The 143,178-nt window shown below is 54.5% G+C and overlaps 1 protein-coding gene across 1 annotated transcript; it reads right to left on the bottom strand.

The window, feature by feature from the left end:
• Nucleotides 1-23,904: 23,904 nt before the first annotated feature.
• WNK2 (WNK lysine deficient protein kinase 2) lies at nucleotides 23,905-100,986 on the bottom strand (the record flags this gene model as incomplete). Its single annotated transcript, XM_081104016.1, has 29 exons — nucleotides 23,905-24,106; nucleotides 26,636-26,747; nucleotides 43,802-44,061; nucleotides 45,396-45,440; nucleotides 50,261-50,359; nucleotides 51,031-51,219; nucleotides 52,076-52,290; nucleotides 53,757-54,379; nucleotides 54,482-54,561; nucleotides 55,806-55,875; nucleotides 56,229-57,052; nucleotides 74,600-74,719; nucleotides 75,153-75,198; nucleotides 75,439-75,609; nucleotides 76,267-76,383; nucleotides 77,657-77,825; nucleotides 78,569-78,618; nucleotides 78,991-79,302; nucleotides 80,987-81,535; nucleotides 82,590-82,775; nucleotides 83,078-83,209; nucleotides 85,500-85,708; nucleotides 88,350-88,632; nucleotides 93,952-94,171; nucleotides 95,595-95,683; nucleotides 97,843-98,000; nucleotides 99,838-100,058; nucleotides 100,277-100,449; nucleotides 100,909-100,986. The coding sequence occupies 29 exons, from the start codon at nucleotides 100,984-100,986 to the stop codon at nucleotides 24,081-24,083; spliced, it is 5,826 nt and encodes a 1,941-aa protein (XP_080960142.1). The 3' UTR covers nucleotides 23,905-24,080.
• Nucleotides 100,987-143,178: the final 42,192 nt, after the last annotated feature.

Genomic DNA, 143,178 nt, shown 5'->3' with positions numbered 1-143,178 from the left:
AGCACTCGGATACCTTCCTTTTCACAGACAAAAGGTACACAAGGAGATTTTGCAAGAAATGAGTCACATTGGAAAATTGGGTAGATAGTGTATGTATTAGAGGTGTGTGTGTGTGTGTGTGTGTGTGTGTGTGTGTGTGTGTGTGTGTGATGAGCATGCCCTGTGGGTTGATGCTGGGGGACGGGGAGTCATTTCTTCATTTATCTGTTATATATTTATGATCACTTACTTCATGCCAGGCACTGTTTTAGGTCCTGGCAATACAATAGTAAAGGAAGCTGCCTTCGTGGAGATTATATTTTGGTGGTGGGAGACATCAATGAAGGGAGAGAGATGAGTGTGGGCAGAAATTACACAGTCAAGAAAAATTAGTGTTGGAATTAATTGCTATTCCCAAAAGCTTTCTGAAGTTTTCCTTTTGGTGACCCAATATGGATAGGAAAAGAGGTGAGTGGGTGTCCTGGCCACAGGGAATAAAAAATCCCAAGACCTGGCCCGGAATCCTGGATGCGGTCATTGTGAGGGGCTGCACTGTGTCCTCCAAAATTCATATGCTGGCACCCGAAATCCAGTAACTCGGGATGTGAGTGTCCTCGGAGGAAGGCCTTTAAGGAGGCAAGCAAGTTCAAGGAAGTCATTGGTGAGCCCTGACCCAGTCCGACTGGTGCGTGAGGAACTGACTTGTCATAAGGCTATGAGAAGCGGCCCTCAGGGCACAGGCACTCACGGGGGACAGTCCTGAGGACACTGGGCGGAGATGGCCATCTGAAGCCAAGGGAGAGGCCTTGGGAGAAGCCAACCCACCCTCACCGCTCACCGTGGGCGCGGGCTGAGCCTCCAGGACTGTGAGGCACGTTTCTGTTGCTGAAGCTGCCAGTCTGTGGTACTCAGTAACGGAAGCCTGAGAAAACCAATGCAATCATGAAAACCTCGCTTTTCTCATGCTTACCATCTGCACCCCTCATTTTTTTTTTTTGTATCAAACATGTTAATGTTGACACTATTGCAAAAGTTTCCCATTTAACCCACTTTGCCCACCTCTACCCACCCTCCCCTCCCCCTCCTTGGCCTTCGCCACACTGTCGTCTCTGTCCAGGGGACCCCTGATTCTTGAGCCCATCTCACACTGAGTTGGAAACTCTGGGAGCACACCTGGCAATCTGAGCTGTAATAGCGGCTCAGGGTTCTGATGTTCAAATGTTCAAATGAGGGCCCCACCACACCCCTGCGATGCTGCCCAGCCTCGGAATGAGGGGGTCTTGGTGGGTGTGGGGAGACTCTTAGCAACCGCCAGGAGGCTTGAGCAAAGGGTCTCTGTGCTTGAACTCAGCTAACCTCTCAGGGGAGACGTGAACATGCGGGAGACCTGATGTGCCGCTGTGTCTCCTCTAAGCGCTGTTCCCGCTGTGACCTGAGAGCCAGGAGCCTCGGGCAAGACTCACTGGGTCTATCTATCCTGCCCCCCACAGGACTGGCAAGTGCCCATCACCCTGCATCGTGCCCACACAGCCCTCTGCTCTGCCCCCAGATGCTGGAGAAATGCTGCTAGGTGGGTGTGACCGCACCCCGAGCCCTAGGGAGTGGAGTGTGCTGTCTGAGTGCCTGTTGTAGAACTTCTTCAGCTCACCGTCTGGGCACACCTTCTGCCCATTTCCCCAGAGGGTTGTTATTTTCTTATATAATTTTATGTTTTTTGTATATTTATCTCATTTTATACATGTTGCACTACATTGTTTTCCTATATTCGTCACTTTTTACTTTTCAATTACAGTTGACATTCAGTATTTTATATTAGTTTAAGGTGTACATCACAGCGAGTAGACAATTACATAGTTCCTGAGGCGATCCCGGTAAGTCTGGTCCCGCCAGGCACCTAGAATTGTCATTGCAGCGTTACTGACTGTGCGCTGTGTTTTATGTCTCCCTGGCTCTTTGTAACGGCCAATTTGTACTTATTAATCCTCTCCCTCTTTCACCCAGCCCTCCCAACCTCCCTCCCCTCTGGCAACTGTCAGTTTGTTCTCTGTGTCTGAGTCTGCTCCTGTTTTGTTTGTTTATTATATTGGTTTTTAGATTCCACATGTAAGTGAGATCTTACGGTATTTGTATTTCTCTGACTAACATTTCGCTTAGCATGATACCTTCTAGGTCAGGGGTGGGCAAACTTTTTGACTCGAGGGCCACAATGGGTTCTTAAACTGGACCGGAGGGCCGGAACAAAAGCATGGATGGAGTGTTGTGTGAACTAATAAAAATCCAAAGTAAACATCATTACATAAAAGGGTACGGTCTTTTTTTTTTTTTTAGTTTTATTCATTTCAAATGGTCCGGATCCGCCCTTGGGCCGTAGTTTGTCCACGGCTGTCTAGGTCCATCCATGCTGTCACAAATAGTAAGATTTCATTCTTTTTTGTGGCTGAGTAATAGTCCATTGTATATAGTTTCCACTGCTTTTTTAATCCACTTGTCTATTGATGGACACTTAGGTTGCTTCCATATCTTGGCTATTATAAGTAACACTCCAATGAGCACAGGGGTGCGTATATCTTTCAAATTAGTGTTTTGGATTTCTTCGGATGTATACCCACAAGTGGAACCAGTGGGTCATAAGGCAGTTCCATGCTGTCTTCCCCAGTGGCTGCACCAGTGTGCAATCCCATCAGCCCCCCAATAGTGCACGAGTGTGCCTTTCTCCACATCCTCGTCAACACGTGTTGTTTGTTGACTTATTGTGGATGGCCACTCAGATAGGTACTGCATCACTTTTTAAAAATTTTTGTTTTGGTATCCATTAACAATTACAAATATTTTTGTAGTCATGCATGCCATAGTTCTTGTTTTTGGCCCTTGAGTTTTGTGTCTTGTGTGCAAAGGCCATCTTCAGACTTACATTTCCCCTCAGTTTTGTTCAGATATAATTGACGTACAACATTGTATTGGTTTCAGGTCTACAGCATAATGGTGCAATATTTGTATAGATTGTGAAATGATCACCAGAGTCAGTTTAGTTAACATCTGTCACCTCAAATAGTTACAATTTTTTTTTTATGATGGGAACTTTTAAGATTTACTTTCTTGCCAACTTTCAAACACACACTTCAGTATTTTAATAATTTTAATATTTTTTAATTTTAATGATATTATCTGCAATTTATTTTTGTGTATGGTGTGGGAGAAGGAGCCAGTATTTTCTTTCTCCTGCAAATATCTGAATCTATAATAATAAAAGCATAATATGCTAATTGGACCAGACAGCTGAACGACCTTCCAGATGTCCTTCCAGACGACCTTCCGGACAAAGCTGGGGCTGCGAGGGCCGAGGCAAGCTGCCACAGCCCTAAGGGGCAATCCCCTTGCACGAATTTTGTGCATTGGGCCTCTAGTAGTTAATAAATATAAAAAATTAACTCATAACCAGAATAGGATACCACTGTCCACCTATCTGAGGGACAGGATGAGAAACGGACCTTATCATGTGTGGTGGGATAGTGGGTGAGTGAGACCCATGGTGGACAGGGCTGGAAACGGTTTCTGTGCTGGCTGGGACCCCATGCGCTGCTGGCCCTGCGTCCGGCAGGCTTGCTCTTGAGAAGAGCAGTCTGGTTGCACTGGCGAAACTCAACACGTGTTTCCCTTCCACCCAAGAACTCTACTCCTGGGCTTATAGTCTAGAAAACCTCCCACACACGGCCGGAAGGGGGCGCGGGGGAGGCTAGTCAACACACCGCACGTGGAGGGAGGAGAAAGCTAAGGTCTGCCCAAGGGAGATGAGCAACGGGGACACCCGGAACACCGCGGCAGCAGACGCCGTGCCTCCCCCCGACCCCCGTCTCCGGCACCTGCACCCCCTTCCCCGGAGCGTCCTACGGCAGCTGGAGCCAGTTTTGCCCGATTCAGGGCAGCCCGAGCGCCACAGAAGAAACCAACTTCCCCGCCGGCCATCCACCAGCTTCCCCGTCACCCACCCTACTCCCCGCTGCACTCCCAGGGCTTCTAGGGGCCACCCCCCACGGGAGCCGGGGGCACCCACATCCCGAGACGCACTCCCATCTCGGGCCTCCCTCTCGGGTCCGAGTGGACAGATGCACACCACAAAGAAGCAGCATGCACGCACACACACGCACGCACACGCACGCACACGCACGCATCAACGTGAGCATCGCTTTAAAACCGAGAAACAGAGGTCACGTTCTCAGTTATACACACGCGGAAACATTACGCTGTGCACCTGAAACTAATAGAATATTGAATGTCAACTGTAATTGAAAAATAAAAATTAAGAAACATTATTTTTAAAAACCCCAAAACTAAGAGCCAGATGACAAAATAGGAACTAGATTCTAGTTTCTAGAACCATCTTTTGAAGGACACACCATGTACACCAACAAAGCTCACGCAGCTGAAACAGCAGGCGCTTTGCTTTGTCTACAGTCGCGGCTCCCGTCGGGCTCCGGGATCCGGGCCTCCGCTCTCCCTGCTCGGGACCAGGCAGAGGGGCGCTCCTGACACTGGGGCCCCCGGGGCCGGGCCTCGGAGTGGACAGCGCCCGGTCCCGGGGCTGTGCTGTCTCAGATCCCGATGGCGCTTCCTTCTCCTGGAGCAAGTGTGGCCGCTCATGGACGTTCGGTCCCTGAGAGGAAGCGGGCAGGTGCTGGCGGGGACAGACCGACTGCCCTCCACGCGCGGAGCCCAGGCCCCGCGGAGGCCGCCCGCTGAGCCAGAGGTCCTGACCCTGTTCGCCTCCGTCCCGGTTCGGTGCGTCTCTAAGGAGAGCGGCCTGGACACGGCACATCGTGAGTCCTGTTGGCCTCGCCGTTTAAAACCATTGTGAGGTGATGGATGTTTGGTTTCCTGGCCTCTGAACTGGGGGACGCGAGGGCCTTTTTCACAGAGTGACTGTGAGGCTCCAGCAAATATTCAACATGCAGCCCAGGGAGGGGCCCAGGGAGGGGCCCAGGGAGGGGCTCAGAGAGGGGCCCAGGGAGGGGCCCAGGGAGGGGCCCAGGGAGGGGTTCAGGGAGGGGCCCAGGGAGGGGCCCAGGGAGGGGCCAGGGAGGGGCTCAGAGAGGGGCCCAGGGAGGGGCCCAGGGAGGGGCCCAGGGAGGGGCTCAGAGAGGGGCTGAGAGAGGGGCCCAGGGAGGGGCCCAGGGAGGGGCTCAGAGAGGGGCTCAGAGAGGGGCCCAGGGAGGGGCTCAGAGAGGGATTCAGGGAGGGGCTCAGGGAGGGGCCCAGGGAGGGGTTCAGGGAGGGGCCCAGGGAGGGGCTCAGAGAGGGATTCAGGGAGGGGCTCAGGGAGGGGCCCAGGGAGGGGCTCAGGGAGGGGCCCAGGGAGGGGCTCAGAGAGGGATTCAGGGAGGGGCCCAGGGAGGGGCCCAGGGAGGTGCTCAGAGAGGGGCTCAGAAAGGGGCTCAGAGAGGGGCTCAGAGAGGGGCTCAGAGAGGGGCCCAGGGAGGTGCTCAGAGAGGGGTTCAGGGAGGGGCTCAGAGAGGGGCCCAGAAAGGGGCTCAGGGAGGGGCCCAGGGAGGGGCCCAGGGAGGGTGTGGTGGGCTGGGTTGGGCTCAGATGCCTGGCCCGGATCCTGCTCTCTGATGCCCTGGCAGTCCTCTCACCCACACACCAGGGCTCAGGACTCGGCCACTTCCCCCATCCTTTATGTGGTGAACACACTAGGTCCTAGTGACTAGGAGATTGCCATCTTAACCACTCTTACCTGTACTGTTCAGAGGCAGTACGTGTTAAGCCCCCGTGGCCAGCCCCCTGCAGAACTCTTCATCTTGCAGAACTGAGATCTGTCCCCATGAAATACGAACGCCCTATTGCCCCTCCCTGGCCCAGCAACCACCATTCTCCTCGCTGCTCCGCTCCGGGCCCTGATTCTCCAACTACCGCATGTCAGCGGAATGGCTCGGTGCTTGTCTTTCTGTGACTGGTTATCTCACTCAGCATAGTGACCTCGAGGTTCATCCATGTGGTAGCATGTGTCCGAATTCCCTTCCTTTTTAAGCTTGAATAGCATTCCATTGTGTGCCTACTAGTATACCATGGACACTACATTGCTTCCATGTTTTAATGATTTTTTGTGTGTGCGGTTGCTGGGGTCCAACCCCAGCGGGTCCAGGGGTCCCCAAAGGTGTGACGGAGTCGGCGAAGACTATCCACCCTCTTCCTACGGTGGAGTCCGATCCGTCCCGAGTGCGGGGTGCTTACCTAGGGGTCCCTGTTCGGGCGCCATATGCTGGGGTCCAACCCCAGCGGGTCCAGGGGTCCCCAAAGGTGTGGACGGAGTCGGCGAAGAAGGAAGGAAAAGGAGACAGCGTTCAGTTGATCAGCAGCCTAGCCAGGATCTCCAGCCAGGATCTCCAGCCAAGTTCTGGTCTGGATATCCAGAGAGGTTCTGCTTAGGATCTCCAGCCAGGTTCTGTGTCCATGTTCTCTTGCTAGGTTCTCCAGATTCTCCAGCCAGGTTCTGTAGCCATGTTCCCTCGCTAGGTTCTCCAGCCAGGTTCTGTCCAGGTTCTCCAGGTTCCCTAGCCAAGTTCGGTCACCAGATTCTGTAGCCAGGTTCTTCAGCCAAGTTCAGTCACCAGGTTCTAGTCAGGTTCTCTTGCCAATTTCTGTAGTCAGGTTCAGTCCAGGATCTTTTGCCATGTTCTCTCGCTAGGTTCTGTCTCTAGGTTCTGAGGCCAGTGTCTGTCCAGGATCTTTTGCCATGTTCTCTCCAGCGAAGTTCTTCTGTCTCTAGAGAACGTTCTTTGTAGGTTCTGTGCCAATTTCTGTCTCTCTCGTTCTAAGTGTTGCTGTCTTGTTACATCTGTATTTATACCAGTTGATTCCAATCCTATCAATCTCTATTTCAAAGGTTAGGGCGTTTCTTATCTCCATTCCAGGGAGTAAAGATTATGTAGCTTAAGCATGATTGTTCATAGTTAAAGTGATTAATTACCCGCCTGGCACTTAGTTAAGAGGTTTTATTCCCTCCCTAACTTCAGGGGAAAATCCCTACCTGGGGAAACAACCTTTCTCAGAGACCTTGGTTAAAACACATAGTGCCTAGAAGGTGAGCAAACATATTAAGAACAGTATGCCATATATGCCAGGTCCCTTGAAACAGCAAGCATGGACCAGCTCCCGGCATGCGGTTACTATGGGGATTACATTAAACACCCTTAAGATATAACTGCAATTTGAATTTATACCATCTTAACTTCAACAACATACCACTCTACTCCCTTACAGCTCTGTCCCTACCTCATTCAGTTATTGATATCACAGAATTACATCTTTATACATTGCATGTCCAATAATATAATATATTGGTTTTAAAGTTCATTCATCTCTGAAATTGTGAAAAATTGGAGTTACAAGTCAAACTTACAATCATACTAGCCTTTAAGTGTGTTAATCTCTTAAATCAGGTAGGAAACAAAAGTGTAGTTAGAAACTGTTGTTAGAATAATGCCAGTTCTTAAAATTGCCTAAGTATTTCCCTTTCCTGAGACATTATTTCTTCAGGCAGCTTTAAACCTTTGCCTCAAGTCCTTTCATTTCAACATACAGGATTCTCTTCAGAATTTCTTACAGGAAAGATCTAGTGGTAACAAAAGACCTTGTATTTCACTTACTGGAATGTCGTAATTTCTCTCTCACTTAAGATGGACGGTTTTGCTGAATACACGATTCTTCATTGACAGTTTTTTCTTTTAGCACTTTGAATATATCAGCCCATTGTCTCTGGCCTTCAATGTTTCAGATAAAAAATCTTTTGATAATCTTTTTTTAAAAATATATATTTTATTGATTTTATTTTATTTATTTTTTTTTTTAGAGAGAGGAAGCGAGGAGAGAAATAATGGCTGAAACTTCCCTAACATGAGGAAGAAAGCAGATATTCAGGTTCAGGAAGACCAGAGAGTTCCAAATAAGATGAACCCAGAGGTCCACACCAAAAAAACATTATAATAAAAATGGTAAAAAGTTAATGAGCACAAGCATCAAGAGAAAAATCATTTGTCATGTATAAAGAAAACCCCATACAGTTATTAGCAGATTTTTCTCTGAAACTTTATAGAACAGAATGAAATTTCATGACATACTAAAGTTCTGGAAGAAAAAAAAAAAAAGACCTTATAACCAAGGATTCTCTACCCAGTAAACTATCATTCAAAATGAGAAATTAAGAATTTTTCAGATAAGCAACAGCTAAAAGGAGTTCACTACCACTAAACCAGTTATGCAAGAAATGTTAAAGGGACTCCTTTATGGTGAAAAGAAATGGCACTATCCACACTAATATCCCTTTAGTGTTATATAATGCTTTTTGTTGTCTCTTGTGATGGCCTTCATTAGGAAGTCTATTTTGTCAGATATGAGTATTGTTATCCAAGTTTTTTTTTTGGTTTTGTTTCCATTTGCATGGAAATTTTTTGCCATCACTTCTCTATCCTGTGTGAGTCTTTTTTCTAAGGTGGGTTTCTTGCAGACAGCACATAGTTGGGTCACGTTTTTGTATCCATTCAACTACCCTATGTCTTTTGATTGGAGCATTTAAACCATTTATATTTAATGTTATTATTGATAAGATACTTATTTATTGCCATTTTAATTCTGTATGCTTATGTTTCTCTATTTCTTTTTCTCATTATAGCAGTCCCTTTAGGATTTCTTGTAGTGCTAGTTTTGTGGTGATAAACTTCTTTAGCCCCCACCCCTATTTTTAAACCTGGGACGCTCTTTATTTCACCAACTATTTTAAAGGATAGCATTTCTGGGTATACTATTCTTGGTTTCAGATCCTTGCTTTGCATTACCTTGAATACTTCATGCCATTCCCTTCTGGCCTGTAGAGTTTCTAATGAGGAATCAACTAACAGCCTTATGGGAGCTCCTTTGTAGGTAACAACTTGTTTTTCTGTTGCTGTCTTTAAGATTCTTTATTTGTCTTTAATTTTTGGCATTTTAATTATGATGTGTCTGGGTATGGGCCTGCTTAGGTTTTTCTTGCTTTGAACTCTCTGTGCTTCCTGGACTTGTGCAACTTTTTCCTTCACCAAGTTAGGGAAGTTTTCTGCCATTATTTATTCAAATCATTCTCTATCCCTCGCTCACTTTCTTCTCCTTCTGGTGCACCTATTATGTGAATACTGTTATGTTTCATGTTGTCCCACAGCTCCCTTAAGCTGTCCTCCTATGTTTTTTTTAAAAAAAATATGTTTTATTGATTTTTTTACAGAAAGGAAGGGAGAGGGATAGAGAGTTAGAAACATCTATGAGAGATAAACATCGATCAGCTGCTTCCTGCACACCTCCTACTAGGGATGTGCCCACAACCAAAGTACATGCCCTTGGCTAGAATCGAACCTGGGACCTTTCAGTCCACAGGCCAATGCTCTATCAACTAAGCCAAACCAATTAGGGCATGTCCTCCTGTCTTTTAATTGTTTTCTTTCTTTCCTTCTTTTTGGATATCTGATTTTTTAAAAAAATAAGATAACATTTATTAGCTAAATCACAAGGGTAGAAAAAGTAATTCCTAGAATCAATGGTTTTAGGAAAAAAGTCATATATGTAAAGGAAGGGCCCTTGGAGCTTGGGAGTGAAGAACCTAATGCTAATGTGCCTGAGAGGGGGAGGGAGAGGACACAGTTGTGCTCCTGGGAAGGAGTGTGCACTATCTACCCTGTCTTCTAATTCACTAATCTGATCCTTGTCTTTCCCAAATCTGCTGTGTATTCCTTCCAATGTACTCTTTATTAGTGCTATGTCATTCTTCCTAGTTACTGTGTCTTTTCTTATGCTGCTGAGCATCTATACCATCATTTTTCTGACCTCTATGTCTGATACATTTCTTATCTTTTAATCTTTTTTTTATATATATTTTATTGATTTTTTACAGAGAGGAAGGGAGAGAGATAGAGAGTCAGAAACATCGATGAGAGAGAAACATCGATCAGCTGCCTCCTGCACATCCCCCACTGGGGATATGCCCGCAACCCAGGTACATGCCCTTGACCGGAATCGAACCCGGGACCCTTCAGTCTGCAGGCCGACGCTCTATCCACTGAGCCAAACCGGTTTCGGCATCTTATAATCTTTATTGTTGAGATTATTACAGATGTCCCTCCCCCCCACCCCCAATTGCTCTCCTCCACCTGGTTCCTGCCCCACCCCAGGTCTTCACCACCCTATTGTTTGTGTCCATAGGTAATGTATATATGCAAATAAGATCTTTATTTAATCTCGTCCTACTCCCCTAAGACCCGTCCCCTCTGAGAATAGTCAGTATGTTCTATTTCCATGCCTCTGATTCTATTTTATTCACCAATATATTCTGTTCATTAGATTTCTTATGCAGTTATTTTGATTTTTTAGATGCAATTGTTGATAGGTATGTATTTGTTGCCATTTTGCTCATTATTTTGATATTTTTCTTTCTCTTCTTCTTCTTCCTCTTAAAGAATACCCTTCAACATTTCATATAATACTGGTTTGGTGGTGATGAACTCCTTTAGCTTTTTCTTGTTGGTGAAGCTCTTTATCTGACCTTCAATTTTAAATGATAGCTTTGCTGGGTAGAGTTATCTTGGTTGTAGGTCCTTGCTATTCATCACTTTGAATATTTCTTTCCACTCCCTTCTGGCCTGCATAGTTTCTATTAAGAAATCAACTGACAGTAGTATGGGCATTCCCTTGTAGGTAACTAACTGCTTCTCTCTTGCTGCTTTTAAGGTTCTCTTTTTGTCTTTAACCCTTGCAATTTTAATTACAATGTGCTGTGGTGTGGTCCTCTTTGGGTTCCTCTTGTTTGGGACTCTCTGTGCTTCCTGGACTTGTAAGCACATTTCTTTAACCAGGTAGGGGAAGTTTTCTGTCATTATTTCTTCAAATAGATTTTCAATAGCTTGTTCTCTCTCCTCCTCCTTCTGGCACTATAATGTGAATGTCCCAGAGGCTCTTTACACTATCATCATATTTTTGTATTCTTTTTTCTTTTTGCTCTTCTGGTTGGGTGTTTTTTGCTTCCTCATTTTCCAAATCATTGATTTGATTCTCAGAGTCCTCTACCCTACTGTTGAATCCTTGTATATTATTCTTTATTTCAGTCAGTGTATGCTTAATTTCTGACTCGTCCTTTTCCATTTATTGGGAGGTTTCTAGGAGATTCTTGAGTAACCTTATAACCATGGTTTTGAACTTTATATCCAGTAGTTTGCTTTCTTCCATTTTTTTCATTTGTGAAATGTTTCTTTGTCTCCACATTTTGGCTGCTTCCCTGTGTTTGTGTCTATGTATTGGAGAGAGCTGATATGTCTTTTTGAGTAGATAGAGTGGCCTTGTGTAGTAGGTGTTCTATAGGGTCCAGTGGCTCAGCCTTCCACAGTCACCTGAGCTGGGCACTCCAGGTGCACCCCTTTGTGGGCTGTGTTCATAGTCTTGCAGTTGAGACTTGATTTCTGTTGGTGTCACTGGGAGGAATTGACCTCCAGACCAATTGGCTGTGAGGCCCAGCTGCAACTATAGTGGGAGAGCTGCTGTGCAGGAGACACCCCTATAGAGCAGGACTTGCTTCAGTGGGGCTTTGGTGCTCACTGAGTCTGCCCCTTGAGTGTGTTGCTTATGGATGTGTAGAGTTGTAATCTGGTATGGTTTGACATTGACTACTGGGTGCACTGGCTCTTGAGTCTCCAGGAAGTGCAAAGTCAGCCACTGCCTTGGGCCACCCTAGCAGGAGCTACAGAGAGATCTGCAGATTCCTCCTTTTTGTATCAGGTTTGGAAGTGCCAGATGAAGCCCAGCTATGAAGCAAGGCAGGCTAGTGCTGGTGCTGGGTCTTCGGCCTTTTATTGACAGGTTTGGGGCTCCCTGACCCAGCGTAGATTGTTGGAGAAATTTTAGCTTGAGCAAGGACAGGTCATTCATATGCAAAACCCACTGCACACAGCTTGGGTGGGGTTATAAATTGAATGAGGTCAGCCCTGTGACTGGGGAAGTCCCAGCATAGGAACAATGATCCCTGTGAACACCTCCATCTCATTTGGCTTCTTTAAAAAACAGAGTTTCTCCCTGGCTGGTAGCTCAGCTGGTTGGAGCATCGTCCTGTGCACCAAAAGATTGGGTTCGATTCTTGGTCAGGGCACATGCTTAGTTTGTGGGTTCGATCCTCATCATGGCTTATAAAGGAGGCAACCCATCGATATTTCTTTCTCTGTCTCTCTCTCTCTTCCCTCCCTCCCTTCCTCTCTCTAAAATCAATAAACACTTTGTAATACTTTAAGCAATAAAAAATAAATGAAAATAAATAAATAAATAATAAATAAAATCAATAAACGCATCCTCAGGTGAAGATTAAAAAAGAGAGTTTCTGTTCGGCCATGTTGATTTATTCTTCACTAAAATAATTAGTAATTAAGGTCAATTTATTTTAAAGGACATTCTCACTCTCTCAAGGCAGGGATTTAGATCTGCACTCTTCTGTGAAATTTTTCGTATTAGTTTTTCTAAATCTAGAGACTATCTGAGGATACCAGCATCCTCTCTCTTGGTCACGAACATACATGGCATCATCACATCTGCTGGCAGTTTTTTATCATGTTTAATTAGCCAGTGATCTTTTCCTTGTAGGTCAAAATTAACTCTAAGGTCATAAAGAGATGGGAGATGGAAGCTTACGAAATTCACATACACACACACACACACACACATACACAATATGTATCTGGCTAATCCTGATTTTTTGTTAGAAAGTGTGTCTGAGAGAAAATTCAACAATATGATAAAATATGTATCTTTTTGTAAGAGAATTTGTAATTTTGTTCACTTTATTTTGTTATAAAGTTATTTTTAAATTCCACCAGTCATATATTTTTATCTCTAATGTTTCTAACTCGATTTGTTCTCATTCTGTGGGTTTTATTTTCTGTCCACATTTCATAGACGAAACCCCTTTCTGTGTGTCACTGGGAATTTTCATTATGTTGTTTTAAATCCTGGTCTTGCTCGTGTAACTGGATTTTCTCTGATGCAAGTTCTTGCATTGCTCCCTCTCTCAAGGTGGTGTTACCCCTAAAGCACAGTGACATTTGAACATGCGCTCAGACCTGTGGCTGGGAGGCCCCGTCCGCTGCCTGTCACCTCTTGGGAAAGCCCGCTTGGGAAGGCTGGGGTCTGTGCCCTCAGCCTCACCGTCCTCAGAGACAGCAAGAAGCAGGGCTGCCCGTTCCTGCGGGACTCTGCTCTGGGCCTCTCTTAGGACTGAGCAGCATTTCCCACAGCCTGGTCTCCGCGCTGACCCACCCCACCCGGGGGGAGGTGGGCATTCCTGCCTTTTTACTGGGCCCCAAAGGAAACGACATGGGAAGGGGTCGTCCCTCGGCACTGTGGTCCCTTTGCCCAGCCCAGCCCCAGGCCCCTCCACCTGGAAGCCTGGGCACCTTGGTAGTGACCTGCCTCCTGCTGTGTCCCACAGATCCTGCTCTCCACCTTCCAGTGCTCCTCACAACCCAGTCTCCACATGTGTTTTGATGTTGAATGTGACTTTGTATTTTATTATTATACTCTATAGTTTTGCATGAATTTTGAGGTAAAGGGGATACTGCAGCATGTATGCAGTCTGCTGTCTAGAAGCAGTTTTGTACCAAAGTGAACATATTTTAGAGAAAAAGTTTAGTGAGGATGCTCCCTCTGTGGGCCTCCGGAGGGAGGGAGGCCAGGTAGGTCAGACTCATTCAGGTGCTGGCTTTGGCCCAATAAGACTTCACAGAAGTGCTGTCACCACGTGCCCATGACTGGCTGTCCTCCGTGCGCACCCCCTGCTGGCCTGACCTGGACGCCAGGCCCCGACCTGTTGGTGAGTGGCTGGTCCGTGCCAAACTCAGAATACACTCAGGCCTTGCCAGCACCCCCCCCCCCCCCCCCCGTTTCCACGATAACAAGTTTCCCTTTGAAAGATGCATTCCAAAGGGGGAGTCCTGGGTCTGGAGGCCTCAGCACCTGAGCTCAGGTATAAAGAAGTCTGCACGTGCTCTTGGCGGCTGCCATGCTGCCGTCCTTGCTGCCCATCGGTGGGCCCAGCAACAGAAGCAGACCCCGTCCACTGGCCACTCGGCTTTCTAGTCCCTCCCTCTGGGATTCTGTCATCGTCCCGAACCTCAAGGGCTGGCAGTGGTTTCATTAATTAACAACATTGTCAGTTTAGCATAATGCAGCAGACGCTACTGGAGAAAACTATGGGTGGTTTTCACTCTGGGGAAGTCTCAGTCCAAATCACAGCAAACATTCTTCTCTGTGCTTCGCTGGTTTCAGGGGACAAGCAGTTCAATCTCAGCTAACCAAGTGTGACAGGAGGAGGGGGAAGGGAGTCTGGGTCTGTCATGAGAGGAGGGAGAGGGGGGAGAGCCTGTGTGTAGCCTGAGGGGAGTGTGAATCTGAATGAAGGAAACCTCATTTAAAATCGAGTGGGGAACCCTGGGCGGAGCTCTCACATACCACCACTCACTGCCCCTTGCAGACTCCAACAGGAAAAACTACCCGAAAATGTCACAACTGCCTACTTTACTACTCTAGCTGGAGGAAGCTTTTCTCCTTGCCCAGCAACAGACTCAGCCAATAAGAACCTGCTATGACTATATGGGAAGTCACTACACTTGGAACTCCCAGTTTCTTCCAATGGACATTTTGTTTACAACAGCCCCCCCAAATGTCCCCCTTTTTGTCTATAAAGCAATGTTTCTCTCCTTCGTTCTCCTAGGCAAACAAGGACTTGGATTATGGTTTGCCATAGCTTGCATGTCCTGAATTGTAATTCCTCTGACATTTCTGAATAAACTTATTTTTGCTGGTGAAATAACATGTTATATTTTTAACTTTGACAGGAGGAAGGTGTTAAGGTCTCCAAAGAAGGAACACATGAGGCCAAAGGGGAAAAGAATTATAAATTTACTAGTGGCCCGGTGCATGAAATTCATGCATGGGGGAGGGGAGGGGTGTCCCACGGTCCAGCCTCCACCCTTTCCAATCTGGGACCTCTCGAAGGATGTCCAACTGCCGGTTTACAGGGATCAGGCCTAAGCCAGCAGTCAGACATCCCTCTCACAATCCGGGATTGCTGGCTCCTAACTGCTCACCTGCCAGCCTGCCTGATTGCCCCTAACCACTCTGCCTGACAGCCTGCTCGCCCCCAATTACCCCCCACTGCTGGCCTGCTCGCCCCCAAATGCCCCCCTATCAGCCTGAACACCCCCAACTGCCCCCCATGCCAGTGTGCTTGCCCCCAATTGCCCCCCCTGCTGGCCTGCTCACCCCCAACTGCCACCCCTGCTGGCCTGCTTGCCCCCTCCTTCCCTCCCCACTGGCCTGCTCACCCCCAACTGCCTTCCTGCTGGCCTGCTCACTCCAAATTGCGCCCCCCCTGCAGTCCTGATTACCCCCAACTGACCCCACTGATGGCCTGCTCACCCCCAACTGGCCCCCCCCGCCAGCCTTATCACCCCCAACGCCCCCCCCCCCCCACCGCCTGATCACCCACAACTTCCCTACCCTCTTGGCCTCTAACCATGTCTACCTCGGCCCCACCACCATGGCTTTGTCCAGGAGAACGTCCAGAAGGTCTCCTGGAAGGTCTCCCAGTCTAATTAGCATATTTCCCTTTTATTAGTATAGATAGAGGCCTGGTACATGGGTGGGGGCTGGCTGGTTTGCCTTGAAGGGTGTCCCAGATCAGGGTGGGGGGTTCCCCTGAAGCATGGGGCGGCTTGGGCAAGGGGCCTGTGGTGATTTTCAGGCCAACCACACTCCCATGGGGTGAGGTTCCCTGCTGGGTGGGTGTGGCCAGCGTGGGTGAGGGGCTGATGGCTGTTTGCAGGCTGGTCATGTCCCCCAGCGGGGACCCTCACCCCATGGGGGTGTGGCCGGCCTCGGTGAGAGGCTCAGGGCTGTTTTCAGGCTGGCCACAGCCCCTTCTGGGTGGGGGTCCTCCTGGGGTGCCTGGCCAGCCTGGGTGAGGGGCTGAGGGCTGTTTTCAGGCTGGTCATGCCCTCCAGTGACCCAGGCCCCCAGCCCCTCCTGGAGCCGAGCCCAGGCCCCCAGCCCCTCCTTGAGCTGAGGCCAGGGCAGGCAACCCAAGCCTCCTGCTCACTCCAGCTCCATGGCCGCCACCATCTTTGTTGGGTTATTTTGCATACTCACCCAGATTGGCTGGTGGGCGTAGCGGAGGGGTGGTCAATTTGCATGTTTCCCTTTTATTAGTGTAGATGAGGTCATCTGGAAAACCAGATGGGCTGAGCCCCAAGATGGTGCCAGGCCCCAGGGGTAGGGAGTCTGAGGTTTTAAAGGACTCTAGACAGGATTTTCTGGGCAGAGAATTCTCTGGGCAGGTCCTGAGGGCAAAGATAATGGTCTTAGGAGGTGGAATGTGGTCTTAGCAAGTGCTGAGCAAAAGGGAATGTCTGTTGTGAAGTGGTGTAAAGGTCAGTTGCCAGGGAAGGGGTGTTGATTCAATTATTTGATCAGACCTCACAGAAGGGGCAGGGGGTCTGAATCCATCCTGAGAGGGGAATGAATCCTGAGGGTCTGTCTCCTCGTTAGCAGGTTCAGCAAAGTTGGGGTGGCTTTGCCGAGGGACACAGGTGGTTCCCGGGAGTCTTGTGGTCTGGACAGTGAGTCTCACCTGTGGCAAGGGACAGGGTGGACACAGTGGGGGACGAGATGTATAACTGCTGCTAATTCCGGGAGCACAGGGCTCAGGTAAAGCTAACAGCCAGCCGGTAGATGTTCAAGGCTTCAGAGGAAGGGCCTGGGTGGGTGGAGTGGCACCTCTCTACTCCCCTGGGAGCGATGGCAGCCTCCTGGGATTTGTCACTTCTCTTTGCCCAGTTGACCAGAAAGAGAATGTTGGCCATAGAGGCTCCAGGCCAGCCCTGATTTCATAGTTGCCAGTTCAGACCATGTGTCTGCACGGCCACCCAGGCTTCTCCTGCCAGCAGCACAGGCCCACTGGGCATGGTGCCCCCTGCTGGAGCTTAGGGTGATGTGGGGGCACAGGCACCAGCCTTGACACAGCCCCAGCCAGTGGACGACAAAAATACTGCAACTTGCTGAAAGGTACATATGAGATCGATGCTTTGAAAACTTGACTCTGATGCAGACCAAGAAATGGGAAAGCCATGTATCAGGGGCTCGGGGTTCAGATCTCCATCCCCTCCCTTGTCACATCTTATGTGCCATGCTGTAGTTTCCCCACATAATGGAGGCTGAGCAAGGTAACCTGTTCCCTCGCTTACTTTATATTTCCACATATAATGGAGACTACGTGCAGGCCTGGCACAGAGCCATCACCAAGCAGATGGTGCCTCTGTGAGCCCCTCCCCTCTGCCCACAACAGCCAGGGTATGGTCTCCTTCATGACTTCTGAACAGGGCAGGAACAGCCATGCCTGGGCCCACCGTGCACTGGGGCCTTCCCTGCTCTGGCCAGGCGCACTCCCCTGTGCACCTGCCTGAATGATTCATTCGCCCAACCAGGAGCCACTGAGCACCCGGGGGCTCACAGCAGGCCTGTTGCGATGAGACATGCATTCTATTGTGGGAAGACAGGAGGCCGGGGCAGAAACAACATGACAGCAGAATGACCAGTGCTCTGTGCAGAGCTGAGGCGCCATGACGAGGACAGTGTGGAGGGGCCAGGTGGGCCTTGCACCAGAGTGAGGAGCTGGGCTCCCCTAAAAAGGGGACGGGCAGGGAGGGTGGTGGCTGATGGAGTGTAGCTGGCACACAACGCCCATGCTTATTAAAGGTGAACAGTGTGGTAAGCCTTCACACAGCTGACCCTCGAACAACATGGGCTTGAAATGCAAAGGTCCACTTATATGCAAATTTTTTTCAATAAATATTCACAGTACATACTACAAATTTTTTTTTCCTTCTGACTTTTTTTTCCTTCTGACTTTTAATAACATTTTCTGTTCTCTAGCTTTACTTTATTATAAAAATAACAGAAAATGTGTGTTAATCAGCTGTTTAAGTTATAAGACTTCCAGTAGTTAAGTTTTGGGGAGTCAAAAGTTATACAGATTTTCAACCCCCATGATGTTCAAAGGTCAACTGTACGGATATATTGGTGACATCACCACCAAGAGAGCAGACTCATCATTCACCTCCAGGACTTCCTTCTGCAGTCTCCGACCTCTCCCTAGGCAACTGCTGGCTGTCTTCCCAATACTATAAATAAGTTCACACTGCTTCATTTATACTGCTGTAATTAGCTAGTTATTAACACGTTAAGTGCCCAGCCTGTTTTGTCTTCTGGATGGAAAGTATAGTGTCAGTCACCGGTGACTTAACGTGTTAATAACTAGAAGGCAGGTGCATGAAAATTCGTGCACTGGGGGCGGGGGGTAGGTGGTCCCTCAGCCCTGCCTGCACCCTCTCACAGTCTGGGAGCCCTCAGGGGATGTCCAACTAATAGCTTAGGCCTGCTTCCCGGGGTGGAGGGGGGGCGGGCCTAAGCTGCAGTATGGCCTCCCTCTGCGGGAGGTGACCAGGTGGGCTGATCAGGGGCCGGCCGGTCCTGCCACCCCCCCATCACCCCTCAGCAGTCACTGGTTGCTGCAGCCCCCCAATCGCAGTCCCCTCCCTCTGCTGGCATGCGCCTTGGATGGCCTGGCACTGCCTGCTTGCCAACCTCACCCCCCACCAACTGGTCATTCTGCTGTGCAGTCAATTTCTATATTATACTTTTATTATATAAGACAGGAAAGGAGCAAAGAGAAGGCACACATTATAGGCACGTCATTTGTGCCACTTCACCAAGAAGCTGCAATTTTGCACTCCCCACAGAGCACGGGAGAAAGAGGCCAACAAAGGGGAGACAGATGCGTGTTTGGTGAAGCTGGCGGGGCTAGGGAAGGTGCCTCTCCATCACACCTGGGAGCAGAGGTCATTAGCCAGAATGGGCGTGGCCACTACATGCACAGGGAAATGCATGACTAATAATCCCCTCAACAAAGGAACTCTTGCTTGTTGCCTCTCTTGTTGCTCGCGTGGCTCTTGGCTCTCTTGGGTTCACCTGTATGGCCACATGCAATGGACCGATGGACTAGAGTGGGAAACACAAGCTAAGCAGCCTCCTGCTAGACTGGGCTCGACTCCAACATGGAAAGGAAGCTGGACTCTGGCTCTGATTGGAGCTCTACTCAAGTCCCAGCTACGCTTCTTCTATGGCGGGACTGAGGGAGAGGGGACCTTGGAAACTCATGGATTTGATTCCACACAAATAAAAATTACTCATCCTCCTGTGCGAGTCTCAGAAACTCTTTTTCTTGGGATTTCACAAAAATTCCACTCCCATGAGCAGCAGGAGAGGACGAGGCCCTCCGCACCAAGTAACATCATCACATATGATCACATAGACGGGCGGGTACTCCTGTTTGGTTGTGTGTCTTCACTTGGCACACACTTGAGATTTATCCATTTTGTTGGATACATTCTTCCCCGTCACTGACCATCAATGTGAGGGCAGAGCGCGAGGTGTCCACTGCTGCCTTCGATGGATGGCTGGGGTCCAGCTCCTCCTCAGTGCCCGACTCTGCTAAAGCTGCTGTGATGCTCACATGCAGCCTCGGCGTGGACAGCCTTCATTTTCCTAGGTCAGTGGTCGGCAAACTGCGGCTCGCGAGCCACATGCGGCTCTTTGGCCCCTTGAGTGTAGCCACGAAGTTTCAATTGCACTGTACGTGCGCGCCCGCACGTGGCATTTTGTGGAAGAGCCACACTCAAGGGGCCGCAGTTTGCTGACCACTGTCCTAGGTGAACAGCCAGGAGTGGGAAAGCTGGGCCACAGGGCGAACACACAGTTAACCCCTTAAGACACTGCCACATGGTTTCCCAAAGGACTGGAACCATGTGGCACTCCCACCAGCAGCAGGAGGTGGCCCCGCACACCTCCCAGCACCTGCGCCTGGTGCTCCTCACTCCGCCTGTCCGGGAGCGCGGCCGTCTCTGCTGTTACATCCATGTGCTTGTGATGGCTAATGACAGCGAGGGCTTTGCATTGCTTCTTTGCCATTCATATCTTCTCTTTGGTGAAGTATCTCTTTAAATCCTTGGCTCATTTTTGAGAATTGGTTTATGTTCTTGTTATGGCAGTTTTAGAATTTTTTATGCCTGGATACAAGTTCTTTATCAGGTATCGGTCTGTGGCTTGTCTCTTAATTCTATTAACAGTGTATTTTGAACAGAAGTACTTAATTTTGATGAACTCTGATTCATGAGGGTACTTTTTAAAATGTATTGTGCTTTTGGTATTGTATCTAGATCTTTGCCTAGCTCAAGGTCATAAAGACCTTTTAATTTTTTCTAAAATTTTTACACTTTTATGTTTTACTTGAGGCCCGGCACACAAAAATTTGTGCACTCAGCAGGGGGGAGGGAGGGGGAGGGAAGTCCCTCAGTCCGGCCTGTGCCCTCTCACAGTCTGGGACCCCTCGGGGGATGACCACCTTCTGGCTTAGGCCTGCTCCCCGGGGGATTGGGCCTAAGACGGCAGTCAGACATCCCTCTGGCAGCCCGGGAGCCCTCGGGGGATGTCCACTTGCCAGCGGGGAGCAGGCCTAAGCTGCAGTCAGACATCCTTAGCACTGCTGAAGAGGCGGGAGAGGCTCCCACCACCACCGCTGTACTGGCAGCCATCAGCCTGGCTTGTGGCTGAGCAGAGCTCCCCCTGTGGGAGTGCACTGACCACCAGGGGGCAGCTCCTGCATTGAGCATCTGCCTCCTGGTGGTCAGTGTGTGTCATAGTGACCAGTCATTCCCAGTTGTTCTGTTATTAGGGTCAGTTTGCATATTACCCTTTTATTATATAGGATAGAGGCTGAGTGCATGGGTGGGGGCCGGCTGGTTTGCCCTGAAGGGTGTCCTGGATCAGGGTGGGGGTCCCGCTGGGGTGCCTGGCCAGCCTGGGTAAGGGGCTGATGGGTGTTTGCAGGCTGGTCACACCCCCTTCAGGATGGGGGCCCCCACTGGGGTTCCTGGCCAGCCTGGGTGAGAGGCTGATGGGTGTTTGCAGGCTGGTCAAGCCCCCCCGCAGTGGGGACCCTCACCCCATGGAGGTTTGGACAGCCTGGGTGAGGGGCTGATGACTGTTTTCAGGCTGGCCAAGCCCCCCGGCAACAGAAGCTTCCAGCCTCTCCTTTTTTTCTTTTTTCTTTTTATTCTGAGATTTATTTACCTTCTATAATTGAACTTTGTAGCCTTGAGTGGAGCTCAGAGCAGGCCAGGGCAGGCAGAAAGCTTGGCTTCTTCCATCACCAGGGGCAACCCAAGCCTCCTGCTCACCCAGCTCTGTGGCCACAGCCGGCTGAAAGCAGGTATCTGGGGTTTATTTACCTTCTATAATTGAAACTTTGTTGCCTTGAGTTGAGCTCAGAGCCGGCTGCGGCAGGCGGGAAGCTTGGCTTCCTCCATCACTGGAGCAACCAAGCCTCCTACTTGCTACAGCTCCGTGGTTGCCGGCCGCCATCTTGGTTGGGTTAATTTGCATATAGTTGCTCTGATTGGCTGGTGGGTGTGGCTTAAGGTGTAGCCAAGGTACAGTCAATTTGCATGTTTGTCTTTTATTAGATTAGATACTTGGGCCGATGCCCATGTTGACTTGATTGTTATAGAAGGAGAAGTACGGGTCAGTTTTAGACTTTACACAGGGACAGCCAATTGTTCCAAACCATCTGTTGAAAAGATCCTCTCGTAACTGAATTGCCTTTGTGCTTTTGTTGAAAATCAGGTGTCCAAATGTTATTGTGGCCCATTGATTTACTAAGCTATCTTAATGCCATTAGCACACAATCTTTATCACTGTGGCTTCATAGTACACTTTTAAATCAGGTAGTTTAACCCCCAGATGCACCCTGACCGGGAATTGAACTGTGACCTCCTGGTTCAAAGGTTGACACTCAACCACTGAGCCATGTCGTCTGGGCTTAGTGTTTTCATTGCTTTGGCTGTGACATAGCTTAGTCAGAACTTAAGAAAATATGTTAGTCACTTATGGTCAAAGTTTATGAACAATGTGAGCCATGTTCGCAGACCTGCCTATAAAGCCAGTCCCAGGAGAAATGCTTAAAGCTAACTTTGCTGAGAGGACAGAACCATGCAGCCAGCAAAGCATAAAACGACGGCTCACATAGCGGCAATGATAACACAACCTCAATGTCTGCCTTTTGCTTCAAAGATGCACAATTATGAGATATTTTGCAGAATCTTGGTTCTTCAACCTGGTCCAGTGGTGAAGGCACCAGACAAGGCAACATCAGAAACTGAATGAATGAGACGAAGGAAAACGCTGAGGCTTGCACAGCTCACCATTCAGCTCACCGCCCCCCTGCTCTCCCCCCACCCCACCCCCGTCTCTGCCTTCAGACACCCTTGATGAAAACCACCAGGGGCTGGGCTTACCTGGGGGCTTTGGAGGCTGGGTGTGCAGGATCCACGGCCCCGGGTGGTGGCCTGGCCGTCCCGTCGCTGGCGTGGCCTGGCCTGGGCGGATCAACCTGCAGTGCGGAGCTTCCAGAGGCCACGCCCGTTTGCGGGACGAGCCAATGCTCCCAGTGTGGGGGCAGACTGGCTGCACGGGGGCTGCCGGGCACGCTCTCCATGGGGTGGGGTGTGACGGGTCCCTCTGCCCACGCAGCTTTTACCATCAGCTCCTGTATTATCCCCCCATTTACCATTAGCTACTATCGTACCAAGTTTTACCATTAGCACCTGTATGTTACTTGCTTAAAAGGAATGAATTAAATAAAGGTAAACGGAGAGAAACCCAGTAACATGAGTCCCAGATGACGGGAGAACAAACCAGAGTGAAAACCCAGGACGTGTCCCGGCCGCTGCGCCGTGCGCCTCTGCTTATCACAGGGCAGAGCAGGCCCAGGCGCAGACGGCAGGTCCACTGGTGAGAGGCGGGTGGGCAGCCCGCGGCGCCCGTGAGCCTGGGGGGCTGCGGGAGGCAGGAGGCCACCCACTCACCTTTCACCGGCGGCTGGACAGGAGCGCGGCCCAGGGCTGGCGTTTTGTGAGGAGCGTCAGTGACGTCTGGGGACACCTGCCACGGCTGCAACATGGTTCACAGCACCTGGGGCTCCAGCGGCGACACCCCAGGTGCTGATATCCCGACCCCCCATTCCTCCCAAGCAAGCCCTCAGTTGCTACCCGGAAATCAGGGAAAACAAGGATGCAGTTCCCACCCCAGCACGGAGCCCGCGTCCTGCCCAGGCCCTGGCCTGGCCCCAGCATGAGCGGTCTGGGCCAGGCTGGGTTCCACACGACCCTGTGGGACGACACGCAGGCTGCCCCCGTTCACAGCGTGCCCCAGGGCCATGGGGGACAGCAGACCTGCACTGTGGACTCAGGACGAAGAGCGTTTCAGGCCGCTGGGATGCTCGTGCCAGTGTGTGTGGGGGGGGGGGGCACACGCCAGGTGTCCGGAGCAGGAGAGCCAAGGCTGGCGGAATGGATGGAGCGAAGCGCGCAGAGGTCGGAGTCCTGCAGGCCCGCGCCATCACCTGAGGTAGGCCCCGCTGCTCCGCCTCCAGGGACCCGGAAAGAATGGGCATGCCCTGGGCCCGAGGGGGAGACACCTGGAAAGGGCCAGGCCCCCTGCCACCCAGGACTGAGGCTGCTTCTCCAAGGCGTGTGGCCATGTCACCCCTCTAACCTCTCCGGCTGCCGCTGGGGGTGACCAGGGCACTGCAGCGCCCCGGACACTGCAAAGCTCATCACCACCCAGAACCCTCGGCCAAGGGCACCCAGACTGCCCTGTGGTCCCCGAGCTTTCCAGCACCCCTCCACCCCCACCCCGCTGCCGTCTCAGGCCGTCTGCTCCTCTGGGAGCCACTGAAAAGGAGAGTTTGAAAAACCAAAGTCCTTTTTCCCCCAAAATATTCTTTATTCTTGCATTACATTTGTGTTTCCAATTGTGAATAAAAAAAATGCTTAGAAAGTGATTACAAAACAGTGTGAGCGGACACGAGGCGCACTCGCCTTCTCTGCATGAGACGACCTGGGCCTGGCGTCGGGGTCGGGTCAGCCTGCCTGGGCTCAGCTGGGCTTCTCACTCTCAGAATCTAGAAAACAAAACCACCACAGCTCATTACAGGCCCGACTGGCCGCCCGGGCCTGGGGAGTGGGGCTCCGTTCCTGGGAGGCCTGCCCTATGCCTGCCCTACGCCCGCCGGCCGCCCACACACTAAGCAGCTCCCCGAACCGGCCAGGACCCCCAGGCCCCCACCCCCGGGCGGGCAGGGGGAGAGCTGCCTCCGGCTCCCGCGGCACAGCCTCCACGAGCTGCCCGGCCTCGGCCCAAGGCCAGCAGTGAGCGGAGGCACCCAAGGCAGCCGGGGGTCCCCACTCCGGAGCAGAGGCCCCAGACCCGACTGCAGGGCAGCGGGAGTGGGAGTGAGGCCTGCAGAGGGGGTGGCCGCCTCGCCGGTGGACAGAAGGCACTGTGACCCCAGCTTGTGAGTGCAGGGCCCAGGCCACGGAGCGAGAGGCCAGAAACACATGCTGAGTCCCACAGGGCGGGGGAGGGGGGAGCAAAAGGGGGCCGGTCAGGAGCAGGACCCTTCCCAAACCCAGCCGGCACCTGGCCCTGTGCCTACCGTACAACAGAGGCACTTCCATGACCGTGGGTGGCTCAGCCCCAACCCTCCTCTCACAAGGCTAGGTCTGGCCCTCCCCCTGCAGGGCCCGCCAACCCAGCTTTCCTGGAAAAGCCCCTGTGGACAGGGGTGGGAACCCCGTTTGGTTGACCATGAGGCTCACGCAGTCCGTGGACAGAGCCCCCGGATCGGCACGCAGCTCAGGCTCAGAGTGGTGGAGAGTGAGGAGGCCGCCCTCCTCGGGGCCCAGGCGCACCCGCGGGCGGAGCAGAGGCCCGAGTCCACAGGACCCCACTCACGTCTCCCGAGACTGACTCCACGGGCGACGGCGCCCCTGCCGCCCGCCCACCCGGCTGCCGCCTCCTGTCCTCCCTGTGAGGCTCGCTGCTTCAGCTTTTATGTGGACACAGAGTAAGAAAAATGTGGTTTCACACTATTTTCCAACAAAAATGTTTATTTTTCTCCTTCATATACAGTCTCCTGGGGATTCTGTGCCACTGGCCCTGCGTGGACAAGGCCGAGCGCCAACACTCCCGAGGGTGCAGTGGGCTGCAGGGCGCGGGTGGGGCTTCCAGACACAAAACTCAACAAGAGACGAGGGGCCCCTCGCGGAGAAAGAAGCCGCGCGCGCAGCCGGCAGAAGATGCTGCACAACCTCCCCACAAGTCCATCCTCACTGAACTGACGGAGTAAGTCAGACACCAAAGCAAGTGAGCCGTGCTGGCGAGGTCCCAGGACACGGTGTCTGCAGTCACAGCTGCGCAGCCCCCAGGGCCTCCCGAGCAGTGGCCAGTGAGGGGCAGGGCCTCCAGCTCCCGCCAGGCTCCTGCCGCCCTGGGCCAGTCCCACTGCCCCTTGCTGGGCAGCCATGGAATCTGGAGAGCAGCCTGGGGCTCCAGGGGTGGGGGAGGGGATATGCAGGGGTAGAGCCGGCCATAGAGGCTGGCACAGGCAGCCCCAGGCCTGGGGAAAGAAGGAGGCCAGCAGGAGGAGGGGCGCCGAGCCAAGGGGGTGCTGTGTCTGCAGGAAGGAGGCAGCTCCCAGGAGCAGACACCCTCACCTCCCAGCTCACAGCAGTCCTGCCTGGCTGTGGGCCCGAGGGCTTGTCGGCTCACCTAGCACTTTCCAGCAGCTTCCACACAGCCAAACACAGCTGCTAACATTCCTCACTGAGACAAACGCACAGCCGGGACCACGCACCCTGGCGCCGGGCAGTGCCCGCCTGCAGCTGTGGGTGTGCCCATGTTTGCGCCCAGGGACGTGGAGCCCGAGAGGCCTCCTACACGCAGGAAGCAGGGCTCCCCACCATCTGCAACTCTTCATAGTCAAGGTCACTAGTTCAATTTTAAAAAATGACCACTTACAGCACCTAAAGGTCAGACTGCAGCTTCCGATTTGTAAACCACTGATCTCTCTCTGCAACTTAAAATGGGAAATAAGGTATCAACACACAAGCCTGTTGTCAATGAAATACTCCTTTTCCAATACATGATTTTACACATCTCTTTCCATCAGTGAACAGGAAAGCTGGAGTCCCAGGCACTGTAATCCTGCAGGGCGATTACAACGTGCTAAGCTTCGATTCAAGTACAGAAAGTGGATGCAAGACGGTGAGTGTGGCCTATGGGAACCTTGGGGGTAAGTGGGGTCAGCAGCAGGCCCTTCCCTGGGCACCTCGGGCAGGTAGGGCAGGAGCAGCAGGCCAAACCACAGCCCGACTCCTATGGGCATTCAGTTCAACACGTTCCGTCTGGCAAGTGGCTAGACAGAGCTACAGGATCCACGGCCTGGGGCCTGGCATGCTGACCACAGGTGGCCACAGGAACTCAGGAAGCATGGGCCCCCCAGCTGTGCCCACACCCGGCCCCCAGGTAGAGCTCTGGCTGCCAGCCTGGGTGGCCCAGGGACCCCAGGACACAGGAGCTGGAAGCGGGCTTCTGTACTGGCCCAGAGGCCATGCACAGGGTGGGGCAGAGAGGCCAGAGAGGGCAGTACCTGGCATGGGCACGGGCAGGGCCAGGGCAGTTCCAGGAATGACCGTGGTGGGTAGAGGGCCGGACGCCAGGGCCAAACATGGTGTCCCCACTGCTGCTCGAGGTGTGTTCATCTACAAGACAAGAAGGGGAGGCACATGTGGCTGGATCAGCCGGCCTCCAGCGGCCGGGGTCCTGCAGTGTCCCCATCCTCAGGGGACAGTGTCCCAAGACCTGCCATGGGCGCCTCCTGACACCAGACACCAGAGTGACAGTGAGGGGCAGGAAGCAGAGGCCCGCCTTTCCGCACTCTCCAATCTGCAGCCCGGGCACCTCTGGGCCAAACCCCCACCATTCACAGGCCAGAGCCGCTGCGGAGGCCAGACCTCTGAGGGCATCGCGAGAGACCACGCACCCCAACCCAAGGCCTCCTATTTGACTGGTCAGTGCCGGACAGGGTGACAGAGCCCAGGAGCTGTGAGGGGCAGTGCCCAGAGTGCGAGCCAATGGCAGGGCAGCCCCCTGCTCCCCACACCCCAGAGCAGAAGTGCGGGGGCGGCGGGCAGTGAACAGGGAGGTCGGGAGGCCGGCAGGCTCTGATGCGGAAACCTCAGGAGCTGCAGCAAGAACAGAGGCCAACGAACTTCAAATCCCCTAACAGTGTTAGCAGATCGAATCCAGCAACTAGAAAAGGTAAAACCTCACCCACTCCGGGGTGTGCGCGGGAGCACCGGAGGGACAGCCGCGGGCGCTCTCGCTCTCCCAGAGCTCTTCCCCCAGGCCCGCGGCTCCAGCCCACAGGCGTGGGGAGGCCCAGCCGAGGCAAGGGAAGGAGTGGAGGCACAGACGGAGAAAAAGCAGAACCAGCTTTATTCACAGATGACAAGATTGTGTATGGAGAAAACCCCGAAGAGTGAACAATTTCTAGAACTAACAAGCAAAGTTAGCAAGACTGCAGGTTACAAGATACAGAACTCAGCTGCATTTCTCTGCTAACATACACCCGCAGAATGAAATTTTAAAACAATACAATTTACAACGGGCATTCCAAACCATCTACTCCCTAGGGATGCATTTACTGAAATATGTATAACAACTTTACACTGAACCCTACAAAACTTTGCTGAGAGAAAATAAAAAAGACATAAATGAACAGATATGTCAGGTTCATAGGAACACTCAAAACTGCTACTATGTCAAATCTCACCCAGTTAAACAAAAAAAAACCCAAAACCCCAATACAATCCCAGTTAAAATCCCAGCAGGCAATTCTGTAGAAATTGACGGGCTGTTTCTAAAACATACATGGAGATATTAAGAACCTAGAAAAATCAAGAACTTCTTGAAGAAGATCAATGCTGGAGGTCTTACACAATCAGATAGGAAACTTACTATGAAGCCACAGTGATTCGGAGGGAGTAGCATTGCCACATGGATAAAAGAATGGCTCCGTGGAACAAGACAACGACTTCAGAACATGGGCCTGCACAGCTGCTGCTGAACAAGGAACATACTGTACGCCTGGAGCTGTGCGTGGGGACCTGAGCCCACATCACATCACACACAGAGCTAATCCGAGGTGCTCACAGGCTGGCTGCAACAGCGGACACGGGAGAATGTCTCCTGGTCTTGGAAGAGATAAGATTCCTTAAATAGGACAAAAATATTCCTGAACATAAATAATTTGATAAACAAAATTAAAAGGCCTGCCATTCACTTTCACCATAAGATGTAGAGAGCGCCTGGGAAGGCACATGGGCCTTTCTTTAATTATTGTCAGCTGCAGCCAGTGGCACTGGCAAAGCCATGTCCTGGAAACACACTTTGCCAAAAGCCAGGTGCCAGGGGGTGGGTTTTGTTATTTAAATCCAGCCGAGCACCAGGAATGAATACCCAAGAATGCACATAATCTCCTTTGTCTTGACTTTTAGAAAAACTTCCTGTTTTTTTGCTGTATAAAATAAACACGCTGTATTGGCTCGGGGTCCCTGTCCCTGTCTCATCATCAGAGGACAGTGGTCCCACCCGGCCCCAGCTTTTTTTCTTCCATCTCTGTGTCTGTCTCTTTCTTTCATTTTCCCAATCCCCAGCTGCCCCTACTCAGGAACCGGGCTGCTCTCTAGCCATGCTGGACGCGGAGAAGAGAGACATATTTACAATAAGAAAACAGAGACAAGCCACAGACTAGCAGAAAAACCCACATCTCAGTGACTGAGCAGGCCAAGCCTCTGCTGCTCAAGGCCAGCTGCTGTTCCCGCGCAGTGGGGACCCATATGCAGAGGCTGATGACAGTCATACATGGATCTTCAGCGGCATGGGGGTTGGCACCCTCAGCCCTGGCACTGTCCAAGGGTCCACTGTACATGGTGAAGGATAGACAAAGAACACAATTAAGTCAACAATAAAGAGTTATTTCAACTTTTAAGTAGTAAAGTTCCTTGATCAGGAACTTTACACAAGATAGCCAGAAAGAATGCCCAAAGGCAAACAAAAACAATAAAGAACCTACTTCTAAGGCTTCATATTCTTTTTACAGATAAATTTTCAAATATACTATCCCCCACGCATTTTACAAAAGTCACAAGAAAAGACAAGGTAATGCTAGGTGAAACAGAAAACGGAAACTATAAAATACGAAGTGGAGGAGAAAGAAGACTGAGAATTTGGACACAGAACTGGAGACTGTAAAAATATCCAGAATAAAGTATCAAGAGACAAAAGATGTAAGAGATCAAGGATAGAGTGTGGCTCAGCTGGTTGGGCATCCTTCCATGCACCAAAAGGTTTCCGGTTCAATTCCCGGTCAGGGTACATGCCCTGGTTGTGGGTTCGATCTCCAGTAGGGCCAGTGCACGATGTAGCCAATTGATGTTTTGCTCTCATACCAATGTTTCTCCTTCTCTCTCCCCCTCTCCTTTCCTCTCAAAAAAAAAACACAACAAAACAATTACAAGTGGACTGGAGTCTTAGGATGAGAGGCAAGTGCAGCAGGAGCAGTATGGGAACAGATAATGGGGGAAATAAAATTTGATCAAGAAATCAAGCCCTTATGTTCATAGCAGCACAATTCACCATAGCTAAGATCTGGAAACAGCCTAAATGCCCATCAGTAGATGAGTGGATTAGAAAACTGTGGTACATCTACACGATGGAATACTATGCTGCTGTAAAAAAGAAGGAACTCTTACCATTTGCAACGGCATGGACGGAACTGGAGAGCATTATGCTAAGTGAAATAAGCCAGTCAATGAAGGAAAAATACCACATGATCTCACTCATTCATGGATAATAGAGACCATTATAAACTTTTGAACAATAATAGATACAGCGGCAGAGCTGCCTCAAACAGATTGTCAAACTACAGCGGGAAGGCCGGGGAGGGTTGGGGGGCAGGAGGGAGGGGGGTAAGAGATCAACTAAAGGACTTGTATGCATGCATATAAGCATAACCAATGGACATAAGACACTGGGGGGTAGGGGAGGCCAGGGGATTGTCAAGGGTGGGGGGAAAAAAAGGACACATATGTAATACCCTTTGTAATACTTTTAGCAATAAAAAAATAAAAAAAATAAAAATAAAAAACAATTATAGAGAAAAAAAAAAGAAAAAAAAGAAATCAAGCCCTGGAGTCATGAAGCCCTCTGAAGTCTAAGCAGGATAAAAATTTATATTCTTGGGCACCATATAATAAATCCTCTGAAAATTGAACTATTAGAAACCAGAAGAAAAAACATTTATTATCTCCAAAGGAGCAACATACAGATTGGCAGCTTACTTCCAACAAAAACAAGTGCAGCTAAATAACAATGGAATGAAAATGTCAACATTAATCGTATAACTATGGAAAATATCCTCCAAAAATGCTAATGAAATAAAGACACTTTTAGACCAAAACTGAAAAAATAGTCACTGGTCCACATAAAGGACCTTCAGAATGATTCCAGATGGAAGACCAGAAGCAAGAAGGAATGAAATGGCACAACTGGCAAACATGGAAATGGATGAAAACTAACTGTATAAAAAAACTGCGCTGTGGGATTGAAAGGCCATACATACTTTAAACAATAAATGCCAGGAGGGAAGTAAATGCAGTCAAAATGTTTTATGGTCTTTGTAGTGTCTAGAAAACGGGTAAGAAAAAGATAGACTTTCATAATTTACATTAAATGTAAATAAACAAAATAATTTAAAGAGAGAAAAAATAAACAGACCCAAATTATGTGCTGTTTACAAGAGCTACATCTAAAACATGGGTATAGGAAGACTGAAAGTAAAAAATGGGAAATCATACACCATGCAAATAATAATCCAACACAACCTAGTACAGTTATAACAATTTCAGACAAAGTATATTTAAAGGCAAAAATAATAACAGAACACAGCTGGCGTGGCTCAGTGGTTGAGCACTGACCAATGAACCAGGAGGTCACAGTTTGATTCCCAGTCAGGTAACATGCCCAGACTGTGGCTCAATCCCCAGTAGGGGGAGTGCTGGAGGCAGCTGATCAATGATTCTCTCTCATCATTGATGTTTCTATCTTTCTCTCCCTCTCCCTTTCTCTCTGAAATAAATACAAATATATTTTATTTTATTCTTTTAAAATATTTTTATTGATTTTAGAGAGGAAGGGAGAGGGAGAGAGAGATAGAAACATCAATGATGAGAAAGAATCATTGACTGGCTGCCTTCTGCACACTCCTTACTGGGGATCGAGCCCACATCCCGGGCATGTACCCTTGGCTGGAATTGAACCTGGGACTCTTCAGTCCTCAGGCCAACACTCTATCCACTGAGCCAAACCAGCTAGGGCAATAAAAATATATATTTTTTTAAAAAATCATAATAGAAATACTTGGTAATATTAAAAGTTCAACTCACAAGTCAGACATGATAAATCTAAATTTGAATATACCCAATAACATAGCTTCAAAAAATATACAGCAAAGACCAAAAGAACTACAATAAGAAATACACAAACCTATGACCATGATGGTAAATTTAAAAATTCCTCTTTCAATAACTGACAGAATATACACAAACACACAGAAACTCATTAAGAGTGATGTCAGCAAAATAGAAGAGTAGGTAGCTCCAAACTTTCATCTTTCCACAGAAACACTGAAAGAACAACCAGAAACTGTCAGAACTAACTTTATCAAAACTTCAGAAAACAGTTAAAGGTTTGTAGCAATCAAGTAGAAGCAAAAGGCAAAGAAAAAGGCAAAATTTTGAAAGTAGAAAAGCACTGTGGTATTTTACTGGCCCGTGGCCCACCCCTCCCTGGCTTTACAGCTATCTTGAAGAAGGCAGCCTACATTCCCAGTGTGGTACCTGGTCCATGGTTCTGGAGGGAGCAGAGATCTTATTCACAAATTATTTTGTATGTCTGTCCTAATCTGTCTGGAGGCCACCTGAAGGGCTGACACAAGGTTCGCATATCTCTGCCTGACCAAATGTGGAATTCTGTCAGGGCAGAAAAATGGCGTGTATGGCTAAAAACATTGCAAGACAATCAAAACATCCACAATTGCTCAGAGCCAAAGATCATGACTGAGACAGACATATGCAGGCGGCCTAAAGCCAGGACAGGAAAGCATGCAAGAGAGCTTCTTTGGGATATTAGGGCATTCACAGTGTTGTGTACTCGGGAACCTAGAAAGCCATGTGCACGCCCAGAGCAGGACACTGCACAGAGAAGACCTGAGCAGACCCTAATCTTCACTATTAGTCTCAATGGAAGTAAGAAGTAAAGGCTCAGGCAAATTAAGCTCCTGGTGTTCAAGAAAATCTTTTTTTTTTTTTTTTTTATATATTTTTTTTTAATTAAATCTTTATTGTTCAGATTATTACATTTGTTCCTCTTTTTTCCCCCCATAACTCCCCTCCTCCCAGTTCCCGCCCCACCATCCGCCCTCACTCCCCACCCACTGTCCTCATCCATAGGTGCACGATTGTTGTCCAGTCTCTTCCCGCATCTCCCACACCCCTTTCCCCCCCAAGAATAGTGAGTCCATTCCCTTTCTATGTCCCTGATTCTATTATAATCACCAGTTCATTCTGTTCATCGGATTATTTATTCACTTGATTCTTAGATTCACTTGTTGATAGATGTGTATTTGTTGTTCATAATTTGTATCTTTACCTTTTTCTTCCTCTTCCTCTTCTTAAAGGATACCTTTCAGCATTTCATATAATCCTGGTTTGGTGGTGATGAACTCCTTTAGCTTTTCCTTATCTGTGAAGCTCTTTATCTGACCTTCAATTCTGAATGATAGCTTTGCTGGATAAAGTAATCTTGGTTGTAGGTTCTTGGTATTCATCACTTTGAATATTTCTTGCCACTCCCTTCTGGCCTGCAAAGTTTCTGTTGAGAAATCAGCTGACAGTCGTATGGGTATTCCCTTGTAGGTAACTGAGTTTCTTTCTCTTGCTGTTTTTAAGATTCTCTCTTTATCTTTTGCTCTTGGCATTTTAATTATGATGTGTCTTGGTGTGGTCCTCTTTGGATTCCTTTTGTTTGGGGTTCTCCGCGCTTCTTGGACCTGTAAGTCCATTTCTTTCACCAGGTGAGGGAAGTTTTCTGTCATTATTTCTTCAAATAGGTTTTCAATATCTTGCTCTCTCTCATCTTCTGGCACCCCTATAATTCTGATGTTGGTACGCCTGAAGCTGTCCCAGAGGCTCCTTACACTATCCTCGCATTTTTGGATTCTTTTTTCATTTTGCTTTTCCGGTTGGGTGTTTTTTGCTTCCTCGCATGTCAAATCATTGACTTGATTCTTGCGCTCCTCTGTTCTGCTGTCGGGAGTCTGTATAATATTCTTTATTTCAGTCAGTGTATGCTTAATTTCTAGTTGGTTCCCCAATATAACATCGAGGGTCTCATTAGTTTTCTTGTAGATCTCATTAAGTTTATCGGCGGCTTCTAAACAGTTCTTGAGAGACCTTAAAAGTGTGGTTCTGAACTCTATATCTTCCATTGACAATTTTGTCCTGTTTCTTTGTCTCCGCATTTTGTTATGCTTCCTTGGTGCACCCCCTAGTGGTCTTTGTTCGTGGTTTTATAGTTAAATCTTGATTGTTGTAGCTAATTCCAGGGAGGGTTTGACCTCCAGGCCAAGTGGCTGTGAGAATCAGCTGTGTCAGCAGTGAGAGAACTTCTGTCCTCTAGGGAGGTGCTAATCTAGCCTTTGCCTGAGGCTATCCGGCAAATGCCTCTGTGCAGGGCTTGGGCGGGGCGGGTCGCACAGGATCAACAGGGTGGGCCGGAGAGAGCAGTGATGGCGGCTCTCAGTCCTGTCCCCAGGGGCTCTGCCTCTCTGAGTCCCAGCACCCGCTGCAAAGCTCGGAGAGAAAGCTGCACTCGCTCTGACCGAAACCAGGCAGTCCCGCTTGCTTCTCCCGTTTGAGTCTGGGTCCCTAAAGACTCGCCCGGATCTGGAGCTCAGAGTCTGCGACTCCCTCCCGATTGAAAACGCCAACCGCGCCCTCCGCCGCCAGCCCGCTCCACGCACTCCGCACCTCAGAATTTGACTTCAGCACTGCGCCTCCTCTGAGTGTCCGTATGCGTTTCTCTTTCCTCCTAGTTGTAGGACTTCCACTCAGCCAGCGTTCCAGTGGTTTTGGGTGATGTCCGTTCTGTCTTTTAGTTTCACTTTTGAAGTAGTTGTTCAAAGCAGCAAACTCCGGCGTTAACCTATGCCGCCATCTTGGTTCTCCTCTCAAGAAAATCTTAGTCAAAACAATGGCTAAACACAAGCTAAGTCTTCAACAAATAAAGCCAGCAAATACTGGGGGAAATGAGAATTTGATTTTCATAGTTACTACCTACAATATTCAAATGTCCTGTTTTCAATATGAAATCACAAAACATGCAAACAATTAGAAAAGCATGTCTCATTCAAAGGGGAAAATAATTAGCAGAAACCACTCCTGAAGAACTCCAGATTTTGGACTTACTAAATAAAGACTTAAATCAGCTATCTTTGTTGTTGCTATTGTTAATCCTCACCTGAGGATAATTTTTCCACCAATTTTTAGAGAGAGTGGAAGGAGGGGAAGAGACAGAGAGAAATATCAGTGTGAGACAGACTCATCGATTGGTTGCCTCCTGCACATGTCCCGACCAGGGCCAAGGATCAAACATGCAACCGAACTCTGTACTCCTGACCGGAATTGAACACAAGACCCTTCAGTCTGGGAACCAACGATATATTATCAGACCAAACAAACTAGGGCAGTGGTCGGCAAACAGCAGCTCGTGAGCCACATGCAGCTCTTTGGCCCCTTGAGTGTGGCTCTTTCACAAAATACCACGTGCGGGTGCGCACGTACAGTGCAATTGAAACTTCATGGCCCATGCGCAGAAGTCGGTTTTTGGCCTGGGCGAGACTATTTTGAAGAAGTGGCATTAGAAGAAGGGGGCGGTGTTGGTCGGTTGGGCGACGGGAGACGCGGTACAGGTGGGTCGCGAGATATGCAGCGCGGGGGAGGCACGCGTGATTCATGCACGAGTTGAGTGAGCCAGTCAGTCAGCAGTCTCATGCGCAGTGGTTAGTGCTAGTCACGTTGGCAAATTGCGCGCGGGCGACAAAAGTACCTACTCGAAGCATAAAGTTACCTGTATTTTTCCAACCAGCTGCAAATCCTACAGGTATTTTTGTCATCAATTTAAGAATTGTAATTATTTTGTGTTGGTGGCTTTATTATTATAAAATGAGGACTTTTTTTAGCAAAGGCCAGCTTATTATTATAAAATGAGGACATTTTTAGCAAAGGCCACCCTAATTAAGTTAATAACAATGTACCTTCAATATAGTTTAAGTTTAAAAAATTTGGCTCTCAAAAGAATTTCAATCGTTATACTGTTGATATTTGGCTCTGTTGACTAATGAGTTTGCCGACCACTGGGCTAGGGCAAATCAGCTATCTTAAATATGCTGAAAGAGCTAAAGGAAACCATGGACAAACAGGAAACCAGGAAAATGACAAATGAACAACATGAGAATATCAACAGAGACAGAAATTATAAAAGGAACCAAACAGAAATATTAGAGCTAAAATACAAGAACTGAAATTTAAAATTCTACTGGAGGGAACCAACAGCACACAGAGCAGGCAGAGTACATAATCACAAACTTGAAATCATACAAGTGAAATTACGGAGTGTGGGAAACAGAAGGAAAAAAAGAATGAAGAAAAGTGTACAAAGCTTAAGGTACCTGTGGGATACTGTTAAGCGATCCAACTTATGCATTATGAGCATCTAAGAAGGAGAAGAAAGAGAGATGGGGCAGAAGAAATACCTGAAGTACAGAAAGAAAAGACTGTCAACCAAAAATTCTACATCTAATGACATAATGCTTCAAGAATGAAGGAGAAATTAAGACACTCAGCTAAACAAAAACTAAGAGAGGTTACTACTAAAAAATCTGCCCTACAAAAAATGCTGAAATGAAGGTATAATAGGCAGTAACTCACAGCCCTATGAAGAAAAAAGAAAGTAACTACACAGATGAATATGTTGGGCTTTCATTTTAATTCCTTGTTTCCCATGTATAACTTAAAAGGCAAATGCAATCTATACTGATAAAAGGGTAATATGCTAATTAGACCAAACATCTTCAGGACTTCCTTCCGGACAAAACCACTGTGGTGGGGGCCGAGGCAGAGGTGGTTAGGGGTGATCAGGCTGGCAGGGGAGGGCAGTTGGGGGAATCAGGCTGGCGGAGGGGGGCAGTTAGGGGTGATCAGGCAGGCAGGCGAGCAGTTAGGAGCCAGCGGTCCTGGATTGTGAGAGGGATGTCTGACTGCCAGTTTAGTCCTGATCCTGGGCAGTCGGACATCAACCGAGGGGTCCCAGATTGGAGAGGGTGCAGGCCAGGCTGAAGGACACCCTCCCCCCATGCACGAATTTTGTGCACCGAGCCTCTAGTCCTATATAATAAAAGGGTAAAATGCAAATAGATCAAATGGCAGAACAACTGAACCAATCAAAGCATAATATGCTAATGATATGCTAAGGCTACTCCAACTACTAGCTATGATGTGCACTAACCACCAGGGGGCAGAAAGTCAACTGGTCAACCAGTTGCTATGACGTGCACTGACCACCTGGGGGCAGATGCTCCGACCAGTAGGTTAGCTTGCTGCTGGGTTCTAGCTGATCGGGACTGAGTGAGATGGGCCAGACACGCCCTGGAGCCCTTCCTCGGTCCCTCCCCACCTGATCGTGCACTGGTGGGGCCCCTCAGCTTGGCCTGCGCCCTCTCACAATCTAGGATCCCTCGGGGGATGTCGGAGAGTCGGTTTCAGCCCGATCCCGCAGGCCCAATCCCCTTGGGAGGGCGCCAGACACAGGGCTCATGGCTGGCAATCTGGGCTCATGGCTGGCGAGCGCTGCTGTGGTGGTGCGAGCCTCTCCCGATCGGGACTGATTGGGCGTGAGCCCGCAGCAGGCACAGTGGGGCCGGGATGAGCAGGAGCGGCAGGTAGGAGCTGAAGGGCGTTGGACTGCAGATTTTTGGCCTGATCCCTGCAGGCCATCCAGAGGGACCCCACCAATGCACGAATTCGTGCACAGAGCCTCTAGTAAATAATAATTATAAATATATGTTAATGGGCACACAACATTTAAAAATTCAGCCCTAGCCAGTTTGGCTTGGTGGATAGAGTGTCAGCCTGTGGACTGAAGGGTCCGGGGTTCGATGCTGGTCAAGGGCACATGCCTGGGTTGCCGGCTCGATCCCCAGTGGGGGTTGTACAGGAGACAGCCAATCAATGATTCTCTCTCATCACTGATGTTTCTATCTTTCTCTCCCTCCCCCTTCCTCTCTGAAATCAATAAAAATATATTTTAAAAAATTCAATCTGTGACAAAAACAATACAAAGAGGGTAGGATGGAAATATGTAGGAGCAGAGTATTTATATACTATTCAAAAGAGTTGGTATTATTTAAACTAGGTTGTTATAAATTTAACATGTTAATTGTAATCCCCTAAAGGTAAAGAGAAAGGGAATAAAAATTATGTACTACAAAGAACAATCAAATATATTTTTAAACTTTTAAAAAATATATATTTTTTTTGTTTCAGAAAGGAAGAGAGAGGTAGAGATACAAAGACACAAAGAGTTGAAAGTAAAAGGATGAAAAAAGAGAGCTGGGTGGCTATTTTATTATCAGACCAAATAAATTTTAAGTCAAAAAAGGTTACAAGAGACAAAGAAGGACATTACATTGGATCCATCAAGATATTTAAATTTAAACATATCTAACAACAGAGCTCCAACTTAATAATGATACAAAGAGAGAGAATTAAAGAGAGAAATAGATAATGCTACACTAATAGTTGTAGACTTCAATATTTCACTCTCAATAAGTAGAACAACCAGACCTATCAGTAAGGAAAGAAAATACCTGAACATCACCATAAGCCAATTAGCCCTGGCCTCCACCCCACAATAGCAGGAAATACTTTCTTTTTGATATTTTTATTGACTGAAGAGAGGGAAGGAGAGGAACAGAGAGCTAGAAACATCGATGATGAGAGAGAATCACTGATTGGCTGCTTCCTGCATGCCCCATACTGGGGATCAAGCCCATCACCTGGGGGAATTAGACTGTGACCTCCTGGTTCATAGTTGATGTTCAACCACTGAGCAACACTAGCTGGGCCAGAATATACTTTCTTTTCAAGAGCACATGGATGATTCTCCAAAACAGGATATCTAGTAAGCCATGAAACAAGTCTTAATACATTTCAAAAGATTAAAATCATGAAATTAGAAATCAATATCAAAAAAATACTAGAAGACTGACACATGTGCAGAAATTAAACAACATACTCTTCACCAAAGGGCCAAAGAAGTAATCATAGGAAAATCAGAAAATACTTTGGGACAAATGAAGAGACAACACATCTATATCTGAGACAAAGAGAAAGAAATTCTCAGAGGGACATTTACAGCTGTAAATCCTACATTAAAAAAGGGAAGATCTTAAATTAATAACTGTATGTGATAATACAAATAAACAAAATAAAGAACAGAAAAACAACCGAGAAAAATCAATGAAACCAAAATTAGCTCTTTGAAAAGATGAACAAATGGACAAACTTTTAGCTACCAAACTGGATAACTCACATAAAACAGATTTCTTTTACCATAACTCACTCAAGAAGAAACAGAAAATCTGAATAGACCTATAACAGTAGTGAAATTGAATCAGTAATCAAAAACCTCTCAAAAAGGAAAAGCCCAGGACCAGATGACTTCACTGGTGAATCTACCATCTAAAAAAGAACGAACACCAATCTTCCTTAAACTCTTCTAAAAGTTGAAGAGGTGGGAATACTTCCTAACTCAATCTATGTGGCCAGCATTATCCTGATACCCAAACCAGATAAATACAACACAAGAAAATTACAGATTAATACCCCTGATAACTATTTATGGCAAAAACTTCAATAAAATATTAGCAAAAAGAAGAAAAAATATATATTAGCAGAATGAACTCAGTAGCATATTCGAAGGAGTATACACCATGACTAGATGGGTTTTATCCCAGGAATGCAAGGTTGGTTTAACATATGGAAATCAATGTGATATACCATTCAAAAGTAATGCAGACAAAGCATTTGACAAAATTAACACTCTTTCATGATAAAAGCACTCAAGAAACTAGAAATAGAATGCACTTCCTCAATATGATAAAGGCCAGATATACATATCTAAAAAACACATAACTAATACCATATTCAATGGTAAAAGATTTAAAATTAGAAACAAGACAAGGATCCTTGCTTTTGCCACTTCTATTCAATATAGTATTAGAAGGTCTAGCCAGAGAAATTAGGCAAGAAAAAAATAAGTAAAAGGCAACAATATTGGAAAGGAAAAGTAAAATTATCTCTATGCAGAGGTGACATGATCTTATGTGTAGATGACCCTAAAAATCCAACAAAAAAATTGTTAGAGCTAATTCATAAATTTAGAAAAGTTTCAGGGCACAAAATCAGTTGTATTTCCATGCATGAATGATGAATAATCTAAAAAATAAATTAAGAAAACAATACATTCACAATAGTATAAATAAGAATAAAATTTAGGGGTAAATATAAGGAGTTGAAAGAGTAACACATTGAAAACTAAAAAACATTGCTAAAAGAAATTAAGAAAGACACAAATAACGCACCCCATGTTTATGGATTGAAAGACTTAGTATTTTTAATACTTTAATGCGACCCAAAGTGAGACACAGATTCAGTGCAATCACATTAAAGACTCAACGGCATTTTTTCAAAAAAATAAATAAACCATCCTAAAGTACACGCGCACGCGCACACGCACACACACCCCATTAGGATTCTCGAGGGATGGCAAATAACCAAAATAATCTTGAAAAAGAAACACAAAGTTGGAGGACTTACACTTCCTGGTTTCAAAACTTACCATAAAGCTACAGAAATCAAAATAGTATGATACTAGCAAAAGGACAGACATATAGACCAATGGAATAGAAAAGAGAATACAGAATTTGCCTTTGCACACATGGTCAACTGATTTTCAGCAACGGTGCCTGGTCCATTCAATGGAGAAAGGACAGTCTTTTCAACAACTATTGCTAGGAAAACTGGATATCCACATACAAGATAATGGATTAAAGGGATAAACATAAGAACTAAAATTATTAAACTCCTAGAAGGAATCATAGGAAAATCTTCATGACATTGGATTTGGCAATGATTCCTTGGATATGACACCAAAGACAGAGGCAACAAAAGAAAACAATAGATAAATTGGTCTTCATGAAAATTAAAAACTCTTGTGCATCACAAGGCACTATTGACAGAGTAAAAAAGCAACCCACATAATGACACAAAATATTTGCAAAGCATATGTCTGGTAAGGTATTAATCTCCAGAATACAGAACTCCTAAAACTCAATAACAAGAAAAGCAATGCTATTTTAAAATGGGTAAAGGACTTGCATTGTTATTTTTCCAAAGAAGATATAGAAATGGCCAATAAGCACATGAAAACATTTCAACATCACTAATCATTACAGAAATACAAATTAAAGCTACAATGAGATACTACACTTCATACCCATTAGGATGGCTACCATTTAAAAAAGAAGACTATAGAAACTATTGACAAAAATGAGGAGAAACTGGAACCTCTGTGTATCGTTGGTGGGAACATAAAATGGTTCAACCACGTGAAAAACAATTTGGCAATTCCTCAAAAAATTAAAAATAGAATTACCATGTGATCTAGTGATTCCATTGCTGGGTATATGCCCCATAGAATTCAAAGCAGGGTCTCAAACATGTTCATAGCAGCATTATTCAAAATAGCTAAAAGGTAGAAGCCATCCAAGTGTCCATGGATGGATCAATGAATAAACAAAATGTGGTATATACACATGGAGTATTATTCAGCCTTAAAAAGGAAGGACATTCTGACACATACTACAATATAGATGAACCTTGAGAACATTATGCAAGATAAAATAAGCCAGTTATAAAATGATAAACAATGTATGATTCCACTTATATGGGGACTGGACCTAGAGTAGCCAGATTCATAAAGACAGAAGGTAGACGGTGGTTGCCAGGGGCGGAGCTCCTATAAAGAGCTATTTTCAATGGGTACAGGATTGCAGTTGTGCCAGATAAACCAATTTTGGAGAGGGATGGTGGTGATGGTTGAACAACAATACTAATGTATTTAATGCCAATGAACTAGCACTTAAAAATGATTAAGATGGCAAATGTTGTTACATGTATTTCATCACAATCTTTAAAAATTAGGGGAAGGAATGAAGTTCTAAAACGTGCTAAACACGCATGCACCTTGAAGACACGAAGTGGAGAAAGCCAGATGGAAAGGACAATGCCATGTGGCTCCACGTCCATGAGGTGCCAGCCGTGCGCACGCACGGAAGCAGGAAGGAGGAAGCAGAAGGGGAGTTACGGGCTGGGCAGCCAGAGGCCTGGAGCAGGGCTATTCCTGATGAGCCGCTTCTGTTTGGGATAATGAAAATGGTCTAGATGTGGACAGTGTGATGGCTGTACAGCATTGTGAATATTCTTTTTTAAAAAATATATTTTATTGATTTTCCACAGAAAAGAAGGGAGAGGGAGAGAGAGTTAGAAACATCGATGAGAAAGAAACATCGATCAGCTGCCTCCTGCACACCTCCCACTGTGGAGGTGCCTGCAACCAAGGTACATGCCCTCGACCGGACTCGAACCTGGGACCTTTCAGTCCGCAGGCCGACGCGCTATCCACTGAGCCAAACCGGTTAGGGCTGAATATTCTTAATGCTACTGAATCACACACTCAAAATGATTAAATTGGTAAATTTTGTTATTTAGATTTATCACAAAAAATAATAAAGAAAGAAACAAACAAAACCATTAGTAAGAATCTCAGCCATCTGAGCAGCAGGATTAGCAGCTGAGGGAGGGCGTGGCGGGGCCCAGGCTGAGCAGCGTGGGGCCAGCGGCGGAGCGGATGGCCTGTCCAGGTGCGGGCTCCGCAGGGCCTGGGGCCACGGTAAGGGTCTCAGCTCTGCTGCAGAATAAGGGAGAATGGACATGAGGAGTCAGACTAACAGAGGTGTGCCTGCCAGGCGGTGCTGCCGGCGCCAGGAGAGAAGTAAGCGAGGCTCAGGCTGGGAGTGGCCCTCTGAGGGAGTGGAAGGGGCGGGCCTCCGTCCCCCATGCAGCAGTGACCAAGACTGACAGCCTGGGTCAGACAGCCAGTCCCGCAATGTTTAACAAACTGAAATCACTAAAGTTTGATCTCATCAGTTCAATTAGGCAAAAAAACCAACAAAACAAAACAAAACAAATAAATGGTTAATACAAAGATCACGAGGAAATTAATAACCATAGCATTTAAAATCATTGTGGAAATTGCAAATATTTTGAACTGAAGGTCAAAGAAAATGCTACTTGGGGCTGCAGCTAAAATAATTAGAGGGAATTTCGCAGCCGAAAGCCTGTGCTATAAGAGAAAAAAGGCTGCAAGTCAATGAACTGCACATCTCAAGAAACTTTCTAGAACAAAAATGACAACCCAAAGACAGAAGGAAAGAAATAATAAAAGGAAGAAATTCATGAAACATACAATAATGAATATCATCAGAGCCAAGGAGAGTTCCTTGAAAAGGTGAATGCCGTTCATATACCCTACAGCAGTGATGGCGAACCTTTTGAGCTCGGCGTGTCAGCATTTTGAAAAACCCTCACTTAACTCTGGTGCTGTGTCACATATAGAAATTTTTTGATATTTGCAACCATAGTAAAACAAAGACTGATATTTTTGATATTTATTTTATATATTTAAATGCCATTTAACAAAGAAAAATCAACCCAAAAAATGAGTTCGCGTGTCACCTCTGACACGCGTGTCATAGGTTCGCCATCACTGCCCTACAGAAAGGGAGCGTGCACAGCTGCCTTGCTGCAGACCGGGGGAGAGGTTATGAACTTAAATGCCAATTAAATTGAAAACTTTGATAAATTTAGAGAAGTACCAACTGCTAGAAAAGCAGAGTTTAACAGAAAGAGAAACTCCACACGGTACTAAAACTATAAAAGAAATGGAATCCATGAACGAAACCTTACCCTCATGGGATGGAGGCCTGGGATAAAAAACAGCAAAAAGTCAATCACAGCGTGCAGGCAGGAGGCACATGGAAGGTCACTGCAGAATATTAAACTGTACCATGTGTTTGAAATTTTTCAAAATAAAAGGTCATAGGAGAACCTTCCCACACTCAAAAAAGAACTTCCAGCCCAGACAGTGTCCCCAGCGAACTTTGCTAAACATTTCAGAAAGAGCACATCTTGCACAAACTCCCCCGGAACACCACGAAGAGGGAGCGCTCCTCCGGCAGGGCAGACACACAGCCCCGACACAGGAACGCATCACACGACAAGGTCAGCCAACAGCTCCCGGCTCCTGCCCACCTGCTACAGGTATACCCGAGCCCAACAAGGGGTGCCCCTGAGGGCAGTGTGCAGGCCCCCTACATCTCTAGCCCGAGGTCACCAGACCCGGAGCAGCCCACCTAGATGTGCCCATGCCAGGCTGCAAGCTGCTGCTCTGCTGAAATCTGAGGTCCCAGCCCGGCTGCCACCCTGTCCCCTTGACCCCGGCACGCCCCACTTACAGCCCGAATCTCGCCGGAGGCGGGGGGCCAGCCAGCTGTAGCCTCCATGTCGTGCAGCTTCTGCGTCTGCTTCAGCTGGTTGAGTGACGGCTTCAGCTGCGGAGCCCCCGCCGTCTGGCTGGCCCACTGGTCCACCAGTCTGTGCAGGTCATCCGTGAACGTGCCCTTCTTGTTGTTGCTGTTGTTCACCTGCGCTTGGGCGTGCAGGGCAGCGGGAGGGCCCGGCTCGGGGCCTGGGGCCAGGCTGCTGGTGGAGGACCCTGGGGAGGCACACACAGGCGGCGTTGGCGGCCTCGCCACCAGCAACAGGGCCAGCTGCATCACTCAATGGTCTCGCGCAGGCCAGGCAACAGCTTGCTTCAGGAGATGGTCTGATTAGGAGCCCACGTGCCCATTGTGGGCGTGGTGAAGCGCTTCCGCAGGCCACAGGGGCCTGGGCCGTCACCCCCTCATCAACCAGCAGGGGCAGGGCCCGCTGCCGCAGCCTCAGGCAGCATCCACTCTGTGCCCGTGCTGCTCGGCCTGCCAGACCCGGGAGAGCACGGGAAGGAAACTCCTGGCGCAGATGGGAGGCAGCCTGTTGGGGCCCTGCACGCTCAGCTCTGTCATTAGGATGCCAAGGGGCTGCTCTGGGCACACAGCAGCTGCTGTGGGTGGATCGCTGGCATTCCTGTGACTTCAGTGGCTTGGTGTTTGAATTTAAGACACAGAAATTGCACCTCTCCTCGCCAGAGCATTGGGGGAGGTGCTGATAAAGGGCACAAGCCCAGAGCTTTCCACCCGCAATGGGCCCGCCACCTGGGAGCCACCTGAGGCTGCCACCAGCAGCTGGAGCGGGAGGCCTGGTCGAGGCTCGGAGACCTGGGCAGAGACACGGCCCTCCCCATGGCACTAGAAGATGTATTTTAAATGACCCAAACAGGGTGTTTTACTTTAAAAAAATGGTGTGCCCTCCCTTTCTTCAACATATAATTTCTGGTTGGCAATTTTGAATAGGCTACTTTTTTAGAGTTCTGCATTTAAAAATAACCTAATGACCATCTCTTCAAACAAGCTATTGCAAAATGTAGTCTACTTTAGTGTTTAGCAACAAAAAGCAGACACGACAGTTATACGTTAGTAATGAGATTCTACACACGAGCTGTATCTACATGAATGTTTCAGCCAGAAAAGAAAAAAGAAAAAAAACAAAACAAAAAAAAAACGGCGTGAGATGAGCAGCGGGCAACCCAGGTAGGCTGGTCCCGCCCTGCCCCGCACCCTCCTCTGGCGCTATCCTTAGCGCCTCACGGAAATACTCTCTGCGGTTTTGGAAAGGAGCCAATCAGAGGTTGGTAATGTCTGCTGCTCCAGCCTGTTAGATGTGAACTGGCTGGAAGGCACAGTCTCAGACCCATGGAGACGCCAAGGGGCACCGCCAGTGGCTGCCCCACCAGGCAGTGGTGAGTGGTGCTCACAGAGGGCGGGCACAGCGCAGGCCCACGCCTGCCTGCCCGCCAGCCCTGTGGTTCCAGGCGGCCGAGGAAGCCAAGGGGCACTAGCCACAAGAAAGGCCATGCGATGGAGAGCGGACGAGTGAAAAACCGATAATTACGACTGCTGTGCTCTTTGCCTAGACAGAGACGCTTCAAGGCAGACCCTGCAAGGGAGAGAGAACGACACAGACCACAGGGTTAGGCCAGACAGTAGCACGGGACAAGCCACACTCTAAGCGAAGGTCATCGGTGTGCGAGGAGGAGTGGTGGCCAGCAGGCCGGAGCAGGACGGCCTCGGGCTCAGGGTGCCCCTGGCTCGGGGTGCAGCTCCGCACGCTCGCTGAGGGCGGAGGGGCAGGCCAAGCCCACGTTCAGAGAGAAGAGTGTGTATCTCTAGAAACATATTCCAAAAAGGAAAAGAAAAGAAAACCAAACCAAGAAAAGGGCAGAGCTCACCACCTGGCTCTAAGGTAGGGCTCTGGGAGCCCCTGGCCACTGGCTCTGGAGCCGACCTGGCCCTCGGGCCATGGGGTTTTCCAAGTGCAAAAAGATACATTGCTTTGCGGGCTGAGGCCAGCGCGGGCAGGAGGGAAGGCAGGGTCCTGTCCAGGGTGGGAGAGGCAGGGACAATTCTCTTCCACTGGGACTTGTCTGGTATCTCCTACCCAGCAGGCAGGGCCAGGCCCCGCCCCAGGCTGCCAACCCTGGGGTCCCAGAGCCTGACCTCAGTGTGGGCGGGTCCTGACAGAGCGGGAGGGACTCCGGGAGTCAGGAGCTGAGGTGGGACAGGCAGGAGGCTCGGCATCCCCAAGGTCACCCAGCAAGGCTGCGCCAGCGGAGGGTCTGGGTTCCTGCCCACGGCCCTCACAGCAGCAGGCCCTGCGCACAACCGTGCCACTCCCGGAGGCGCTGCAGCCCCTAGCCCCCAGCACGAGCCCAGGAAGGCAAGCCACGTGCCCTGAGTGAGGGCAGGACAGCCACTGGGCTCCCATCCGCCTGTTCTTCAGTCCATCCTGCCGTCTCTAACGAGCACATAGAGCAAAGGGACAAGCAGCACCCAGACCCACCCCGGGGGGTGAGCCTTGAAGGGCCTGGGCATCTGTGCTCCCCACGGGCCTCCGGGGCCGCAGGCGCTGGCCACCCAGAGCCTGTCTGCACGCTCCCCGTCACGCTCTTGGGGTGGGAGCCTCAGCGTCAAGACCGCAGCAGGCCCCAACCGGCGACCCAGAACATGGGACAAACACCAGCCAGGTCTCCAGCCGAACCGAGTTCTGAGAGGGGCCGCCGGGCCACCGGGCTGGAGTTCTGGGGCAGGGCTGGCTCCTGTCCTCCCGTGAGACGGCCACCACGCCAGGTGCCTGCTCAGACCCCCAGAGGGCCCTCAATGAAAGCCCACACAGACCTCACCGGAAACCCAGGGCCGGGGCGGCCACCAGAACACTGCTCAGGGTGCAGAGCCATGCAGGCCCCACCCCACACCGACAGGCCGGTGAAAGCCAGAGCACAGCGGCTCCAGGCCCTCCGCTGACCTTTAACCACAAAGCAGCCCTGTCCGGCCATGCTCCGCGCTCACGCCCCCGGGCTGAGGCAGAGCAGCCACCGTGTGCTGGAGCGCACAGCCCTGCCCCTTCGGCCTCTCCCAGGGTCTGCGCCTGCCCACGCCTGCCCTGGATGCTCACCGAAGCGACTGGACCCTGCACTGCGGTACACCCGGCGCCCACCCACAAGGCCTCGGGAGCCATGCAGGGCGCCAGGAACCACACGGGGCTGACACAGGCCCCACAAGGAAGCCCGAGGAGGCCTCGGGGGCATAAGGGTGAATAGCAGACCAGCTCCCACCCGCCCCTAGTTTCCTGTGGAGTAGGGTATCCCCGGCAGGACTCTGTCCTCAGCCAAGGCCCAGGGAAGAGACGAGCCAGCTTCCAGGCCCCAGAACACTCGGAGTGTCCACGTGGGCAGGACAGCTGCTCTCCTGCCTGCGGGCAGCACGGAGGCCATGCAGTCTGTCCTTTGCGGCCCATGGCTGCAGGGGTGCCGAGCGGCCCGCCTTCGCCCCACATTCACCCTGCACAGGCACAGGGGCTGCTCCTGGTGTGGACAGCCAGCCGGCTGGGTGCCTGCTGGGCACCTGCCCCCACCTCCCCGGCCTCTGGCTGGCTGCCAGGCGATGCCTCCAACTCGAGGGTCCCTGCTACTTATAAATGGGCCAGGCCCACAGACACCCACACCTGCCTCTGCCATGTGCTCACATGCTGCCACAGGGCCGGGCCCCGCGGGGCTCCCCACCCCATGATGAGGCCCGTCGCTGAGGGGTGGTGCACCCCGACAGCGGCAGTGCGCACTCGGTTCTGCAGAGAGGAAAACGGGAGAGCACCAAGGTACTGCTCTGGGCGTCTACTAGTATGTACTGAGCCACCCACTTCTCAAGCTGAGGAAAGGGCCAAAACTGGTTTGTGGAGCAGACACTGGGCAGCAGGTGCGTCTGCTCTGCCCGGGGGCTTCACCCAGCAGCCCCATCTGGGACGCACAGGCCCAAGCACAGGGGTCAGCCCCTCAGACAGCCTGCGGGCCAGCGCTCACCAGTCGGACCTGCGCGAGTGAAGGTGCGGGGCCGCACGTGGGCTCTCCTCCTCGGTCCCCCTGGGCCCGCTCCCACACCCACCGCAGCAAGTCCTCACAGGGAGGGCAGGGGGAACACACCAGGCTCAGGCGGGCCTCGGGGTCTGCTGGTCCGTGTGCAGAGCGAGTCCCGGAGGATGTGAGCCCTGCCTCTGGTCTGGGGGAACCGAGGCAGGAGGGCCAATGAGGAGCGTGGGGCCTGCACTGGGCCCTCTTGTCTGGGGCATGGAGCCGTGAGCGCCCCTGCCGCTCTGCTGGGGCTGGAACAGCCAGGACCCCTCCCTGACAACTGCTGACAACAGGACACCAGGACACCGTCACTTCTGCAACTGGCCCCGGCCGCCCCAAGCCGTTCACCTGGGGGGCAGGGGGCCTGCAGGACGAGCAGCAGCTGGACGGCAGCAGGGTCTGCCCTGCTCAGGGCCGCCCACCTGAGCTGCTGAAGCTGTGCCCACCTTGCTCTCGGCCCAGGCCTCCCAGCGCCTGGCACTGACCTCAGCTCCGCGGGGCTACAAGACCATTCTCTGCTTTCCTTCCGGCCTCGGCCAGGCTCGCAACCCTGACTCCAGCTCCGCTCCGCCTCCCCGTGGCCAACCTCTCAGCCCTCCCAGACCCATGTCCCGCCCCTGTGGTGTGCCCCTGGGACACCAGGCACCTGCAGACAGGAGCTCCAGGAGCCGAGGGCCGGGTGGGTACCACGACCGAAGGGCAGGGGCGCTCACGACTCCATGCCCCAGACAAGAGGGCCCAGTGCAGGCTGCACACTGCTCACTGCAGCCTCAGAGCCAGCGGGCCACTTCACGGCCTGAGAACCGGCTGGGCTGTGCAAACAGCAGGGTCATCGCCTTCCCAGCACCCGAGGGAGCAGGCCAACCAGGCAGCGGGTGCCACCTGAAACCCACCACCGGCCAGGCGGGTCTGCACCAAGCTGTGCCCCACACCTTCCTTTCCTCCGGGCCAGGGCGGAAGCAAAGCCTAATCTCCTTGTCCCTGCTGGGCCTCAAACTTGTCTTTTATGTTGGAACAATAAGTAATAGTGAAAAAAGAGAAAACCCTAAAAGAGAAAAGCAGAACCAGGTGGCTCTGCAGGGAAAGTGGTGATGGCCTGAGGCTGGTGCTGCTCATAGGCTGGCTTTCCTCCAGCCCCGGGGAGGCTCCTGCTGGCAGGTACTTCCCACAGAAATGCCTGGGAACCCAGGTGTGCTCACACCACAGCTCCCGGGCAGCCACGCACAAGGCAGAGGAGTGACAGAGCTGGCCCCCATCTGACCAGCAGCCTGAGCCCCGCCAGCTGAACCGGCATCTGTCCTGAACAAGGAGCGCCGGGCAGTCCCTGGGCCCTGCTCCCTGGTCCCTGCCTGCGACCCGCCCGCTGCCTGGGAGGAGCCGTGCCCTCTGGGGGGGATGGGTGCCTCCCATGGGCGTGGCCTCAGGTCCCAGCAAGCACAATGTATCTTTATTGTACAAGCAAAAGACCGCACGCCCCAAACCAGCATGTCCAATCTAATTGGCAAAAAGCTTAATTTTCTGTTAAAAACAAAAATCTAAAAGCCCACAGCTTTTGATTCACTTGCCAATCCATCTGAGGAATAAGAAACAATTTGGGAGAGCCCTGAGCAGGTACCCCATTCCTGGGCACACGTCCTGGTCGCAGGAGGGCACCAGGGTGTGGGCGGCTGGGACTGAGTGCTGTCACGGGGCTTGTGGGCTGCACAGCCGGCTGCCTCGCTGGCCCTGAGGCGAGGGGAGTCACCAGGTGCAGTGCAGGTGCTAGAGACCCCGGAGGGGCTGGGAGGTTCTGGGGCGAGAGGGGAGGGGCTGGGAGTCCCAGCTGGCGTGCGCGCTCGGCATGTCTGCATGCAGGGGGGTGGGGGTTACTGGATGTTGTGACACGGGCCTTGTACGGTAACCTGCCAGCACTATCTCGCTCACATGCATGTCTTCAAAGTCCAGACACGTGTGAAGCACGTCATGCATGCATGGAGAGAAGGCCGGGCTGTCTTGTTGTTGCTGGAACTGGGGACAGTGTGTATTTGCCACAATCGCAACAGAAATAAAAGTATGTCCAATGTTAAAAAAATACAAAGTGACAAGAGAAGTGCAGAGCGGCCTGGGGCGGGGCGGGTCTGCGTGGGCTCAGGCGGCCGCTGCACGTGCGCCGGTGCCGGCAGGAGCCGCGAGCATGCACCGTGCTTTCTGGGGCCAGGCGGGTGGGTGTGGACGAGGCTCTGTTCGATATTAAATAAAGGAGGTCAATGGTGTAGGGGAGGCTCCTATAAAGCATATGGAAGGTGATGGAGACAGGGAGAGGGGAGGGAGAACCAAGGGCCGGGAGGTGATAAAATACAAAAGAACAAATACAGACAGATGGACACAGACACGGGTCCACTGAGGAATCGAGCGCGAGGTTTGCTACTAGACTTATGGGTCACTCTCTCAGACGTTGGGTGGTAAACCGTCCAGCCTGCAAGTGAATATAGAGGGAAGAGAACAGAGAGACAGGCATCAAGTACAGTCTCGGGCTGCCTCCTGCACCACCAGCCACTCAGCCTCGTCACTTAGCATCCACGGCTGCACCTAGCCCAGCCCCGAGGACCACAGCCACTGACCACATAATGGAAAGGAGGAAGCGCTGGAGCGGAAGAGAGGCAGACCCAGGAGCGCGTGCGGGGCAGGGCAGGGGCCGGAGGGGCTGTGGTCCCCACGCCTCTGCACAGAGATGGCGTGGGAGAAGCGCCTCATCGCACAGCTGCTGTGTCCACGGCCATTCCACCTCAAGGCCCAACTCCCATCTCCAGAGCTGCGCCCTGGGCCCCCAGCGGCCCTTCTGGACCCATGTGTGGCAGGGAACGGGGCAGGGCAGAGCGGGCGGCACCTGCACCCGGCACAGACCACACAGCAGACTGAGGCCACGTCTGACCTGTGGTCCCTCCCCAGGCTGCTCTAGCCAAGCATGCCTCCCTCGGAGCCACTTAAAGCCTTGATGCGTGGCCACCCACTCTTTTCATTCAAAGGCTACCTCTAGGATCACGTCTTTCAGAAGCTGTCGGCAGCCTTGGCCACAGCGCACGTCCCCTCTACACCACACGGCCTGCGTGGCTAGCACATGCTCAGAGGCGGCAAGCTGGGAATCACCTGGGCCGTGCGCTCCGCCCCCGTCACTGGCTAAGCCGGAGCAGATGTCTGCAGACAAGGAGGCCCGCACGGAGCAAGGCTGCTGGGTCTGCACTGCCTTCCCACAGGAGTCTGCCGCTGCGGCGGGCCCTGCCCCGGCCCTGGCGGGGTCCTGGGCAAGAGGGGCGCGGCTGCAGTCTGACAAGTGACCTGAGTGGGGAGAAGGGGACAGGCACGATGAGGTGCCGAGGGCAGCCGGCCAGCACGGTGCGCAGCTGTCCTCTCTGCTTGTTGCTGGGTGACCTTGGGGAAGCTGAGTCCCTGCAGGGGCTGGTGAGCCACGTGGGCGAGGTGGGAGGATTAAAGGAATGACCAGTCTCCACTGGTCGACCTCACCGACCGGGCTTGCCTCACGCCAACGCATGGGAAGGACATGGCAGCTCCGGAGGCCCTGGCTGCTCGGGCCAGCGAGCCTCCTCACTCCGTCGGCTCTCAGGCGGGCCTGGGGCCTGTGGCTCTGCACCTGTGCCCCACACCCTGCAGGTGCCATTCGACGCCAAGAGGGAGGGCCTGTGGCCAGCTTCCCACCTGGCGTGACCGAGCGTTTCAACTCACTGGGTCTCCACCCCAGGGTGCAAGGGCTCAGGGTCCACGGGCAACCTCAGTGCTGGGGGCTGTGGGCAAGGGCTGGAGCCCCACCACCCTCCCCCTCCCGCAAGGCAGCTGCTCAGCCCCCACTGTCAGCAGGTGACATATGTCTAAGAAACGGGCCAGGAAACAGCCCCGTCCTGGCAGCACCCTGCGGGGCGGAGCCCACGGGGAAGAGCAGCCCCTGCTCTGGAGAGCCTGAGCCCCCCCCCCCCGCCCCCCGTCCCCCCCCCCCCCCGCCCTTCCTCACTGCAACTCCCGGGCTGGGTCCTTTCCTCTGGCCACAGCATAGGGGCCCAGCCCGCCACAGCCCCATGGCCCACTCGCATGGGGGGTGAAGAAGCGCCCCTCCAGGTCTGGGTGCCTGCCTCCACCTGCCCAGCCCCCAGCCCAGCCCCCAGCAGGGCACAGGGCCGACCTGTGCTGGAGGCCACGACCTTGAGCTGCTGCACCAGTGGAGTCAGCAGCCTCCCAGCCTTCAGCTTGCTCCTGCTGGCCTTCCTCCGGCGGCCGGCAGGGGGGGCCGTGTGCAAGAGCCCCAGGTTGGGGGGCAGCGTCCTGCCCAGGCGGCGGTACAGGGCTTCAATCTCTCGCTTCTGCTGGCTCTGCAGCTCTGAGATCTCCCGCAGGTGCCTGCAGGGGGGAGCAGAGGAGGGCTGGGTGGGCCTCCCGGGCCCCGGGCGGACGGGGAGCGTGGGCAGTGTGGCTGCTCAAAGGAGCCGGCATTTATTCCAACGTCTTCCTGTTTACATCTCAACCACGTGGGACTCAAGGGGCCCTGACCAGCCTGCAGAGATGCGGTTCCCTCCAGGCTTGGAACAGGCTGGGTTGTTTGTTTTGGTTTTTCTGGTGTGGGGGGAGGCTGGGGTATGGACACCTTCACACATTTATGCTCACAATATAAACCCTGTACATAATCCAGTGATTAACCAGCACTCAGAACTGGGAGGTGCCTCGTTTACGAGCTGTTTTCTCCTCCCCACAGGGAGCTAGCACCAGGGTCTCTCAGAGGGCACGGCAGGGGCGAGTGGAGACATGTGGTCAGCCAGGGATCTGAGGCCCTGGCTGCAGCCCCTCCCTGCCAGGGGCTCCCAGCTCGGGCACCACCCCCACGGGGAGAGCGGACCTGGCAGGCCGCACAGGTGGAAAGCCTGGCTGTGGGCAGCCTCGCCCACCTCTTTGGTGTGTGGCGGGGAAACAGGTGTTCTCACGGTTAGGCAGAAGGAAAAAAGTTCTAATTTCTCCTATTACGTCTTCCGCGCCTGCCAGATTTGTTTTAGAAAAATGATTCTCTAAACAGAAAAGTGCTATTGCATCAGATTAGATTCACAGAGTGTGAAGTTTCCAGGGGGAAGCTGGCTGGAGTGGGGGAGGGATGCCTGGTCAGCTGGGAGGGCCTGATTCAGGACTTGGGGGAGACCCGCACGCTCTCCAAGTCCTGCCCAAAGTGGGCCTCTCAGATTATGGGGCTCTGGGGCTCTAAGAACTGCCAGTGCAGGTGGGAAGGCAGGCACTGTCTGCCCACAGGGTGTCCAGGGGGCTGACACAAGGCACCAGGGGAGGGAGCTCAAGTATCGGGTGCCCAGGGCAGGGATGAGGGGGTGGGGAAGGGAGGGGCTGGCCCCTCAAGGGGTGGGGGGAGGGGGCCAGGGGCCAGGGCAGGGCAGGGCAGGCAAGCTCTCCTGCCCCCTCCCTGCAGGCACAGCCCTGCCTGCCCACCCAGAGGGAGGAGCAGGAGAGGCTGGTTAGGCTCCTGGGCCTGTGGGCAGCTCCTGGGTCCGCCCCAGAGCTCTCCACCCTCAGCTTTCTCCCACGGTAGCAACCACATGGGGTCCTCCTGCCCAGGAGGCCAGGGTGCAGCTTGCTGGGGCCCTGACCAGGTGGTGGCCGCACTTCAGACGCAGCGTGAGGGGCCTGGTCTGAGCAACACCCGGCTGTCCTGCTGAGGCCACAGGAGGGGGCGGCCGTGCGGGAAGAGGCACCGCCCCAAGACCAGGGGCCAAGCCCACAGCACAGCAGCATCGCTCTGCCCGGCACCGGCCCACGCCCTGGGGCGCATGGCAGGGCCTGGGCCTCCGCGGCCACCGCCCGGGACCTACTTCTCTCGCAGACTCTGCAGCTCCTTCCTGATGTCTGCATCCTCGGGCTCCGAGTCGTTGTCACTGCTTATGTACGACGACTGGGAGTGGAAGGAGGTCACACTGATGGTGGGGACCTTCACGCCCGCCCTGCGGGGGGCCTCGGGGCCCGGGGCGCCGGCCCCCGCCGACCTGTGCAGGAGGGCGGCGGCCTTCCTCACGAAGTCGCCAGCCGAGCTGCCGCTGCTGCGGGGCAGGGAGCCCGGCCTCAGCGCCGGGGGCCTCCCGGGGGCACGCTCGTCCCCAGAGTCGCTGGACAAGGGCTCCTGGCAGACCTCGAGGGAGGAGGCCGTCTGCGCCCGGCGCAGGGCCAGCTTCACGTCGGGGCTGCGGGGCGCCTCCTCCAGGTACACGTCAGGCGGGGCCGAGTACCGCAGGCTGTGGGGGGAGGCCAGGGTCCACTCGTCCTGGGTGCTGACCACGGAGAACCGGCCCACGGTTTTGGCTGGAGAGCTGCCGTCCCGCTGCCCTGGCTGCTTCTGAGGGGACCCTGAGGTCAGGGCACCAGCGGGCTGGAGGGGGCCGGCCCGGCCGCTCTGGTCTGCGGGCTCCAGGTGTGCGGGAACGGTGGGCGCGGGGGTGTCCTTGGGAAACAGGAAAAGAAACGATTCCACACGAATACCAGAGAGAGCGAACTCCACCACCCGGCCGAGCCCCTCACGGTCTCATCGCGGAAAACCACCTACCTGAGGGGCCCTGGGTGCTGCAGGTGAGCCCGAGGCTGCCTGGCCTCCCTCGGGGCCCAGTGTGCTGCCCACAGGTGCTGCTGGGAACAGGGACACCATCATTCGGGCGAGAGCCAGGACAAGGGCCGGCCGCGCTCAGGCCAGGGAATCACAGGGAGGGCACGGTGGGAGAAAAGGCGCCACAGCGGGCAGCTGTCCCAACCTCCCCGTCTTCACAGGGGGCGCCCTAGAGCCTGGGAGGAAGCAGGTGTCAGCCCAATTCCACTCGGGTCTCAGCAGGCCCTCGACACAGTGATGGTCACCTGTCCGTGTTAGGGAGAGGAGGCAGGGACTGGCCCAGGGCAGGCTGAGGGGTCTCGCCAGATGCACTGGGCACAGGGCCCGGAGCTGGCGGGGCATCGATCTGGGGGTTGGCCTCCTTGGCTGAGGCGGGCTCCCCGAGGCCTGCAGGGTGATGGGGGGCCTCTGGAGGGGAAGTGCAGGGCCCTGGGGCCACATCCAGGGGCCTAGCAGCCAGCTGGGCATCATGAGTCTCTGCCACCTCTACCCCCCAATGGTGTCACCTCTCTCCCTCTCACCTCTACCCCCCAATAGTGTCACCACTCTCCCTCTCACCTCTACCACCTGATGGTGTCACCTCCCTCCCTCTCACCTCTACCACCCAAAGGTGTCACCGCTCTCCCTCTCACCTCTACCCCCCAATGGTGTCACCGCTCTCCCTCTCACCTCTACCCCCCAATGGTGTCACCTCTCCCTCTCACCTCTACCACCCAAAGATGTCACCGCTCTCCCTCTCACCTCTACCACCTCATGGTGTCACCTCTCCCTCTCACCTCTCCCACCTCATGGTGTCACCGCTCTCCCTGACAGGGTCTGGTATGAACAGGCCTCATGAGGCCCTGGAAGGTGCAGATCAATAGGGCAGATGCCTGGCCCTACTGCTGTGTCTAGGGAAGGTCACCGAGGCAGCCCCAGTTTGCCCTCTATAGAATGGGAGCGCAGCCTGGTATTTCTGAGCCGCGTTCCCAGAACTGCTGTGAGGAGTGAATGACAGAGTAGAGCGAGCTGATGTTGGGAGTCCGGCCTGAGCCAAGACCCACATGCGACAAAACCCATGCCGGTGGCACCGTCAGCCGGCTGCACTGACAGGCTGACACCCCGCCAGGCGGAGGAAGGGCCACCGCGCCCAGACTGTGGACTTTCTCTTGGCGCATGAGCACGTACTAAGGCGCCATGACGGGCTCTGCCCTGGCGCTGGGGCGGAAGAGTGAGGGTGCACCGTGCCCCCCGGGCCCTGGGGCGGGTCGGCGACTGGGCTCATCACCTGTCCCTGGCGAGGCTCTGGCCTGCTCCAGCGCAGCTGCCGGCCCAGGTGCCAGTCCGGGCTGGTCCAGCTGCAGGAAGAAATAGAGAGGAGCCAGGAGCCTCACTTGCTGCCATCCCTGCAGCTGAACCGTAAAGCTCTCCCCGCCCACGCTGCCTCCTCCAGGCTGGCGCCGGGCGGCCCAGGCGCTCCACACACATACATGAGTCTCTGCCGCCGGGTCCTGACTCGCACACCACACCCTGCGCCCCCCATACTGGCCACTTGCTGCAAAACACACTGGGCAGGTCGGGCTCAGAGGTGGGTCTCGGAGCAGGAGCGCCGGCTGGAGGGAGGCGGTGCTGCATGGCCAGACCAGAGCTGGCCCTACCCCCACCCAGACCCCTGGCCCAGGATGGCACCTCTGGCCAGGCCAGCACTCACCACCAGCTGGGGTGGCAGGGCCAGGCCCCCCGTGGAGGCCTCTGTGCAGGGCGGATCCCCTTTCGGGGGCTCCAGGGTGAAGTCTCGGTCTCCCGTGTCCACCGGGGTCCCGGCCGAGGCTGAGGAGGTGGGCACGTGCTCCTGGTAGAGCAGGGTCCGCAGCTTCTCATCCAGGCTCTTGATGGTGCTGTCCACGAAGCCCACCCTGGGAGGCGGCCCTTCCCCGTCCGACTCCAAGGCTGACAGTGGCTGGGGGAGGGTGCTGGGCCCCAGAGGAGGGCTTGGGAGCTGGGGGGCAGCCAGGCTAGCAGCTCCCACCGCGTTAGGGAGAGGAGGCAGGGACTGGCCCAGGGCAGGCTGAGGGGTCTCGCTGGAGGCACTGGGCACAGGGGCCGTAGCTGGCGGGGCATCCATCTGGGTGTTGGCCTCGTTGGCTGAGGTGGGCCCCCCGAGGCCTGGGGGGTGAAGAGGGGCCTCTGGAGGGGAGGCGCAGGGCCCTGGGGCCACATCCAGGGGCCTAGCAGCCAGCTGGGCATCACGAGTCTCTGCCGGCGGCTGGGGGGCATCACACTCGTTGGCCATCCCCTGAGAGGTCACTGGGGCCCCTGCCTGCATGGCAGCGCCCCTCGCTGGTTCTGGCCTGGGGCTGGCGGTTGGTGCGGCCATGTCCTGGGGCACAGCAGTCACAGGAGGGGAGGATGGCACCGCAGGGGCTGGTGTGCCCCCGGTGGTGTCCCTGGAGCCTGGTGGCTTCGGAGGCTGCACACCGGCCGGGGCGCTGGGCTTTTCCTTCAAGGACAACTGGTCTTTGCAGGGAGCTGGGTCTGGAAGAAACAGAAGAGGCACCTCTGTGCCCGCTGGTCCTGGTCACCTGGCACCTGCTGCCAAAAATGTGCCCTGCACGCGCCGGCAGCACCCACACACTGGTCTCCTCTCCTTTTCTCTGATGCATCAGCTTCAAAACAGGGCAACTTTGAACACACATATTCCTTGAATTATAATTTGCCCCAATACAATAAATGCTATAGCAAGGGCTTCTTAGGATAAGATAAGGTATCTTATTCTGTCCAAATTTTTAATAAAAAGTGGTAATGTTAAAATGGAACCTCCCCTTTTATGTACACCAACACTGAGTTACATCAAGAAATCAGAATTGCCATTCAGCTCTGAGCATCTTACTACACGGCAGGAAGTATGTATTTATTTCCACTTACAGAGTAGGCAATATTGGACAGATAATAGAAGAGTGGATGCCTTAAGTTGGTACCAACTCCAAGTAAAACTTTGCTTTAAAAAACCTTGTTTTGAAATGAATGGCATTTTCCTCAAACGAAAAATAAAGCTTTTGTCTGACCACCTCGACACGTCCTTAAACATTTACAGGAAGCAGACAGGGCGCGCTCTTAAACTCGCTGCAGAGCGAGGCCCCGGGGCGCCAGGGTGAGCTGTCCCCGCCACACTATTCAGGTTGCACTGTGTGAGGCAGGCCTCGGCTTCTTTTCCTTCTTTTTGCTACTTCTTTCTCCCTTTCTCCTCTCCCTCCACCTCCTTGACCCTCCCCTCCGCACCTCCAGGAGGGTACTGAGGGGAAGTGGGGATGATGTGTATCCTTATGTTGGTCTTTCAGAGAGAAAGCACTCCACACAGCAGCAAGGGAGAATTTCCTATTGCTTTTAAAATAAAAGTACTTAGGTCCCTGTTAATTAAAGTCACTAAAGGACACACACAGGGAAGACGAAGTGCAGACACGAGGGAGAGTCTTGGGACCACAGAGGCAGATGGCGGGATGCGTCCACAGACGGGCGGCACCGCGCAGATGCCCTGCAGCCTTCGGGGAGCCCGGCACCGCCGGCACCGCATTTCAGTCTCCCCCTTCGGAACTGTGAGAACAGACATTTCTGTTGTTTTAAGTCACCTGGCTTGGAACACCCTGTCATGGCAACCCTGGGCAGATAATACAGACTCCATAAACATGAAAACATGAGCTCAGAAAAAAATCAATTCAAGTAAAAATTAAATGATTGAGTTCCAGCAACCGTGGGTAAAAAGGCTGGCAAATCCTCTCCCCCCAAAACAGATATAAAACTGGACAAAATACGTATTGAAAACAACAATTATTCCAGGACTTTGGAATAAACCAAAGGCATACAACAGACGGAGGAGCATTTATTTAGTAACAACTGCTGCATTGTGGGTAAGAATAGTTTGCCTTAGTGGCAGCCGGGAAAGTCCGTTGAGAGGCTGCTGTGTCCTGCAGTCATCATCCTCCCAGTTCTCATCCAAACCATCACACACACACCACACGGGGGCACTCTCACTGCAAAACGGCAAACCACACCGGTTCTCATCCTCCCGCCTCACCGCTCTCCGTTGGCATTACTGCAGCTACACAGAGAGGAAGGATTTTGTTGTGAGTTTGTTTTGATATTTAGATAAAGGTGTACTGTCCCATAAAAGATAATAAAGCCATGAATGAATGTAGAATTTGATTAAATGTTTTCCTCCATCTACTGAGATGGTCAAATGCTTCTCCTTCACACCGTGCCTCTGACAACCGCCATTTCTCTCATTGGTTCTGAGTTCGACTTTATCCCCCCGCCCCCCAATTCCACCTATGATTGAGATCATGCAGTGTTTGTCTCTCTCTGGCTTATTTCCCACAGATAAGGACCTCCGTGTGCCTCTATACTGTCACAGGCTTCCCTTCTCCTTAAGGCTGAAGAATTCCCCACTGTACACACATTTACCCCATTTGCTTTACCCCATCAGGTGCTGACACTGTTCCCACGTCTTGCTGTTGGGATGCTGCCGCAATAGCACGCAGGTGCGGCCATCCCCAGACAGGGATTTCGCTTCCTTTGGCTGCACACCCGGGAGTGGACTGCTGGGCTAAAAGGCAGGACTACTTTCTGAGGAACCTCCACAGTGGCTGCACCAGTATACATTCTCATCGACAGTGAGGACTAGGGGTCCCTATTCCCCGATCCTCTCCAGCACGGCATCTACTGCTTTTTTCTCTCTCTTTTTTAATTCTCACCCAAGGATATTTTCCCATTGATTTTTAGGGAGAGTTGGGAGAGGGAAAGACGAGAGAAATATCGATGTGAGAGAAACACATTGATCGGTTGCCTCCTGCACCAGCCCTGACCAGGGCCCGGCCCGCGGAGAAGCCTGCAACCAAGGTGTGTGCCCTTGACTGAAATCGAACCCAGGACCCTTTGATCCATAGGCCAATGCTCTATCCACTGGGCCAAACTGGCCAAGGCTCATCCACTGTCTTCTGTAACAGAGCCATCCTCACGGGTGCCAGGTGACGCTCGGCACGGACTGCACGCACTTCCCTGATGTCAGTGCCGCCAAGCGCCTTTCCAGGGGCCGTCTGCATGTCTCCTGGGAGAGACGTCCCCTCGTGTCCTCTGCCTTTTTCCAACTGAATTATTGGTTTTCTTTTTTCTTGAGCTCTGTGAGGCCCTTCCATATTTTAGATATTAGCCTCTTATCAGATGTATGACTGGCAAGTATGTCCTCCCATCCGCAGCTGCCTTTTCATTTTGTTGATGGCACTTCTGCTGTGCCACAGCCTTTCTGTGTGGCGTGGTCCCACTTCCAATTTTTGCTTTTGTTGCTTGTGCTTTTATTGTCAGATGCAAAAAAAAAAAAAAAAAAATCATTGCCATAACCAGTATCAAGGAGGTTCCCCTGCTTTCTTCCGGGAGTTTTATGGTCTCAGGTCTTATGTTTAAGTCTTTTATCCATTTTGAGTTGATTTTCCTTAATGGTAGAGGTAGGGACCCACTTTCATTTTTCTGCATGTGGAGATCCAGCTTTCCCAGCACCGTTTACTGAAGAGACTGTCTTTCCCCACTGTGTGCTGGCACCCTTGTCAGAGGTTAACTGACTGCATGTGCATGGCCCCACTATGCTATTAGTCTAAGTGTCTGCTTTTACGCCAGTACAATGCTGTTTGATTACTACGGCGTTGCAACAGAATTTGAAATTAGGAAATGAGATGCCTCCAGCTTTGTTCTTTCTCAAGATTGCTTTGGCTATTTGGGGTCTTTTGTGATTCCAAATGAACTTAGGGTTGTTTTTCCTATTTCTGTGAAAAATGCAATTGGAATTCTCACAGGGATTGCACTGACTCTGTAGAAGGTTTGGGAGTTGGACATTTTACCGATATTAATTCTTCCAACCCCACAGCACACGATAGCGTTCCATTTATTTCCGTCTTGCTCACTAAGGTCTCACAGTTTTCAGTATACAGGGCTTCGTCTCCCTAGTGAAACTGATTCCAAAGTTGGTTTTTTATGCTACTGTACGGGGTTGCTTTTCTTCATTCACCTGTCGGTAGTTCACGGTTAGTGTATGGAAGTACAACTGATTTTTGCAGGTTGAGTTTGTATCCTGCAACTTCACTGAGTTCACTTACTAGTTCTAACCACTTTAGTGGAGACTTTAAGGTTTTATACATGTAAGACTATGTCATCTGCAAACAGAAACAATTTTATTCTTCCTTTCTGATTATAATACATTTTAGCTCTTTTTCTTGCCTAACTGCTCTGGCTAGGCCGTCCAACACAATGTTGAATAGAAGTGGTCAGAGTGGGCATTCTTGTCTTGTTCTTAACCTCAGAGAAAAACTTTAAGCTTTTCACCACTGAGTATGATGTTAGCTGTGGGCTTCTGTATATGGCCTTTATTATGTTGAGGTACATTTCTTTTATTCCTTATTTGTTGAAAGTTTTTAATCATGAAAGGATGTTGAATTTTGTTAAGTATTTTTTTTTCTGAATCTATTGAAATGATCATGGTTTTACCCTTCATTCTGTTAATGTGGTGTATCATATTTGTTTTTTGTTTTGTTTTGCTTATATTTAACCATTCTTGCATCTCAAGAATAAATCTCATGATCATAGTATACGGTTCTTTTAATGTGCTGTTGAGTTTATAATGCTCGTATTTTGTTGAGAATTTCTGCATCTATATTCATCAAGGACACTAGCCTATAGTTTTGTTTTCTTGTCATGTCCTCATCTAGTTTTGTTATCATGGTAATTCTGGCCTGATAAAATGAGTTTAGAGGTGTCCCCTCCTCTTCCATTTTATTTGTGAAAGAGGTTGAGAAGGACTAGTATTAATTCTTCTTTAAATGTTTGGTAGAATTCACCAGTGAAGTAATTTAGTCCTGGACTTTCCACTGTTGAGACATTACTGATTACTGACTTAATCTCCTTACTAGGTATAGGTCCATTCAGATTTTCTATTTCTTCATGATTCAGTCTTGGTAGGTTGCACAATGCTTTTAGGAATTTACACAGTTTTTTTCTGGGTTACCAAATATGTTAGATCACAATTATTCACAGTAGTCTCTTATGATTCCTTGTATTACAGTTGTAATGTCTCTTCTTTCGATTCTAATCTTATTAATTTGTCCTTTTTGTAGTCTAGAGATTTGTCAATTTTGTTTAACTTTTCAATAAACTACCTCTTGGTTTCATTGATCTTTCCTACATTTTTATCATCTCTAGTTCATTCATTTTTGCTCCTATCTTTTTTCTTCCTTCTGCTATAAGCCTTAGTCCTTCTTTTTCTAGGTCTTGAGGTGTGAAGTTAGGTTGTTTTAAATTTTTCTTGTTTCTTAATGTGGTCTAAACTTTCCTCTTAAAACTGTTTTTGCTACATCCTATTAGTTTCAGGATGCTGTTTCCATTTTCATTTCTCAAGGTATATTTTTATTTCTCTTTTGATTTCTCCTTTGACCCACTGGCTATTCCAAAGTGTGCTGTTTAATTCCCACGTATTTGTGCCTTTTCCAGCCTTCCTGTTGCCGATCTCCAATGTGGTTGGAAAAGAGAACCTGATGTGACTTTAACCTTTTCAGGTTTGTGAAGACGTGTTTTGTGGTCTGATACATTACCTCTCGGGAGAAGGTTTCATGTGCACTTGTGAGGTCCATGTGTTCTAAATGGTGTTAAGTCCAGTATTTCCTTATTCATTTTCTGTCTGGGTGATCTGTCCATGTTGAAGGCTGAGGTATTAAAGTCCCTAGTATTGGTGCATTGCTGTCTATTTCTGCCTGCAAATCTGTTAATATTTGCTTAATATATTTTGGTGCTTTAATGTTGGGAGCGTATATATTTACAATTGCTATATCCTCTTGGTGAATTGATCCTTTATCATTATAAAATGATATTTATCTATTGATACAAATTTTGACCTAATGTCTATTTTTGTCTGATGTAAGTATAACTATTCCTGGTCTTTGGTTTACATCAACCTGGAATATTTTTTTCCAACCTTCACTTTCATGTGTCATTAAAGCCGAAGTGAGTCTCTTGTAGAGAGTATATAGTTTTATCTTGTGTTTTTAATCCATTCAGGTACTTTATATCTCTTGATTGGAGAACTTAGTCCCTTTACATTTAAAGTAATTATTGAAAAGTAAGAACTTAGGACATATTGCTGTTTTGTCGTTTCTTTCTTCCTCTTTTGCATGGCGTACCTTTGTGATTAGATGATTTTTTCCACAGCGGTAATCACTGTTTATATTTTGTGCATCTACTACAGGTATTCGCTGTGTGATTACCAGGAGGCTTATGTTAAAAATATAGTTGTCAGTCTATTTTAAGTTGTTAACTTTGATTACATACAAAAACTCTACACTTTTACTTTCCCACACATTTAATGTCTTTGATGTCACAATGTACATCTTTTTATATTGTGTATCCATTAAAAATTACTATAATTATTTTAAATACTTTTTTAACCTTTTTACTTGAATTACGTGGTTTACACACAACCATTATGCTACTGTTCTGAATGACGGTACATGTGCTTTACCTGTGGATTTCATCCTTCCTGTGTCTCCATGTTGCTAACTGGTGTCCTTTCCCTTCAGCTTGAAGAGCTCCCCTTAGCGTGCCTTGTGAGGCAGACACAGTGGTGAGGAGCTCCTGCAACTTTTTTTTTTTTTTAACGTAGGAAAGCCTTGAGTTCATTTCTGAAGAACAGTTTTGCCAATTGAAGTGTCCTTGGGTGTCAGTTTCATCCTCCCAGCACTTCGATTATATTATTTCCACCCTTTCCTGGCCTGCAAGGTGTCTGAGAAATCTGCGGAAAGCCTGGGAACATAGGAATTAGTGGGGGTTTCCCCTGCTGCTTTCGAAATTCTTTGTCTTGGATTTTTTGATAGTTTTATGTTACTGTGTCTTGATCAAGTCTCCTTTGGGTTGAGTATGTGTGGGGACCTATGAGACTCATATACCTGGATGTGTGTAGCTCTTCCTACATTTGGGGATTTCTGTGCTTTCTCCTTCTGGGATTCCATAATGCAAATATCACTTGCTTCCTGGTGCCTATAATTGACACAGCCTTCCTTTACATTTTTCACTCTTCTTCCTTTTTGCTCCTATGACTTGATAATTTCAAATAAACCGATTCTTTTTTTCTGCTTGAACAAGTCTGCTTTTGATGCCCTCTACTGCATTTTTCTTTCATTTGTTGTATCTTCAACTCCAGAATTTCTGTTTGGTTCTTATTATTTCTACTAGAAGCCTGGTGCGTAAAATTCGTGCACTGGTGGGGGGAGGGAGGTCCCTCAGCCCAGCCTGCACCCTCTCACAGTCCGGGACTCCTCGCTCCTTACCACCCACCTGCTGGCTCGCTGCTCCTTACAGCTTGGCTAGCTGCTCCTTAGTGCTACCATGGAGGCAGGAGAGGCTCCCGCCAGTGCCGTTGCGATTGCCAGCTGTGAGCCCAGCTTCTGGCTGAGCGGCGCTCCCCCTGAGGGAGCGCACTGACCACCAGGGGACAGCTCCTGCATCAAGTGTCTGCCCCTGGTGGTCAGTGTGTGTCATAGCGACTGGTCTTTCCACAGGTTGTTCCACCATTTGGTCAATTTGTATATTAGGCTTTCATTATATAGGATTTCTCTACTGAACTTCTCATTTTGTTCATATACTGTTTTTCCTGATTTTATTGAATTGTCTCTTGAAGATCACCAAACTTCCTTAAAGTATATTATGCTCATTTTTTTGGCAATTCATGGATCTTTAATTCTTCGGGGGTCACTTATTGAAAAATTATTGCTTACGCGGTGGTGTCATGGTTCCTTGCTTTTCTGTCTCCTGTAGCCCTGTGTTGATATCTGTGCATCTGATGGTGCAGCCATCCCTTCTAGTCATTAGAGACTGATTTTGTTGAGTAAAGACCTTCACTTGCAAGTAGGTGCAAGGACACCAGATGGGATGGGGTGGTTCCGGCGACGGGGCTCTGTGCAGCTCTGTCAGCGGGATCAGCAGTGGCAAAGGCCTCGGGTGTCCTCAACCACTGGCTGAAGTGGCTGTGGGGGCCGTTGGGGTCTTCAGTGGCGAAGGCTTCTGGGCACCTTCTGCTCTCTTTTTCTCCCATGAGGATGTTGTGGCTAAGGGGATCCCCTTTGGCACCAGGTCCAGATGTGGGCACTCTTGTGGTAGTGGCTGCACTGGTGTCTGATGTGTAGGCCCCCATGGTGCAAAAACAAAGCAGAAGTCTAAAAGTGCAGATGCTCACAGAGTGATGGCAACTCCAGATTCTGGGTGCTGGCTAGTCCACAGCAGCAGGGCCTCCAGTGTCTGGGGTACACTAGGACGGAGCTACCGTGGAGCTGGGGAATAAAGCATGTGTGCACCCAAAGCAGCCAGAGCTCTGGGACCAGGGGTCTGCAGGGGGTTGGGGAAGGCAACTGGCAGGCCTGGTCCCAGGATAGCACAGCAGAAGCTCTTTGGGGGTTGGGGGAGTGCAATAGCATCTCCCTCCCTGGAGGGTCCGTGGCAGCAATGGCTGTTGCTTACCTTGACAGCAAAAGCTGCCAACGTCTTCTGCAAAGCAGGCCAGTGGGCTCCAGGCCAAGTCACAATGTGGGTCCTCTGCTCTGAAAGCTGTATGGAGCCCAGGGCTGTTCTGGGGGCTGCAGAGCTCCTCAGCAGCAGAGGATGATGGGTCCTCTAAAAGCAGACCATGTGACTGATACAGATACCAGCCCTCTCTGTTCCTAGCTGTCTCCTGAGAGCTCAGCTAGGCCATCTCCCCAGCAAGTCTTTCTGTGCAATTATTCTTTGTTTTTGTTCTACTGTGCTCCCACAGGTTCTTAATTGGACTCTTAATCCCTCGCAGATACGTTTCCTTATGTAGATGGGTGGCTAATGGTTGTTTTTATGGGGAGATGAGGGCTGGTGTCTCCTACTCTGCCATCTTGCTGGTGTCACTCTGTCCCATTATCTTCTCAGGGGTCTCTCTCCCTCTGTCTTTTCAATCTGAGCAGAGTTCTCCACTCCTCAAACTCCAGCTGTCCCGAAGACTATTTTCCCCGAATACAGAATTCTGGGTTGATGCTTTCAACACTTTAAAAATACAGCACCACTTCCTCCTGGGTGCCATGGCTCCATGGCTATCTGAATGACCATTCCCCTAAAGGTAAAGCATAATTTTTCTATGGCTGCTTTCACAATGTTTTGTCTTCAGTTTTCAGCAGTTTACAATGTGTCCAGGTATGGATTTATTTGGGTTAATCCTATTAAAATTCACTCAACTTCTTGAATCTGTAGATTTATGTCTTTCACCAAATTTAGGAAGTTTTCAGAATTATTTCATTATTTTTTAAGCACTGCACTTTTCTCCTCTCCTTCTGGGGCTTTGATGGCACAAATGTTACACCTTTTTTCTTGTTCCACAAGTTCTGTTCATTTTTTTTGGATCTTTTTCTAAGTTCTAATGGGACAGGTATTCTAATTTCTAGTTTTACAATTTCCATTGCTCTCTTCTTCATATCTTTTATTTCTTTGCTGATACTTTCTATTTCACATTTGTTTCCAGAATGTTTATGATTGTTCAAGCATTTTTATAATAGTTGCTTTGAAGCCTTTGTCAGTCAGATCATTCCAACATCTATGTTATCTTGCCATTATCATGTGATGGGCATCTTTTTCCATGCAAGTTGACATTTCTATGGTTCTTCATTTGACGAATACTTTTGGATTGCCTTGATTTGGTTGGATTAGACTGGATTTTGCATAATATGATGAGATTCTAAGTCTGTTTAAATCCTACGGAAATGTTATTTTTGCTTTAGCAGGCAATTGACCTGGTTAGGTTTAAGCTGCAAGTTGCAACCAGCCTTCTATGAGCTGTGGCTACACAGTCAGTTCAGTTATCTGTGTCTCTGCTGTACTAATCTGATCTGAAACATGTGTGTATCATCCAGGGACCAGTTTAGGACCAAGGTGAGAATCCATCTACTAGCTCAGTTCTCAAAGTTCTGTATATGCTAATTCGGATCAGAACCATGCATGCACAGGTGAAAACAGCTTTATCAGGTTGCTTTCCCAAGCTCCTCTTTCCATGGTTGCCCTGGTACTTCCTGGTTCCCTGGAACCCCCCTTACAGACCTCTGGAGAGAAACCATCCACTCCCACAATTGTGAGAAGCAGGACTAACTGGCAGGTCAGAGAGAAAAAAAGTAATGGTTTTGGTTATAAACTCTTTGAGCCCCAGCTCCAGCAGGCTCCAGCAGGGCCCGCCTCCTGGCCGGGGAGTTCAGGGCCCCTTACCCCAGGCTGGTGAAGCATCAATGCTCAGCCTCTCAGCCATCCTCGAGAATGGAAAATGCCCCAGGGGAACAGACCAATACTGGGCTCACATCCCAGGTCTCCATCCTCTCTGGACCCCAGCCTGATCATTCTCCATAGTCTGCAGATTTCCCAAACACCTTCACAGGCGACTTTATATTTCATCCAACTTGTCTGGTCATCCTCAGTGAACAGCTAATCCAAATCCATAGATCTGCCATCCCTGGAGGCGGCCACCTCCTCTTTCTTTCATTTATACATAAAGAAACTGGCTCTGGAAGGTTTCCTGAGCTTGGTGCATAGATGAAGGACTAGAGTCTAACTGCAGACATGTCCTTTTAATCACTAAACCATACTGAAAATTAAGATTTATTTGTAAGGGTTTTTCTCCCCCATTAACTGGCTATAGCAAAGTGAAAAAGTAATACATGAACATGTTCTTATTTTAAAACTGAACCCCTGCAGGCAACGCTGCTTCCCCCTCGGTCCTCTGCCAGGCAGGGCCAGGCCCTTCACCAGGTCTGTCTGTGGCTTCGTTAGGGCCTACTAGGCTGACCTGTTCGCTTTGGGAATAAATCTTCAAAGATACAATGGGGGTCGCTGGAAACATACGGTAAAACATTTAAAATGATTAACAGATATTCTTCTTAAATGTACAGTAGTTCCACTGCATGGGACACATTGCCAGATCCCCAGTGGATGCCTGAAATTGCCTTACAGTACCAAACCCTAGATATACTATGATTTTTCCTATATGTAACATACTTGTTAAAACTTAATTTATAATTAGGTGCAGCAAGACATGAAAAGCAACAGCATAATAAAATAGAACAATTAAAACAATATACTGGCCCTAGCTGGTTTGGCTCAGTGGATAGAGCATCAGCCCATGGGCTGAAGGGTCCTGAATTTGATTCTAGTCAAGGACACGTGCCTCAATTGCAGACTTGATCCCTGGCCCTGGTCAGGGCATGTGTGAGAGGCAACCAGCTGATGTGTCTCTCTCACATCAGTTTCTCTCTGTCTCTCCCTCTCCCTTCTACTTGCTCTAAAAAAATAAATCTACACTAATAAAAAACAAAGATGCTAATTGACTGTACCTTCGCTATGCCCTAAGCCATGCCCACCAGCCAATCAGAGCAACTATATGCAAATTAACCTAACCAAGATGGCGACCGGCAGCCACAGAGCTGGAGAAAGCAGGAGGCTTGGTTGCCTGGGCGATGGAGGAAGCCAAGCTTCCCGCCAGCCCTGAGCCAGCTGAGGCCTCCGCTCATGGCAACAAAGTTTCAATTATAGAAGCTAAATAAATCCCAGATACCTGATTCCAGCCAGCCTCCACTAGGAGATTGGGTGGCTGGGGGCTGTGGCCAGCCTGCAAACAGCCATCAGCCCGTCACCCAGGCTGGCCACACCCTCATGGGGTGAGGGTCCCAGCTGGGGGGCTTGGCCAGCCGCAAACAGCCATCAGCCCTCACCCAGGCTGGCCACACCCTCATGGGGTGAGGGTCCCTGCTGGGGGGCTTAGCCAGCCTGCAAACGGCCCTCAGCCCCTCACCCAGACTGCCAGCTGATTCCTGAACAGAACCATTTCAGGCCAGAAGGAATTGCAGGGAGAGAGAAAGAGGAGGAAGAAGGAGAGGAAGTGGAAAAAGAAGAGGAAGAAGAAGGGAAAAGGAGGAAAAAGGAAGATGAGGAAGAAGAGAATGAAGGGGGAAGGAGAAAAAAGAGAAAGAAGGAAGAGGAGACAGAGAAGAAAAAAGGAACATAGTTAAAATAATAAAATGGCAATAAATATGTACTTATAAATAATCACTTTAAATGTAAATGGCTTAAATGCTCTAATCAAAAGACATAGGGCAGCTGAATGTATTAAAAAAACAAGACCCATATATACTGTCTAAAAGAGACCCATCTCAGAATGGAAGAGACACTCAGACTAAAAATAAAGGGGTGGAAAAAGATTTCATGCAAATGGAAATGGAAAAGAAAGCCAGGGTAGCCATACTTATATCTCACCAAATACACTTTAGACAAGGAAGAGACAAGGAAGGACACAACATAATGATAAAGGATCAATCCAACAAGAGGTTATAACTCTTGTGAACATTAATATACTCAACACAGGAGCACCTACATATAAAAGCAAATGTTGATGGACACAGAGGGAGAGTCAACCGCAATACAGTTATAGTAGAGGACTTTAACATCCCATGGCAATCTATGGATAGGCCTTCCAGACAGAAAAATCAACAGGAAATGGCTACCTTAAAGGACACACTAGACCAGATGGATTTAATTGATATCTTCAGAGCCTCTCAACCCAAAGCAGCACAATGTACATTCTTTTCAAGTACCCATGGAACATTTTCTAGGATAGACCACATGTTAGGACACAAAACAAGTCTCAATAAATTTAAGATTGAAATCCTAATTTTCTCTAGCCATAATGGTAAGAAACTAGAAATTAATCACAAGAAAAAAAATGAAAGACACACAAAGTCATGGAGGCTAAATAACATGTTACTAAACAATGAACGGGTTAACAATGAGATTAAGGAAGAAATCAAAAGATACCTTGAAACAAATGAAAATGAACACACAGCAACCCAAAATCTATGGGACACAGCGAAAGCAGTTCTGAGAGGGAACTTCAGAGGATTACAGTCCTACTTCAAGAAATAAGAAAAATCTCAAGTAAACACTCTAACTTTACACTTAAATAAACTATGAAAAGAAATAAAGCCCAAACTGAGTAGAAGAAAGATATAAAGATAATAGCAGAAATAAATAAAATAGAGTCTAAAAAAATAGTACAAAGGAAAATGAAACCAAAAGCTGCTCTCTGAAACAATAAACAAAATTGACAAATTTTTAACAAGACTCATCAAGGAAAAGAAAGAAAGGACCCAAATAAGTAAAATCAGAAATGAAAGAGAAGTAACAACTAACAAGAAAATCAAGATTGTAAGAAAATATTATAAACAGCTATACGCCAATAAATTGAAAAATCTGGATGAAACGGATAAATTCCTAGAAACATACAATCTTCCAAAACTGAATCAAGAAGAAGCAGAAGCCCGGCCGTGGTGGCTCAGTGGTTGAGCATCAACCCATAAACCAGGAGGTCACGCTTCGATTCCCGGTCAGGGCACAGGCCCAGGTTGCGGGCTCAATCCCCAGTGTGGGGCATGCAGGAGGCAGCCGATCAATTATTCTCTCTCATCATCGATGTTTCTATCCCTCTCTTCCTCTCTGAAATCAATAAAAATATATTTTAAGAAAAGAAGAAACAGAAAATCTGAACAGACTGATTACAAATAATGAAATCAAAGCAGTAATCAAAAAACTTCCAACAAAGTCCTTCACTGGATGGCTTTACAGGTGAATTTTACCAAACATTCAAAGAAAAACGAACACCTATCCTTCTCAAACTATTCAAAAAAATTCAAGAGGAGGGAAGATTCCCAACCTCATTTTACGAGGCCAGCATTACCCTAATTCCAAAACCAGATGAAGACACTACAATGAATGAAAATTATAGGCCAATATCCCTGATGAACATAGATGCTAAAATTCTCAACAAAATATTAGCAAATTGGATCCAGCAATAAATTAAAAATATCATACACCAGGACCAAGTGGGATTTATTTGGAGGATGCAAAGTTGGTACTTGCATCCATATTTGTAAATAAATAAATGTGATACATCACATAAACAAACTGAAGAATAAAAACCACATGATTATATCAATAGATGCAGAAAAAGCATTTGATAAAATCCAGTATCCATTTATATAAAACAAACAAACAAAAAAACTCTTAGCAAAGTGGGAATAGATGGATCATACCTCAACATGATAAAGGCCATATATATAAACCGACAGCCAAAATCAGATTTAATCGGCAAAAACTGAAAGCTTTTCCCTTAAGATCATGAACAAGACAGGGATTTCCTCTTATTCAACAGAGCACTGGAAGTCCTAGCCACAGCGATCAGACAAGAAGAAGAAATAAAAGGCATCCAAATTGGAAAGGAGGAAACAAAACTGTCACCATCTGTAGATGACACACAAGAAACTATACAGGGAACCCTAAAGGCTCTACCAAAAACTACTAGAACTGACACATGAACTCAGTAAAGCAGTAGAATACAAAATTTATACTCAGAAATCAGTTGCCTTTTATTACACCAACTAGGGGCCCAGCGCATGAATTTGTGTGCCTTGAAAGGAACTGTGGGTCGCGAGGCTGCGGTGGGCACAAGGGCGGGTCTCAGCCCATCCTCTGTGCCCCAATCCAGCTGCTCCTGCCAAGGCCCCCAGTCCCATCTGCTGGCAGCCCCGCTCCTGCTGCTACCACTCCCACGGCGTGGCCCCGCTTGCACCCACTGGCGATTGGGGCTGGCACGCCAGCAGTGGGTGTGAGCAGGGCCGGTGTCATCAGCGGTTGCGAGCAGTGGCTGCTGCCTTGATTGCCCCTCAGGAGCAGGGGGAGGTGGAGAAGCCCTGAAGGGCGATTGGGGCCAGCAGCCACTGCCTGCACCCAGTTACAGCGCCGGGTGATTGGGACCAGTGCCGGACGCCAGCAGCAGGTGTGAGTAGGGGCTCTGGCATAAGCAGCAGGTATGAGTGGGGCCATGGCCAACAGCGGGTGCAAGAGGCAGCTGCCAGCCCAGATCAGCCCTCAGGAGCAGGGGGAGGTGGAGAAGCCCTGAGGGGTGACTGGGGCCGGCAGCTGCTGCTCACACCCTCTGAAGCGCAGAGCGATCGGGGCCGACACTGGGCACCAGCAGCGGGTGCAGGCAGGGCTGGCGCCGGCAGCAGGTGCAAGCACCTGGTGGGACTGCGGCGCACAAGAACAAAGAATTTTCAGTAATCACCAGAGGCTCTCCCCGATGACAGTGACCGGCACCCCATCTTGGTCTGGCACCCCCGCTCACCTGCTCCACCATCCTGCCGCAGCCGATGCCCGCCATGTTCTGCGCACGCCCCCTGGTGGTCAGCGCATGTCATAGCGACTGGTTGTTCAGCTGTTCTGCCGTTCGGTTTATTTGCATATTAGGGTTTTATATATACAGGTAATAAACTATCAGAAAGGGAAACTAAGAAAACATTGCATTTACAATTGCATTAAAAAAATACATGGGAATAAATTACTGGCATAAAACATAAGCATATAGATAAATGGAACAGAATAGAGAGCCCAGAAATAAACCCACAGCTATGGTCAATTAATACTTGACAAAGGAGGTAAGAGCATACCATAGGGTAAAGACAGTCTCTTCAATAAATGGTGTTGGGAAAACTGGACAGACACATGCAAAAAAATTAAACTAAACCACCTTTTTACACCATACACAAGAATAAACTCAAAATGCATTAAAGACTTAAATGTAAGATTAAAAATCATAAAAATCCTAGAGGAAAACACACACAGTAAAATCTTGGACATTTCTCACAGCAATATATTTTCTGATATATCTCCTCGGGTAAGGGAAACAAAAGAAAAAATATAGAAATGGTACTGCATAAAACTAAAAAGTTTTTGCAGCCCAGCCAGTGTGGCTCAGTGGTTGAGCGTCGACCCATGAACCAGGACAGGGTTCAATTCCAGGTCAGGGCACATGCCCGAGCTGCAGGCTCGATTCCCAGTAGGGGGCCAGCAGGAGGGAGCCGATGGGTGATTCTCTCTCATCACTGATGTTTGTAACTTTCTCTCCCTCTCGCTGAAATCAATAAAAACATTTTTTTTTAAAAAAAGTAGAGTGACATTTAAAAAAATAAAGTTTTTGCTCAGTGAAGGAAACCAGCAACAAAATGAAGACAACCACTGAATGAGGTAACACATTTGTCAATAATAAATCTGATGAAAGGTTAATATCCAAAATTTATAAAGTACTTATGTAATTCAACACCAAAAAAACCTCAAACAATCCAATTAAAAAATCAGCCCAGGACACGAGTAGACACTTCTCCGAAGAGGACATACATACAGATAGCAAGAAACATGAAAAGATGCTCAACATCATTAATCATCAGAGAGGTGAAAATTAGAACCACAATGAGTTATCGCCTCACACCTGTCAGAATGGCTATCATCAATAAATCAACAAACAAGTGCTGGCAAGGATGTGGGGAAAAGAGAACCCTCGTGCACTGCTGGTGGGATGCAGACTGGTGCAGCCACTGTGGAGAACCGTATGGAGTTTCCTCCCTCAAAAACTTTAAAATGGAACTGCTTTATGACCCAGGATTCAGTATTGGTAATATATCCAAAGAAACCTGAAACACTAATGAAAGAATATACGCACCCCTATTCATCACAGTGTTATTGACAATAGCCAAGCCCTGGAAGCAGCCCCCGTACCATCGGTGGTAAGCGTATAAAGAAGTGTGGTACCTCTACACCAGGGAATACTACTCGGTCTTCAGAAAGAAGGAACTCTTACCACCTTTGGCAACGGCATGCGGGGGCCTGGAGAGGATCAGGCTAAGTGAAGTAAGTCAGTCAGAGACACACAAGTACCATATGATCTCACTTGTATGGGAACCTAATGAACAAAATAAACAAACAGAACAGGAAGAGACTCATAGAGAACAGACTGACCGCTGTCAGTGGGGAGGGGAGCTGGGGGGCTGGGTGAATAAAGGCGAAGGGATTAAACAAACAAAAAGACACCTCACAGACACAGACAACAGGACAGTGATTACCAGAGGCCAGGGGCGCAGGGGGAGGTACAAGAAGGTAAAGGGGAATGAATGCTGACGGAAGGAGACTTGACTTTGGGTCAAGATACTATATTATAGGATTGTTTGAAACCTATAATTTTATTAACCAATGTTATTCCAATAAATTCAATAAAAATTTAGAAATAGTCCAACTGGCATGGCTCAGTGGTTGAGCATCAATCTATGAACCAGGAGGTCATAGTTCGATCCCCAGTAGAGGGCGTGCAGGAGGCAGCCGATCAATGTTTCTCTCTCAGCATTGATGTTTCTATGTCTCTCTCCCTCTCCCGTCCTCTCTCTGAAATCAACAAAAACATACTTTTTAAAAAAATTAAAATAAGTAAATAAAATGTATGGGTTATTATTTCTGGGATTTTTCCATCTAATGTTTTTTGGGCCAGAGATGACTGCAGGTAACTGAAAACAGAAAGTGGAAATGTGGATGAAAAGGACTACTGTCAAGGTATATAATCAGCAACTTTTTCCTGCCAGCTTATAGGGAATTAACCTTAAATCTGTTTAAGTGATTCTTTTCAGCCTCCCAAGGAACCACAAAAATCAGGACTTAACCGACAGCCCAAGGGCAAGCTTGCTGGTATTTGTCCACCAGATAAAGATCAATATCCGAGTGTCATTTTCCTTGGTGACGATTTAAAATCAGAGTTTCAACACTACAAGGGACTTTCCCACCCCAAAACCAGCAGGGCGTCCCTGCCAGCGGCCGCTGAGGGATGGGGCAGGGAGTTGGGAGTGGCAAGATGACGCCGGTAAGAGGGAACGAGGCGGAGCGCTTCCAGCACACACCTGTGCAGCCCTGGGCGGCACTCACAGCCAAGGTAACCAGCAGCCCAAGCCTGGTCTGCCATTCGGTAGAAATTCTGGAGAGGAATACAGCCCGCAGGCGGCTCTGGGCTTTGGGATGACAGCGGGGCACACAGCACTGGCGCTGACCTGCGCGCACGAGTGGAGCCAGGTGCAGAGCAGTGCCAGGGAGAGAAGCGCTGGCCCCAGCAGGCGGCCTGGCGGCTGGTCCTACCTGGGCTGGCTTCTGGCTGCACGGAGCTCAGAGGAAGTGGGGGCGAAGATTCGGGGGCCTCTGCAGCCGGGTGTTCGGCCACCGGACAGATGATAAACCACCTCTTCCCAGTGTGCAGGACTAAAGGGCAGGACAAAAGCAGCTGGTGAGAGCAGGCATGTTTCTCCCGGGGACCCTTGCCCCTGGGCCACACTTGCCATGAGACGCTCTGGGGAACTCTCACACCACTGAGGGGCATGCAGCCATTCGCGGCTCCTCGGCGGCAGCCCGGGGCCCCAACAAGCACTCCCACCGGCTTAGTTCCCAGGACGCCCAAGGGACCATCACTGAAGGGGCAATGCCAGCCGAGGCCAGCAGACAGCGGGAATCTATGCCACCCTGCCAACACCTGGGCCCGACAGGGAGGAGCTGGGGGCGAGGTCACCACACAGTCCAACACCCCCAGTGTGATGGCCAAGCTCCCGCACAACATGCTCAGTGGGGCTCTAATCACCCGCCACTGGGAGAAAGAAGGGACAATGACAGGAGTCTGGGGGTCCCAGGAGACACATACCGTTCTGCTGATACACTGGGGCGCTGGCTTGGGACTGGCGATTCTCCTGAGGGAGGTGAAGGCGGCCATCAGTAAGCCGCGGACTGAGCACGCGGAGCCCGGGCTTCGCAGCCCCGCGGCCTCGGAGCCGGGCACTTCCACCTGTGCTAACCGCGCGCTCTGGGCGGGCACCTCGCCCCACGCTGCACCCTGCAGGCTCTCCCGGCAGGAAGGTGGGTGGCTGCTGCCCGCAGGCCTGGAGTGGGGGACTCAGGCCCTGCCCTCCCAGGACAGCCGCCCAGCTCACCTCTCCGGCACCCAGGCTGCTGGTGCTGAGGGGTGGTGGGCTTGCCCCCGGGTCGGAGCCACGGTCCACATCCGTGTCCTCACTGAGCATGTCCTCTGCCTTGTCCATGACATCCTTCATCTGCTCAATGAACGTTTCCCGCTCGGCCTGCAGGATGAAGTCGTGCTCCACCTGCAACGGTACACGCAGCCCTGCCCGTGGGGACTCACGGGGCACACGCAGTCCTGCCCGTGGGGATGCAGAGCAGGCCTGCCCGTGGGGACTCACAGGGCACATGCAGTCCTGCCCGTGGGGATGCAGAGCAGGCCTGCCCGTGGGGACTCACGGGGGCGCACACAGCCCTGCCCGTGGGGACTCACGGGGCACACGCAGCCCTGCCCGTGGGGACTCACGGGGGCGCACACAGCCCTGCCCGTGGGGACTCACGGGGGCGTACACAGCCCTGCCCGTGGGGACTCACGGGGGCACATGCAGCCCTGCCCGTGGGGACTCACGGGGGCACACACAGCCCTGCCCGTGGCGAGGCAGAGCAGGCCTGCAGATCTCCACCGAATGACCCGCTTGGCCTCTGCTCTGCACTAAACCCCCGTGGGCAGAGACAGCGGTGGCCTGGTCCCAGCTGAGGGCTGCACAGTTCAGCAGGAGAAGCCGAGGCTTGAGCAGCAGCCCGCGGGGACCCGGACCCGGCAGCCACTGCAGAAGCTGCAGGACAGGGAAGGCTGGCAACAAGGGGGCTGGCAGCCAAGTGCCCAAAGGACCTGGAGGAGGCAGCCTGGCCAACCCAGGGGCAGTGCCACCGACGCAATCACCTGGCAGACACCTGCGTACCATGTAGGTGGCGATCTCATCGGGTGCGTCCCCATCCAGGTCGAACTTGAACGTCACCATCTTGTGGTTGTGCGTCTCCAGCTGGCACTCCACCATCTTGTCACCTGTGTTGCACACCTGCGGGTCCAGGACAGTGACACCCAGTGTTGCACACCTGTGGGCTCAGGGCGGTGAGACCAGGTGTTGCACACCTGCAGGTACTGGACAGTGAGACCAGGTGTTGCACACCTGCGGGTCCTGGACAGTGAGACCAGGTGTTGCACACCTGCGGGCTCAGGGCGGTGAGACCAGGTGTTGCACACCTGCAGGTTCTGGACAGTGAGACCAGGTGTTGCACACCTGCAGGTCCTGGACAGTGAGACCAGGTGTTGCACACCTGCAGGTCCTGGACAGTGAGACCAGGTGTTGCACATCTGCAGACCCAGGGCAGTGAGATAAGGTGTTGCACACATTGCAGACCCAGGGCAGTGAGACCAAGTGTTGCACATCTGCAGACCCAGGGCGGTGAGACCAGGTGTTGCACACCTGCAGACCCAGGGCGGTGAGACCAGGTGTTGCACACCTGCAGACCCAGGGCGTGAGACCAGGTGTTACACACCTGCAGACCCAGGGCGGTGAGACCAGGTGTTGCACACCTGCAGACCCAGGGCAGTGAGACCAGGTGTTGCACACCTGCAGACCCAGGGCGGTGAGACCAGGTGTTGTACACCTACGGGTCCTGGACAGTGACACCAGGTGTTGCATACCTACGGGTCCTGGACAGTGACACCAGGTGTTGCACACCTACGGGTCCTGGACAGTGACACCAGGTGTTGCACACCTACGGGTCCTGGACAGTGACACCAGGTGTTGCACACCTACGGGTCCTGGACAGTGACACCAGGTGTTGCACACCTACGGGTCCTGGACAGTGACACCAGGTGTTGCACACCTACGGGTCCTGGACAGTGACACCAGGTGTTGCACACCTGCAGACCCAGGGCGGTGAGACCAGGTGTTGCACACCTACAGACCCAGGGCGGTGAGACCAGGTGTTGCACACCTGCAGACCCAGGGCGGTGAGACCAGGTGTTGCACACCTGCAGACCCAGGGCGGTGAGACCAGGTGTTGCACACCTGCAGACCCAGGGCGGTGAGACCAGGTGTTGCACACCTACGGGTCCTGGACAGTGAGACCCGGTGTTGCACACCTGCGGGTCCTGGACAGTGAGACCCGGTGTTGCACACCTGCGGGTCCTGGACAGTGAGACCAGGTGTTGCACACCTGTGGGTCCTGGACAGTGAGACCAGGTGTTGCACACCTGCAGACCCAGGGCAGTGAGACCAGGTGTTGCACACCTGCAGCCAGGTGGGAGCTCCCGCCCGCCGCCCACCACCCCTGCCTCCTCACATTCAGGATGGTCAGCCGGGGCCGGCTGAGCCTCTCCGGGCGGGACCGCGTGCGTGTGGACCTGCGGTGGTGTTTCCGGGCCGGCCTGCCTTCCAGCCTCCCCGCTCCGAAGGTGCCGTCACCGCTGTCACTCAGCTCCCTTCCAGAAGGGGCGTCAGACCCTCCGTAGCTGTTGGAAAACCAGGGTTACTCACCCACAAAACGACTGCACACTGGCCTCCCGGGGAAGCTCAGCTCTTCAGGAAGCAGCCAGGAGCTTCAGCATCTGCGTGCTCAGCTAGACCACCTGAGGGCTGCAGCCAGCCGTGCCCCACGGGGCAGCCCTGCACGCAGCCCTCCTGCCGCCCTGGGCTGCACTGAGGTGGCGGGGGACGCGTGGGCTTTCTGACCTAGGACCTTGGTCCTCTCAGCCTCCTGCCCTATCCAGCAAGCCCCGCCTCCTCACGGTAAACATCAAAATTCAGAAACAACCGTCTCCTGTGCCTCAGTTCCCCTATCTGTGCAAAAGCAACAGAACCATGCCAACCACGTGGTTTGCTGCAAGTATGAGAACTTGCAGAGCAGTGAGCGTGGTGCTGACCTACCGAGAGGGTGGGACACAGGGCCCCTTCCGGTAACCAGTTCCCTCCCGAACTCCGCATGCCCATGCCTGGGAGCCACGGGGGACGGGGTGCGGGCCCTGCCCTCCCAGTCTCCTCCCCACCAGCACCTGGAAACCCTCGCACACAGACCAGCACCAGGACCAGGACACAGCCTGGGGCATCGCACAACCCAACTCCAGCACGTGCTGGCCAAGACCCAGAGGCTCCCGGAGGCCCCAGCAGGTCAGGGAGGCCCCACTGATGTCATCAGAAGCCCTGCCCCGTGAGGGGCTGGGCAGGCGGGTCCCCGTGACACAGCCGCGGGCCATACCTCTCACAGCTCTGCAGGAGGCCAGGCTGCGTGTCCTGGGAGGCCTGTTCCTGAAATAAACACGAGGGTGAAGGGTCACGTCCCTTCCGCAGCCAGCGCAGCAGCCAGCCCAGCCGCTGCCTGGTCCCTTCTGACCGTAGCAAGCAGACCCCATAGGGTAGCGGGCATAAGGGTTTCATCTTGTTGGAGCCAAGCCGATCCCTAAGAGCTGGGACCCTCCCCTTCCCAAGCACACTAACGCACTCTGGCCACCCCGACAAGGAAGCACACCACCAGGGAGGCTTGTAAAAAAAATCTATTTGTAAAAAAACAACCAGACCTTCCACCTGCAATGCATTTAAGGAAACTGACATCTGGGGGCAGCAGAGGACAGTGAGCAGGCACCATGTGTCCCAGGGTGCACATCCCACCTCCCCACACACCTCCGGAGCCAACTCCACAGTCAGCTGGACGGCTGAGCTGAGGCTGGCGAGCCCAGGCCCACTGGTCAGGGGCAGGTTGGCGGGGGGCAGCGCAGCGGACTGGACAGGCAAGCTCGGAGTCGCAGCCGTCGGCACGGGGGCCTGCGAGCTGGGGAGCTGCGGCAGGTGCTCGGGGGCAGCGGGGGGCAGCCCTTCCGGCACGGGGGGCAGCCCTTCCGGCACGGGCGGAGAGGGGACGGCGGCAGGAGTGGGCCCCGCGGGGGCCTGGGCGGTGACATCCACAGCATACGGAGGCGGGTGGCCAAGCAGGATCTGTGAGCACAGGAGGCATGCAAGTTGGAGTGCCACTGCCTCCCGGGGCCCAGCAGCCAGGGCACAGCAGGCACCTCCCTGTCAGGGCGGGTGAGCAGGTCTGGGGGTCTCGAGGCACCCTCTCCAAGGCACTCACTCCTGCCCAGGCGAGCCCTTGTACACAGACTTAGAAGAAACAAACAGAGGCACTCTGAGTCCCCACTTGTGTCAACTCTAACCTAAAACCACACCTCCCTTCTGCACGTCTAGTGAGTCTGGCTGAAAAGCCCTACGTGTGGTCACTCGGCATCCGCCTCGGGGCCTGGACCGAATGCCGCCCTGACCCCTGCCTCCTGAGGGAGAAGCCCTGGACCCTGGCCTTCCTTGGGGTGACCTGGGAGCTGGGCCTGACTCCCCACTGTTCCCTTTAAAAGCTCTCTGTGGAAAAACCACGTGGTCGGAAATGGAAGGACCCCCGCTGGGCCTGCTGGCAGGAGACTGCTCAGCCACAGGAGGGGAAGGGGTGCGGGGGGAGGGGAGGGAGGGGGAGGCTCCTCGATGAAATCGAGCCAGCGCGGTGCTACCATGTGCCAGCCAGGCCCTGCCACCGCAGGCCCGAGCCTCCCCACAGGCCCTGGCTTTCCCCACACGACCTTGACCCGTGAGTGGACACCACTCTGACCCACGAGCTGCCCAGGGCCTGTACAGCCAGGGCGCCGGCTGCTGACCTCCTCACGTGCGTGTTTAAACAAACGCCCTCCGGTGGTCAACAGAAGCCACCGTCCTTCTCTGAATGCCAGCCCCTCTGGGACTCAGACAGTAAGAAGCACGCCCAGAAGCCTGTGCGACTCAGGACGGCTCTCGGCCAGACTGGAGCAGCGCCGTGAGCTGGCACCCGGCACCCATGCTTCGGGGTGGATCTTCCCAGCAGAATCAAAAGGAGGCGTCCGCCCACCTTCACTTGGGAGCCTAAGCGTTACAAGGAAAGCACGGTGCCCATGGCGCAGGCTGTTGAGGGTTAGGGCCAGGTGGGAGGGCACCAGGCGAGAGTGCCCAGGCAAGAGGCCCCACCCCACTCCTCTCCTCAGAGGGTGGATCACAGCCCTGACTCTAAAACACAGGGCTGGGCAGGGAGCAGGGCCACGCGGAGCTCACCCGGCCAGCCCGGCGCGTCTGCGTCCCTTCACTGTCCGCCTGCACCGGCCAAGATCCCCTCCTGACCCTGGGACATCATCCTTGTCTGCCAGGCCCACCCTGGAGCCAGCAGCCACATGCTCCCAGCCACTGCCTGGACCCCAACTGACAGATCAGGTCCCCGGACCCTGGGGCCCATTTCCCTGACATGGGGTTATTAACCTACCTCATTTTGACAGGTGACAAGATGGACAGTGGAGCCTCCCCAGCACCCTCAGAGGAGGCTGCCAGGCCCCACTAGGTGAGGGCAGGTGCCGCGGCACAGCAAGGTGAGGAACCCACAAGCAGCTACTGCCCCTACCGTGGAACCTCTGGCTTCTGCCAGGTGCTGGGAGTGGGAGGAGGCAGCAGACACCCAGGAGAGCCCAGCCTGTGGACAGCGCTGCCTGCTGGCCTGTCCCCACCGGGACCCGCCCTCCAGCCGCGAAGGAGCAGAGCCTCGGGCCCTTTGCAACTTGGGCACCACCGGGTCTCCCAGGGCGGGACAGCAGGCCCTCCTGGCAGGCGTTACCTGGCTCCCCACCGGGGGGACAGCAGCCGGCTCAGGAAGGTGGGAGACGCTGGGCAGGCGGGGCTGCGGCAGCACGGGGGGTGCCGGCTGCAGAGGGGCAGCCTGCACAGTCTGCGCCGTGTGGAGAGGAGAAGGCGGGACGTCACTGGGCACCATCTGCGGGAAGGCTGCCTGGTACACGGGCTGGGCCGGGAGCTGGGCCACAGCGGGGTGGATGGACAGGGTGGCCACGCCCTGTGGGGCCACGGCCAGCAGAGGGATGGCAGTGGCGGTGGCCGCCACATTTGGCACAACGGTCTGGCACGGCATGGCCAGGGGTGCCCCGGCGGTGTGGGGAAGCTGGACCGTCTGCAGAGGCAGGGCTGGGGACGCGGGCAGGGGGCCGGCAGCACCGAGCGGGAGGCTGGGCAAGATGACGGCAGGAGAGAAATACTGAGAGGGAGGCGGCACCGCAGGCCCACTGGCAGCCGGCAGGTCGGGGAGCGCCGAGGGGAGGCTGTCGACTGCGGCCAGCGGAGCAACCGGCGGGATGACAGGAGGTGGAGGCATCTGAAAGAGATGGAGCACGTCGGCCCCGGGGCGCGGCCCCCGGGAGGCTCGGCCCCCGGGACAGCGCCGGCACAACCAGGTTCTGCCTGAGATACTCCTGTGCAGCTGCTGCCAAAGGAACCCAAGAGGAAACTCAATTCCAGTGAAACCAAGCGCGTGACACCTTCCACAGGGAAGGAAAGAGGGTGGGGTGGCCTGGGGGAGCCCCCTTTGGCCCCACCGTGAGGGCCGCGGGTGGTTCTGAGGATGGCCAGGCATGTCGGCTGTGCCACCAGGACTGGGGAGGATGGGTGTCCCCACCATGGGAGCGCCCAAACCTTCTGGTCCGAGGCACCCAGCACCTGGCCCCTGGGTTCCACACTTCACACTCCAGCACTTCTCGGCCAGCTCTCTCCGGAGCAGGGCTTCCGCCCGGTGTGCACGAGGACTCGCCAGCACGCAGCGCCTGACTATATGTCAGCGGCACTGACCGCTCGCTCCCTTAGATTGTCAAATGAGGAAATAACAACAGCCAACACAACCATAGATGTCTGCTGTGAATGAATCAAAATTCAACCTATTTTGTCAGATTGGCAAAAAATACATTTTCCGAGTGCTGCCGAGTTTCAGGAACCAGTCTGTGTGCCATCAGGTGCAGGGCTGGCAGCCGCTGCCCTAAAGAGAAAGCCGTTCTGGCGGCAGCACACGAGCGTCGCACACACAGCCCGGGCAGCTCGAAGGTGGTGACGAGGTGCAGGCCGACCTCTGTGCATTGAAAGCAACTAAACGCCGCGGCCACCAACAAGCGAGGGGTGGTTAACTAGGCGGGAAGGGAAACCAGGGCTGTGCCAGGTGACAGCTGGCAGGTAGGAACCTGTGTCGTGGGGGAACCTCAGGGACATTCATGCCTTCCCAGGAAGCGGCACAGCTCGGTGACCCCCACCAGGCAAAAGCACCCCATGACCATCACTGGCACGAGTCTGGGCGATGGCACCCCGCACCAAGCATGTGCTGCCAAGGACCCCCGTCAAGGACCCCACGGTCAGCAGGGGGCGGGGCAGGAGAGGGGCGGTACCTGCGGGGGGACTGGAGTGAGTGGCTGCAGAGGCACCGGTGGCATCTGGATGGGCGCCGGCTGCGCCGCAGCCACCTGGGAGGTCGAAGCCAGGTACGGAGGCAGATGAGCGGGCACCGGCTGGAGAGGGCGCATGGGCGGCGGGGCCAGGACCTGTGGCAGGGGCGCTGGCTGGGCCAGCGGAGGCTGGAGGGAGAGGGGCGTCTCTTACACAGCGTCCCATGGAGATGCCCACAGGTGCTCGGACGTGACAGAGATAATCAGTGAGTGTGCACGCACACACTTACACACCCAGCAGGGAGCCCAGACATGCAGATCTGGGAGAATGCTGTGTGTGAATGAGGCCCCTCCCAGTGCTATGGGACTTGAATTCCACAAACACGAGACCCCCCCTCCCATGAGCACCCTGGGCCCAGGCCAGCCATGGCTGATTGTCAGGGGAGACTGAGGCAGCGACGGTGGCCACAGGAGGGGCAGCCCACACTCACCTGGTGGCCCGAGGGCATGGGCTGGCCTGGGCCGGTCAGCACAGGGGCAAAGCTCACGGCCGGCTCCGGGAAATGCTGGGGCGGGAGCGAAGCGCGGGTGGAGGGCGGGATGGAGCCCGCCGGCAGGCCAGGCTGCAGAGAGCGGGGCACGCTCAGTGGCTGCCCTGAAGGCCCCACGCCCACGAGCGTGACAGATGCAGGGACCCGCTCACTCCCCATGCCCATCACCTGCTAGGAACGGTTTGCCTAGGAACATGACTCACAGAAGCAAGGTGTGGCGGCCTCTAAGGCAAACATGGTCACAACTCCTAACCAAGGAATGTTCTCGAGCAGCGGTTCTCAACCTGTGGGTCGCGACCCCTTTGGGGGTCGAGCAACCCTTTCACAGGGCTCGCCGAAGACCATCGGAAAACACATATATAACTACATATTGTTTTTGTGATTAGTCACCATGCTTTAATTATGTTCAATTTGTAACAATGAAATTGGGGGTCACCACAACATGAGGAACTGTATTAAAGGGTCGCGGCGTTAGGAAGGTTGAGAACCACTGTTCTAGAACATTAGCACCAGAGAATATGATGCAGTCATGAGAAAAGGCCATTATAAGGGCTTTGTAGAACTAGAGAAACGCTTGTTATGACAACAGTGGGGAAAGATAAAATGCATTTGCTTCCTGACTGTATAACACGCACATGTGTGCACATGCACACAACACGGAAACATGGAGGCAGACATCCGGCCTGCAGCCCGGGCCCCTGCCGAGAGGGGTCTCCAGCACGGCTGTGGGGGGCCAGTCAAAACGGCTGCTGATGTGATCATCGCTGGTGCGACCATGGGAGTGGGTTGTTTTCAGGAGTCTGGATCCGGCAGGTATAGGCTGAAGTGTTTACGGACAAAATATCTTTCCGTTTGGGATTTACTTCAAAATAGTGGGAAAATGAGAAGCAGGAGGACACCGCAGGAGGCAGGAGCCAGCCTGCTCTCAGCGATGGGCCCGTAGTCTCCGGGGCTTCTGGGTGAGTCCCAGGATAGTAATCTGTCACCTGCGCCTGTTCTGTCGTGTCCACCTTTCGCAGTGAAGGCTGCGACGGACAAGCCTGCCGTGCACTCAGCGGAGCCCGGCCTGGCCACGCTGGTTCAGGAGGCCCCAGCCCCTCCGCCCTGCTCTCCTTCACCACAATAACCCTTCCCAGGAGACCCCGGACACTGGGGATCCCCTCGCACCCTCCGTCCAAACTGTTTCTGCATAAACAGGCAGGACATGGGAGAAAGCACTCTGGTCGCATCCAGCTCCGTCCTGGCCGCCGGCCTGTACCCCCGGGGCTCAGCCTTCCCCGTCTGCAGGCAGGAGCTGGACAGGCAGGGGCTGCCCGCACGGGCGGCCGGGAGCCAGAGGCCTGACCTGCGCCTGAGAAGCGGCTCGGCTCCCGCCGGGCAAGCCCCAAGCCAAGACACGCGCTGGGGTAACACTGGCTTTCCCGGCAGCTGCCCGTGGAGCTGATGACGAACTGCACTGCACTTCACTTCACATACGAGCAAACCACAATGCCAGTGCACAGAGCCGGGCTCCGCCCCCAAATGCCGACCGCTTGTCCAGAGCAGCTTCTGAGCCCAGAGGGCAGTGGAGCAGGGCCACCGTGGGAGGGTGTGGAGAGGGAGGGAGGGCCTGGGACCGCGCTCCTGGCCCTGACCACTCCTAAGCCCGGGGGCCCTCAGTCTCCTGCTGGACCCCACTGCACCGCCTGCCTCAAGGGCAACTTCTCTGCCTGCTTAGAATTGGGAAGCAAGCAAGTGCTTTGCTTTCTTTGGCATTAAAATCAACACCTATGGATATAAAAGCCTCAACGACTAAACGACAGGTCCACAGGTGGCTAAGATGCACACGGACCACCAGGGGGCAGATGCTCAATGCAGGAGCTGCCCCCTGGTGGTCAGTGCGCTCCCACAGACAACCTCCACTGCCGGTCAACCTCCTGCGGTCCCTCCCCCGACCGCTGGCCCCAATTGGCCCCGATTGCTGGCCAGGCCGAGGGGCCCCACCCGTGCACAAATTCATGTCCTGGGCCTCTGGTTGAAAAATATATGCCAAATGTGACCCTTTACCTAGCCATTTCCATTCGCCTAGGAGGCTTACAAATTATTCCTCAAACGCATGAGCCCTTTTAATCTGCTTCTCAAACGGCACTGAAAACATTTGTCACGATTCAGGCACCTCCACGCCTCACACTGGGTTCACTGGCTGTTTTCTGTATTTCTCGCCGGCAGGCCTCCAGCCTGCAGCCTGCACTTCCCGGCACAGACGGACCTCCTGCGGACCTGCTCAGGCAGGCGGAGCTGAGCACGGCCGCAGAGCCAAGGGCCCATCCCCGGCTCCAGGCTGCGTGGACGGGCTCCTGGGGGCAGGGCCAAGCTGACTCACCGTGGCGGGCTGCGGGTAGGCCCCCAGCGAGGGCAGGCTGTGTGGCAGGACGAGCCCCTCGCTCACGCTCGCGCTCACGGGGGCGCTGCACACGCTCTGGGCGGTGAGTGGGGCGGCATCTGCCAGTGAGCCCAGAACCACGCTCTGCTGGCTGCTCTGTGAGTCCGAGTACACGGTGGAGCCCTGGCCACTGTCGAACGTGCTGTCCGCTAGGGAGGACAAAAGCACAGCTCAGAGTGGGGCCCCCAAACGCCACCCCCACGACACGCCACACAGACCCCGGGAAGGCAAACGTGGGCTCCCACGAATACGCAGTTCGTCCGGACGTTTCTCCTGGGAGAAGGCTTGTGTTTCCAGGTGGTGTCAGCAACGAATGTGCATTTCACATAACCAGCGACAGAGCCGTAAGGGGCCAACTGCACCCCGAGACGGCCCTGGCGGCCCATCCACACAGCTGACACCTGGGGGGCTGCCGAGGACACCACACATCCCGGGGCACCTCACACAGTCCGCACAGGCCGGGCAGCTGCCCCCGCCCTGGCTTGGACGGGGCCTCACAGTGCCAGCCCGGCCTTGAAGTAGGCCCTCGTCCAGCCCTGCAAGGGCGCAGGGTCTCGGGAGGCTGGATGACCGCATCCGGAAAGACTCTGGTCCGCGGTCACCCGTGTCTTATGATGGGGGGTTCGAAGACCCTGACCATCTTCACCTGCAGTGACAGGGTCTGAAGCAGGAGGTCTGGGTCCAAACCCGGCCCCCAAGTCACAGGCCGGTCTAACTTGGTTGGAAAATGGGGCTGACAAGGCCCTCACCCCACAGCGGCCATGAGAGGGGACCCGGAGGCTCTGCGGCCTCTCCTGCAGTCAGCCCCTCACGGCCTGGGACATGGCCAGTGGGCGGAGCTTCCCACACCTGGGGGCGGGGCTTGTGAAGGGAGCAGACAGGACCCACATGGCCCACCGGCTCATCTGACCAAAGGTTCAAAAACTGTTTAAAACGGCACTCCCAGTCCATAACTACCAGATGCCAAAAGCTACACAAACATTACAATTTGTCATGGATGTACACCAAGCTATTTCTCCAGGGGGCCACTGTTCAGACTGGCAATATTATTTAAATAAAGTAAAAGGGGTATCTTTTCAACTTTGTATATAAAAATAATTTTTCCCCAGGACTGATTAGGACGTATTTTGACCGAGGAAGACAGAAGAATGCTGAGGTGGGACTGTGCAAAAGCAACCAGACAAGTGGCTCTGGTTTGTAATGAGGTGACTGGCAGTCATTTCCACTTATAGAGAAAGAGAGAGAAAGAGACAGACAGACGAAGAGACAGACAGAAAAGGAGCTCACAAGAGAGACACAGAGAGACACAGAGGAAGACAGAGACGGAGAGAGCTGCATGGAGGACGGGAAGAGACCCGACAAGGCTCATGCACAGCCGCTCTAACCATGTGTGTAACTCCCAAAATTCTGAGGTGGGCATGTCTATGATTTGTACAGTTAAAAATCACATTTTAAAAAGAGATTTTAAACTACTGATGAATTCCTCTCAGGTCCGGGGAGTGGGACCACGCCCCCTTGCACGGAGCGCGACCTGAGCTGCGGTGGCGGTCACGGCGCACGCGGCACCTCCCGATGGGTGCGGGCGCACGTGCTTCCCTGTGCTTCCCAGGATCCGGTCCATTCTCCGGGGTGTGCTGCCTGGGCCCCGTCTGTCCAGCTGTCTGTCCGTGGGCACTGTGGCCAGAGGCACGGCTGTGCATGGGCTCCCTGCTCTGGCCGAGTGCGGTGCTGAGTGTGCAGGTGCTGTGGCGGGAGCCGAGTGTGCAGTGTGGGTGTGAGCATCCGCGTGTGCAGGCTGTCTCGGGAAGTTAGCGGGCATCAGCGGCCCAGGGAGGACGCTCACTGGCTTCGTGTACATCCTCTTCGAATGTGACAAAAGGCAACCTCCTCACTCCCATCCCAGAAACCATGCAGCTAACGAGGACATCTGCAGAGTGTGTGCGCTTTCTCCTTCAAAGTTATGCACGTCGATTGATTGATTTGGTTTATGAAAACATGGAGTAAGATGCTACAGCGGTTTTATTCTCCACAACAAACTTGAGGAGGTTGGGAAGGAAGCAAACAGTAAGCTAACTGTCTCAAAGTGACACCAGCCACTGCTTTCAGCTTCAAGAGCCTGCTCTGAAAACCATCCCGCCGCGTTCACGGTAAATGGAGGGTGTGCCTATTCAATACGTCACTCAGACTGTTCCACCTCCCCCTCACACAACCCAACCGCAGCCCACAGTGCTGCCCGGCAACTCTGTGCCTCTCCAGACAGGAAGGCCGCCCCGCCTCGGCCACAGCCGCACGTGGGCACGGAGGGCAAGGCAGGCCCGCTCCTGCCTGGATCTGCAGGAGACGCTGCTCTGGTCCAAAGGCCTGGGTGGAGCCAGGTATGCACGGACCCCACTGCCCGCCGGCAACACACGCGGTCTCAAGGTTCGACGCTAGAAGGCAGGTCGCCTTGGGGACAGACAGTCCTCAGGACAAAGGTCACACCGCACGACCACTCAACCTTCGGCCGGCAGCCCTCGGATGCCCTGTCCTGAACAGACGTCCCACCCGGTGTTGAGCCCAGGGCCCCATGCTGCCGGCCGGTACCCTCTAGTGGATGAGGAGGCACCGGAGCTGCTACACCCACGGCCTGGCACGGCAGCTCTGGGGGGCCTGCACATCTGTGCCCGTCCTGAGGAGCTGGCAGAGAGCTCTGTGCAGCACCAGGGATGCTGCCACGCCCGCCCGGGAAGAGCCCTCCCGTGCCAATCCCACACCCACAGGAGAGCTGGGGACGGGGAGAGCAGCACTCACAGGCCAGGGAGGTGGCACTGGCCGGCAGCGCGGGGGGCAGGAGGTGCTGGTCCGCCTCGGGCTCCTCGGGCTCCGGCGGCCCCGCGGGCGTGTGGTAGGTCACCTGGACCTGCAGGGGTGCGTGCGGAGCCCGGGCTGTGTCGGGGCTGCCCGGGTCCTGCCGCTCCTGCGGCTGCAGCACCGGCCAGATCCTCTCCCGCCGCCACTGGATCAGCGCCACGCGGTCGCGGATGGACTTGGCCACGATCTTCACGTCGCTCTCGTGGAAGAACCCAGACTCGATCTGCAAGGGGATCCCCGGTCGTTACTGGGGCCATCCCCCTCCCCCTCCTGTACACCCCACGCCCCGCCTGCCCTCCACCCGCACCGCCACTGCCCAATCACGGGGTCTCAGCACCAAGTCCCTCCTCAGGCCCCTCCCATCCTTCAGGGACCTCTCATAATCCCATGAGGACAGCCTCCAGCGCCAACCACACCCACAGGGGGAGTGACCCTCTGGGCTCACTGAGGTGAGCTGGAGGGAAGGAAGCAGCCCACTGTCTGAGCCCTGAGGCTGCCTGGTGCCCCTCCCCCCCGCCAGGCTGCCTGATCGGAAGGTGTCCTGCCTAATGCGTGTGCTGGGGGCAGGGACGAGGACCCCAGGCCAGCGCTGTTCTCAGCGTTCTCCGAGAAGGCACGGCTCTGTAGCTGGAGACCAGGACCTTGTGCAGCATTAGGGACCCGGCGCACCCCACAGGGTGTTGGGGAGCATTTGTAAAGGCGCCGAGGCTCCTGGGAGACACCATGGCTCTCTCCAAGGAGATTCATGGTCAAACCACAAAAGAGGGGAAGCCAGGCTCCTGGCCATCACTCGGATCCCCATGTGGAAGAGAGAAAATCAGAGGAGAAGCCTGTGGTGCTGGCCTGGAAAAGTGTGACCCCACAGTTTCCAGGCACAACAGACAAACACGCTCAGGAGTGTGGCACAGGGCGACAGCCCACGCACGGGGTCAGGTCGGCAGGAAGAGGGCAGGGGCTGAACGACGCCTCCTGCCAGAAGGGAAGCAGGTGCCAGTGCCCAGCTGCCCGCCGGCCGCATCTGGACATTCTGAGCGTCCAAGTGCACCTTGCTACCAGGCAGGTTAAAGGGCGTGTCCACATGCATACACGCAAGGGACACAGGTCTGCGGGCAGCAGCGGGAGTGTCCCTGTGGTCCGAGGTTACAAAGGGGGGCCACGTATGGGCATTCCGTCCGTCTGTCCCTCTCCTGCCTGTCTCTTATCTGCGTCCATCTCAATCCCTATCTCTACCTCTCTCTGTCTCCCTCCTTTTGTCTCTCAGCCCCAGCGTCTGTCTGTCTCCCTCCCTCCTGGCTCACTGGCTCACACGAGGCCACGTCATGAACGGCCTGTGGAACAACCCCCCTGGCTAGAGACTGAGTCTCCCCGTAGCCACGTGAGCTGGCCTGGTCCTCAGCCCTGGTCGCCCCTCAGCCCGGGTCAGCCTTGGCCACACCTCAGCCACACCTCACGAGGGGCCCTGACCCCAAACCGCCTGCTAAGCCACACCTGGACCCCCGACCTCGGAGAATGGGGAGAGGTGTGTGCACAGTGTGGAGCTGGGCATTTGTTGCACGGTGAGGGCTAACTCACCAACGGAGCATATAACCTACTGAATAAAGCCAAGCTGCGCATCCACAGAAATAGAAATAAAAAACCTGGTGAAAGGAGACACTGCTAGTTCCACAGCACCTCCCACCAACAGTCACTAATGAGGGCTGCACCTGCAGACCCCACCACGCGATCACAGGGAGTCCGGCCGGAGAACTAGAGGGCGGGCTGCCCCGCCTGGCACAGGGCTCCTGAAGACAGAGCCTGGCACTGAAGGATGGGCCGAGGGGCGGGCTGCACTCGGCTCTGAGCCCGGGAGCTGGGCAGCTCCGTCCTCGTCCTAGTCCTGGGGCGCAGGCCCCAGGCTGCCCAGCGGCGATGTCCTCACACAGGGCTGGGGCGCATGCTTGCAACCCTTTGGGAAGTCTGTGATGACTTCACGCACTCAGGGACGCCTCCCGCCAGATGACTCTGACGGGATGAACCATGACCCCAGCGTGCCCCCTGCCCCCACCCCAGGCTCAGCGGGTGAGAGCAGGGGCCAGGCCGGGGTCAGCACGCGCCGCCAGGGCACAGCCGCCTGACTGGAGGCCCTGAAAAGAGGCCGCCCCGGCTCCTGCTGCCACTTCTATTTCTGCCCGTGACCCACTTTCCTCCCCACCAGCCAGCCTCGCCAGGCCTCGCTTCTGTTTTTTCCCAACCAGGGAAGATTGTAGCCACATCGTACGTCACCCCGAAAGCCCCATTATCCGGGGGATGAGGCAGAAGTAAAGCTGCCACATAACCTCGAGAACCCCCTGTGCTGGGCTCCCCCCGCCCCCCTGCCGCCCAGGGCCCACTGAGGGGAACCTCCAGATCAGAGACCTGCCTGCTCTCAGCCCCCCAGGCATCGTCTTTCTGATCCATGTCCCCCACCCCATGTCCCTGCCTGAGGACCTGCTGGGAGGGGACAAGGGTGTGTTTAGAGGGAGAGCAGAGCTGTCCTCCCTGCTCCCTGCCACCCTGAGGGCCTCGTCAGAACCAAGAGCGGGTGCCAAAATCTCTCCCCGCCCCCGCCCCGCCCCCATCCCTCCCCCTCCCCCGTGCTCAGACCTCAGCCCCAGTGCTCAGACCTCAGCCTTAGACCGAGGCAGCAGCCCCAGTGCTCAGACCTCAGCCTTAGACCGAGGCAGCAGCCCCAGTGCTCAGACCTCAGCCTTAGACCGAGGCAGCAGCCCCAGTGCTCAGACCTCAGCCTTAGACCGAGGCAGCAGCCCCAGTGCTCAGACCTCAGCCTTAGACCGAGGCAGCAGCCCCAGTGCAGGGTCACCCTGTGCTCCTGCTGAGTTTCCTTGTGAGCTACCTTCCATTTATGACAACTGGCACGTCTCACTCATGACGTCTGTTACTCTATGTTTGGAGGAAGTCTGTGCTGAGTTAAGGCTGCTGGGCAGTGAGCCTCCTCAGGTCCTGGCGCCGGCCCAGGGCCGGCTGGGAGGCCTGGGGCTGCCGAGGCCGGGACCCCGGTGCCAGCTCTGGGGTTTACGGTGGGGGGGGAGGTAAGCACGGGCCAACAGCCACAGGACCAGCACCAGCCGGGCCCGGCGGGAGCCGCAGGGGCCAGGCGCGAGCACTGGCGGGCAGCGCTTCGGTCAGCACGGCCACTCCACCCAGTCCGGCCCGCGCGCCACGCAGAGCAGTGGGGACACGCTGTTCTGGTTTTGCCTGGAACTGAGCACAGGACGTGCCTGCTGCGTGGACACTGCGCTGCAGGGAAAGTGCTCCACAAGGAGACGGGGGGGGGGGGGGGGGGGGGGCCGAAGGGAGAGGAGAAACACTGGCCCAGGGCCTCCACTGGGACCTGCTGCCAGTTCAGCGAGTGCCAGGGACGGGCGAGTCGGGCCTGGGGGGGGCGGCTGGGCTGCAGGAGAGCAGCATCGGGGGGAAGAGCCCTCCAGGGAGGTGGGCAGACCCAGAAAGGGCAGCTGGGTCCAGACCCCTGAGCAGGAGGAGGAGGCTGTAGGCTGAGGGGCAGGCAGCACCGGGAGGCGCCCCTGTGGCCCAGGCACTGGACACTGGACCTGGCTTGGCCCCCGAAGTGAATCCCTCCGGGCAGGAAGGCGCCCTGGTGCCCAGGCTGCCGCAGAGAGGGCGGGTGCACCGCTGGCCGCCTGTGCCTCCTGCGTCCCTGGCCCTGGCCCCACCCTCAGAGCCCAGAAGCACCTGTCCCCCAAGGCTGTCCCAGGGCACCTCATCTCCTCGGAGGGCCTCCTTCCTGCCCCCTGGTCAGTGTGCGCTGCTGGCCAGGTCCCCGGCCCGAGGTCCCTCCAGGACACTGCACACGACCCACACCCTAACGCCGCCTCAGGCTGCTGACCTGCACACAGCCTTGCATGTCACTTATCCGTGCTTTAAATTTCAGCAGAGCGCGGAAAGGGGCCGTCAGCGTGAAGGGGGACGCGTGGCGCGTCACAGGGCGCCGTGCAGGGGACTGTGCAGGTGCGATGCTCAGTAAATGCGCAGCCGTCCCCAGCACGCCGTGTGGGCCAGCCTCCCGGCAGGGCGCTGGAGACCCATCCAATCCGTGCGCAACACGTGTCTGCCCGTGACTGGCCGCTGGGAAGGGGCGGGCTGGTCCTGACCTGGGAGCCAGGCCACCAGGACGTCACACCCACTGCAAATGCGAGCGCTGCCGGGCACAGGCCGCACCCGGTGGAAGGTGGGGCCGTGACTGGCCGTGACTCCGTCCCCCGCTGGCCTGCTGCACCCTCACCTCACCACGTGCCTGGGCCCCGTGAGCCCACCGACCGCCCTCGGCCGTGGCTCCCGCACTCGCCTGCACAACCAGCCTGGCTCCTCCTGGGAGCAGGGGTTGGACCCAGCGGGAAGCTGCACCTCTTCCGGGCCAGCCCTGCCCGGCCAGTCCTCTTCCTAAACCCCCCACGCCGGCGAGTCCAGCTGGGCAGCACCTGTTGGTTGCACCCTGTGGGCACTTCTGATAGATGCGCTATATTCAGTCACGGTCATTTAAAGGGAAGGCGGGCTCGCCCTCTGCAGGGACCCTGCTGGCTCTCACTTCTGCCAGTTTCTCCAGGAAAAGCCGGTCTCATCAGTTTCTCACGGTACCTTTCCTCTCTCCGCAACCCTGAGCACACCCCCGCCTGCTCCTGCCGGCCTCCTGGGCCAAATGCGGCTCAAAACACAATGTAACACAGATCCAAACTCAAAGGCCCACATTTATGCAAAGTCAGCAGAGCCCGGTCAGAGCGGGGTCTTTCCTGACACCCCGTTTCTGAGCCACGTCCCGCATCTGGGCAGAGGGGTATCCGACCCACGCTGTCCCTCACAGCCACACGCAACACGCCCTCGTTCCAGACGCCTCCCACGGCAACACCCTTCTGGCTCTGTTCCAACCTTTGGAAACCACAGACTCTCAAGGCTATGCCCCACGATTCCACAGCCCACCCAACGCCCACCACCACCCTCCACTGCCCACCCAACACCCACCACCACCCTCCACTGCCCACCAACGCCCACCACCACCCTCCACTGCCCACCCACCGCCCACCACCAACCTCCACTGCCCACCAACGCCCACCACCACCCTCCACTGCCCACCAACGCCCACCACCACCCTCCACTGCCCACCCACCGCCCACCACCACCCTCCACTGCCCACCAACACCCACCACCACCCTCCACTGCCCACCCACCGCCCACCGCCACCCTCCACTGCCCACCAACACCCACCACCACCCTCCACTGCCCACCCACCGCCCACCACCACCCTTCACTGCCCACCAACGCCCACCGCCACCCTCCACTGCCCACCCACCGCCCACCACCACCCTCCACTGCCCACCAACGCCCACCACCACCCTCCACTGCCCACCAACGCCCACCACCACCCTCCACTGCCCACCCAACACCCACCACCAACCTCCACTGCCCACCAACACCCACCACCACCCTCCACTGCCCACCACCGCCCACCACCACCCTCCACAGCCCACCGCAGTGAGTGTCACTTTACCATCTCCTGTGCCACATCGTCCGGCGTCTCCTTCTCCAGGTCGAAGGTAAACTCTATGGCCCCATTGTCCTTGGGCTTGCCCTTCAGTTTCTTGGGGTCCTCTACCCAGAGCCTCAGGGCAATGGTGGACTTGCGGCCGTGGTCCTCCTCAGCCAGCTCCACCCTCACGCCCGTGTCCTCCGCGAAGAAGGCGTGGCTGAGCAGGTCCTTGATCTCGTACCTGGGGAGGGAGCAGCTGAGGGCACACCTGCTGGGGCGGAGGCCACCCGCTCTCGGGACCGTCTGGACCACCTGCTCGACTGCTCTGCCTCCAGGGGGCACGGAGCAGCTTACCAGTGCACACCCTGCCTCCTGGGGGGACAAGATGGCTCCTGACACATCTCACCGGGCAGCATTTGAGGCTCTTCTCTGATTATAAAGAGAAAGCATGCCCAGGGTGAGAACCCAGGAGCCCAGGGAGGGCCGGTCAGCCAGGCTCTGCGGTGCGGACACGGGCCGCTGTGGGGCAGGGGGCCGGGCGTCAGACACCTGGCTCCATAGGACTGAATGGGACCTGGAATCTGGAACCATATTCAGGGTTTTCTGGAAGCTCCTCAGGACAGGGCAGGCGCAGCGGCTGGGAGTTGCCATGGTAACCACTTTGCCCCCCTCCCTCCCCCCAGCATTCCAAACACTAGCTGCTGTCCGGCAGGAATGGATCCATGCACTGTCCCAACACAGCCTCCACCAGGGTCCACTCTGGGCACCACGGCTGCCAGCTCCAGGGCCCAGCCCTGCGGGGCCGGCACACGCAGGGGACCGGGCGAGGTCCTGGCGGGCGCTGGCGTCCTGGTCTCACAGGGTCTGTGCGAGGATTCTCCCCCCTATGTGTGTTCCTGCACTGTTCTGATAGGGGTTATAGCTCACACTTTTTAGTATTTCTCCTTAACGAACAAAACATGACAACCTGCGGGGGAGAAGTGCCCAGGGACCAGGACAAGGCCCTGCCCCAGAGACGGTGGCTGTGGAGAACGGCAGTGACCAACCCTGGGCACCGTGACTGACCATGGGGCTGGGAGGCGAGGGCTGAGGAAGAGGAGGAGGACAGGAGGGGAAAGATGGGCAGGGAAGGAAGGGCAGGGGGAAGGCAGAGGAGGGGGGCACAGGGGGAGGGAGGGAGGAACGGAAAGAGGGGAAGGAGGAAAGCTCAAAGCACAGCCTCGTTTCCTGCTGAGCAGCTGAGGGAGACCTGAGACCACCTGAGGAGGTGGGCGGTTGGGCGGCCTCCGGACTCGAACATGATAAGCTGCGGGAGATTTGGATGGATCAGACACAGATGCATGGGATGTGCAGCCTGGAGTTCAGGGGAGAGGGCAAGATGAGCCGCAGAGGGAGGCTGGGCACGGGGGCATCCTGCAAGCCACAACAGACGGATCCACCAGAGAACACACAGAGAAAAGGCAAGGGGCAGAGCGAGGCTCCAGGAACCCCCTGGTGGGCCGGAAGCTCCCAGCAGATGGAAAGAGGGCTCCAGGACAGTCCCCAAGGTCAAGGAGTGTATTCCAGTGTGTCCCACTGACTGCAGCGGGCTGGCGCCCGTGGCCGAAGCTCTCTGCAGGCCAGCTGGAAAGATTTCAGCGGGTCCAGTGCCGCTGGGAACTCACCTCTCCTCCTTGTTTTTGCAGATGCACTCCCCAATAATCTCCTTGATTTCAGGATCGTGCACTTTCTCAAAGCTGGCCGGCTTGATGCCCTGCAGAGATGAGCAGCGTCACCTGACATGGAACTGGGCTCTCCAGGGCCCCCACTCTCCTCACACTAACCCCGAAGACCAGGCAGGAAGTGCACCGGCTTCGGGTGGAGACCGGTGGGCGTGAGCTGGGGAAGGAAGTGGGGACCCTCATCCACTTTGGTGAATGGAGGAGGCGGGGGCTGGTGGATCTGCCCGAGGGTCTTGGAGGCTGAAGGAGGAAAGGCCCCTCCCAGGCCAGCCTTTCTCCCACACGCTTGCTCAGGGGCGCTACTGCGGCTGACGCAGGGCCGCCGAGACCCTGGCCCACTGAGGGTTGATTTCCCAGGCTCGTAGCTCAAGGCTTTTGTAAACGACTGTGCTATTCAGTTCCACCATCCAGTTCTGTGGCAGCAACCAGGCCAGATGACCTTTAGGCAGGGGTGCCAGGGTGTGCCAAGCATCCACACGGACCAGAGCCCCAGTGGGCAGTCACCGTGCAGCCTGGCCATGGTGCGGGCAAAAGTGCACAGTATTGCAGGTGCGGGGCCAGACCGCAGGGTTTCTCTGCCATCTGCGGGAGCGAGGGGTTGCCTGAGGGACATCCGGTGGTTAAACATTTAAACACACTGAGGGCTCAGCCATCAGACCCCCTCCCAGGCCCGTCCTGATGTCCTTTTTCATGTATAGAATGGGGAGTGCATTTTCCCACCATGAGGGGGGACAGGCCAGAAAATGTCCCACAACTCCGCAGTCCAGGTGCGGCCCCACTGCACCCCAAACCCTGACCCCCAGGACCACGCCTGTAGCCAATGGGGGTCGTGCTGTGTCTGACGCGGGCCAAAGTCTGATACGGGACCCTGGGCTTCAGGAGCGGAGAGGGCTCCCCATGGAGGCAAGAGCTGTGCCTCTCCCCGAAGCCACAGAGCAAGAGGCTTCCCGCTGCCGGGAGGAAGGGAGGACCCTGTGGGCGGGTCTGAGGAACCATCACAGGCAGGTGGGCACACTGCCACTTACATCTGAGAAACCGGAGCCCCCAAGCCGGTGAAGACTGTGCCAGAAGAACAAGGCACGGCTCTGGAGGGGCCATGTCTGGGCTCGTTGCACGGAGCCAGGGGAGCTGAAAGCCGAGGGCACAGTGATCCCCCCAGAGCCTGGGCCGAGTGTGGGTGCACAAGGAGTGAGCTGACGGCAGGAGCACAGGTGTCACTGGCCCGAGGACACACTGAGGGTCAGGAACATGCTGCCCGCTGCGTCCTTGGGGACGTGCTGTCTGGCTGTGCCTTGCTTTCCCAAACCATCATGGGTACCACAGGCGCCTAGGGACCTGGCCATGGCTTGTTTCTGGGGCCTAACAGGGCAGTGGGGCTGCTGGGAGAACCAGGTGGCCGAGGAGCACGCCCTCGGGGCTCAGCCCACCTCCCCAGGCCAGCACATGGACCAGAACGAGGGTCTCCAGGCGGCTCCTCCCACACCCAGAGCCAACACCAAGGCCCCGCCGTGGACCTGCATCTCTCAGGCCCCGCCATCCTGGAGGAACTGCCCACAGCCTTTCCTGCCAGCAGCACAGGGAGCTGCACCCAACTGTGGGTCCTGACCCGCCCCGGGGCCTCCAACCAGAGCCCTGCTCTCCTCCTCGAAGCCCGAAGCCCGAGCAGCACGCAGGAGGGGCTCAAAGCTCACACGTGACCGCTAACTCAGAACCGAGAACCAAAGGCGAGAGCCAGCGAACCCCAGGCTGGCTCGGGAGTGTGCAGTGGGCTGGTGCCTGGGGTGGCAAGAACCAGGCTCCTCTGCAGAAGCCAGGAGCCTACAGAAGGGAGCGCTCTGTCTGGGGGAGCCCGCCCAGTGCTGCAGGCGCAGACAGGGACAGACTAGGGCCCGGAACAGCCACGCCCGCTGCGCTCCCCCAGGCAGAACGGCTGCAGGGGAGAACCGTGGTCTGTCTGATTAAATCCTGGGGACACACACTCCCGCGGCCCCTGGCATGGCCCAGAGGAGGGGCTCCAGCCTTGCAGCGCTAAGGCCCTGGCAGCCCTGGGCACTGCCCGCAGTACTTGCATCACTGCTGCTGCGGCTCCACCTGCAGCTGGAGCCGGAGCACCTCCGCCTTCCCCATGGGAGAAGGCGCGGCCCTTCCTCTCACAGCGCTGGGCTTCCCGAAGGCCTCGCGGCGCACTCACACAGGTGACCTTGCGGTAGATCTGCGCGGCGTTCTGGCACTCCGAGTAGGGGTACTCCGACGTGGCCATCTCCAGCATGCACATGCCGAAGGCGTACACGTCCACCGACTCGTCGTAGTGCTCCTCGTACATCTCGGGCGCCATGAACTCGGGGGTGCCTGTGCCGGGGCAACAGGGGCAGGGTCAGCGGTCAGCGGCCCAGAGCCCCGCCCCATCCACGTGCCGGGCAGCAGGTCCCGGAACCCTGACTCAAACAGGACTGTTCTGTAGACAGAGGTTCCCGAAAGCCCACCCAGGACCCTCCTGATTCTGGCTGGACCCGCCCACAGAGCGGGGAAACGCTGGGTGCCTCTCAGGGCAGAGCACAGCCCGCACTCCCCTCCGCAAGCCCAGGGAACCGGAGCAGACAACACCCGTGGCCACCACAGAACAGCTGAGATGGCAAAAACCCCGAAGAGCCCCAACATCCCCAGACAGGCCCATCGCACGGCAGAGCGTGGGCAGCAGACCAGGACGGCACGGCACGGGCACTGGCTGGCAGGTACCAGGTGGAGACCGTTCATGCGTTCCAAGACACAAGGTTTTAAAATGATGTTCACTCTGAATTAAGGCCGTGAAGACTTACCACAGGCAGAGTAAAGTACACAAAATGCACACGTGTGCACACGCTGACCTCACGGTGCGCGGCCATGAGCACAGACGGGACTCATCTGGCAGCTGTGACAGCGGTTTTCCTTAGTGACACTGGTCTAGGTTTTTTTAGTTTTTCTGTAACAAATTTTTGCTCTAATAATCACACTCCTTTTGTGAGAACAAGTCCAACTGAGCATCTGTCAAGCTAAACACAAAGGGGCATCCTCTTCAGTGAGGCTACTTTTTAACTTCTCCACTGACTATGGAAGGTTTTCTGAAGGTCCAAGTTTTTTTAAAAGCAGATGCAAAATACCATGAACTAGCTGTTGTGTTAGAAAGCATATGGCGGGAGGGGGGTTGTCTTCAAAATGTTTATACCGCAGCCCTGGCCTGTGTGGCTCAATGGTTGAGCATCATCCCGTGCACTGAAAGGTCACGGGTTTGATTCCTGGTCAGGGCACATGCCTGGGTTGGGGGACTGCAGGCGGCAGCCAACCAATGATTCTCTCTCATCACTGATGTTTCTCTCTCTCCCTCTTTCTCAAAGCAGTGGAAACATGTCCTCAGCTGAGGATTTACACAGCTATCTCTGTGGTGTCTCATGGAGCCCCACTGGGAGCTGTCAAGCCCTGCAGCACGTTAGTGTGTTCCAGATGTCTTGAACCCCATAAAGAGCTGCCCCAAAGCCCCTCCAAGCTCTCTCTTGGCAAAGCCAGGAGGGCCCACTGCCTGAGGCCTAGACCCTGTGGACAAAGAGCACCCCCTGCTAGCCAGGACCCCACTCTGGCCACACTCAGAGGCCAGACGCACCTGTCTCCCCTGACTGCAGCCAGGGCCCCGGCCGCTGTGGCTCAGTGGTTGAGCATCATCTCATGAACCAGAAGGTCGCAGGTTTGATTCCCAGTCAGGGCAATGCCTGGGGCTGCAGGCTTGATCCCCAGCAGGGGGCGTGCAGGGGGCAGTCAACCAATATTTCTTTCTCTCCCTCTCCCTTCCTCTGAGGGCTCTGCCCAGAAAGGCTGCGGAGTGGCTCTCAGAGGAGGAAGAGAAAGGCAGAGGCCAACACAGCCAGTAAGCCACATCCACAATGAAGCCCCAGACCCCGCCCACCCAGACACCTGTTCACTCCAGGCCCAAATACCTCGGCTCCCCACCTGCAGAGGGCGCTCCAGCCTCACCAGCCGGAGTCCCTGAACCGCTCTGTGGATCAGGCCGCCTTCCTGCTCCTGAGCACCAGAGCCCACAGGCGCCAGCCCCACCACCTGACCCACAGCCCCACGCAGGCCCGGAGGCCACAGCCTGGCTGAGGGGAAGCGGGGGGGAGGGGGAGGCGGTGGCAGGGCCTGGGAGAGCTGAGCTCACCTATCACACTCTTGGCAAAGGACGCTCTCTTGAGGGTTGCCAGGCCCAGGTCGCCGATCTTGACGGAGCCGGTGGGCCCAGTGATGAAGATGTTGTCACACTTGAGGTCCCGGTGGATGATGGGGGGTGTCCGGGTGTGCAGGAACAGCAGCCCCTTCAGGATCTGCCGGCACCAGCTGCGCAGCACCTTGGGCTTCATCACCTTGAACCGCTTCAGGTACCTGCAAGGGGGGCGGGGCTGCCGGTCACCGGCTACTCATGTGTGAAAGGGCTTCCCACTGCGGCGGGCCATGCATTTGTCCCCAACAGGGCACCCGGTGAGGCAGGAGTGCTGACCAAACACCAGGCAGGACCACCGGCTGCTGTGGGCCCCACACCCTGGGCCGAGCCCACCCTGAGGCCCCGGTGGGCCAGGCAGCCAGGCAGGCGACACACTCACGTCTTCAGCGTCCCGGAGGTCATCAGCTCCGTCACCAGCACGATGCACCGCTTCCCCTTGGCGCTGGACTCCCAGAAGTCATAGAAGCGCACGATGTTGGGGTGCTGCAGGCCCTTGAGCATCTCGGCCTCCTCCTTGAACCGCTGCCGCTCGAGCTTGGTGAGCTTCCGGTCCTAGAGAGACAGGCACAGCTGAGCGGGACAGGGCACGGCCTTGCACAGAGCCTGCTGATCCCAGGGGGTCACTCCCTCATTCCTCCAGCTCAGGGAGCACAAAGGAGGGGGAGGGGGAGGGGAAGGGGAGAGCCCACCCTGAGGAGGAGCCCCTAGCTCATCAGAAAGCGCTCTGCCCTGGTGGGTGTGGCTCGGTTGGTTAGTGTTGTCCAGGGCACTGAAGGGTCACAAGTTCAATTCCTGGGTGAAGGCACATACCCGGGTTGCGGGTTCAATCTCCAGTGGGGGCACGCAGAGAGGCAACCGACGGATGTTTCTCTCTCACAGCGATGTTTCTCTCTCTCTCCCTAGATTCAATGAAAAACATATCCTTGGGTGAGGGTTAAAAAAGAAAAAGATCTCCAGAGCCAGAGCAACCTCCAGCCACTGCAGTGCCCGTGCTCCCCTCCCTGCGCACACCGAGGGCGCCTCCTGGAGCACCTGGGATCCAGCGCTGCTGAAGGGAAGCACTGACATGGGACTCTGAGGCCGGTTCATGCCCACAGACAGCATCACAACCAGAAACCAGGAGAGACCAGAGCCAACGGCAGAGGCGGAAGGCCAGGGTCCCAGCCACGCCCACGTCGGCGCTGGCATAGGCACACACGCTGCACCCACACCCTCAGCACATGGGACACACTCCAGCACCCCACCCAAAGGCCACACCTGACCCCGCGCCTGCCACACCCAGGCCCTGCCTCGTCCGTCCCAGCAGCCTCCTGCGTCTAACTTCGCCACACAGATCAACCTCACCTCCGCAGGCCCCAGCACGCTTCTCCCACATCCTGAGCACATGGCCCCCAATGTCACCTCTGTCGCAGTCCAGAGAGCCCACAGAGCCTGGCAGCACACACCCGGCCCTCCCACAGAAGGAGCCCCAGGAAACAGGAACACAGCTGTAAGTGAACGGGGAGCTTTGAGGAGTTGCAGGAAGCAGAAGAGGTGCATTTGGAGAAATCAAAGCTGAAAGGAAACACAGGCCTGGACTCCGGGGATATTTCCAAAAGAGCCCAAAGGCATAAAGATTCCAACAAATCCAGAGAGGAGGCGGGGAGGGGCTGGGGTCATATAGAGGTCACTGGGTTACGGGATTCTATCCCAAGTGGTGCTCTGAGCATTAGGCACCCTTCCCCACAAACCAGCCCCATCCCACAAACCCCCATCAGCCTCGCCATGCCAAGTGGGCCCAGCTGGCACGAGCACCCCAGAGCAAAGGAATACCAGGAGAAAACAAAGACAACTTCGAGAACATCTAGCTCATGTGTTTGAAGGTCCAAGAGGCTGACACACATAAATGAAAGCAAGTTTCTACTGAAAAAGGAGCAATCAAAATTCCCGGAGAACCAAGATGGTGGCGCAGGTACCCGCCGCCTCCCACAACCACATCAAAATTACAACTAAAAGACAGAACCACATCATTCAGAACTGCCTGAAATTGGGTTGGATGGAAGCCCTACAACTAGAGAAGTAAAGAAGAAAGCACACTGAGGCTGGTAGGAGGGGCGGAGGCATGGAACAGGCTGGTCCAGCACCCACCTGTGGTGTTTTTTAAATCAGGAGGGAGATCTCAGCTGCAAAGGCCTCCCATGTGGAGCAGGGGGTCCCAGCCCAGTGTTCCAGAGCTGAGAAAAGAAGTTCCCGTAACTCTGGGCTGTAAAAATCAGCAGGGATTGTAGCTGAGTGACACAGAGGCTGCTGGAGACCCAGGTGTTCCTCTTAAAGGACAAGGTGCACAGACTTACATGGAATCACACCTTCTAAGCTCCAGCACCAGGTGGCTTGGGGGGACCCAGGGACATACGGAGAGGAACTAGACTGTCTGGTATTGGAGCAGGAACTCAGGGGCAGCTTTCTCCCAGATCAGGGAGCTCACAAGGGTCATTGTTCCTGTGCTGGGACCTCCTGTGTCACAGAGCTGACTGGCAGCCATATCTGAGTTTTCACTAGCTGGAACACACTGTTCACTCCTTCCTGATGATTCTGAGACCCTGCCCCATCCAATTTGTAGCCCCACCCAAGCTATTTGCAGTGGTTTTCCCATATGAATGGCCTATCATGGCTCAGGCTTCAGACTTTGCTAAAATCTCTCAAACAAGCAGTAGCTGGTGTCCGCATGCCCCAAACATATCAGTAAGAGGCTCAAGACTCAGCACTAGCACCAGCCTGCCTTGCTCCACAGCTGGGCCTCGCATGGGCACTTATAAGCCCAATACAAGTAGAAGCCTCTGCAGACCTCTCTGTATCTATTGCTGGGTGGCCCCAGGCAGTGGCTAACTTAGCACCTCCTGGGAGGCCCTAGAGCCAGTGCACCAGGTGGACAACATCAGACCATACCAGACTACAACTCTACACATCCACAAGTGACACACTCAAAAGGCAGACTCAGTGAGCACCAAAGCCCCAGTGAAGCAAGTCCTGCTCCACAGGGGTGCCTCCTACACAGCCGCTCTTCCACTGTAGCCCCAACTGGTCCTCACAGCCAATTGACCTTCAGGCCAACAGCAATAGAGGTTCAACTACAAGACTGTACACTAAGCCCGCACAGGGGTGCACCTAGAGTGCCCAGCTCAGGTGACTGGGGAGGCTGAACACTAGGCCCTACAAGACATCTACTATACAAGGCCACCCTACCAATTCTAGTAGATACAGCAACTCTACCTAATACATAAAAATAAACACAGGGAAGCAGCCAAAATGTGGAGACAAAGAAGCGTGTTACAAATGAATGAAATGGAAGCAAGCAAACTACTGGATACAGAGTTCAAAACCATGATTATAAGGTTACTCAAGGATCTTGATGAGAGCTTCAAAGGACTCAAAGAGAGCTTCAGGGGCTTAGTGAGACTTTCAAGGACCTTAGTGAGAATGTCAAAGACATGAAAAAGGACCAGTCAGAAATTAAGCGTCCACTAACTGAAAAAAAAAAAAAAATTTACAGGGATTCAACAGTAGAGTAGAGGATTCCAAGAATCAAATCAACAATTGGAATATGAGGAAGCAAAAATCACCCAATCAGAAGAGCAAAAAGAGAAAAAATAATCCAAAAATATGAAGATAGTGTAAGAAGCCTCTGAGACAACTTCAAACGTACCAACATTCTCATGGGGGGGGGGGGTGGCAGAAGGAGAAGAGAGAGAGCAAGATATTGAAAACCTATTTGAAGAAATAATGACAGAAAACTTCCCCTACCTGGTGAAAGAAATAGACTTACAAGTCCAGAAAGCACTGAGAGTCACAAACAAGAGGAACCCAAAGAAGCCCATACCAAGATGCATCGTAATTAAAATGTCAAGGTTTAAAGACAAAAAGAGAATCTTAAAAGCAGCAAGAGAAAAGCAGTTAGTTACCTACAAGGGAGCTCCCATAAGACTGTCATCTGACTTCTCAACAGAAACTTTGCAGGCCAGAAGGGAGTGACAAGAAATATTAAAAGCAAGGACTTACAATCAAGATTATTCTTCCCAGCAAGGCTATCATTTAGAACTGAAAGTCAGATAAAGAGCTTTACAGACAAAAAAAGCTAAATGAGTTCATCACTACCAAACCAGTATTACATGAAATGTGGAAAGGGCAAAGTTGGGGGGGGGGTGAAGGGGGAGAGGAAGAGGAGGAGGAGAAGGAGGAGGAGGAGGAGAAGGAGGAGGGGAGGGGGAGGAGAAAGAAAAAAGGAGAAAGAAGAGGAGGTAAAAATATGAACAATAAAATGGCAATAAATACATAGCTCTCAATAATTGAATCTAAAAATCAAAATAAATAAGGAATCTAATGAACAAAATAAACTGATAAATAAAATAGAACTAGGGGCATGGAAACATGGAACAGACTGATGAATCTCAGAGGGAAGGGTGGGCAGGGAGAGATTAACCAAGGAATGAATGAATATACACACACACACACACACACACACACACACACATATTAGAGGCCCGGTGCACAAAAATTTGTGTACTGGCGGGGGTGAGGAGGGGGGTGTCCCTCAGCCGGACCTGTGCCCTCTCACAGTCTGGGACCCCTCGGGAGATAACCACCTCCTGGCTTAGGCCGGCTCCCCAGGTGGCAGATGGCAGGACCAGATCCCACACTGGGTCGCAGATGGCAGGCCCTCTGCCGCGCTGCCCCGCCCCGCACCACACATGGCAGGCCCGGCAGGCAGTGGGATGGGGCGGGCGAATCGCGATCAGCCCTGCAGGCGGCAGGGCAGGGCGGGGCGAGGGGCGGGCGGAATGTGATCTGCCGGGCCGCGCACATGGACTGCAGGCCTGGCAGGTGGCGGGGAAGGCGGCGGCAGGGAAGGCGGTGGCTGGTGGCAGGGCGGGTGGATCGCACTGTCCCACCCTGCCTGCAGTATGCAAATTAGCCACCATCTTTGTTTGTGGTTAATTTGCATATCATGCTAATTAGCCCATGGGAGGCGTAGCCCATGGTCAATTACCATGTTTGTCTATTATTAGATAGGAGGTATATATCCTATCTAATAATAGACAAACATGGTAATTAACCGTACATCCGACACGCTTCCCATTGGCTAATCAGGGCAATATGCAATTTATCTGCCAACCAAGATGGCGGCCGGCAGCCAGGCAGCTGAAGCGAACAGGAGGCTTGCTTGCTCCAGTGATGGAGGAAGCCAAGTTTCCCCGCCTGCCACTGCCGGCCTCTGAGCTGCACTCTAAGAAACAATGTTGCAATTATAGAAGCTAAACAAACCCAGAAACCTGCTTTCAGCCAGCCGGCCTCAGAGCTGGAGCTGCAATAGTGTTTCAATTATAGAAGCCAAACAAACCCAGATACCTGCTTTCAGCAGCCGAGGTCTCAGAGCTGGAGCCGAGCCTCAGAGCTAAAGCCAGCTCTCAGTTCCAGTGACAGCCACAGAAGGTAAATAAATCCCAGAATAAAAAAGAAAAAAAAAGAAAAAAAGGAGAGGTTGGGAGCTTCAGTCACCCGCCAGCCTGAAAACAGCCCTCAGCCCCTCACCCAGACTGTCCAGGCACCACAATGGGGACCCCCACCCTGAAGGGGTGTGACCAGCTGCAAACAGCCATCAGCCCGTCATCCAGGCTGGCCAGGCACCCAAGCAGGACCCCCATCCTGATCCGGGACACCCTTCAGGGCAAACCAGCCGGCCCCCACCCGTGCACCAGGCCTCTATCCTATATAGTAAAAGGGTAATATGCAAACTGACCCTAACAGCAGGAGGACTGGGAATGACTAGACACTATGACACACACTGACCACCAGGGGGCAGGTGCTCAATGCAGGAGCTGCCTTCTGGTGGTCAGGGCACTCTCACATGGGAGGAGCTCTGCTCAGCCACAAGCCAGGCTGATAGCTGCCAGTACAGCGGTGGTGGTGGGAGCCTCTCCTGCCTCCTCAGCAGCGCTAAGGATGTCTGACTGCAGTTTAGGCCTGCTCCCCGCTGGCAAGTGGACATCTCCCAAGGGCTGCCGGGCTGCCAGAGGGATGTCTGATTGCCATCTTAGGCCCAATCCCCCGGGGAGCGGGCCTAAGCCAGCAGGTGGTCATCCCCTGAGGGGTCCCAGACTGCGAGAGGGCACAGGCCTGGCTGAGGGACCCCCCCCCACCCCCGCAGAGAGCACAAATTTTTGTGCACCGGGCCTCTAGTGTATGTATATATATATATATATATATATGCCTAAGCGACCAAAGGACCAGTTGCTATGATGCACACTGACCACCAGGGGTCAGACGCTCAATGCAGGAGCTGCCCCCTGGTGGTCAGTGCGCTCCCACAGCCAACTTCCCACAGCTGGCCAACCTCCCAAGGTCCCTCTCTCCAGCCAGCCAGCTCTCTCATTGGCCTTGATCAGGGGGGCTGGCTGGCCCCCCTCCCCTGCCACCAGCCAACCTCCCATGGTCCCTCCCTCCCCCCAGCTGGTCAACTTCCTGCGGTTGCTCCCCCCAGCCAGCTGCCCCGCCCCCCAATCAGCCCCAATCACTGGCCTGGACAAGGGACCCCACCCATACACAAATTCGTGCACCAGGCCTCTAGTATGCATATATGCATTACCTATGGACACAGGCAGTGGGATGATGAACACCTGGGGAGGGGCGGGGACTGGGTGGAGGGGAACAAAGTGGGGAAGAGGAGGACATCTGTAATACCCTCAACAATAAAGATTTTTTTAAAAGAAAACATAAATAGCCCCAGCCAGTTTGGCTCAGTGGATAGAGCGTCAGCCTGTGGACTGAAGGGTCCCAGGTTTGATTCTGGTCAAGAACACACGCCTAGGTTGCGGGCTTGATCCCCAGTAGGAGGTGTACAGGAGGCAGCCAATCAATGATTCTCTCTCATCATTGATTTTTCTATCGCTCTCTCCCTCTCCCATCCTCTCTGAGATCAATAAAAAATATATTTTTAAAAAAGATAAAAAAAAGTTTTAAAAAAGGAACAATCAAGAATTCCTGAAAATTAAAGTTCAATGTTTTAAAAATAAGATATTCTGTAATCCAATGAAACATTAAAGTACAAAAAGTCAACTTTTATTTTCTTTTATTGTTGACAGTATTACAGATGTCTCCCATTCTTCCCCCTTTACACACCTCTGCTCAGCCCCTACCCACCCCCCAGGTCTTCACTACCCTACTGCCTGTGTCCATGGCCTATGCATATAAGATATACGTTCTTTGATTTAGCTCTCCTTGTCCCCCACCCCTGTATGGAGATATGTCAGTCTGTTCCATGCCTCCATGCTTCGGGTCTTATTTTGTTGGCCAATTCATTCTGTCCATTAGATTCCACAAATAAGTGAGATCATGTGATATTTGTCTTTCTCAAATTGGCTTATTTCACTTAGCATAATAGTCTTCAAGTCAAAAAGTCAACTTTAATCTAGATAACATGGAGACACGTTCGACTCATCAAATATTTAAGAAAGTACTATTCCCAAGACAAGTATTTGACAGGGACTCATATGAGCTCCTGCTGTTACCAGAAGTGGGGTATTCCCTGCCCCCCTGAGCACTGGGAGTCGTGCCCTTATGATATCTCAAGAGAAATAATTTTCTGTGACGTACATGGGCTGATGAATGATTTTTATTTGTGTGGAATTAAATCCTTGGGTTTCTAAAAACCCTTTCCCCTTTAACCCAGTCCTGGAAGATGTGAAGCTGTGGATTCAGTAGAACTAGAAGCAAAGCCAGTGTGCAGAGCTCCTGTTCCATGTTGGAACTGGGTCCATGCAGCATCAGGCTAGTTGCAGTCCAACAGTCCATTGTGTGTGGGTCCACGCGGCTGTGAACCACGGGGATGAATGCAGGAGCGCAGATGCATGAGAGCCCTTGAGGAACCAGGAGCACAGGAAGGCAAGAGGGAGAACTCCTTTGTTTAGGAGATTGTCTCTCCAATCTTCCCGCTCGTGCAGTGGCCACGCCCATTCTGGCCAATGACCTGTTCCCAGGTGTGACTGATGGCCAGTACCTTCCCTATTTCACCCAGACCTTACTGGTCATGTGTCTATTCTCCCCCTGATGGGTGCCGCCCTTGCAAAGCTGAACAAATGGCTATAATATTTGGCCTTCCCTTTGCTCCTTTCCTTTATTCATAACTAGGTTTATTACGGTACCACTATAATTCAACAACAAGAGCAGAATGGCTATGTGACACAAAAGACGCATATGAAAGGCGCTTGGCATCCTGAGTCACCAGGAAAATCCAGCTACAATCCCACTTCATACCCACCTGCAGAGTCATTCCAGGAAGCGTCCTTCCAACCTGGATGGTGCTGAAGCTGAGCCCTCGGGCACGAGGCTATTGGAAGTGCTGGTGGCACAAGTCTCAAAGAAGCCTTGGCAGGTTCACACCCAGCTCCAGCCCCAGGACACCCCACCAGGTACCCACACAAGGAAAAGAAACCGGGAGCCACACAAGACAGGCACACAGGGTTCAGAGCTGCTCCACTCTCAACAACCCCAAACTCCAGAAAAGGCAGAACTGTGGGGTAGAAATCAGAGCAGCGCTTGCCTCTGGGGGGCAGGTGCAGGTAACTGGGTGCAGTCACCCCAATACAGACACCTGCTTGTACACTTAAGATGTGTTTTATTATATGTCAGTCAGTGCTCAACTTTTCAAGTGTCAAAAAAATAAAGAGAAAACATCCAAAACCAAATGTGAGAAATAGAAGAGAAACATCAAAACATGGAGATCCAGATAGAAGTCCTGACAACATGTACCAGGAGCTCAGAGGGAAGGAGAGGAATCAGGAAGGAGAGGAGATAAAGAAACAGCATTTTCCTGAGCTGAAAGCAGAACTACCCTATATAATAAAAGGCCAATATGCAAACAGACTGAACAGCAGAACAACTGGTCACTATGATGTGTGCTGACCACCAGGGGGCGCACACGGAACATGGTGGGCGTCGGCAGCAGGCAGCAGAGCGCGGAACATGGTGGGTGCTGGCCACAGTGGGATGGTGGAGCACGTGAGGGGGGCACCAGACCAAGGTGGGGCGCCGTTTGCTTTTATTGGGGTGAGCCTCTAGTAGTTACTGAAAACTCCCATGTGCAGCAGTCCAGCCTGGCGCCTGCACCTGCTGCTGGCTCTGGCCCCAACTCACACCCACTGCCAGCACCAGAGCCGCTGCTCACACCTGCTGCCGGCACCCGGTGCCGGCCCTAATCACTCGGCACTGTCAACGGGTGCAAGCAGCGGCTGCCGGCCCTGATCGACCCTCAGGGCTTCTCCACCTCCCCCTGCTCCTGAGGGGCAATTGGGGCTGGCAGCCACCTCTCTCACCCGCTGCCGGCGATGACCCCGCTCGCACCTGCAGCCAGCGCTGATTGCTTGGTGCTGTCAACGGGTGTGAGTGGTGGCTGTCGGCCCCAATCACCCCTGAGGGCTTCTCCACCTCCCCCTGATCCTGGGGGGCGATCGAGGCAGCAGCTGCCATTCACACCCACTGCCGGCACCAGCCCCACTCACACCCGCTGCTGGCACTGGCCCCAATCACTCTGCACCATCAGCAGGTGTGAGCAGAGCTGGCACCATCAGTGCGTGGGAGCGGTGGCGGGAGTGGGGCTGCTGGCAGACAGGAGACCAGGGGCTGTGGCGGGAGGGGCTGGGCGGGGGCGCAGAGCATGGGCTGAGACCCGCCCCTGTGCCTACCACTGCCTCACAGCCCACAGTTCCTTTCAAGATGCATGAATTCGTGCACTGGGCCCCTAGTCCTATATAATAAAAACCTAATATGCTAGGTGTCCGGTTGACCGCTCAACCATTCAACCAATCAAAGCATAATATGCTAATGATATGCTAAGGCCTCTCAACCGCTCACTATGATGTGCACTGACCACCAGGGGGCAGACGCTCCAACTAGTAGGTTAGCTTGCTGCTGGGATCCTGCCTATCAGGACTGAGCAAGACAGGCCAGACACGCTCTCGAGCCCTCCCGCAGTCCTTCCCTGGCTGGCCAACCTCCCACCTCCCTCCCCGGCCCTGATCATGCACCAGCAGGGTCCCTTGGCCTGGCCTGCGCCCTCTCACAATCTGGGACCCCTCGGGGGATGTCAGAGAGCAGGTTTCAGCCCGATCCCGCAGGCTAGGCCAAGGGACACCACTGGTGCACGAATTCATGCACTGGGCCTCTAGTCTATATATATATATATATATATATATATATATATATATATATATATATATATATATATATAAAGACCTAATATGCAAATTGTCCCCTCAGGAGTTCAATTGCTCACTATGATGTGTGCTGACCACCAGGGGGTGGCCGGGAGCGAAGGAAGGCCCCAGCTGGCAGCCAGAAGGCCCTAATTGGCCCTGATTGCCAGCCAGGCCTAGAGACCCTACCAGTGCATGAATTTCATGCACCAGACCTCTAGTTTAGAATAAAAGCAAGAGTAAATGAAAAAATGATCCACCATCAGGCCAGTTCCAGAGAAATTCAGACCCCTGAGGGCTGAGACCAAGCCCTGCCCACCAAGGAGGGTTTGTGTGGTTTGTTGTGGTGTGGTTTATTGGGGGGCACAGCCAATGAGGCAGCCTCCTCAAAGTGCTGACTCTGATGTGGAACTCTATACCCAGCCAAACTGATGTCAAACCCACGGCCCCAGGTCTGATTCTCAAATGCTGGAGATCTCAAAGGTAACTCTCCTTCCGCACAACACAAAACAATGAGTGAGTGGCACGTTGTGCCTGCCACTAAACGCAGCCACAGGGCTGTGCCTGCCACTGAATGTGGCCATGGGGATGTGCCTGCCACTGAACGTGGCCATGGGGCTGTACCTGCCACCGAACATGACTGGGGCTGTGCCTGCCACTGAACGTGGCTGTGGGGTGGTGCCTGCCACTGAACGTGGTCGAGCATGACTGTGGGGCTGTGCCTGCCACCGAACGTGGCTGTGGGGCTGTGCCCGCCACTGGACATGGCCGTGGGGCACCCCTGCACCACACCCGCAGGGCAGCTGGCTCAGGACAATGACATTTCAGTTCCAATTCCTTCCAAAGGTCTGCCCACGGATTCTACAGGAAACTCAGGCTTGCTTACCATAGAAATTGTTTTTGCCAATATTTCAGCACTAGCCAGCAGCAAAGTAAAAGATTTCATTGTAGTCTCAGAGCAAAAGATTCGTGTTATATAAATAGCATAACTGACAACAACTAAGAGGGAGGAAGGTGCCCAGGACATGCTAGTTTCATTCCCTGTGACCGACACAGGCCAGTGGTGACAAGGACATGGGTACGATGCGGAGGCGACCTCTTTAGACAATGCCTCTTAGAGCTGGGTGGGGGCAGAAACAGGATAAACAGATCTTACTTTATGTTCTAAGCCACCAGGCTATTTTTAACTACGTGACACACTACTTGATAATTTGAAAGGTCAGTTGGCGGGTCCTCAGAGTGCTGCTCAGTGTCTCCCCACTGAGCTGGTCCAAGTCCTCGACACCGTTTGTTGATCGCTGTGCGATCAGTGCCTCCACGGAGGCAGAGCCCCTCAGCAACTGGCATTGTCACTGCTGTGGGAGGAACTCATTCCCTGGCTTCTGGGACGGCTGTGGTCACAAACCAGGGCAGGAGGGAAGCTCCTGGTCCCTGCGGGGCCCTCCAACCCTGCCAGTCAGGTTGCTCTCCAGGTGCAGTGGTGAAAGGTGCTCTGCTGCTCACAGGGCCTTGCTATGGGACGGCCCATGCCCCCAGACAGGTGGGTAGTCACAGACCAGCCTCCCTGCCAACAGGCCCTGATGCTGCCGAGATTAGTGGCTCCTATTCCCCCAAAGATAGTGAGAGCCAATCAGATTACAAAGGAGAAACATTCTGGACAATGCTGGCTCTCGTCTCCACAGGAAAAAAGCCAAGCTAGTTGCAAATGTCACTTCGTCCCCAGCGCCACCCTCAGAGCGCAGGCAGCAAGGTGAGTGGGGTGCTCGGGTCAGGAGGCCAAGCTGGCCAGGAACGGCAGCCCTGAGCATGAAGGGCTTCCCGTGTGGCTTAGGAGGCGCCAGCTCCGCTCCAACAGCCCCGCCCGTGAGGCTGAGTCCTCAGACTCAAAGGCCACCCTCCATTTGTGGTCGGGTCCTGCGGCCATCTCTTTCCAGCCAGGCAAAGCCCAACCAGTCCCATGAGGGCAGAGCTGCCCAGGGACCCCAAGTCCAGCCAGGGGTGTGGGATCCACACACACAGGGCAGAGGAATAATAAGCAGCTGGAAGGAGAGTGCCCAGAATGAGCACAGGTTGTCAAACCTGGCCCGGGACCTCTCTCTAGCCCCATTACACCATAAATCAAAACCAGAAAAGCTTAAAGAGACCCATAACTTGTACAGGGAAGTCAGCCCAGGATGGGACTCTGGGTGCCAAGTCAGCTCAGATCATGCAGCTGCAGGGGCAGGGTTGGCCCAGGAATGGGGCTCTAGGGACGGGGCTGGCCCGGGAGAGAGGGCACAGCTCAATCCATCAAGGCCCCTGCTCCTAGTGGGCGTCCACTGGCCCAACTCAGTTACCAGATTGTCTCTGAGGCTCTGGGTTGCAGGTCTGGGCCGTGGATAACCTCGCGGGGAACAGGCAACAGCCAAGAAAACAGTTAAACATGCAGCTACCCCTCGCCTGAGAACGGATAACCATGCAGCTACCCCACGCCTGAGAACGGATAACCATGCAGCTACACCGCGCCTGAGAACGGATAACCATGCAGTTACACCACGCCTGAGAACGGATAAACATGCAGCTACCCCTTGCCTGAGAACGGATAACCATGCAGCTACACCGCGCCTGAGAACGGATAACCATGCAGCTACCCCTTGCCTGAGAACGGATAACCATGCAGCTACCCCTTGCCTGAGAACGGATAACCATGCAGCTACACCGCGCCCGAGAACGGATAACCATGCAGCTACACCGCGCCCGAGAACGGATAACCATGCAGCTACACCGCGCCCGAGAACGGATAACCATGCAGCTACACCGCGCCCGAGAACGGATAACCATGCAGCTACCCCGCGCCTGAGAACGGATAACCATGCAGCTACACCGCGCCTGAGAACGGATAAACATATGCCGGGAGCCGGTCCATCCTTGCTGTTTCAAGGGACCTGGCATATATGGCATACTGTTCTTAATATGTTTGCTCACCTTCTTGGCACTATGTGTTTTAACCAAGATCACCTTTCTGAGAAAGGTTGTTTCCTCAGGTAGGGATTTTCCCCTGAAGTTAGGGAATAAAACCCCTTAACTAAGTGCCAGGCAGGTAATTAATCACTTTAACTACCACCAATCATGCTTAAGCTACATAATCTTTACTCCCTGGAATGGAGATAAGAAACACCCTAACCTTTGGAATAGAGATTGATAGGATTGGAATCAACTGGTATAAATACAGATGTAACAAGACAACAAGAGACAGAACCTAGACACAGAACCTAGACACAGAACCTACACAGAACCTAGAGACAGAAGAACTTCACTGGAGAGAACATGGCAAAAGATCCTGGACAGAAACTGGCCACAGAACCTAGAGACAGAACCTAGCGAGAGAACCTGGTAGGAGAACCTGGACAGAACCTGGCGACAGAACCTAGCTGGAAAACCTAGCGAGAGAACATGCCAACAGAACCCGGACAGAACCTGGCAACAGAACTTGGCAGGAGAACCTGGATAGAGCCTGGCTGGAGAACCTAGCGAGGGAACATGGCTACAGAACCTGGCTGGAGAACCTGGAGAACCTGGCTGGAGAACCTAGCAAGAGAACATGGACACAGAACTTGGCTGGAGATCCTAACCAGAACTTGGCTAGAGATCCTGCTGATCAACTGAACGCCGTCTCCGTGTCATTCCTTCTTCGCCGACTCCGTCCACACCTTTGGGGACCCCTGGACCTGCTGGGGCTGGACCCCAGCAAACATGCAGCTACACCACGCCTGAGAACAGATAACCATGCAGTTACACCACACCTGAGAATGGTGAGGGACGGTGGCACATGAGCCGGGACACCCCTGGGCCGGGGAAAGTTCCCATGGCCTGGGCGAAAGGCAGGGCAGGTATCCCGGGAGGAAGTGTCCCGTATGCAGGTGTGAGGTCGGGGAGAGCAGGTCACCTGTGGTTTATGTCCTCAGGGGCCAGCAGCCCGATGGTGGGGCTGTCCTGGCCCCAGCTCCCACCAGGGCCACCAAGGCAGAGACCTTGATAGAGTGTGATATGTCATACTTTTGGGCTGTGACTTGCACCCTCTAATATTTACTGCAGTTTTAAAAGTAAACTCACTTCTTTTAATCCCAAGTGCTTCCCTATCTCACCTGAGTAATAAAATATGTGAAATCACAGGTGAGTGGTATATGCTTTTTGGGTTTTTTTAGTCATTTTTTATTTTTCAATTATAGTTGCCATACAATATTATACTAGTTTCAGGGGATTTCCAGTGATTTCTTGCTCCCTCTCTTCTCCTTCTGGCACCTCCATGATGTGAATGTTAGTACGCTTAAAGTTGTCCCAGAGACTCGTTACACTATCTTCGTAATTTTGGATTCTTTTTTCTTTATGCTGTTCTGACTGGGTGATTTTTGCTTCCTCCTATTCCAAATCGCTAATTTGATTCTTGGCATCTTCTACTCTACTGTTGATTCCCTGTAAACTATACTTCATTTCAGTTAGTGCTTCCTTCATTTCGGACCAGTCCTTTTTTATGTTGTTGAAGTTTTCACTAAGTTTCTTGAAGTTCTCAGTAAGTTCCTTGAGCATTCTATAACCATTGTTTTAAACTCTGTATCTGATGGTTTTGCTTGCTTCCATGTCACTTAGTTCTTTTTCTGGAGTTTTTTTCTTTTCTTTCATTGGTGACATGTTTCTGTCTCCATATTTTGGCTGCTTCCCTGTGTTTGTTTCTATGTTTTAGGTAGAACTGCTATGTCTCCTGGAATTGGTAGAGTGGCTTTGTGTAGCAGGTGTCCTGTAGGGCCAGTGGCTCAGCCTCCCTAGTCACCTGAGCTGGGCACTTTAGGTACACCCCTACAACAGTCTTGTTGTAGTTGGGCTTGATTGCTGTTGGCATCACTGGGAGGAATTGACCTCTAGGCCAATAGGCTGTGAGGACCGGTTGTAACAGAGGAGAAGCTGTTATGCAGGAGCTGATTCTATGGAGTAGCACTTGCTTCAGTGGGGCTTTGGTGCTCACTGAGTTCGCCCCTTGAGTGTGTCACTTGTGGATGTGTAGAGTTGTAATCTGGTGTGGTCTGAAGCTGACCATTGGGTGCACTGGCTCTGACCACCGGGCATGAGCTACAAAGCAATCTGCAGATGGCTGCTACTTGTTTGGGCTTGGAGGTGCCCAGGAGAGGCCAATCTGTGAACCAAGGCCGGCTGCTGCTAGTGCTGGGCCCAGAGCTACTTACTGAGAGGTATGTGCATGCTGAGGCCAGCTGCTGCTTGCTGGAGAGATTTTAGGAAAATCTGAAGCCTGAGTCAGGACCAGCCATTCATATAGAGAAGCCACTGGAAACAGCTCGGGTGGGCCTGCAAATTTGGGTGGGACAGGGTCTCAGAATCACCAGGGCAGGGCGAACAGTGTGAGCCAGGTTGATGGAGACTCAGATATGGCACCTGCCTGTGGGCTTTGTGGTTGGGAGGGCTCAGCAAAGGAACAATGACCTCTGCCAGCACTTTTGTCCAAGAGAAAGCTGCCCCCACAGCTCTTGCCCTGATGCCAACAATTTAGTTCCTCCTGTATGTCCCCGATTCTTTTCAAGATACTGCCCCAGCGTGGAGTTGAGAGGCAGTGAGTCTGAGTCAGTCCATCAGCAGGCCCTTAAGGGACTCCCACAGCCTCCGTGTCACTCAGCCACAATCCGCACTGGTTTTTACAGCCCAAAGTTACAGGGACTTCTCTTCCCGGTACTAGAACTCTGGGCTGATGGATTTGGTGTGGGATTGGGACCCCTTGCTCCTCATGGGGACCTCTACCACCAAGATATCCTTCCCGATTAAAATAAAAGGGCACACATGGGTGTCGCACTAACCGATTCCGCCCCTCCGCCCTCCTCCAGTCTCAGTGTGCTTTCTGCTTTACTTTGCTAGTGGGAGGCTTCATTCAGCAGCTTTCGCGTGGTTCTGAATGGGCGGTTCTGTAGCCGAGTTGTACTAGTGACTTTAATGTGGCTGTGGGAGGAGGCAAGCATCTGGGCGAACCTAGGACACCACCTTGCCCTCTGTGGTACATGCTTTTTCTTGTTTCTAATTCACATTTAGAATAAAGGCATTGCTATTAAAACAAGCAGTCCTCGAGAGTTCTCCGGCCACTGCTACCACTTAAGACATGCCCCTTCCCCTCCTATCTCTGCCCCCACCCCCGCAGGCCTGAGGAAGATCCCGCTGGGCAGGGGCTGAGGGCAAAATCTTGGGAACAGGTGGCTCAGGGAGGGTAAGGCACTCCAACACTCACAGCTTCCCTGTCACAGAGCCAACAAAGTTGTCATTCCTGGAGAAGGACAGCTGAATGCTGCTACCGGCTCCTCACAGCGTGTATAAACACTATCTTTAAAAACATTTTTAAAAATATATTTTATTGATTTTTTTATAGAGAGGAAGGGAGAGGGATAGTTAGAAACATCAATGAGAGAGAAACATTGATCAGCTGCCTCCTGCACACCCCCTGCTGGGTACATGCCCTTGACCGGAATTGAACCTGAGATCTTTTAGTCTGTAGGCTGATACTTTATCCACTGAGCCAAACCTGTTAGGGCTATAAACACTATCTTTAAAGAGGGAAGGTGCACAAATCCCTCCAAACCAGTGTCTTTAAGGGGCCTTTGCTCTTTTAAAAGCCATGCTGGGCCCAGTCAGTATGGCTCAGTGGTTGAGAGCATCGACCCATGAACTGGGAGTCATGGTTCTATTCCCCATCAGGGTACATGCCCGGTTGCAAACTCAATCCCCAGTAGAGAGCATGCAGGAGGCAGCCAATCAGTGATTCTCTCTCATCATTGATGTTTCTATCTCTCTCTCCCTCTCCCTTCCTCTCTCTGAAATCAATAAAAACATATTTAATAAATAGAAGTATTTTTTAAAATAATGAAAACCATGGGTCATGGGACCCCTGCTCTTCCCTCAAAAGGTAGAGTCACCATGAGCCAGCTGGTGGGCTTGTTCACCTACCACCTATAGGAGACTGTACACTGGTGTTCCCGCACATGGGAGCTGGGATCTAGACTGCTCTGTCATAGTTTGTTTCGTTAAAGGACGTCACCTCCAGCATTCTGTAAATATTGACATTACTTTAATGCTCTGAAACAGTTCCCAGGGCATTTGATAGTCTCTCTGGCCGTTTTGCAAACACATGAATGAAACCGCAGTCCAGACCCACATTTCCACACCCACAGACCTAATGGAACAGTTTTCCTGAAAGTCCTTATTGACCACCTGCCATGCTTGTCTGCTATAGGACAGTGCTTACTGCAATTTCCACTTATTTCCTATGGCCGCACAGCCCTGATGGTCAGCTTTTTCTTGGACTGAGTGACCAAACAGATAACAAATGTGACTGAACACGCACCTCTCCCAGCTGCGTCGCACACCGCCCACAGTGCACCTTATCACCACAGATGAGTCCAGGCCAGCACTGCTTCCCTCACCGTGGGGCTCATGGCATGTCAGCCCGTAGGCAAGGGTGACGGAGCAAATCACAGCACGTGCAGAGCTGTCTAGACCAGCTGTGGGCAAACTACGGCCCGTTTGAAATGAATAAAACTATTGAAAAAAAAGGCCGTACCCTTTTATGTAATGATGTTTACTTTGGATTTTTATTAGTTCACACAAACACTCCATCCATGCTTTTGTTCCGGCCCTCCGGTCCAGTTTAAGAACCCATTGTGGCCCTCGAGTCAAAAAGTTTGCCCACCCCTGGTCTAGACTCAACCTGAGTGTGTCCCCAACCACAAGGAAGCACCATCAGGGCCTCCTCAGGTTCCAGGAACACAGTGCGGCTGTCAGCCCGTCCAGTGACCCATCCCCGGGCCTCCACTGGGGTCTGGGCAGGGTCGGCTGTGAAGTGAGAGTCAGGGTGGGTGGGGGTGCCCGCTGCCTATCAGAGAGACTCCGCCCTGGCATGAGTACGGCGGACAGTTTTGGGATAGGCCCTCTGTGGGGGACATCGTGGGATGAAGGTCTCTGCTCCATCCCCTACCCAGGCCATGGGTCGAGGTCAAACTGCAGGGCCCTACCCACCTCAGGCCTGCCCACCACCCTCACCATGGGGCACAGACAGGGCCACTGTTGGAAGCCACAGCGCGGGCACAGGCTAAGGAGGAGCCAAGAGAAGGAAGAGGGCTGAGTGGGGTGGAGAGGCTGCCAAGTCTATGGAGCTGGCAGTCTGGGGGTGGGGAGCATTTGCTCAGAGTCATGTCCACAGGGCATGAGCACCCCCAGGGGCAGGAGCAGACTGGGCAGGCCCTCCACCCCACAAAACCTGCCCCAGGGACCGCAGGCCTCACCCACGCCATGGGCAGACCTGAACAAGACCCAACGACAGTCCAGGGCATGGACAGAGTCACGGCGGAGTTGGTTTCTTCCTGACCCAAGCCCTCTCAGGTGGGATGAGAGAAACCTCGAGGCCAGGGCAGCAGACACCACCCAGGACCATGGCATCATGGAGGGCGTGGCTCTTCTCAGGGGCACTCAGTTCTAACCCCAAGTGGACCAGAGCAGCAGGTCTTCAAGGTGTGAACTGCAAGCGAGCGCCAGCAAGAGCATGTGCACTGGCCACCCTCCCTGGGACTACCAGGAGGACCCCCGAGACCCCCAGGCAAGAACATCAGCACGCACCCAAGGCACCCCTGAAGCACAGCACACAAAGGCTGGGCAGTGGCCACCCTGCAGCTGACCACACCACATGTCTGATTGCCAGGAAGGACCACCCACCCCAGGCCCTGGGGATCCCCTAAAGATAGATATAGACACACCACGGACAGAGGATCATGCTTGTAGGAAGAGGTGCGGCAGGACAGTCAATACCCCACACCCCCAGGTCAACTCTTTTGGGTGGGGCCAGTCAAAAGGCATCTGCCCCACCCCTATCCAAAGGCTGGGGCACCCCAGATTAGCAAGGTCCTTATGACAATCTGCTAAATTCTGTGGACCCTCCCCCAGAAAGCACACCTCCCTCCCCCGCACACAACCCACCCCAATGAAAGCTCAGATCCACAGCTCTAGCACTTGGGCTCAGAGAGGCGGGGGACCTGGTGCCTCTGGCTGCAGAAGGCACTGTCTGCCAAGCCCTCTGAGCCCCACATTAAGTCACCTAGAACTCACTCTTCTGTCCAGAGGCCCTGGGCAGCCTGAGCAACGCTACCACCGGACCTAAGATGACCTCACAGACCAGATAGCCTCAGGCCAGTGGAGATGCTGCCAGAACTGAACATCCACGATGTCTCCTGGGCCAGGCACTGTGCCAGAGTATGTGGTAGGGGCTGGGGAGCATCAACAGGTAAACCTGCCCATGTGATCAGGGCTACAAAGAACCACAGAGGCCCAGGGCAGGTGAGGTAAGGCTCTGCAGCTCACATCTGGCCCAACCCTGTGAACTAACTTCTTGGTTCTTCCCCAAGTTGGCAGCAAGAGCCGTGGGGCCACAGTCCGAACTAGACAGCAGTCGCACAGTGCCAAGGCATGTGCTGAGACCAGCTCCGTGTCTGCCTGCACCCAGCACATTCTCCCTAGTGTTCTGTAGTCCAAGACAACAGCTAGGAGCACTTCACATGCACTAGTCCACACGAAGATACACACTAGACTTCAGCTTCCACAGGACAGTGCTGTCTCGGTGTCAGCACCTGGCACTGGACTGGAAGCTGAGATGCTGGACAATGCTTCCCAGTCTGGCAGGGCCTGCTGAGGGAGGCCTTGGGTAATGCCCAGGCTTTTACTCTAGTCCAGGCGGTAAGACCAAACAGCAGAAAACCAAGAGGAAAAACCAGACAATAGCAACAAACCCCCAGAGGATCCAAATATTGTAGTTAACAGACACAGACTTTACATTACTGTGATTAGTGTGGTCAAGAAAATAGAAAGCAAGATGGCCAAGTTCACCAGAACTGAAATCTGCAAAATAAGAATAAAATTAGCCCAGCCAGTGTGACTCAGTGGTAGAGAGTCGTCCCATGCACCAGGGGGTCATGGTTCGATTCCCAGTCAGAGCACATGCCTGGGTCGTGGTTCAATCCCCAGCAGGGGGCATGCAGGAGGCAGCTGATCGATGTTTCTCTATCATTAATGTTTCTCTCTCTCCCTCTCCATGAAAACAATAAAAACTTTTTTTTAATTTTTTAAAGAATCAAATGAAAGCTAGAACTAAGAAATGAAACTCAATATAAGGGTTTAACAGAAGATTAGACATAGCTGAAGACAGGATCAGCAAACTGGAAGACATGTGAATAGAAAATATACAAAGTGAAATACGGAGAGACAAATGGATGGAAAACCAGGGAAAGAAGATAAAAAAAACTTATAGAACACAGTGAAAAGGTCCAACCCATATATAAGTGGAGTTTTGGAAGAAGAGGGCACAAAGACTAGAACAAACGCAATATTTAAAATAATGCCCCAAAACTTTGCAAAACTGAAATTCAAGATGTATTATAAATCCCAAGAAAGTTAAATAAAAATAAAAAACACACCTACACCCACACCAAGCCACATTACAATAAAAAACAAACAAAAAACCTCCTGGAAACTAAAAACACAAAGGAAGTGTTGGATGCAGTATCACAAAAGGCAGGCAGAGGGGGTAGGGGCAGAAAGAGTTCAGTGTTCTAAGACCTGTAAGTTTATATCAGACTTTAATAATCAGGGATACATGCTGTAATCTCTAGTGGAACCACTAAAAAAAAAATGTAAAAGAATGCCTAACAAGCTTTCTAGGTGCAAGCACTAAACTGCCCAAAGCCTGGAGCTCCAAGAATGGTCTGTCCAACTACTGGGCAGACACATCTGAGACCACACCTCAGCTGTTAAAATCACTACTGCGTGGATACACAGTATACAATGGAATAATGACCCCAAATTACAAATACACAGTGAAATGAGCACGCCACCCAGGGGCCCTGCTCTCTGTCTCCTGCTACCCTCTCCAGGTGCCCAGCCTTACAGCGCAGGTCTCCCAGGGTGTGCCCTGATCATCCACGGGAAGATGGCATGTTTGTCCTTCCCTAAAAGCAGAACAGAATCCCAAATCTAACACAGAGCCAGTGTTCAGTGGGGCTTCCTTCCTGAAGGTGTGTTTGCTCCCCAGGTGATGGTAAGCCTCCTGCCAGCTCAGGACTGAGACCCACAAAAGCTGTCCGGCATCCCACAGGGGTTCCTCCACCTCCACCTGTGACGTCTCATCCCCAACAGATGCGAATAACCCAAGGCCAGGAGCAGCTCTGAGGTCCGACACCACGTGTACCCAAGGCTGGGAGAGCTGGAGTGGGGAGGTGGGTGAGGAATGCCCCTCCTCAACATCCCCATCGCTCTCTCCCTCAGGCAAACATGTAATGGCCATGACCTACTGGACAGCCACCTGCCAAGCCCACAAAGATGACCCCGAGACAAGACCTCTGCCCCTGGTGCTCACCCTTAAAACCCATTGCACGTGCATGCTGCCCATTTACAAAGAGGAAGCTAAGGCTCAGAGAAGCTCAACACCCCCAAGTGCAGGTCAGATGTGACCACCAGCCAGCCTGGCTCTTTTTGCTTCTAGATGTGTGGGGGGCCTGAGTGTCCTAAACCCTAGGGGACAACAGGGGAGGGGGCGGTATGGGGGCCTGACTGAAGCAAGCAGGTCTCTATCAGAGGGACAGGGAGGGGCCAGCCCCTCTGGACACTGGCCTGCTGGTGCACGTGCTGTGACCACACCAGGCAGGTAAGCTGCACCAAGCACAGCAACGGGAGCAGCTCTGACACCTAAGCCAGTGCTCCCTTATCCCACCTTCCAGCAGCTGGCTCTGCTGAAACCCACAGACCCAGACGGGAAGGAAATCCGTTCCTGTGGGGTCCCCTGCAGGGTCTGGGGAGGCCCCACCACTGATGGATGAAAGCAAATGAAGGAGTGAATGAATGAAGAGTGAGGGAGTAAATGAAGGAGCAAGTGAATGAAGGAATGCAGACTGAGATGGATAACAGAGATAAGTGAGGGGCTGAAGGCTGCACAACAGCCAGGGGGAAACCAGCACGTCGCAAAGGTCCAACCTAAAAAAGCCCATGTCGCACAGTACATAGAACACCATGCCACGTGCCACAGGCCACACATCACTCACACACCAGGTCACCGCACGCATGCTGTCCATGACGGCACTCGCACATCGCATCACCTCAGCTATGGCTGGGCCTCTCCCTTTTTTCTGTAAGATCAGGGTGATTTCCGTTTATTCTTTCCCGGCCACATCTTCCAAACAGCACATCCTGAAGAGAAGAGAAGTACCCACCGCACCAAAGACTTTCAAATGGCAGAGTGAGGCCCTTACCTCTTGTCCATCGGACAGGTGAGGAGCGAGCATCTGCTGAGCCCCCACGGCCACCTCAGCCCTCCCAGAAAGTGAGCCTCCTGGGATGTGTTCCCCAGGGAACTTCTGGGGACCCAGTAGGCCCCATCATTCCTCATCACACTCCTCATGCATCCGTGTGTCCCCTAAACCAATCACCACAGAAGGACAAGGCATATCTGTCCTGTTCCTGCACAAACAGAAAAGGGAAACAATGGTATACTGGGCTCCCAGGCCTGGGGGCTGCCCTGACTCAGCATCCCCGAGGCAGAGGGACCCCCCCAGGCCTGAGGCCTGCCTGCCCGCCCCCGCTCAGCTGCCCAAGGACATGGACCTGTGTCCTGGCTGCAGACTCCCGGGAGCGAGGCTGGCGCAGGTGAAGCAGCACTGCAGGAGGCAGTGGGTCTCGGGCAGCGTGGAGCACACACCACCCTGGGCCAGGAGGTCTGAAGGGATCTGGGCCCTCTGCCCACAAGGGAGTGCCCACCCTCAGCTCACCCACAGCAGGGCCGCTCAGAGGCAAAAGTCTCGCCCTCGCAGGTGCCCAGCTCAGTCCCAGGCAGGAGGTACCCTCTCCCCCTCCAGCCCTCACAGGGCACCTCACCCCAGCGCCTCTTCCCTCCATCTCTGTGCCCCCTCCTCCATCCCCTGTGCCCCCTAAACCCACAGGTACCCACGATGCCCAGCCCAGGACCTGAATAGCCGGCCCCATCGGCTTCCTCGCCAGACACAGGGGCCCTCCTTTCTGGGGCTGGGGCAGACGTGGGCTAATGTCAAGGCAGGAGGCGCCTGCTCCCAGCCGCCTGGCCGTCCCCGTCTTCCGGGGGGTCAGAGGGGGGCACCTGCAGTCACTGCGCAGCTCTGTCCTGGGAGGGCCCCTCCTGAGCAAAGCCCCCGGACTGCAGTCCCGGCCTGCGGACGCCGGGGAGCACGTGCTGCGGCCGGGGCAGGAGGGCACTCTGCCCTGTAAACACCTGCTCCCTCTACTGTTTTCAGAATATTCCTCAGGGGCAAAGTCCAGAGGGCGGGAGTAGCACCACTCGTCTGTCTGTCTCGCATCCACGCGCCCTCGAGCTCCCGGGAGCCCTCCAAAGCCTGGCCGCTTAGTCACAGGAAAAGCGCACTCCCGAGGGCCTGCGGTGGAGAGAGGGCTGCGCGGGCCTCCGGGCAGCTGCGAGCGGGCGCGGGCGCGGGCGCAGGCGCCAGGCTGGGATGTACTAGGAAGTCACCCTCGCCAGGGAAGGGCTGTGCTCAGGGCGGAGTGGGCGTGTGTGACCGTTTCTTCCTGCCTGGTGTCCCAGTTCTCCGCAGCCTGCTTCACGTCACAACTACAGCGGAAAGCGCACGGCCGCGTGCTGGCTGTGCCCGCAGCACCGTGTGGCCGAGGCTCTCCCCCCACAGAGGGGCAGCCCCCAATTTCCTCAAGTGCCACCTTTGGTGTCTGTCCTGTAAGTGGCTCCGGGGTTTGCACCAAACATGCCGGATACAGAGTCCCAACACTGCAAAACCCACAAGCCTCGGACCATATGCCCCAGGGGCTCTGTCTCCTCCAGGTCAAAGAGGAGGGTGGCCTGTCCTGGACGGTGCTATGTATCAGGAGCGGCCCGAGATCTGGGCAGGTGACCCCAGGGGTGCATGGGGGGCTACCCAAGTCTGAGGGCTTGAGAAAAAGATAAACATGGCCCGGCCGCGTGGCTCAGGAGTTCATGGTTCGATTCCCGGTCAGGGCACATGCCAGGTTTCAGACTAGATCCCCAGTGAGGGGTGTGCAGGAGGCAGTCAATCAACGATTCTCTCTCATCGTTGATGTTTCTCTCTTTCTCCCCCTCTCCCTTCCTCTCTGAAATAATTTAAAAATATTTTTTAATTTTTTAAAAAAGGAAAGGTAAACATGGGAGCCTTCTGATGGTACCTGGGGGTGGGACAAGGTTTGTTAGTCACTGTCTCCACTTCCTGGCCTGCTGGAAGGGCCAAGCTGATGTCAGAAATAACGACGCTGGGGTTCTGGCCCTCGGCCTGCTTCTGGCGCAGCTCACCTGGCCCCGATGTGGACGCACCAGGCATGACCCAGGGGGCGGCCGCACCAGGCGCAGGCACTGTGGGAAGCCCTATGGACCCCCACGAGAGGCCGTCACCACAGCAGGTGAAGATACAGACAGGGAGCGGCGCTTGGCAACCCCTAGGGACTGGCACCCAGCTGCCTTCACAACCTTCCCCAAGAAAACGAGGGGAGGGCTGTGAGGGACCAGAGCTGCACTAGCTGGACTTCCTGCTCCCCTCCTGCTGGTGGCTGGCGGCCGGCGCCCTGAGGACCCACTCCTGGCTCACAGGACAACCACACCCTGGCCCCTGCCAAGTGGCTGCCCCCTCCCTGGTGATCCAATGAAGGACTCCTAGGAATTCACCCGCTCCCAGCCAACGCCCAGGTGTGCCGAGCCAGACAGCGTCTTCTGGGTATCCTGGTGGCACCCTGGCAAGGGGTGAGGCCGTGTCACAGTAGTTGCAAACACTGAGCAACATTGCTGCCCCTAGCTGCCAGGACAAGAATGAGTGGGGGGACGCAGCCCTGGCATCCAAAGAAATGGGGCCCACATGGGAGGGGTAGGAGTGACAGACACCATGCCCCGCGGGCCGTGGAGGCAGGACCTTCTGTGTCCTTGGTCACCCACCAGCAGGGGCGTGACTGCCCAGCACATGTGAGGCTCCACGCGGGTCTCCATGGGGCCTGGGTGCTGCCGGTGAGCTGTATTCTGGCCACCAGCTTGGGCTCGGCAGCTGGTCAGGGCCCCCATTCCAGACTCCCCGCTTGGGAACCTGTCACTGACCAAAACCCCAATGCAATCCGTGACCCACATTATCTGCTGCCCTAGATGCTGCACAAAGTAGTCGGTGCCTCTGCCCTGTCCACGGACCCCGGGGGAGGGGCCATCTCTAATGGACTCACAGAGAAGGGGGGACCCGCAGGCAAGCTACCCCAGAGCAAAGGCTTCCTTGCACGCTGCCCTGAGCTCTTCCTGGTTAGTGCGCACTCCACTCAAAAGCAGCAGTCAACACCAAAGATAAAATAAATAGAACCTGCGGTGCCAAAAATACCTCCCCACGGTGAGGAGCCACGCCAGCTTCCACAACAGTGGTGGTTGCTATGGATACGGGCTCCAGCCAGCAGGGGGCTGGGGACTGTGTGGAGAGGTGAGGGAGAGGGGACAGAAATGAGGGAGGAAATAGAGAAGCACAGACCAAAGGTGGAGGGAGAGGCCAAGACGGGGAGGACAGACACTGAGGCAGAGATGGGGAGAGGACAGGGACGGGGCAGAGACTGGGGAAGGGGGCAGGGACGGGGCAGAGACGGGGAAGGGGACAGGGACGGGGCAGAGACGGGGAGAGGCAACGAAGATGGGCAGGACGGCTGAGCTGTGGGCAGAGACATGTACACAGGGGGTGGGGGAGGGGGACAAAGCAGTGATGGGGACAGACAGAGATGGGGCGGCAGAGAGGTGCTGGCAGGGGCAGGAGAGACTGGCCGTGAAAAGGAGAGGTGCCTGGCCCTCCTGCCCGGTCACCGGCGCCTCTGACCGGGTAACGCTGACCTGCAATAGATTCTGGGGAGGGGCCAGTGCTGAGAAACAGCGCTCATGCCGGGAGGAAACAGCATCTCCCACCAACATGAACACGCTCTGACGTGAGCACCACGGGTCAGCCCTGTTCTAATACCCCAGCTCCCCTCACTAACGCTGTCACTGCCGCAGGCTTCTCTCTGCTGTGGGGGTAGCCAGACCATCCTCAGCCCGGCCTGCCCCTGGACACCACCAGGCAGGGCGACGGTGCCGAGGAAGAGCCACGCGGACACAGGCCCCCCGCCTCCCTGCCGCTGCACCCCAGCCCTGGCACACGGAGCTCTGTGACGGGAGACAGGGTACGGGCGCCCCTCATCCCCAAGCCCAGAGGCCAGGCCCCAGGAGGAACTTTCAGGACAGAACCTTGAGTCCTGCACCCAGTCCTGGCCCAGCCACACCTGCCAGGGGCCCGCGCAGGGTGCTCAGGCCCGTCCCTGGAGCCGCCCTCCTGGGAGCCTGGCGTGTCTTCAGCACATGCAGCCTTCAGAGGCCTCACTTCCTTCCGCCACCCCTGCCAGGCAAGTGAGCCCGGACCAGGCGGCTCCTGACAGAGGGGCCCCTACAGGGATCATGGCCACTCTGGGTTAATGCTCCTGCACCTCCCACACAGCGCCCCAGTCCCTGCTCCTGTTTTCATATCATCCTCCAAGGCCTGCAGTGGCCCTGGTACCACTGACCCGGCCAGAAGGTTAATACACCCCCGTGTGGCCTCAGGTGAGCCCTCCTCTCCAACCCTTACCCAGACACACCCCCACCCAGCCGGCTGTCCCAGAAACCTGACCTGGAGGCCATGCCAGTTGCTACCAATGGCCGGCTCAAAGCTAGCCTTGTCCATGGTCCCCCAGCGCCCAGCATAGGAGCCTCTCATCCCCTGTCACTCCCGTAGCCCCTAGCGCTGTGGCCAGAGCAGCCTGCGGAGGCATGTCTCAGGCGTGGCTGCCTCCTAGGGCTTTGTGGGGAGCGGGACCCTTGTCCAGTTTCTAGACAGTACCAGTTCCTTGGCATCTTCCGCCACTACGTCTCCCCAAGACCCCATGCCCCTCCTATAAAGACCAGGCCCACCGTGAACCCAGGGTCATCTTCCACCTAGAGGCCCTCGAGTCAACTGCGCCTGCAGTCCCCCTAGCGGGGCACATGGCCACAGGCGCCTCTATCACCCAGTCCTGCACCTGGCCGTCCACCGGGCCCCGGGCACATGGCCACGGGCACCTCCATCACCCAGCCCTGCACCTGGCCGTCCACCGGGCCCTGGGCACGTGGCCACGGGCACCTCCATCACCCAGCCCTGCACCTGGCCGTCCACCGGGCCCTGGGCACGTGGCCACGGGCACCTCCATCACCCAGCCCTGCACCTGGCCGTCCACCGGGCCCTGGGCACGTGGCCACGGGCACCTCCATCACCCAGCCCTGCACCTGGCCGTCCACCGGGCCCTGGGCACGTGGCCACGGGCACCTCCATCACCCAGCCCTGCACCTGGCCGTCCACCGGGCCCTGGGCACGTGGCCACGGGCACCTCCATCACCCAGCCCTGCGCCTGGCCGTCCACCGGGCCCCGGGCATGTGGCCACGGGCACCTCCATCACCCAGCCCTGCACCTGGCCGTCCACCGGGCCCTGGGCACATGGCCACGGGCACCTCCATCACCCAGCCCTGCACCTGGCCGTCCACCGGGCCCTGGGCACGTGGCCACGGGCACCTCCATCACCCAGCCCTACACCTGGCCGTCCACCGGGCCCTGGGCACGTGGCCACGGGCACCTCCATCACCCAGCCCTGCACCTGGCCGTCCACCGGGCCCTGGGCACGTGGCCACGGGCACCTCCATCACCCAGCCCTGCACCTGGCCGTCCACCGGGCCCTGGGCACGTGGCCACGGGCACCTCCATCACCCAGCCCTGCGCCTGGCCGTCCACCGGGCCCTGGGCACGTGGCCACGGGCACCTCCATCACCCAGCCCTGCACCTGGCCGTCCACCGGGCCCTGGGCACGTGGCCACGGGCACCTCCATCACCCAGCCCTGCACCTGGCCGTCCACCGGGCCCTGGGCACATGGCCACGGGCACCTCCATCACCCAGCCCTGCACCTGGCCGTCCACCGGGCCCTGGGCACGTGGCCACGGGCACCTCCATCACCCAGCCCTGCACCTGGCCGTCCACCGGGCCCTGGGCACGTGGCCATGGGTACCTCCATCACCCAGCCCTGCACCTGGCCGTGCACCGGGCCCTGGGCACGTGGCCACGGGCACCTCCATCACCCAGCCCTGCACCTGGCCGTCCATCGGGCCCTGGGCACATGGCCACGGGCACCTCCATCACCCAGCCCTGCACCTGGCCGTCCACCGGGCCCTGGGCACATGGCCACGGGCACCTCCATCACCCAGCCCTGCACCTGGCCGTCCACCGGGCCCTGGGCACGTGGCCACGGGCACCTCCATCACCCAGCCCTACACCTGGCCGTCCACCGGGCCCTGGGCACATGGCCACGGGCACCTCCATCACCCAGCCCTGCACCTGGCTGTCCATCGGACCCCGGGCACATGGCCACGGGCACCTCCATCACCCAGCCCTACACCTGGCAGTCCACTGGGCCCTGGGCCTGGACACGGCAATTGCCCCAGGCCCCCTGCAGCCTCCCTTGGGCCGGGCAGCGCCAGTCTTCACGCCATATGTCTAGGCAGCGCCGCCATCTCTCTTATTTTTCCTTTTCCTTCTGTAAGTGAAGAAGGAAGGTCCGAGTGGCCACACCGTCTGCATCCCCAGCTACCACAACCCTCTGCCACTGCCCACCCAGGCCCTCGTCCAGTGGGCCAGGCCTGCGTGCCCTCCTGGCTGCCACACCTTTCCCTGGGCCACATCCCAACCCACAACTGGCACCCCAGTCCAGCTTTCGCGCCCCAGCGGTCACATCCACAAAGATGCTCACGGCCCAGACAGTGCCTCCACCAGGCCTCCACCAGTGCCCCCATCACGATCAGGGCTCTGAACTCCAGGGGCGCCAGCCAAGGCAGCCGACTGACTCCAGCCAGCGCAGCGGCATGGCCCAAGGCCCCACAGCCCAGGGCTGAAGAACTCAACAAGAGGAGGTCTGCACAGGCTGGCAAGGACCTGTGGCTGTCAGCAGGGCCATTCGTAATTACACTCAGTCTTTCAAAACCAGCCTGATCCAGCCTCCGCCAAACTGTACCTGTCCCGCCCCGCCCTCTGCATATTCCCTTCCCAAAGAGAAAACACAACAGAAGCCTTCTGTTGAAAGGCCATCAGCCATACAACATCCGCCTTCCCAGTTCCTGCCCTGTCGCAGGAGGACGCCTCTGCTGCCCGGCACCCCGGCCACGCCGCCGGCACCCCGGGCCTCCAAGGGCTCGCCGTTCCCACCGCAGCACCCTGGGCAGGCAGGCCTCTACACTGACAAGCAGCCCGGGACACCATGGCACACACGGCCTGTCCATGCAGCAGCCAGTGGGCGGGGAAGCCAGGGTCAGGCGCCACGGCTGCCACACACAGGCCACGGGAGCAAGACCACACAGCGCGCCTGTAACAGCCCAACCGAGCCCAGCAGGGTCCACCAGTCCACTGGGCACTGACCCCTCTACTGTACTGTCAGGCACCCACACCAGACCTAGACCCCTGGCTCCTCTGAGGCCCTCCTAAGACCTGGGGCCGAGGGTTTGCCCTAACGTGAGCCTGAAGGGTGCGCCCCACTGCGACCTCGGGCCCAGCCCAGGAACAAGGGGCAGCAGGCGGGGCTGACGGCTCCACCTTGCCAGGCTGGAAGGCCCGGCCCTGCTCCACACAAAGGCCAGTCTCAGGAATGTCCGGAAAGGGCTCCAGAGGCCCCTCTCGCCCTCTAGAACAGAGCAGCCTTTGTGCCTTATCGTCACCTCATCGCATCTAACAGAGGCGGGCGCCCCTCCAGGCCCACAGACCTGAGCCGGACGCCAGCCAAACACCTGCTTCCGCGACCGAGGGGCAGGTGGGCCGCAGGGGCCCACGGGGCGGGTCTGCATCCTTGTCATCTAGACAGGAGCCCTGGCAGGCGGCACTACCCACCTCGCTCCCAGCACACAGGCACAGAAAACAGCTCTGGGAGCCGAGGGCAGGGAAGGGGCGCCCCGAGCCCATGTGCCTCGGCGTCCCTCCGCCAGGGACGCCAGAGTGGACACTGCCAAGAACCCGACAGCGGGTGGATGGACAACAGACTGTGGAGGTCCACATGGTGGCCAAGGGGCCGGCTATCCACTGCTCGGCCGGGCTGAGTCCCAAAGAGCACGGCAGCAGGAGAGGCCACACTCTTGGGACCCACGTGCAGGAAACAGGAGATCCAGGGATGCACAGGACAGGAAGCAGCGTGCCTGCGGCCGCAGCCCACCCCCCTGCGAGGGCACCACACACCCACCACCTCGGCTCCAGCAGCTTCACTCTGAAACAGCAAAGTGCGTGCCTCAGTCCTTCGGTGTCTTTTTACTGATTTCAGAGACAAGGGAGGGGAGGAGAGAGAGACCTCAGTGATGAGAGAACCACTGTCAGCCGCCTCCTGCACGCCCCCCACTGGGGATCGAGCCCGCAACCTGGGCATGAGCCCTGACCGGGAATCGAACCGTGACCTCCTGGTTCCTAGGTCGATGCTCTGCCGCTGAGCCACTCCGGCGGGCAGTACCTTATTTTTATAAAATACCATTTATCCAGTTCTTTTAAAAAAACTCTCACTTCTTTTCATCTGCTTTTAATGGGTTTTGCCACTTTCCCTCAACTCGTCCTATTCTCTCTCTGAGTTTACTCACTTTCTGGCTTCCTTTCAGCCTTCTTTTCACGAACGGCCAATGCGGGCGTCTGTGCAGCCCCTCGTGCAGCCCCACGGGCCTGCGTGCCGAGGAAGGCGTGCGGTAGCTGACAAGGTGGGAGGAGCAGACAAGCCCCAAGCCCCGGAGACGCGGTCAGTGGGGTCAGTGGGTTCACTGGCATCTAGAGGCAGAACATCCCACCCACAGCCGGGAGCCAGAGGAGCAGGGCCGGGGGTGCTCCCGAACCACGTCCCACCCCCTCCCAGTGGGCTCTGCCCTACTCTGCGTGGTTCCAGATCACTGATGGCACTACCATGCACGAGCAGAGAAGCCGTCTCATCATCCCGCGGTCAAAACAGAACCCTCCGCTGCCCAGCCTGCCCTCCCCACAGCACAGCCCCTGCCCTTCCCCGGGGCACAAACCCCTCCCAGCATGAGCAGTCTGCTCGATGCCCACATGAGGCCCAGTCCAGCCTCCATGCCTTCACCCGGAGTCCTCCCCTGCGCCCTCAAGCACCAGCTCAGGGGCTGTCCCAAGGAGACCCACTCTGCTCAGAACGCGCCTGCGAGCCGGACAGGAAGGCAGCCCCATGAGGCAGCCTTTGCCCCAAAAGAGCCCAAATGACAAGCCAACCCCCTGCATCCTGTCAGGGTCAAACAATCCTGAAGCCAATGCCAACACAGCTCACAAGCAGGTCAGTGTGCAGCCAGGGTCAGAGGGTGCGGTGTGTCCCCAGGCCCAAGGACATGCCACTGCCCACAACACTCCATGGGGCCCCTAGAACTGGCCTCTCTGTCTATGCCTGTGGCCACCCCACCCCAGACCCCAGGTGCCTGCTCCCCAAGCAGGAGCACAGGCTGGCCCGTGACCCCTGGAGGATGGAGAAAGGGGCTCCTCCAAGGGTCATTCAGCCGTGGAGGGACCCTGTGCCCACTCCCAACTCTCGTAAGTCCCAGCAGGTCAGCTCTGGCGTTGTGTAAAAGGTTTTCCCAAAATCCAAGCACACGGGAGCCCCACCGACCCCGGGAGAGGTCCCAGCATTGCACCCACCTGCTCCCCATCCTCTCTCCTTTGCCCTTCAGGGCCCTTGCAATGATTCATCCAAAAATGAACTCACTCTCCTGCTTGAACCCCTTACTTAAAAAGGAGAAATTCCTCGGAACCTGTCTGGGCAGGTGTCAATGGTTTGCTGCTGGCCAACTTGGCAAGATGCCTTTCTGGCTTGAAGAAACAGCACAGCGCCATGCTCCCAGGGGGCCGCCATGCTCCCCTGGGGGCGGGGCCCTGGCCACAGGGCTGAGGAGGCACACCCACGTCTTGCAAAACGTGTCAGGCCTCGCCCATGCGGGAGGCTGGGCCCAGCTGCACGGGCGGGGCTAGTGCTCAGCCCACCCCCACCTCCACCCCCACCCCCACCCCCACCCCCACCCCCCACCAGGGATAAGGGAGGCTGGGGGCCTCGCTCACGCCTGCCGTGGGCTCACAACGCAGGTGGGGGCACAGTATGACTTTGTAAGAAAACCAAGAACATAGAAACGACAAGAAAGGCTGGTACCAAAGCGAAGATGGCTGTCTCAGGAGATTCGGGGCAGCTTTTTTGTAAGATTTAATTGGCTTTACTAAACGATTCATGAATCAGGCAGCATCCCTTCTAGCAACGAGAAGGGAACTCCCAGGGGTCGCACACAATGGAAGGTTTTCGGGGGCAGCTTCTTTTTCAGGTTTCAGCACCTGTCCCGTCTGTCACATTCCGAAGAACTAAAGCAGCTGGAGACATCCCCGTGAAGTGGCCTCCCCACCCACTGCCGGCCACCGCCTCCATCCTGACATCCCGCTCACTGGGGGGTCCAGCACTGGCACCCGGGGGACCTGGCCCTCTCCTCCCTACTGCCCCCTTCCAGGATGAGCAGGGGTGGGGTGGACAAAAGCCCCTTGCGGGCAGCAAGGCCTGAGGATGGCCCCTAGAGGTCGGGGTCCCCTGACAAGTCTCAGGGCAGGGCCCCTTCTCCTGCAGAAGCCCACGCCGCCGGCACCAGGAGCTCCGGGTACGCGCAGCACCACGTCCAGCGTAATCCAGGTGGGCACCCCGTGCAGGTGGCTGGTCAGGCAGGCAGTGCAGGTGGCTGGTCAGGCAGGCAGCGCAGGCGGCCAGGAGGCCCACATCTGCAACAGCCTCCCAGCAGCACCCTTCACGGCTGGGTCAGGTCCCGGCCCCGCCTGACTGCCCATTGGGAGAGACCAGCATGATCTGACCTCCCAGCAGCACCCTTCACGGCTGGGTCAGGTCCCGGCCCCGCCTGACAGCCCATTGGGAGAGACCAGCATGATCTGACCTGTCTTCCCCAAATCCTGGATGATTCCAACAGGATCATCCCACATGGGGGCCCAAGTCAGAGACTGTGGGGCCAAGAAGAAGGTGAGGTGGCAAAAGATACAAAAATAATGATTAAAGGGGTGGGGGGCTGCTCTAGATTAAAACTGACATGAGCTCGGCCGGCCTGGCTCAGTGGTTGAGCGTCGACCTACGGACCAGGAGGTCATGGTTGGATTCCCGGTCAGGGCACATGCCTGGGTTGCGGGCTCTATCCCCAGGAGGGGGCGTGCAGGAGGCAGCCAATTGACGATTCTCTCTCATCATTGATGTTTTTCTCTCTCTCTCCCTCTCCATTCCTCTCTGAAATCAATTAAAATATATTTATTTTAAAAAAACTGACATGAGAACCAGAAGCAACACCCCATTGCTGACTGGGTCCTGGATCCAGGCGGAAATGCCGAGCGCACGGGCACAGTCCACGCCAGCCGCGGCTGCCGCCCCCTTAGCTTCGATGCGCACAGCTGTGTTGTGTGGGAAAACACCCTGTTCCTATAGGAGCTGCTGCTGGGTGCTCAGGGCGAGGTGTAAATGGGCCAGAATAACGCATATTCAGGGAGAGAGAAAATGCAGGTGTGGCAAACTGTTAAAAACTGGTACACAACTTTCCTACGTTTTCCAAAGCAAAAAGTTGGTTAAGAAATAAAAACTGGGTTGCTGGAGAGAAGAAAGCTCCCAGGAGGGAGGAGAGGTCCCAGGGTGGGCGGGAGTCCCCTGTACAGCCTGGAGATGGAGGGGTGGGACAGGGCGGACCCAGAAGAGGATGCCTCAGCCTCAGGGAGCACTGGCCCCTGCAAGACCTGGGGGGGATGAAGTACCCAAAACAGAGGGCAGGTCAGCCCACCCTCCCAGCAAAACCCACTGTGCCCAGGGAACAGAACAGAACCGACCTGGGCCTTCGAGCCTTTCCCAGAGCCCCTTGAAACCCCCTTCTAGCCAGAGAGACCAAGAGGATTACAGCCAACATTCTCCTTTACAGATTCAAGTGTGACACCTACACCTAGCCAGGCCCTTACTTCCTGCTTTAAGATGCGGTTGGGATTCCTGGTGTGGCAGCGTCTGCTGCCTGAGGCCTGAGAGAGGGGACAACCCAGGCTGAGAGCAGGGAGCCGGCTGTCCCTGTGGACACTGCCAGCGCCAGGGCCCTCCAGCAGCCATCTCCAAGAGTCAGATTCGGGGCAACCCAAGTTCTGCACTGCTTGGTCACGTGGCTTATAGGTGAGACTGTTCCCAGGCACTGGCTCCTGAGCAGGCACACAGCCAGGGAAGCGGGCGAGGGGAAGAGTGGGCGTGGGAGACCAGCAGGGGTCTAGGGCAGGGCCGATTTCCACATCTAGCTCCAAGCACTCCAACCCCAGCAGCAACAGGGCCAAGACATGCCCTGGGGGCATCTGCCTCCCGACGGGCACACCTCTCCCCATGGCCCGTCCTGTCCCATGGAGCACGAAGGACAAGGTGGAGGGGCGCCTCCCACGCCCACCCCTTCAAGAGCCTCACAACAGGGCCAGCGTCTTACAGGCTCTGAGAAGTCCACCACAGCAGCCTGCCTGACCCCGCACTTCCACGTCTTTCTGTAGCAACCCTCTGGACGCTGAAAGGTGACCGCCCAGGGGAGTCCTGGCGCTGCCATCTCGCTCTATGAGCTTAAATATGACCCGCCTCCCCGGCACTCCCTCATCTGGGAGAGGCCTGGGACCCTAACAGTGGCTCTGAGGACCTGATGTGCTCAGAGCTTCCTTCCCACCCTCCCACCTGTGTCCTGCCCACGGCCAGCTGATGGCCAGGCTTGGACCTTCTGCCGAGGAGGCACCCCTGAAGCCCAGCCAGAAAAGCCCTTGACAACTACCAGGACCCAGCGCCCCCACCACCCCACGGGCTCCTCTGCCCATGCGTCTCGCTCAGCAGGGCTCACGGCACACCTCTCATGTCCGGAGCCACTGTGGAGACCTCACCCCTCAACACTGGGACGTATACCTGCTGGAGGTGAGGTGGGTGTGAGGGACCACCTTCCCCGGCCCGCCCCGCACCAAGGCCCCTGGAAGCAGACACTCTAGAAACAAAAAAACAACAGATTGTAAAAGCTATGACACCCTGCAATTGCGGCTGCATTTATAAAAAAGATGTATGTGTATATGAACAAGCTTCAAGGTAATATGCAATAATAATAAGTTATAGTCACTTGGATTATGAGTGGTTTTTTTCATTTCTGCAAACTTCTTTAATGTAGCTTTTTAATGTAGTTTTTTAATTAACAGACTACTTTTCAGAGAAGTTTTAGGTTTATGGAAAGACTGAGCAGAAAGCAGTTGTCACGAACTCTCCCTCATGCACAGCCTCCTCTATTAGGAACATCGTGCATTAACGTGGTACGTTTGCTAGAACTGCTTGCCAATACTGATATGTTATTATTAACCTAAATCCACAGCTTACACAGGGTTCAGTCTACGGGCTCTGACTGATGTACAAGGACACGTACCCAGCGTTATCTTACCACACAGCATTTTCAGGGCCACCGGCCCTAACTACCCATCTACTGACTATCTCCACAGCTTCGCCTTTTCCAGAACATCACAGAAGGCGGCCTTCCAGATTCCTTCTCACTCAGCACGTGCACATGAGGTTCATCCGTGTCTCCGTGGTCTGACAGCTTTTGTAAAATCACAGAATGTCCACGGTCTGCGTGTCCGTCACCTGCCGAGGACGCCCTGGCTGCGTCCGAGTCCTGGCGGCCGTGAATCAAGTGCTATAAACATCCTGTGAAGCCTTTTGTGTGGACATAGTTTCCAGGTCCTTTGGGTAAACGCCAAGGAACAGGACTGCTGGATCGTGTGGTGTGTTACGTAAGAAACTTCCCAACTGCCTTCCACAGTGGCTGCACCATCTGCGTTCCCACCAGCAAGGAGCTCCGGGGCTCACGGGCGGCGCTGGGCTGCCAGGGCTCCGGCTTTCTCGCGTTCTAACAGGCGTGCTGTTTCAACTTGCGTTTCCCTGTCAGCATGTGAGGTGTCTTCCCTTTTCATATGCCTATTTGCTATCTGATTATCTTGTTTAATGAGGTGTCTACTAAGGTCTTTGGCCCACTGTTTAATCACCCTGTGCGTGCTTGTCGTTGGGCTTTAAGAGTTCTGTGTACATTCTGGGTCGCAGTCCGTTGTCAGGTCTGTGTTGGGCAAAGACCTTCTCCCAGTCTGTGTTCCGTCTTTCCATTCTCCCTTAGTGGCTCTGCAGAGCAGTTTTCCATTTTAATCAAGTTCAACTTACAGTTTCTCTCTCTCGCATTTTACTTCTGGAGTTGTATCTAAAAAGTCATCTCCATGCCAGAGGCCACCTACGTTCTCTCCTGTTATCTTCTAAGAGTGTTAGCTCTGGTTTTACAGAGTCTGATCCATTACGAGCTAACTTTTGAGAAGGGAGGAAGTTCTGCATACACACCCCCTTTCTGCACGTGGGTGGCCAGCTGCTCCCGCCTGCCTGCCTGCCTGCCTCCCCGAGGGCAGCTGACTCTACGATGTGGGTCTGTTTCTGGGCTCTCTAGTCTGTCCCAATGATCTATTTGCTATTCTGTCACCCAATACACAGTCTTGATCTTTTATTTTATTCTTTTCCAAAAATCTTTATATTATTAAAATGCTGGCATAATTGGATGTAGAAATCCAGGCTTCCGGGCGATCTTAGAATTCAACCCTCCCAGGAACACAGCCGGATTTGGAAACTTTTTGAAGCAGGAAAACACTCAGGCTGCCCACGTCCCACGGGCTGTGCTTCTGCTCTGCTCTGATCTCTCTGGGCCTCCACCGACCCACAGCACCTCCACCTCCACCTCCACCATCTGTGGTCCAGGCAGAGCCTCACCTGCTTCCTGGAGATCCCAGCTGCTGCCTCCACGCACCCTTTCCTCATCTGCAGTGCAGAGTGAGCGGGTGCCCGGTCGGCCTGCACCGCGGCCTGCACCAGCGGGGAGCGACAGGCAGGCCTGGCCCTCCAGGTGGGCTTGCTCGCCCTTCCACCTGTGCTTCTCAAAACTGTGTCCTCGAGGGGAGCACAGGGCAAGGAGAGCTTCCTGCGAGTGCCTGCCCTCCAGTCTCCACGCCCTGAAGCCTGGCGGGCACTGCCCTCACTCAGGTAAACTGAGGCGCCCCAAAGGAAGCTGTGGGGCTGGGGTCTGCACGGAGCAGGCCTCCTGCTTCTAGGGTGTTTGTGTGCCTAGTTGCAGGGCTCCTGAACACCCCTACAGCAAGCACCCGCCTGCCACTCAGCCCGGCGGGGGCGCGGACCACAAAGGAGACCAGGCAGGTGGCCACACCTCTGCTGGGCCAGGTCAAGCTCTCTCCCACCAGTGACACTGGAGCTCCGTGTCGTCACCTTGGGCATCACCAGCTCTGGCCTGAAGCTGGTCTGAGCCACTGGCCCCACAAGATGGTCAGAGGCCGCCAGTCCAGGTCGCTATGCAAGGTGAGTGGCAGACGCAGGCAAGCCCGCCAGCCCCTGACCACAGGGTGGGCTCTCCCCACACGCACCCCTCCCCATTCTGACGCTTCTCACAGATGCCTCTCCGTGACGGGCCCCGCCCATGGTGGTACCCCAGGTAAAACCAGAGCACATACTCAACCATGCCATACATCTGAGCCAATGAACCATACTGCACTGCGGAGCTCTGAGCACGGGGCCTGGTGCCGGAAACTTCTGGAACATCTGCTCCCTCTCCTCTTAGCAATGTTTTTTCTCACTACCATCATGTCTGGAACCACAACCCACCAGCAATGCTCACCCACCTCAAGTAAGCCCTCAGCTACCACCCAGAAACGGCACAGGGTGGGGAGGTGCCCGCCAGCCCTCTCAGGGCGTGAGGCTGTCTGGGCCCAAGTCCTTCAGCGATTTGGCCCAGAATAAGGCTTAGCTGATGCCCACACAGCAGGGCCTCCAAGGACGCCCAGAGGGCACAGAGCCGGTCTCAGGAGCGCTTATTTCCAAAGGAAAGGAGCCAAGAGTGCCCGATATGCCCACGATGGTGGCCCCAGCCTGTCCATCTTCACAGACCACATCCCTCTCGCCAGCACCACCCAGGCAGAGGCACCCACGGCCTGCCTTGGCGGCGGGAGCGGTCCTCACAGGCCTCTAGGTGGCTGGTACCAACCTTTCTCACCAACCAAACCAGAACCGTGGTGTGACTTCACTTGGAAAAAACAAGCACAGTGTTGGCATCCAACTGACTCCAAAACACAGCTCTCGCAACAAAACTAAGCTCTTAGGAGGTTAATAAAAATACCAACACAGGGTAACCACCTGCAAACTGACTGCAGCCCTTCTCAGGTCCTACACGTGCGCATACCATCCCCTCGGAACATCCCCTCCCGTCAGCTGCCGAGGGCTCCTGGGAAAGCAGGAGGGACTGGGAGGGGGACCTCTCCACCTTGGCTGGGCTGCTGGTGAGGGGGTGGGCGCGGCCTGTCTACGAAAGGGGAGGGTGCACCGGCAGGAGGCACCGGAGCTCAGGGCCACAGGAGAGGCAGCTGGCCATCCTCTGCGGCCAGGGAGTGGACCGGCGCAGTCAGCATGGCCACATGCAGCACGTTCCCAGGCGCATCACCCACATCCGAGGCACAGACTGGTGAACAGGACACAGACGTCTGCCTGGCACAGGAGGTGGGGGACACGGTGCCTCTGTGGCCGCATCAGGGGACACCAGCAGGTCACACGTTATCAGGTCTTGTGGTCCCCACATTCACAAGCTGCTCCCTGGCCTGAGTCCAGGCCATCCCCACCCCCGGGAGCCAGCCACCTCCAGGCAGCACAGAGGTGCAGGATGGCTCCATGACAGAACTGGGGAGACCCAGGGCCTGAGGAGTGGGGCTTGGCCTCGGGGTTACCCTGAAGGGGCGCTCAGAGCTTGGGTGAAGGTCAAGGACTGACACACCCCATGAGGCAGAATGACCCCAGGCCAGGCCTGAACCCGGACACACCTGGGAAACAAAGGCTCCAGGGGGACCGCCCAGGAGGCTGTGCCCAGCCCTGCAACAGCAGCTCAGAGCCTCCGCGGGGGGAGGTGCCCAGGGGCCTAGGACTCTGACAGAAGGGACGCCTGGTCCCTGAGGAAGACCTGGGAGAGGCAGGTGGGCCGGGCGCCTCCAGCTAGGCTCCGCCTCGGCCGTGTGGGCTGGCTTCGTTTTCTCTCCAGGTCTCCCACCGGCGCAGAAGTGCAGTGACCTGAGCAGCTGGGCCGTGCGCAGACTCCGCTCCGGCCGCAGGGCAGGACCAGCCGCTACCCGAGCACCGTCTGTAAGAGGGGTCCTCGTGGACCCCGTGTGGGCCAGCGGTGCCCAAGGACGTGGAGACGTGGGAACCTGAGCCAGAGCGAGGGCAGCGATTCTGGGCACACTTTCACTTCCTACCTCAATATCGTAATGTGGTCTGATGCCAGGATAAACGCCCACTTGGAAGAAAAGAGACCGAAGTAATGCTTTAAAATGGCTTCCCCAAAACATCAGTGTCATCTCTGGACATGTGCAGAGTTCAGGTGACGCCTCACCGCTCCCTCGGCAAAGCACTTCCAACACTGAGGACGCCAAGGGGATCTGATGTCCTCCAAGTCACACTGTGAGGTCCAGAAACGCGCACGGCCTTCCCCGGGCAGGAAACCAGAAAAAGCAAGCAGGTGACGCTGTCTCAGTTCTGGGTGCCCCAGAGGCACCCAGAGGTGCCAACACCCCCTGCATGCAGAGGGTGAGAAATTACACAGACTCTGAGGGTGGGACTTCGGGTGTCCGAAGCTGCCGGCCAGGCGTTCTGAGACAGGGAAGGCCCTGAGGGCGAGGAAGCCTCCTGTGTAAAACTCCCTGCACTGAAGGCGACCCACCCTCCACTGGGAGGGAGCCTGACACCAGGCGTCCACACTGGAGCCCCTCTCCAGGCACAAAGCCAGAACGCCACCCACTGTGCTCCCCATGTGCAGTGGCCTCCAGGCCTAACCTGGCGCCCTACCCTCCACACTCATCCCCAAGCCTAAGTGGACGGCCACCAGGCTGGGCCTCCTCCCAGAATGATACTATCTCCCTCTCCACCTATATCCTCGCCGCTGGCCTGAGTGGGGTCCTCAATAATGGGGGAAACAGCAGCCTCTGGTGGGTGAGGAGCAGGTTTTCAGCTGCCCTCAGCTGGTCCTCTCACGCCCCCAGCAGCAGGCAGACGCCCAGTGCTGCACTGGCTGAGCAAACATTAGCAGGACCCTCACTGGGGGATACAGGACGGTTTCCCTGCTGGCTCGGGACTCCCGGTAACGCCGGGCCAAGGCACATGGAGGCCATCTCCAGCCTTCCCACCACCAAGTCCAGGCCCTGGACGAGGCAGGCTCCACCTCTGAGCTCTGCTCAGGCCCTTGCCCTAAAGGAAATGAGGGGCGACAGCCTCCTCCTCCCGCCCGGGGTCACAGCACCCACAATGCCGCGGCCAATCCCCTGTGCTCCACGGCTGAGGTCTCACCAGGCCTGCCGCCTCCTGCCTGGGCATTACCCGGGAGCACCGGGGTGCCCACTGCCATGCCGGAGGCCGGATCACTTGGCGGTGGGACTGCACTGCTACGCTCTAGAACCAGGAAGCCTCCTCCTCCCTCCCCCACCCCTCGTCCCCGATCTTCCCTCTCAGATCTTCGCTCCTCTACATTCTCGTGAGCAGTGATGCCCACTCACTCCCGTGCCATCTCAGGCCCCAGCCACCTCAGGAGGGCCATGAAGGCGAAAGGCAGCTCTTTCGTCCGGGGACTCCCTGGGACACGCCTGCATTTCCACAGCAGGACCAAGGGCTTCACTCGGGAGGGCGACCTCTGGGTCCTTTGTCTCAGGAAAAAGGCTGAGGACAAGCCAGCACCACCAGCCTAGTCCAGCGTGCGCGTGCTCTCTCTCCTTCTCTCTCTCACACACACACACAACACACACACACACACACACACATCTAGCCAGAGCCTGGAGGACAGAGCAACCAAATCCCTTTTCTGAACCAAAAGGCAGGCGGCCTGCAGTGTGGCACTGGCCTGCGTCAAACCTGGAAGGCCCGGCTAGCCTTACGGGCGCTGGGGTCGGCTTACACCACCGAGGCCGGCCTCATGCTGGACAGCTGCCCCCGCAAGACAGAGGGCCAGTAAACACCCACTGTGACAGGCATGGCCCAGGCTGCCACGGCGCCCAGGGCAGCTCGGGTTTCGGTTTATATAATCTTCCAGGGCTGGGACTGACACAGCCATCGCAAGGGCAAGGTGATGAAAAATGCATGCCCAGAGCCTTTGCAAGAAAAGAAAAAAAAGCCACCCATCTGCCTTCAGCATGACTTAGTTTTAAGACCTCACGCACCCACTTTGTGAACAAATGGGCTTTGGGAGCTCCGAGAAGCACTCACAGCAGCTCCAGGCCTCGTCCAGCAGCCCGGGACCACCAGCCCCACCCTAAACAGGCCTGGGCCAGGGGCAGCCCCTTAGGGACCCAGGCCAGGGCACCTACACCTGGCAAGACTGGAAGGTGCTCATTAAAGAGCAGCTCAGAGTTCCCAAGCCCAGGACTGCCCGGCAGCCCCCGCACTTCTGCACGGACACAGGACCCACACCGCCTGGACCGCCTGGGTCAGGACAGCCCTGAGTTCCGAGTAGGGAGGGCGTGAGAGACACACCCGCCAAGTGCTCACTCTCCGTGGGCCACGTTGTGCCAGACTCGGAGGCCACACGCCAGGAGATCCCACCTCCACCCCGAATCGGTACCACGCGGAGCCACCCCTCACCCCACCCCACGCGCCGGTCACACACAAAGGTGAGCGCGGCTTCAGGCCAGGGGGGCCAGGCACAGAAGGAGGACAGGCAGGGCCCACCACGCACCTGCAGCTCGCACCAGGCCACCTCCACCCAGGTCTCCGTGTCCAGCCCCTTGTACACCGTCTTGAAGGAGCCGCGGCCCAGCTCGATGTCGAACTTGAGGAAGCGGCCGTCCAGGGAGGTGGCCACGGCCTTGAGGTCATCCTCATCGTCCTCCTCCTCCTCGGGCTCATCCCGGCGGACAGGCCCGGGCTCCGGCCTGGCCTCCGGCGCCCCCGCGTCCTCCTTCCTCGCCTCTGCCGCCTCCTCTGGAGGCCGGTCCGGGGCGGGCGCCGACACCGCATCCAGGCCAGGATCCTGCGCACCCGCGGGCTCCGGGCCAGGGGCGCTGGGGGCGCAGGGCGGCGCGGCGGGCGCGGCGGGCGCGGCGGGCGCGGGGGCGGCGGGGCGGCCGCGGGCGCGCTCGGCGATGAGGCGGCGCGTCTTGCAGAGCAGCAGCACCCGGCGCTGCAAGGGCTGCGGGGGCTGCGCGCCGGGCGTCTCGGCGGCCTCCAGGCCCGGCGGCTCCTCCTGGTCCGACTCCACCACGCTGCGCCGCAGGAAGCGGTGCGGGCCGGGCCGCGCCGCCCTCGCCCTGGGCACCGCCGTCGGCTCCGCCATGCCCGCGGGCTCCGCGCCGCGCCCGGCCTCCCCCGGCGCTCCGCGGGCGTCTAGGCGGCCATCACCGTCCATCTCTGCGGGCAAGGACACAGGCCGCGTCAGCGGGCCCGCACCTGTCCCGGCCGCGGTGAGACAGCGCCGCGCGGGGCCCGCCCGGCCGCGGAGGGACTCGGGGCTGTCCCCGCGGAGGGGCTGCGGCGCGAGCGGCCCGGTGGGGGAGGAGGCCGTGCCCGCCCGCCCGGCCGGGGAAGAAGCCTGAGGGGCTGTCCCCGGGGGCCCGGGCTGAGAGCTGGGGGCCGGGCGGTGAGGGGTGCGGACGGAGGGACCAGCGCACAGCGGCTCCACAAAGGGCTCGGCCGGGGGCGCAGGAGGGGCGCGCGGGGAGGGGGCTGCGCGGCGCGCGCACAAAGGAGGCGGCGGGGGGCTCCGCACTCACAGGGCGAACGGGCGCCGTCCATGCCGCGGCCGGGGCGGGCAAGGCCGCGCTTCGGGCCGGTCGCTCTCGGGT

This window comes from Myotis nattereri (genome assembly GCF_964212035.1).
Source record: "Myotis nattereri genome assembly, chromosome: 12".
Taxonomy (NCBI): domain Eukaryota; kingdom Metazoa; phylum Chordata; class Mammalia; order Chiroptera; family Vespertilionidae; genus Myotis; species Myotis nattereri.
Note: the sequence above shows the minus strand (reverse complement) of the source record. Positions and strands in the feature narration are given on the sequence as shown.